Genomic DNA, 134559 nt, shown 5'->3' on the forward strand with positions numbered 1-134559 from the left:
CCCTCAAATACTTAAAAAGGGCTATCATATCAACTCTTAAACGTCTCTTCTCCAGGCTAAACATGCCAGGCTCCCCAAGTCTCTCCTCATAAGCCATGGTTTCCAGACCCTTCAATATTTTGGTCATCCTCCTCTGGACAGCTTCTAAATATGATTTTTTTAGTTGTGGTGTCCAGAACTGGACATAACGTGTGTGTGTGTGTGTGTGTGTGTGTGTGTGTGTGTGTGTGTGTGAAGTTCTTCACTGCTGGTTCACCATTTACACACTCCACAGTAGGACAATTTAAAAATCAAGGAGTCTGAGAGAAACTTATGGCTAAATTACTAATATGTTAAATTTATAAATTTATGGGGGGGGCATGTAGTGATTGAGTTAACCTCCTCCTGACTAGAAACAAAGATCTTTTCAGCTTCCCAAGCTCTTCAGTTATCTCACAAATGACAATCATAGAAACAGAAACAGAGGCACTCTGCACATGTCCAATGGCACTCTCATTCTTTATGTCATCATGCCAACTGGCAGAAACAACTCACTCCATCTTTGTCCCAGAAATGATTCTTTTACTGTTTTGCAAAATGATCACTGGTATTTGCAGCAGAATTCTGGAACAATTTTGGAAGTCTGAATAGGCGGAAATATCCTCTTGGGGTCACAGTACATCATTAATGGTGGAGATCATGTAGCCTTCCAGATCTTATTAGACTCCAGTTTCCAACATCTCTCAGACAGCACTGCCAATGGTAAGGATGCCAGGAATTGTAACTCAAACTGCTACACATGCATTTCTAGGGCTGAACCAAAGAAATCATAAATCCTGTTAACTACTGTGCTACCATGGTGCAAAAACGTGAATCTCAGAGACAGATCCTCATGGATCTACATGATTTAGTACATGAGATCCAGGTTTTACTTAATGTTTGTTTGATTGTTTTTAAAATAGCAGCAAAGAAGATTTAGCTTTTTTTTTACTTTATTGTAAGCTGTACCAGAACAAAGGTAGGATAATAATTAATAAATTAATTAAATCACATTGAAGGCTCTCGTCTTCATTAAAGGATCAACTTCACATCTAGCATCCCTGCAGGGCATAACTTATAAAACATATACAAATTCTATGAAATTCTGTGAAAGTTACTGGTGTTACCTAGTGGCTTGACATAACACACTGTGCAAATAGTGTTAGGGACTTAATTTGAGCAAATGTTTTAAATGAGTGTTTCTATCAAGGTTTTTTAAAATCAAGCATATAACATTAGATGTGTATAAGTATTTCCCAATGTCTGGAGAGTGAGTTTCTCACATGGTTGCTTAAGAACCAGGTTTATATTGAATATAATACATGAGACACAAAAAGTGTGATGTTTGTGTCTCTTTGTCTACATGTGTTCACAAGCATGTGCGCGCACACACACACATTTTAAAATAATATAACTTTATTGTTGAGGCTGTACAGCTTGCTAACAATGCTTTTATTACAAGAACATGGACTTGATATTTCATCAGAGTCTGTGGCCTTCCAGATGTTTTGGACTTTAACTCCCATCAGCCCCAAGTGTTAAGGAACTATGAAAGTTGAGGTCAAACTGGAACACCATGGTTTCCCTGCCCATATAGGTCAGCTGATAGTTAGAGGATCTCTCTGTATTTCTGAATTAATTACCTACAATATGGAGAATATGCATTTATACACCTGAGATAAAAAAAAAGATTACACGACAGTGGAGCTGCAGCCTTAGGGAGCTGCCTGATTTCCTCCATAGGAGATATTTTCTCTGAAAGAACAGAAATACACTGATGACTCTATTTATGACCTGTTTGCATATAAAGGAAATATTACAAAGATAGCATGTGTCTTCAGTGTTATCACAACAACAACAACAACAAAACAACAATTGGATATCATAGTACAGCCTTTGGACTCTCACACTGCCAGACAGTGTAGAGAACATGAAGCTGTATAATACTTGTGTGATATAGTTTGGTGTCTGGATGTCCCTGCTTTTCATGCTTTCCATTAGCTGGCACATTAGGAGACCCATGGTTCCTCAGACCCCGTTGCTTGCTTAAGAACACTGCTGATTGTTGACTTCTTCTGCTTCTTTGCTACTCTGCGAGAAAGTGCCCTTTTCCCCACATGTAGCTCTGGAATTAACATTGCAAGACAAGTGTATTTGTGCTTGCCTCAAATAGCATCTAATAGTCTGCATGTGTGGGCCTCACATTATTAGAAGCTTCACTGTAACAGAGTCCATCAATGAAAAATTGTTCTGTTCATGACATAGAAATCAGCATCTATATTGAAAGAAATATTTTTCTCCTTATTTTTTCCCATTAGCTTTTTCATCATAGAATCATTGAATGAAGGTACACCTATTTTGCTTTAACGGTCTAGAAATGCTAAGCACCATCTCTTCTGATTACTAAGGAAATAGAAAGTGAAAAAGTTTATCTGCACACAAATGATCCACTCCCATCTCTGTCTGGCTACATGTTTTATATATTATGATGGTTATCTTGGATTTGGATAGGACATTCAGAATTCCTCTTTCAAGGTAATAATTCCCCTGGAGAAGTAGGTCATGGTTAAAATACATCTTATTTGCTTCTAGGTGACTGCTGAATTGAGGATTTAGATGTGCAACATTAACTTTTTATTAGTTCAATCTGAAATACATACCTCAACCATGGTTTTCAAACCATGAGCTAGATATTTCAATCGTCCAGTTCCTACAACTAATTTTTGTATGCTATTTTTTTAAAGAATATATATTTTTACATTCTCCTTGCACAATATTTATGCAGGTGGAGCAGCAGGTTTTCTTAACTGTTTCTAATGTCCATGTCCTTATATGTAATTTACTTGCTAACTCTTATGTTCTGACATGTAGTTGTAACCAAGTATCAGGTAATCAGGCTTTCACCTTGGAAACCGTTTAAATGGTTTTGTTAATTCTGAATTAAGAGTAGATAATATATAATCACAGCTATTTCATAGCTAATCTGATTTTATTGCAATAAACATCAACATAGCTTTACAATGACTGTAAAATAGATATTCCACAAGATGGTGCTGTGTCACTTTGTAGCTATAACTGGAGCTTAGATTTAGAGTTCAGCTCTTCCCACGCTTTATACATGGTTCATACAGGGCTGGATTAATGGTGCAATTGGAACAATTGGTATTTGATAGCCTTGTGCTGTTGCTAGGGCCAACTGTGTGTGTATATGTGTATGCATGCATATGAGCATGTGTACACACAGAGAGGTACACACATATCATATTTTTCTTCTATTATGAACTAGGAGCTACATAAGCGACATAACTAGGAGCTACATAAATTATTGTAACGCACCTTGAATCCCATTGTGAGAGAAAGGTGGGATAGAAATCCTTGAAATAAATAGAATAATTAAAAATAAGGATCATGAATATGTAACAGCTGCAAGCGAGTAACTCCAGGTTACGTATTTGTAACTGCCAAAGGGATTTCAGGCATTCTAAATGTAGGCCAGAATTCTGCATCAGCTACTTAGTTAAGTATACATAGGAGCTATAACAGACAAGTATGAGTGATTCTGACCTGATTCGACTACTAGCATGACCATCAATTAGGATTATGATAGGTATGTAGTTAACTAAGAGGCTGTGCGGACCACCCCTAAGGGCAGCCTGCAGCTGCCTCCTACTGTGCCAGATCGGGCCTGCAACAACCACACACTGTGGCCCCAATCTGGCCTTTCTAGAGTGTGACAACTACAGCACCGTAGATTTAAGGTGCTCTTTTGGCATTGTGTCATGTGAACGCAGCACCAGATGAGCGCCGTGATGCTGTGCGCTGTGTGGAGCGGAACGCAGTGTCACACTGTCATGAGGCAAAGTTGGGGCATGCGTCATAAATAATAAAATAATAATAATAAATTTTTTATTTTTATACCGCCCTTCCATAGATCAGGCGGTTGACAGCAAAACATCAAACAACATATACATCAGGGTTAAAAACAATTACACACAAACAGAATAAAACCCCCGTTAGCCAGTCCTCTTTGCCACAGAAGAGGAAGGGAGGCCCACTGGACTTTGATCGGGGAATGCAAGCTGAAATAGAAAGGTTTTTAGGTCCTTTCTAAATTGGGCCAGGGAGGTGGCCGAGCGGAGCTCTGTGGGCAGCGTGTTCCAAAGGGCCGGGGCGGCGATGGAAAATGTCTTCCTTGCGGTGGAGGTCAACCTAGCCCCTGGCACCTTAAGTAGTTGCTGCCCAGATATTCTGAGGGTGCGGGACGGAATGTACGGGGAGAGGCGGTCCTTCAGGTATCCTGGGCGCCACGCCCTGACTCCATCCCTAGGCCAGCCTTAATGGCCGGTATACACAGCCCCTAAGAAACTTCTTTTGGACTGGCCTCCTCACATCCATGACAGAAACATCAATCAACCATACTCTGATCACTGTCAGAATGGAGCACATTCTCTCCATGCAACTGATGCCCAGTAAAGTAGATGGGTGGTGGTGGTGAATTATAATTGTGGCAATAGTGTTAAAGTTGTGATGATCATGAAAATGAAACAGTTTCAGAAGAGTAAATCTAGGTAGTAACTGTTCTGTATTTACCACTTCACTACTTAGTCTTCATTACACCACTATTAATCTTTACTACATCACTACAGTCAGCCCTCCTTAACCATGGATTTTTTATCCATGGATTTAAGCATCCACAGCTTAAAAATATTTAATATATATATGAATTTCAATAGGCAAACCTGGATTTTGCCATTTTATATAAATATACAATTTTAATCTGTCATTGTATATAATGGAACTTGAGTATCCATGGATTTTGGTATCCACAGGGGGGTCCATGAACCAAATTCCAGCAGATACCAAAGGCCCACTGTACTTAGTCACGCTTTTGACACTTAAGTTTACTTAACTGAGTACAGTAGCTGACACAAAATTCTGCCCATAATTTATAATATATGATGTAAAACCATTAATCTAAAGAGTTAAAACTGTTCAAAAATCATACAAGGCATGAGTATAAAAAACAAAACAAAAAGAACACATCATTAAACAAAGTTCCCATTACTGAGTCCATCCTCTGCTATTTCCTAGTGCAACACTGAGTTCTTTTTTAAAGTCCACTTGCTGTGATAAAAATGATGACACTTCTAAAGCTTCTCACCTGAGGGCTATTTGCAGTTTGCTAGTATAGACTAGAATAGACATGTTGAGTCAATTCTGAATAGAAAGCCAACACATATAAATCCCATTTATTCAACCAGTCTAGATGGAGCAAGCAGTTGAATTTAGCCCTAAGACCTAAAGCAAGGGGCAAATAAACTAAATTGTATGTGTGTGTTTGAACACATACTTCAGAGTTTGTCTTGCTTGTCACCTTTGCCAGAAACTATTTACAAAACCACATTGATTCCTTATTTTCAGAACCACCACAACATCTGTAAGGCAGGAGAGAGGATACTCTGGTTTTATGTATCTAATGGTGATCAGCTTTAAGTTCCCCACTTCTTCCTCAAAGCTATCATGTACAAGAGTCAAGACAAATGGTTCATTTTAAGTGCTGTCATGTGGACGAATGTGTGAAGCTCTCACATTACTCTTCTGGCAGCTGCCTCTAGCTTCCCACTGAATCCTCCAGAGTAGCAACAATGTGCCTCCTGCCCAGCCTCCATCACTGTTCACAATTAAGAAGGATTTATTTTAAGGACTCCAGGGAATTTCATCTCAGGCCACACAGAATCTTGCCCATAAGATATTACATTACGTCCTGATTCATTAGCCAATGATGGGGATCCCCCCGCCCCAATTCTACCAAATACAATCAGTCAGCTATAGAACTTGTCAATCAGCTATAGAACTTGGCAAAAACAAGGGCTACTGAGCATGCACTATGCATACACCCCCCCCCCCCAATAGTTTTGTTCCCAGGGTCAGGTTTTGCAAGGATATGAACCCCTCATAGCTATGTGCATGTGCTTATAATGAGCATGAATCTCTCTATGCAGGTATGTACACTATATCATTTTCATACCATCTGAACTGCCAAGCTACTTCCTACAGCAGTGGTTCCCAACCTTCCTAATGTCACGACCCTTTAATACAGTTCCTCATATTGTGGTGACCTCCCAACCATACAATTATTTTTCATCGCTGCATGCGATGAAGCATTCTTCATTTGCCCAATCCTACCTCCCATCCTCACCATCTTATTTGCTCATTCATTTATTTATTTTTCTCTACCATTCATTTCCTTTTCTAACACTCCTTTTACCCTAACACACTTCCCCCAACCTTCTTCAATCCTCCCACTTTCTTCATGCAAACTTAATGTTTTCATATAACAAGTGACCTGTTTCTGCCTCTATATTCATAAAGATTTTATTTCCACTCATCCAGTAAACTGCATCAGAATATGATACCACAGTATTATCAGAAGAGAGAAGAAATGTGAGTAAACATCCCTATACTTATGGCAGAGGGCAGCATGCATATTAAAACAAATAATGGTGCTTACAGACCAAAGATGAACATGTAAATTTTTCCTAAATGATTATCCAAACCACAAGACTCTTGTTTAGTATGGACTTAAGTGCAACAAATCCAGGTTGCCAAAAATACATACTTGACCCCTAAGAAGCCCCCATAGTGCTCTCAAAAGTGTATTTTAAAGTGTTACACTTGGCAATCTGTTAAGGAAAAGCAACATGGGATATACAGTGAAAGAAATAAAACTTGTATGTGAGAGTCAGGATGACTCAGCAGAAGCAATTAGAAGCCACACAGGTGTAAATGGTAATATAATTAACAAGTCCTAAATGCCAAGGACAGAAGTGCAAAGTGAATAATTGAACACACCTGAGAATTATTAAGTGGACAAGGCTGAGATGATGAAATCATTAATTGTGAGTTGAACCAAGAGAACCAATGAAATGGTTGTACACGCCCACTGGGTGGAAACTGACAAGAGTGGGTGGTATTTTGCAATGACTATAATAATGGCTATGAATCCCAATGTATTTTGTGGGTAGTAGTAGTGGATAGTTTTGGAGCTGTATATAGTAGAATAAAGTAAATCTTTTATATAAGACTACTGAGTTGTCTGGTGTCTTGGGTGAAGATACAAGAGCCAGCTGGATCCTGAAGAAGTGTGAAGACTTCTGTGGAGCAAGAGTGAGAAGGCTTGGAGAGTTTGTCAGGGTCTTCAGCCTATTCTCTGTAACTCTGCTGCTTTAGAGCAAAGCTTTATCCACTGGCCAAAACTGGTCAGCGCCGGTGCGTAACAAGGTGGTGAGTTCGAGCCAGAGGTGAAGAGCTACAACTCCCATCATCCCTATATATGTCAACTCAGAGGGAAGCTCCAATGAGTTTAACATGATTTACTCCTGGTCAATTGTATTATAGGATCACAGCCTTCATCTCTTCTCTCCCAAGTCATGCCTAATTTAAAACATACCCAAGCCTTCTTTTCCCCACATACTGGTTTCTATGTCTTTTTGGATCTTACTTATACACCATTAAATTGCCACTCTTCCTTTTTACCATGTTATTTCTGCAGCCACATTGTCTGCCTGCCTTAATAGAGAGAGAGAGAAAAATATGTGTGATGAGGCCTTCTAACTGAGTCAGCAAAGCAACCACAGGGAGTATTTGTGTGTGATTTTTTCCCCTTGACAAACAGGATGATTAAACTGCTCCTGAAGATGTTAAAGCAAATGTCTGGCCAGAATTCCATAAAAAATTAAATATATAAACATGGAGCAGGGATTTACATTGCAGATTGATATATCACAGTAGAGACCAGCAACTTGTAAAACTAGTTCATAATAAATAAATATTGACCAAAACTAGAATGACTCTTAATTGTATTTCAGTGAAGAAGGTCTACCAGAATCATTACTGCAGATATTTCAAGTGCCAACTTTCTAGCTTAGTTGGTTGAAGAGAAAAGCTTGAACTGGGCAGAATTATTGCTTGAGCTTCAACTTTCAGGCCAGTCTGAATAGCTACTGCATTTTGAAGGTTGGTGGGTCTGGCTGGGCAGGATTTGTTTAAAACTGAGTGGAGTGGAATTGAGGCTAAGGTCTGAAGATTTATCAAAGCTTCCCAACTTTTCACAATGCATTCTGTCTAAACTGTTGTACTAACAATATACGCTAATCCCAGAGCAATCCCAGAAACGCAAGCTGGGTTTAGGAAAGAAGAGGCCACTAGAAACCACATTGGCAACATACAATGGCTGATGGACCACAGCAAGGAATTTCAAAAGAAAATCAGTGTGTCTTATGTAACATCTTCCCCAATAGGAAGAAAAATCTGGAGACCTCAGAACCTTGCATATATTTTTGTACCCCTTGGGTTGGTTTCATTGGGGGATGGAGAGACTGCCAGATGGGTTTTGGGAAGCTTTCCTCTGTTTCTGAAGACTTCATGCAAGGGCTTGGCAGTCCAAGTGGCCCTGTCAGTGTTCCCCCCCCCCCCCGCTTCTTTCCAGACTTCATGTATAGTTTTGATCTGACAGCCTTACATGATTCCCTCGACCAAAGGGGTCTTGGAACCTGGGATTGATTTCCTAAGCAATTTCTCCTGTCTGGGTGAATGTTAAGGTTAAAAACAATGTGGTTCCCCCCCAGCCTTCAGCGCAATGTTTTCGTTCCTGGCTGGCGTCTGTCAAGGCAATCAAGTTCCAAGCCATAAAAACAACACACTGTATGCATCTAAAACACTTGGCACAGACACGCAGCTGTATTTCCCCTTCTTCTTCTCCTCCTTCCTCTTCTTTTTTCATTCTCCTTCTTCTTCTTCTCTCCTCTTCTCCCTCTTCTTCTTCTTCTTCCTCCTCTTCTTTTTTCTTTCTTCTTTCTCCCCTCCTTTATCCTCTTCTCCTTTTTTCTCTCCTCTGTCTTCCCCCTTTCCTTTTTCTTCTCTTATTTTTCTTCCTCCTCTCCTTTCTTTTTTGTCTCCTCTCTTCCTCTTCTCCTTCTCCCTCCGCTCCTTCTCCTCTTCTTTTTTCTTTCTTCCTCCTCCCCTCCGCCTTCTTCCTCTTCCCTTTCTTTCTCTCCTTCTCTTCTTTTTTCTTTCTTCCTCCTCCTTCAGGAAGGGGACCCTTGGCTTTCCTGGGGCCTTCCTCTCCTCCCGCCGCCCCGGCTTGGCCCTCCCTCCAGGGCCGGGGGGGGGGGAGAGGGTTAACCAGGCGGGGCGGGGCCTGGGCTCGCCGCTCCGAGAGAGGAGGCAGAAAAGTTGCTGACTGAGTCTTGGGAGGGCGCGAGGAGGGACAGAGAGAAAGAAAGAAAGAAAGAGTGAAAAGGCAGGCGGTGTGCGTAAAGTAGGCACCAGAAGAGCCCTGGAGCGATGTCTGGGGAGTGAGGGAAGCAGGGCCTTGGAGGAGGAGGAGGAGGAGGGGGGCCCATAGACTGGAGAGCTGCTCCCCAGCACAACCCTGAGGCGCCCCAGCTGAGTAAAGGAGGAGGCGAGCGAGCCCCACCATCTCTCCTCCACTTCCTCCTCCTGCATCCCCTTCCTCTCTCCCTCTCTCTCTGAGGCGCCCCCAAAACTAAGGCCCAGGGGTGAGTGTGGCGGGGTCCCCATTGCCCTGCCCCCCCTCGGCCGCCATGCCCCGGAGGAGGAGGAGGGGGCTCCTGCTGGTGCTGCTGCCGCCCTCCTCGGCCGCTGCCTACCTCTGCCTCTTCTCCTCCTTTCTGCACAGCGTCCCAGGTGAGTAGTAGTGTTTCCCTTGCCCGCCAATGGAAAGCCAGGCAGAGACCATTGGCATCCACACTACAGGAAGAACCCGGTTTGGCACTGCTTTTAACTTGTTGTCTGGCTCTTTGCTATGGAATTCTGGGAGTTGGAATTGGTTGTGGGCCCAGGAAACAAACTCCAACTCCCAGAATTCCATAGCAAAGAGCCAGACAACAAGTTAAAAGCAGTGCCAAACCGGGTTCTTCCTCCAGTGTGGATGCAGCCAACAACAACACTCACTTGCACAAACTTGGCCTTTTTTCTCTTCTTTTCATTTCCCCCCATTTGTGTGTTTATTCCTGTGATGAAATGCTGCCTTGCTTGAGAGTCTTGTACTGAGGGGAACTTCTTGTTGCTGTTGTGTACCTTCAGGTCGTTTCCAACTTTAGGGCGAACCTGTCCTTTTTTTGGGGGCAAATTTCTTCAGAGAGGTTTGTTGCTAATGCCTTCCTCTAAGGCTGAGAGAGCGTCACCCAGTGGGCTCCCATGGCAGAGCTGGGATTCAATCCCAGGTCTCCGGAGTCATAGTCCAACACTCAAACCTCTACACCACCCTCGTTACATTTTTGTTTTGAAATATCTGTGTTTATTTCTCTGCTGTCCTTCCTTTAAAACCTCCCCCTTCCCTGAGACTCTTCTAGTGAGGGACACTTGTTGTTATTGTTGTTGTTGTTGTGTGCTTTTGAGTCGTTCGCAATTTATGATGACACTAAGGCAAACTTGTCATGGGGTTTTCTTGGCAAATTTCTTCAAAGGGAGTTTGCATTATTATTATTATTTCTCATATCTCACCTTTCTCATACGGACTTGAAGCAGCTATTTTCTGAGGCCGAGAGAGTGTGACTTGCCCAAGGTCACCCAATAGGCAAGGAATCAAACCCTGGTCTCCAAAGTCCTAGTCCAACAAAACAAACCACACAAAGCTACATCCAAACCTTCTGTCCAGGAAGAACATCAAAATGTCCTCCATTTTGAACATGGCTGAGAAGCAGGAATTTATATTAATGTTTTCAGCTTTGAGTTAGTCATGTCCTCCATTTTTCTTGAAGGTCCTACAACTTGTCTTTAATTTGTCCTTTTGTATTTCATGGCTCAGTGGGATTCAAACCCTGGTCTGCAGAGTCATGGTTCAATGCTCAAATCGCTATGGCACACTAGCTCTCTTTGGAGGGACACTGTAGAAGTGCACAAAAAGTGAGGCATCTCAGCGGCTGGCAGGTGGGTAGATCAGTATAGAGCAGTGGTTCCCAACTTTTTCTGTGCCTCTCACCCCTAGGAAATGTTCAATTAATGTTCTCAAATTTGAAGATGACAAAATCTAAATTCTAATTTTTGAACCACAAATTGAACCACATACAAGAAAAAAGCTTTTAGCTCAGTGTATAAAATGGACATCTGCATTGAGCCATTAGATTCTAATATATTCAGGAGAAAAATGTAAACAGTAAGATCAATCCCAATTGTGAACAGAAAACTCTATTACTGTGTATACTCATGTATAAGTCTGGAAATTTAGGTTAAAAAATTGACCCAAAAAACCTGGTTTGACTTATCCAAGTCATACTTATCCATGTAAGTACTGTATTTTAACTCTCTCTCTCTCTCGCACACGCACACACACACACATATAGATGGGGAAAGGCAAGAGTTTAATCTGCCCTGGAAGCACTGACCCCTAGTCTCTCATCCATCCAGCCTTTAGTATGAGTGCAAATAGTTACACCTGCTGGAATTTTGTAAGTTCTTTGGCATTGTTTTCCTTTGCTTCATGCCTCTAGGTTTTCCCCTCGACCTATCCACGGGTCATATCAAAATCCATAGTTCTGGCCCCTGAACCTACCCTCAACTTATATATGAGGTCGACTTATAGTTGAGTATATACAGTACTTTTTAGATTTTGCTTCTCATTCATGATTTTGTTAAAACATAAAACTTTTTTGCTGACTGTGGATTCAGGCAATTCATAGATTTTTGTCTTGACCGATTCTAGATTTGCATAAATATCTTTGTTGCACTCCCTGAAATTCCGTCTTGCATCCCCTGGGCATGTGTGTTCCCCAGGTTGGGAAACCCTAATATATATAGGATATGATATTGGGTAGTAGAGCCCGTGTGGCACAGTGGTTTGAGCATTGGCCTAAGATTCTGGAGACCAGGGTTAAATTCCCAGCTTAGCCATGAAACCCACTCACACACTCTCAACCACAGAGGACGGCTGTGGCCAACCTCTGAACAAAATCTTGCCACAAAACCCCCCTCAGGGTGTTCCTAAGTTGGGGATGACTTGAACAACAACAACAAATTGTCCTTGAAAGTAGCTTCCAAGTTAGCTTGAGTACAGTCCCTACTGAGCCATTTTTGAGCCCAAGAACTCTTAAGAGTTAAGAAAAATTTGAAATATAAAAGGTACCATTAGTCACTGCATTGAATTAGTGTACATGTTCAGCTCATTCTGTTACTTGCTTATTTTGAAATATTCAAGATTAAGGGAAACTGTAGTGTATCCCCCCCCTTCCTTTTAAATTGCTGCCAGTGGGACATGGGTGACTGGCCAAATGGATTAAGTTTAGGCAGCTGTCTTGGACAACTACTTGTTAAAGTGAAGACTTCAGAAATGGAAGCCAAAGGTTGTTGGTCCTATAGCTTTGAGAATATAGGTGCCAAGTCTTTTTTACAGGGAAGCCGGCTGTGTCTCAGAGTGTGGTCTTCAGAGTGTGATTTTCCTAGGTTGTCTCCCTTACAACAATTTTTTGGGGGGGGCGGGTGGAGTTATAAATATTAGCCTGGCTTAATTCATATGCATGAAATTGGCTTACACTTGGTTTCTGTGAAATCTCTGCTTGGAAAGACCACTGACAAAGAATGTTTCAGTAAAACAGCCACTAAGGATGGGTTGTGTTTATCCTGCAGTATAAGAGAGGCCTCTGTGGTGGGTTTTCTCTCCATCTGAGCCAAGGGGAAAAAAATGCTGTGAGGTGTTTATAGTGCTAGAGCTGGCCGTCTTGTAAGAAGACCTTTTGTAAAAGAGAAGAGTGAGGCTCATCTACCAGATTACTGGACTGAAGCTGTGTTTTTCAAAATGTGTATAGGGGAAGTGGCTTGCAAATTGCCAAAGAAGCTCAGAATTATATGTGAGTAGTCCAAGGGTGAGTCAGGCAGCACTCCGAAGCTGGCCTACAAAATGTATGTACCATCTGTGTTGCAAACCCATGTATGTTGTTCTGTAAAACATGTACACTGATTGAACCATGAAGAGAAGCAGGTAAGAAAATAACATTATCATCAACAACAGCAATAACAACAACTGACCAGAGATGCAGCTGTCCTCATTTCTGAGCTCTTCTTCCCCTGCCTTCTGTTAACACTTGAGAAAATTAGAAAAAGTGAATTTTAGTGTTGCTGTACTTACTGAGATTTTAGTTTCTTGCTGCCCAAATAAATACACATACAGAGAGCCAGCATGATGTAGTGGTTTGAGCTTTGGACTATGACTCAGGAGGCCAGGGTTCAAATCCTGGCTTGGTCTTGGAAGCCCACTGCATGACCTTGGGCAAGACACACCCTCTCAGTCTTAGAGAATGACAATGGCAAATCTCCTGTGAAGAAACCTGCCAAGAAAACCCCATGATTGGGTCGCCATATGTTGGAAATGACTTGAAGGTATATATCAACAAACAACAATGGCAGATGCACATACCTCTGATTTTTCAAGTATCAATACTAAATGGCTGGGTGGATATTGAGCAGCAGGCACCAGGTTCAATGGTCCCATTCAGCCAGTTTTGCCATCTGAGCTAAGCCTTAGCAAGCTGAGATCCTACTTTTCTTGTCTTGAAAAATACTTTTGTGTTGTATAATTTGGTACTTTAACTGAGAGTGCAACCTCACTACAGAAATAATCCAGTTTGACACAATTTTAGCTGCCATGGCTCAAGACTATGGAATTCTGGGAACTGTAGTTTTCTAGACTTCTCTGTCAGAGAGCTCTGGTGCCTCACGAAGCTATGATTCCCAGAATTTTAGTTTTGGGCCATGGCAGTTAAAGTGGTTTCAAACTGGATTATTTCTACAGTAATGAGGATGTACCTGAGTATTTCACATGTGTTTTTTTTTTAAACAAAACTGAATGTGCACCACTGTCCCAATTGCACCTAGAACAACTGTTATGTCTCTTTCTGCTACTTTACATTTCTGGGAGGGAAACACATTGCTTACCTTCTTGACACTTTTCTATGTAGGTTTTCAAAATACAGTTAGTATAAAATGAAGCAAGCAGTGGCAATATGTTAAAATAAGTTACCTGGCAGGTAAGCATGGTAAACAAAAGTCACAGTAAGGCTACAAAGCTCTGCATGCTTAGTCTGGAAACCAGTCACATTTAACTGATGCTCATTTGACTGATATTACTTGTGTCCCATCTAATGAGCTTTTAAAAATATATATCCTAGTTTCCTCGCTTATCAAAATATCAAAGCAACATTTGTTTTATTATGTTTGGGAGGGAATTGTGTTTTGGAGAGGAATGGATGTTTATGGCAATTGATCCAACGTACACCTTGTGAGGCAGACTTCTTGTTGCAGTAGAAGTTAAATTGATTGCAGGGCAGTGTTTTAACTGGATTGTTTTCCAGTTTTCTGAAACCAGAAGCATCCCATTTTCCAGGAGAAATGTGTCTGTGTGTATGTGTGTGTGTGTGGGGGGGCAGTTCCAAGGCGAGGAAAGTCTTGTACAGTATGTGGAAAAGGTTCTTGCATTCCTCTCCTGACTGATTTTAAATTGCCCCACCTTCAGTGTCTTAGAGATAGACACAAAAGACATTTGGACGTATGGGTCATGCCATTGTAACTGATATTCTGCCTTGTCATTTTGTTGATTTCATTTGAAAAGTAGTTATATTTAGAACTGCAGGTAATCCACTGGCTTGAAGTGTGATAGCATCTGTTGACAGGGTTTTTAAAAAAAATAGGGAATAAACCCACACTGCAGAAATAATCCAGTTTGACACCACTTTAACTGCCCTGACCCAGGGCTCAGGAATCCTGGGAATTGTAGTTTATTATGGCACTGGAGCTCTCTGAGAAAAAAAGCTAAATGGCTCACAAAACTACACTCATCCCTCCACATTTGCAGTTTTGACTTTCACAGATTTGATTATTCATGGATTTTATTAATATGTTCTCTCTAGGAATATCTGGATCCTCCAGTGCAGCTCTGTGGTCAACTTTAAGGACCTAGAGATTCCTAGAGAGAACACTCCATTAGGAATTTGTAGCTCCTCCAGGGCAATTCTATGGTCAATGTCTGGGAGATGTTGACCACAGAGTTGCACTGGAGGACCTAGAGATTCGTAGAGAAGTATTCTCTCAGGTAAAAACATAGTGTTTTTGTTATTTGCAGTTTTTCCACATTCACGGGGGTCCTGTGTCCCTAACCCCAGTGAATGTACTAGGGATGAGTGTACAGTTCCCAGAATTCCCTAGCATTGAGCCAGGGCATTAAAGTGATGTCAAACTGGATTAATTCTGCAGTTTGGATTGAACCTTAGTCAGTGGAATAGGAGCTACTTGATAAAGGAAAGCTCAAAGTATATCCCATTCTCAGAAACTGTAGATGTTTGATTATTGCATGTTTGATACTTCTGGCATTAAAGGGTCCCCCTGCTTTGCTTGTATACCTCCTTGAGTAATCTGGTTGGCTTGTTTTTATAGATGGAATGAGATGAAGTGAGACATGAACTGTGGCTAAAAGTAGCCTATTGTATAAAAACTGGGTTTCCACCTCTGGAGTCAGTTAGGTACTATCACCCCTTTCTTTCTCAAAAGAGATTGAACAGCATTCTAACTGTGGAACTCTCTCCCAAGGGGGTGGGATTCAGCTGATTTCATTCCTTCTGTGGGATGGCAGCAAAGACTGAAAATAGCAAATAGCTGGCAGCAAGGATGGAGCTATTTCACTTTGCCTTTTATTATTAAAGTTGTGGGTGGCTGGTCTAGTTATTTCTGTTTTTAATTGTTTGAGGTTCTAGAACTACTTTTAAAGAAGGTTTTTAGTTTGTTTTGTTATTGTTTTCAGTCATGTATTTGATTTTTCAAATATATTTATTTTATTTATTTTATTTCAAGGATCTATATCCCACCTTTCCCCCATAATGGGATTCAAATGAATAAAAGTGTTTTTATTCATTGTACATAACCTTGGGAGCCCTGGTGGGTTGAGATGTGGGAAACAAATACCATAAATAAATAAATAAATAAATAAATGACCACTTTGGTGAACACTGGATTTTAATCATATTTAATGGTATCTTCCACTTAACATGGAAAGCAATGTATCTGAGGTTTAAGAAGAGACAACACCCAGCTTCTATATTCAAAAAGTCTGCTATTGTGACATTCAAAATAGCAGCAAAAGCCTTAACCTTCCTCAGATAAGGTCACTTTAAAATATAATTACTGTACTCTGATTTCTTTTACCACCACCTCATATCTCACACTTATCCTTGGAACTTCTGTGTGCCAAAAATGTTTTAAACATCCCATCACATATTTATGTTCTTTTAAAACCATGGTTTTCAAACAAAAAGTCTCCAGATGTTTTTGGACTTAAATTCCCAGAATCTCTCACCACTGGTCATGCTGGTTCTGGGAAGGAAAACTTTGGGAACTTCCTTCCTCCTAGTAGAGAACCACTGCAAAAGGGACCAGATCTTTGCTTGTGTCAAAATTGTTAGTCAAACAATTTCCTCTTGGAACTGCTTACTTTTTACTCTATTAACCTGCTGTTAACCTAGACTGGGGCCAGTAGTTCTAACTTTATCAATGCTTTACACACCCTCTTTTGTTCTCACAGCTTACTCTTCATTATGTACTCCATCTAATTTCAATTTCCAAAGCTTTTGAAATGGTTGTAAAGAAGCACTGATGCTATCCTTTTCATAGACAGAATTATTTTGCCATGGATAGAATTGTTGCAGCAATAACCCATGTTTACAAGGTCTCAGCGTACCTATTCACCAAATGCCAGTTGGCTGCCCTTTTGATTGCCGCCCGCAATTGAATTCCATGGATGATTTTCTACAATGCACAGCTCATGGTTTGGGTTTCTACCATTTGGGTCCTTATATGAAAGCAGGGAATCTCCAAGAGAAAGCACAATCATTCAGTATTTGCTGTGGTGCCCTTTAAATGTTCTCTCATTCTCTCAGTTATTTCTGGGAATGGTCCATGTATATCTGGGGGATGTGCCTAAATAACCTCATTGATTGGCCTGATCACCTATATCTTTCGAAGTGAATTGTGCCAGACTCCATGAGTCTGCTGGCCTACATTTTAGAAGAGCTGCTCTTGTGCTTCGTGAATTGTATGTAGACAAAGGGGGGGGGGGGGGTCACTATTGTTACAATTATATTTAATCATATGAAGAGAATTGTGACCATGACAACAAAGATAGAGTGGTATCAGAGTTGGTAATTCTTATTGCACTCATTTTGTTGTTGTTGAGTGCCTTCAGATTGTTTCCGACTTATGCTGAGTTTAAGATTAACCTATCATGGCATTTTCTTGGCCAGATATATTGAGAGGAAGTTTGCCATTGCCTTCCCTTGAGCCTGAGAGTGTGTGACTTGCCCAAGGTCACCCAGTGGATTTCCATGGCCAAGAGGAGAGTTAAATCCTGGTCTCCAGAGTTGTAGTCCAATGCTCAAACCACTACGTCACATCAGCTCTTGTAAGATATCCTACAAGGCTTCTGTTTCAAAATGGTCAAGGGGATGTATATTGAAACATACAAAATGGAAATAATTTTACAGTATTTGGAAGGAAATTGTGTAGCTAAATACTTTAAGTTTTAATGATACATAAACATGATAGCTATTGATGCCACTGTTCAGCGCTACCTGTACTCTTAAGCTTCAGAGGGCAAGTCAGTTGTAAACTGACTTAGTTTGTGTAAAGCACACAGAGTAGATTACTAAAGTGTTCCTGTAGTTTGCTTAGCTTATGTGTGGAAGCTCATTTGAAAGAATCTCTTTGGCTAGTGTTGAATGGCACATCATATGTCCAGAGGCATATACTGGAGCCTGTTAATTCCAGTTTTCACTTTCAAAAAAGAACAAACTATTCCTCAGGATTGTAGGCAAGTGTGGGCAATGTTCACTCAAGACAAGCCTAGCGATAGGCTTTAATGTAATGCTTGCAGCCTTGATCCTTTGTGTTTACTCTGAAAGAATCTCCCCAAAGTTCAGTGGAACTTGGCTTCTAAATAAACCTAAATTGAGTTGTAACCTTAGCAGTTTTCATTGCTTTTTTCCAGGAGAATTATTGTGTACTCTAAAATCTCATTGTTTTATGATAGCCATGACATTCCTAATTATAGAGCACAAGCCATTTGGGTGTTAATAGGTAGAAGACATATCTGACTTCCTTCTGGTGCTGAGGCTGAGTTATTGTGAGAGAAAAAGCATATCTACTGCAGAGAACAGCCATTGAAGCTATAGGGATGTTCTTGACTGAATTTCTACATGAAATTGATTTTAAAATAGCAGCACTTTAGAAAATGCATCTGTACAACCCTCTGTACCCTCTCCTTATTTTTTGCATTTTTATTTCAAGCTTTTTAAAAGCAAGAGTACAGTTGAGTGCTTTTAGTTCTGTATTCATTGATTTCCTTTTGTGTGCTTACAACTTAAATGGGCATGTTAACAAACTATTTAATGAGCAGCCAGTGGCAAAGGATTGCAAGACATGGTTGTAAAGAAGCACTGATGCTATCCTTTTCATAGACAGAATTATTTTGCCATGGATAGAATTGTTGCAGCAATAACCCATGTTTACAAGGTCTCAGCGTACCTATTCACCAAAGGACACCAAAGGCTGTCCTTAATGCTTGCTTCCTTTATATGGCCTGACAAAGAGGGTCCAAATCTTGCTGTAGTAGTGTGTGTTAATCTAGAACAGTATGTTTTTGCTTATTCAGTAATAAATGAAAATATATATATACAGGATAGACAATTCGCTTATCACTCCTTGTTCCAACTATTGTTTAAACCGGATCATGATTCCAAATGAATTGGTTTAAACCACCATGGTTCCCACTTAATTTGAATCTCTAGACCACTCTTCATGTTGCTCATTTTAAATCTGAGGTCATGATAAACAACTACTGGCAACTGGAATTCTAGCTGTTTAAATTATAGTTACAATGTGGGCAGAGCTGAAGCAGAATTTTCTACCTGGCTATAAAATTAGTTTCATAGCATTAATTTTCTATCTTGAATGTGGGAGTAGAGCAGAAAACACACACAGAGACGTGTACACACACACACACACACTGCTTCATAGCCCTATTTTTAAATCTGAATTATGATTTTATACCATTAAAGAGCTGAGCATGTTTAAAAAGTGGAGAACAAAACCCCAAAGTGACCAATTCTGCCCACAGTTTTGAATATTATATAGAAAGGGAATAAGGGAGTGGGTGAAGTTAACAGAAGGAATTGCAGGGGTGAGAAGGAGTGGAAAGCAATGAATGCTTCTTATTCTTAACTTGGATCATAGCTTGGCAGGCAAGTTTAAAATGGCATTTTCTTACACTAAATTTCAAAGTAAGAAGGGGAGGTCCGCTGCTGCGGAACTGCGCAATTGCGCAGCTTTTATTGGGCGAAGAGGCTTTGGATTAGCCTGGGAGCAGGGGATGCCTGTGGTGGCTAACCCCTGCTCCTTTAATAGCCATAGGAGGGTGGGGGGAGGATAGGGAAGCGGGCGATGCCTGGGCCGGGGATAACATCTCTGCGAGCGGAGCTCCAATTGAGGTTGTGTGGGGCAGGGGGAGGTATGGTGGTGGGAGAAGGGACTGGCGTTCCAGAGGAAGGCATGATCGATGCATCATATCTATCTCGCCTTCCTGTCCCCCTCCCAACCAGAAGGACCTGAGGGTCACTCCAACCGTGCCACAAACCCTGTCGCTGCTCCTGTGCAATGCCAGGTCTGTTAATAACAAGACCCACATCCTCCAGGATCTGCTGGAGGACTCTAAGTGTGACCTGGCTTGCATTACCGAGACTTGGCTGGGGCCTGAAGGGGATGCGGTGTGGGCTCAGGCCCTGCCCGCCGGGTTCTCGGTGAAGGACCAGCGCAGGTTAGGTGGGCGGGGGGGTGTGTGTGTGTGGCCTTGATACATAGGAACACCGTGTCCCTCACCAGGAACCACATCCGACAGACCTCCTACATCGAGTGTATTTACCTGACCCTAAAGGCTAGGGACAGTCTGGGGATTCTGTTAGTGTATCGGCCACCCCGTGCATTAGCGGACTCCCTTAACGAGCTGACACAGCTGGTCGCTGAGCTGATGTTGGAGACGCCCAGGCTTCTTGTCCTGGGCGACTTCAACATCTCCCTCACGGCCAGCTATGTTCCATCCGGTGCGGCTCGGGAATTCATGGATACCATGGTGGCCATGGGCCTGTCCCAGCTGATACAGGGTCCTACGCATTGTGCGGGTAATACTCTCGATTTGGTCTTCTGTTCGGAGGCGGAAAATCCGTGGGTGGAAATAGCTAATGTTTCCCCCCTGTCACGGACGGATCATTTCCTGGTAGAGGTGAAAATCAAGGCCTCTACCCAGATCCCCCCCGGGGGTGGTGGACCTGTTAGGATGGTCCACCCTCGAAGGCTGATGGAACCTGAGAGGTTCCAAGAAGCCCTAGAGGGGCTCACGGTTGGAAATGACGGCGACTCTGTTGATGCCCTTACCGGTATTTGGAATACCGGTCTTTCGAGGGCTATACACAGTATCGCTCCCAAGCGCCCTCTCAGGCCTGCTTCCAAACATAAGCCCTGGTATACGGAAGATCTCCGGGCGAGGAAGCGGGCTTTGCGACGGCTAGAGTACCGTTGGCGGAAACACCGTCGCTTAGACGACAAGACTCTCCTAGACCAACTGTTAAAGGACTACGGAGAGGCAATACGAGCAACAAAGAATTCGTTCTATGGTGCTCGTATTGCGTCCGCTGAGTCGCGTCCGGCAGAGTTGTTCAGGGTGGTCAGGGAGCTAACTCAGCTCCCTCCCGCCCTGAACCAGATCCTTGAACCTTCTAAGGCCTGCTGTGACCGGTTTAACGACTTTTTTGCGGATAAAACCTCTCGTATAAGCAATGGTCTGAACGCCGACATTATAGCAGAACCTAGGGTAGAAGTGTCCGGAGCCTCCGTGGACTATGTTAAACTGGATCAGTTTGAGTTGGTGAGTACCGAGGATGTGGACAAGATCCTCGGAAGTGTTCGGAAAACAACCTGCTCTCTTGATCCCTGTCCCTCTTGGTTAGCGGCCCAGGGGGGACCGGCGGTAACATCACTGTTACGCCGGATAATTAACACATCTCTGAGGGATGGGCTATTTCCATCTCAACTTAAATTGGCCATTGTAAGACCTATTTTAAAAAAGCCCTCCCTCGACCCCCTGGTACACAATAATTATCGGCCTGTCTCGCTGCTACCATTTTTGGGAAAGGTGATCGAGAGAGGGGTTGCGATCCAGCTTCAGGCGGTCTTGGATGAAACGGATTATCTGGACCCATTTCAAACTGGCTTCCGGGCGGGTTACGGGGTTGAGATGGCCATGGTCGCCCTGGTCGATGATCTCCGTCTGAGCATCGACAGGGGAAGCGTGTCCCTGTTGGTGCTCTTGGACATCTCAGTGGCTTTCGATACCATAGACCATGGTATCCTTTTGGGACGCCTGGCAGAGGTGGGGATCGGGGGCACTGCGCTCCAGTGGTTCTGCTCCTACCTGTCCGGGAGGTCCCAGATGGTGCAGCTGGGAGACGTGTGCTCTGATGAGAGGCCCCTTAAAACTGGGGTCCCTCAAGGAGCCATTCTGTCTCCCATGCTATTTAACATTTACATGAAACCGCTGGGAGAGATCATCCGGAGACATGGGGCGCGGGGTTATCAGTACGCTGATGACACCCAAATAATTTTCTCTATGTCTCCGACTGATGCAGTGACTGGGGATGGCGTCTCTCCTCTCGTGGCTGGAGTCAGTAATGGGCTGGATGAGGGAAAACCGACTCAAATTGAATCCAGAGAAAACGGAGGTACTTGTGATAGGTTCCCCTGGTCCAGGAATGGCGGTGGTTCCACCTGTCCTGGACGGGGTCACGCTCCCTGTGAAGGACTCTGTGCGCAGTCTGGGGGTGCTTCTTGATTCGTCGCTTCATCTGACTCCTCAGGTGAACGCGACGGTCAGGAGCACCTGTTATCAGCTTCGGCTGATTCGCCAGCTGCGCCCATACCTGGCCCAGAGGGACCTAGAAACTGTTGTACATGCTCTGGTAACATCGAGACTGGATTTCTGCAATGTACTCTACATGGGGCAACCCTTATACCAAACTCGGAAGCTGCAAATGGTGCAGAACATGGCAGCCCGGCTGGTCACTGGTGCTCCCAGGACCAGCCATATAACCCCGGTGCTGAAAGACCTCCATTGGCTGCCCATCCGCTTCCGAGCTCAATATAAGGTGTTGGTAATTACCTATAAAGCCCTAAATGGCTTGGGCCCAGGATACCTAAAGGACCGCCTCTCCCCGTACATTCCGCCTCGCACCCTCAGAACGTCTGGGCAGAAGCTACTGAAGGTGCCTGGGGCTAGGTTAGCCTCCACTACACGGAAGACATTCTCCACAGCTGCCCCAGCCCTTTGGAACACGCTGCCCACTGAGCTCTGCTCGTCTACCACCCTGGCCCAATTCAGGAAGGACCTGAAAACCTTCCTGTTCCAACAGGCATTCCCCGAATAAAATCCTGTGGGCCTCCCTCCTCTTCCGTGGCCAAGAGGTTGGGCTATGGGGCTTTTTGTTTGTCTGTTATGGCTTTTTATTGCTTGTGTATTTTTAAATTGTTGTACTGTATTTGGATTATGTTTTTAACTTGATGTAAGCCGCCCTGATCGTGGGAAGGGCGGGATATAAATAAAAAATTTTATTATTATTTATTATTATTATTATTTAATAAATTGTGACAGTAAATTGAGGGAAGACAAGTTGTGGCCCTGGGGCAACATATGGCCAGCAAGGATGTTGTTGTGACCCCTGATTTATTTACCCAGACTCCCTGTGGTACACATGCATAGCGTACACGTACACACATAAAGTGAATTGTTTCTATTGCAAGGCTTTAGGAATGACAGTTCACCTTTTAAATAGGCTATAAGTTCCCTTGCACTGCTGAATATTTAACAACAACAGCTACTACTACTTTACACAGCTGCGCCAGCATCACAAAAGAGAAAGGGGCCGAGCGGACCCTTTCTCTTTGTCCCCGCCGCTGTCGGGTGTCCTTGGATGTAGCAGTTTTCAAAGAATGTTTAAAAAAAAGCGCGGTGGGGGGGGGGAGAATCTTGTTGCAACTTTAAGAAAAAGATATTTATTTTTATATAAACATTCATGAATTCAAATGAAAGATGGTCTCACATAGTATGAGACTTCATGTGGATATGAAAAGTTTTCTACTTGTGAAGCTGGGTCAGGGTAGGCTTGCCATATCCCGCCTGTGGGTGGGAGTTTCCTGGTTTTGGGTGGGGCCACATGGTCCCGCCCCGGTTTGGCCCCCCCCCCGGGATTTCGCCCGCCCCCAGGCTGAGGGGAGGATTCACTTCCCGCTTGTGCCCCGCCCCCATCGCCACAGCAGCGAGGGTGGGGCGAAGACCAGGAGGGAAAGCCTCCCTGAGAGGAGAATTCCCTCCCCGCCTTAGCCCCGCCCCCGTCGCCACAGCAGCGAGGCTCCTATTCAAATGTAAGGCACAAAAAGTGTCCTACATTTGAAAATTTTGTCCTACATTTGTCCCGGTTTGGAGGTCCTGACCTATGGCAACCCTAGGTCAGGGTGAAAATAGTAGCATATGTACTAAGTGGATTACAACCCCACGAGGAAGCTGCTGTGAAGGAAAGCTTGAAATACTCTGCTGCAAAATTGGGAGTCTGAGGCCTGTTACAGACTGCCAAAATAAAGCTGCTTCGGGTCTCTTTGGAGGTATGCTATTTAAATGATGCATGGGTCCTAAGAGTCCAGAGGTCGCGCCAAAGCCACACTCCATTCCTAAGCACTGGAGTGCAGCTTTGGTGCAGCTTCCGGATTCTTAGGATGCATGCATCATTTAAACAGCATACCTCCAAAGAGACCCGAAGCAGCTTTATTTTGGCAGTCTGTCTACCAAACACACACCTCAGTCTTTTCTCTTTACAGCTGTGGTTGTTCACAGTGAGAAACTATGGAGGAAACTGGCCATCACTTTTGTTGACCTTTAAGGGTTCATAAGAGAGATTGTATCTGTGTAGACTGTCATTGAATTGACACTTCAGCATGGAAAAATACCACAGTGGGTTTAGAATCCAGCCTTAGGTCATTTTCTCTTTAGACCTCACAGCATTAATTGTAACGTTATCAGCTGGGCTCATTTAATGAGATATTGATTGCATTAATAGCTGTGCAGTGAAGAATAGAAATGTCAATACTATTGATTGCTCGTCTATAAATGTAGTTGTTTTATAACTGTGTGCAGTACACGTAGTTCAAAGCAATAATATTTTCTCTTCCCTCTTTTCAGATGTGCAGTTTTAGATTGTAAGCAAGATTGAGTATTTCACCTTGCTTTGTATCTTGCTTAGATGCTCTATGAACAGTATTTAAGAATTTGAGCACTGTATGACAGTTATTTAAATATTTGATCTTTAAAAAGTTGCTTTTTTGGCCTAAAGCTCCCAGATTCCCCCATCTCCTCATACCTTTCAGAGTTGTAGTCTAAACAAATCATGCTTTCAACAGCTGCTGGACAAGATAGACTTGCAGCTCAATTCACTACACACTAATCAAAATAATATGACGGCAACATGGTCTGTAGTCAAAATTAAAGTGGTTTTCAGTCACTTTAGGCTAATTTGTAGAGATATATAATCTTGAATGTTAACTATATTTGCAGAAGCTGCATCTACACTGCAGTATTAATACGGTTTGACACTGCTTTAACTGTCATGGCTTAAATGCTACAGAATTCTGGGATTTATAGTTTTATGAGATATCTAGAGTTCTCTGTTAGAGACCTCTGGTGTTTCAACAAACTACAGATCCCTGGATTCAATAGGATGGAGCCATGACAGTTAAAGCAATGCCGAATTGCATTAATTTTGCAATGTGGTAGCAGCATTAGTTAGCTGTATGCTAATTTTTCCATTTAGAAATGAGATGAATCAAATAAGATATGTAATAAACATGTACAGGGTGGTGAACAACATGAAGAAAATAATCAAAATTTCAAATAATCAAAATTTCAGAAGCACAGGTCTGTTAGAATAAACTGCAAGTTTAAAAATAAGTGGCTCTTCAAATCGTTCTGAGTTTATTTGAGCATGCTGTCATGGGATGAAAACCTATTCCCTCTGTCTCTGCAGGACAGGGTACAGTGAGGACATCAGCATAATCCTACATTTCCCCACGATTTCAAGTCTGAAATGGGAATACCACAATTGGGACAAGTGTATTGCAGCAAATCAGGCTATTCATGGCTTGCCAAGGGCTGTCACAGAGGGTTTGGTAGAGCAGTGGTATACTCAGCATAGAAACAGGATGGTATTGTCTTAGAGGAGCTGCACACAGAGGAAATGGTATCATAAAATAGTAGCATTCCCGTCTTTAAAAGTTGTTATTGTTATTGTTATCATGGAGCATCTGAAGATGCTTGCATCAGTATTACCTTAGTTTCTGTAAAAGAAATAATTTCCAACATCTCAACTGTCTATGGTGTTGATTGATTAACAAGAGTTAAGAGAATAACTTTGTATCTTATATGAAAGTAACAAAAACACACTGACCTTGTATAGCACAATTAAAATCTGCTTTGGGCATTGCCTGAGATAAACAAACTGTTCTGCTTAATATGGATATCCTGTGGAAATTATTTTTGTAATGCTTTAAAAGAATAAATAGAACAGAAGATGAAAGGAGACAAATAAGCATCAAATCATTTAGAAGATGGCATGAACAACGAGTGTTTTCTGTAGTCAACAAATCAGTTTCTGATTAGTTTGTTGTTTGTTGTTGTGTGCCTTCAAGTTGTTTCCAATTTATGATGACCCTAAGGCAAACTTATTACAGATAGGGTTTCCTTGGCAAGATTTGTTCAGAGGGAGGTTGCCTTTGCTTTCCTCTGAGACGGAGTGTGACTTGTCCAAGGTCAGCCAGTGGGTTTCCATGGTTGAGTGGAGATGTGAACCCAGGTCTCCAGAGTTGTAATCCAACACTCAAACCACTGCATCATGGTGGCTGTACACTCAGTTCAGTTTACTGCTTTTTAATTCATAGAATCATAGAATTGGAAAAGACCACAAGTGCCATCCAGTCCAACACCTTGCCATGCAGGAATACACAATCATAGTACCTCGAAAGATTGTCATCTAGCCTCTATTTAAAAACCTCAAAAGAAGGAAACTCCATCACACTCAAGCAGCAAATTCTGCTGTCGAACAGTTCTTACTATCAGAAAATTTTCCCTAATGTTTAAGTGGAATTTCTAATCTTGTTTGCTCTGCGTCCTAGTCTCTGGAGCAGCAGAAAACAAGCTTGCTTCCTCCTCAGTATGGCATCCCTTCAAATATTTAAACATTGCTTTAACGTCACCGTTTAACCTTTCTTCTCCAGGCTGAATGTACCTAGCTCCCTAAACCACTCCTCATAGGGCATGGTTTCCAGTTCAATAAAGATGTATTCAGATTCTAAACAATTAATTTTAGAATAGGTTATGTTTATTTGTTCCTTCAGTGCAATAAAATAAAGTAAATAAAAATAAGTGAATGTTATATTGATTGGCAAAATGAATGGTCTGTTTTTAGATTCTAGTATTCTAGAGTCTGTGTGGTGTAATAGTTTAAGCACTGGACTACAACTCTGGAGATCAGGGTTCGATTCCCCACTCAGCCATAGAAATCAATTGGTTGCTTTTGAGTGAAAGTCACGTACTCTCGGCCAAGGAAAACCCCATGATAGGTCTGTTTTAGGGTTGGCAGAAGTTGGAAATGACTTGAAGGTACACAGCAAGAATGAATTCTAGAAGGTAGTGTGCATATGTTTTACAACAATAGTTGAATGATTTCCAAAGTTCTTCCAGAAAAAGGCAAACTTGGACAGAAGTAGATTATTTAAATTATATTGGCTGTGCTTACACACTTTAAAGATGCTAACTTATTAATTGTTCTATCATGCCACAAGGAGAATAGGTAAAATTCCAGACATCTGGTTGCCATGTGCCTAGACATTCTGTGCTAATGTATAGGAATTTGAAATATTTAGTTCCATGTATCCTGTTTTGAGGCAGGGCATGAGATTATGCCTGATAGCTTAAAATTTACTCTTGGTTCATAATATTTTTTCTTCCTCAAATTTTGCCATTTCTTCAGTGTAAGACACTTCTGGATCAATTTCAGTCAGGCTGTTGAGAGGAATATAGCACTGAAACTGCTTGGTCACCTTGGTCACACTGGAGGCTGGAAGTGTGCACTCTGACCCTGTTCTTTTAGATGTTTTGGTAAATTTCAAGACCACCTGTCTGGGTTTGGCATTCTTTTGCAATAGTTCCAATATTTCCTTGTCATATCAGGTCCTGGGGGATTACTTTTTGACAATGGTTTAGTCATATACAATGTGCCACTCAGTTCTGCCATATCCTCATGTTTGGTATCCATAGGGAGCTACTGAAAAGGTCATGTGAAACATTGGAGTGATGTATCCTCAGTGTCCTGCTTATACCAAATTGCTCCTTGTCACTTAACAAGGGAACCAGCAGATAGCAATAGCAGTAGCAAGTATATTTCTGTACCACTTATCAGTGAACTAAGAAGTCCCTAAGTAAGCTAATTGCCACCAACAAGCTGGTTACTCATTTTACTGACCTACAAAAGGATGGAAGGCTGAATCAACCTTGGAGTCCAGGGGTTGAACTCACAATCTTGTGGCTGCAGTACTGGCATTTAACCATTGTGCCACTGGGGCCCCTTGGACACTGTATTTTTTTGCTAACAAGTTAGCTAAATGTGGACAAGCTGAAATTAAACTTGACCGGACAAAAATTCTGGATGATTAGAATTTGTCGTGACCTGGAAGGGTTTGTGCTCTGCCTGAACTATTTGTAGTCTGGGAGTGTTCCACTGCCCACAAACTCTCAGGAAACAGCAGAGTGCACCAGTCTATTTGGTTTGGCAATAATCACCCATGCTTTTGGTTATATCACATCTTGACTACTGCAGTGCACTCTACATGGCATCAACCCTGAAGAATGTAACATTTGGCACTGGCTGGTGCACATAATCTGCTGCCTGGTGCATGGTACTGAGATTATATTTCTTCAGTACTGGTTGCTTGTTTTCTGGGCTCAACTCAAGTTGTGGGATTTAACTTTTAGAGACTCAAATGACTGGGGAGCTGGCTGTCTCAGCAGTTGCCTGTTTCATTATGAACTTGTCTGGATGTTAATATCTTTAGAAGAGGTCTGCAAGAGAATACCACTGTCCTGTAGATGCTCTCTTCACAGGCAAATGGGAGAGGGTTTTCTCTTGTGCTGCTCCCAACTTGTGGAGTGCATTCCCCTCAGGGGTGTGTGTGTGATAATTTCCTATGGTTTCTTAGAGTTGCCAGAGTGAAAATTAGGTAGGGCCCCTGTATTTTTAACGGTTGTTTAGAAAAGGGAGTTTCAGAAGATACTGCTTGTCACTGGGTTGCATGACAAGCAACACTTGTTGAAATTCTTTTAGCACAACCATTTTGCTGACCAACTTGAAATAATGAGACCAGACACATAACATGGGTTGTAAAATGGGACACTTTATTTAAATTAAGCTATTTAACTGTTTTCTTGAAATCTGCAGAAATGAAGGGAGCAACCTGGTGTGGGAGCAGCTGTGGCAGGTGGTCTAGTCTAGTCCTCAGACTGCCTCCTTAGCTTCCCCTAGGTGAAACACCTGGGCCCTGTGTAAACACCTCTAATTGGGTTGCTCCAGAGCCAGCTCACATCTGGCACATCAACCTGAGATTTGCTCACTCAACTCACAGGACCTGAGTGAGGGTTATATACCAGGTCAACCCCAAGGAAGGTCTCTTTTCCTATCTCTTTAGTCACACAATCTAAAAAGAAAGTTTCAGAGGCCTAACCTTTACCCCAAGAGGGTGCCATAGGTGTTCACCTGACAGATAATCCCCCCCCCAACAACAAGTGACTCTATTTACAGTATGTCCACACCCAAGCTAATTGTCTATGTCCCCAAACAACAGTGTGGGATAGGCGAAAAACCCTTTGAAAGGGCCCTAGAAGCAACCAACATAGGCATACTTCAGTAGAGGTGGGTGAGTGGGACAACAAAATGGCAAGAGGAGAAGTGAAGGTGGTACCAGCTTAAAGAGCCTTGGCTCTGCCCCCAACCTTTTTCTGATGTGGCACAAGAGGTCAGCAGAAGCACATCCCCAGCCAGGACACAGCCCAGGGGATGTGAAAAAGGTACAGGAACCCATTTCATTTTTCATTCTGGCAATCCTGTTCTCATTTTTTAGGAATGATATGAAGATACATCTATTGAAAGGATTTCAGTTAATGTTTTGATGTCTACTGACTCTTGTGATTGTTTTAGTGGTTTTATTGTCTATAATTTGTATTCTGTTTGTTTTTAATGGTGTTTTTAAACCATCTTGAGTGCTTTTTTTTAAAAGTGGGAAGCTGTATAACAACATAAACAATGAAATAACTGGCCTATTTCTCCTGCCAGGCTTTCTGAATTCCCTAACATCAGCATAACTGGCAGTAATCCAACAGGTGACCTGTTTTCTCAGTTATGAGAAACCTGCTTTTTTATCACTTCTGTATAGGTAGAAGTATAACTGTTCAAGTTTTCACCTGTCATATTTGAAGGTACCTTGACAGAGAAATGGTAAAAGGTTAGAAGAGTTTTTACAGAAGGAAAACAGAGTCATGAATCCATGAAACATTTTTCATGGCCAAGGACAAGGAAAGTGGGTAGGACTGTGGTGGCCTGATAGGCATATTATTCTGACATCTTTGTGCTTTAGAGATATTTAGTAGCCTAACTCAGATGATTTCAACATGGTAGAATATTCCTGGAGTATGACTGCTTTAAGATGTTCACTGTGTGAGAAAATTTTTCAACTTGATTGCTTTTAGAGTAGAGTAAACATAGCTAGCTGAAATCCTTTCAATAGATGTATCTTCATATTCCTAAAAAATGAGAACAGGATTGCCAGAGTGAAAAATAAAATGGGTTCATGTACCTTTTTCACGTCCCCTGGGCTGTGTCCTGGCTGGGGATGTGGCCTGTGTTACCTGAGCGCCTTTGCAAACCCCAATTCCTAGAGCTAAAAAGCACCTCCAAAAAGAATTTCTATTTTGTTGTTGTGTGCCTTCAAGTAACCCCCATCTTCTCTTTGTTGCTTTTTATAGGTCTCAATATTTGTACAAGTGGCAGTGCTACCTCCTGTGAAGAATGCTTGTTGGTTCATCCCAAGTGTGCTTGGTGCTTTAAAGAGGTAAGTGTTTGCTTTCTTTTTATCTATATTTTATAATATACTGTACATTTATAGTCCTGGGTCTGTCTACTGTCAGTTTTTGTTCTTTGTTTTTTTGTTCAAGATGCACTTCTCACCAAATTATTTGGTGAGATAGTCTGTTTCTGCATTAGTCAGAAAGAAACTGTTGGTGAGTGTAGCCCCGTACCTCTTCCAGAAATTTCTCTGTTCCCTTTGAACATTTTGTTTTGACTCTAATGTGGAAAAAAGCTTTGTCTTAAGTCAGAAGCTCATTCTGCTTTGCAAATTATTTTTTAAAATATCAGTAGCAGTTACAGTAATGGGTTATTTCAAGTAATCATGCTGAAATGTTGATTTTGCATGTTTATGGATTTATTTATTTAGTTAGTTTATATCCCATGTTTGCTACGTGATCCAGTTTTAGATTTGCAAGAAAAGTTTCAAGGGAAAATAATGACATCAAAAGTATATATAGTACAGGAAAAGAGCAATGACATCAGAAATACATATTCTTTCTCTGGTTATGTGAGAAACAGTGCATCAGGTGCCTATGGCTTTATTTATATTTCCTACACATTGTAAGTAGTGGTTTATTGCTAGCATTTTTATAATTTGGAATGTTTACTATTAAAAAGAATTAAAGGGTAGAACCTTTCTGTGTGTGATATGAATGTAGTACAAAGGTTGAATTTGTATTCATGGTAATAAAGATTAGGCTGGCCAAGGGTGAACTCTACTGTGATAATCCATTAAAAAGTCCTCTGTTGTACAGCAGTGTGTTTGTATCTCTAGAACTTTTCAACTCAGTTGGACTGAAATGTACACACTTGGGTGTGGGCCCCAACCCTGTGTAATCTGTGTTGGAATTCTCTTTACTGTTTCTTAAAGTCATCTTTCCGTTATCGAATCGTCTGTTTCTATACAAATACATGGGCTTTTGGTTATAAAACACTGTACAAGTAATCTGACTTGGATATTGTCATACTGTTTTTGTTAACATTGTCTAATATGTTAATTTTCAAAGATGGTTTGGCAACACCATCCTTGACATTTTGGGATATTAGCACAGTACTCCACTCTCTCTATTCTTTTCTGGATGGCATTTGAAAATCTGTCACTATAGTCACATAGTCTGCATTGGCAAATGGAGAGGGACAAAATAAGGTGCGCACCCACAGGTTCCCCGGATGCACACTGCCATTCAATGGTGCTTGAATAGTGGTGATTTTTTGTGTTCGCGTGGGGGATCCAGAAGGGATCCTCTGTGAAAACAGAGGGGTGACTGTATTTTTTTCATCTATGGTATTATACAATGCAATCCTATATATGTGTGTGCGTGTGTACACACACACACACACACACACACACACACACACACTGTAGTTAAAATAAACTCCTTTGGTTCACTTTTGTTGCATATACGATTACAGTCTGTGCTAGGTTTCAGTACTTCAGAAAGCAGAGTAGTTACAGTTTACTCAGTTTCCTCCCATACTTGGTGCTTCTCCTTATTTTGCTGCACCTCCTAAAATTCTCAGTTTCAATGGTACTCCAACTGCAGTATGATGGAAATTCTAGTTTCTGTAAGTACAGGAAAGCCATCCTTTGAAATTCACTGCTTAGCTCTTGGTATATCTCCAAAGGCATGATTCCATGAGTGTGGGACAGCCACTAAAGGCATAATTCTTTGTGCTCTTCTTGTCCAAACGCCGCACACAGATGACTGTTAAGAAGGGAGTTCTGGCAGAACTGGGCATTGTCATGTGGCATAATGGTGGGCCAACTCAATACTCTAGAGGTACCAGATCCCATCTTATCATGGAATTTAAGCAGGGTCAGTCCATGTTAGTACTTGAATGGGAGACCACCAATGAATACCAAGTGCTGTAGGCTATACAGTGTGCTTTTCCCATCCGTGTGGATTCAGTTCCAGGGCCCCCCATGGATGAGGGAAAAAATTAATAATAATACTGAAATTTATTTCTATCCCGCCTCATCAACAAGATTGAGGTGGCTTACATCAGTAAAAACCATACAATACAGTAAAATAAATCTCACTATACACTCCCTCCTTACAGCAAATTAACATAATAATTACAACATAACAATGGCTGTAATAAAATACAGTTAAATCATTTATGCTCAAGTCCCATTCTAGTCAATGGCAGTAATGTGGATCCATCTATGTTGGTGCAGCTGTGTGCATATGCCACTATTGACAATAATGGGGTGGAGTGATCGACCGCAGATGGCTAGCCTGTTGATATGGCGAGCCCACTGTATTCCAAAGGAAAGAACTGGCAAAACCACCTCTGACTATTCCTTGCCTAAGACATCCGCTTTGAAATTCATGGTGTTGTCATAAGATGACAGGCAACTTGAAGGCATGTACATGCAAACACATAGTGGTGAATCATGTGGATTGGAGTAGGGGGCTATCAGAAGAGAGCGATGAGGCATCTTCCTGCTTGGGCCATTGGCTGTCTGTGGGACTACTTAAAAAGTTTTCTTTTGGAAACATTAGGTCAGGTTTCTGCGTAACCGCCCTGACTGACCTCAAAGGGGTGGGATATAAAATATATATATATATATATATATATATATATATATATAAATATATCTATAAGAAAATACTATAATTATAATATTATAATTTATATATTATTATTACCACATTAACAGTACTTAGTTGGTTATTTCAGATAATAGTGTTGGAGTGCTAATGTCCATAGAGACAAAAAGCAATTACTGTGTTATACTGATCCACGCAGCAAGGAACAAAATGATTTTATTATTTCACGTGTGGACAGCCCTTTATACAAAGAGAGTCCATATGCACAGAGGAAGGTTCCCCCCACCCCCCACCCCCATAAACCCCTTTGCCTCTGAGACATCTTGTGTGCAGCTGGAAGAGGTGTGTTTCTGCCAAGTGTATCAGTGGTGGTGACATCAGAAAAAAGAAAGACTGCTTGTGAATCTGTGGGTATCCATTAGGGTTGGGTTGGGTTGGTTATATTCTCTTGGCAGAGATGAACTTTTTTTTAATAGTTCTTCCAACAGAAATGTTTATTTGAAGTTTATTGTGACCACTGTTCACAGGTTAGGCTTCAGCAGTAGCTGTTAGTACTGTGTTATCAAATCCATTCTTTGGTTTTGAAATTTGTCAGAATTGACTGGAGGCTAAAGAGGTGAAAAAAGATGTTTGTAGGACATAATTTTTGAACCCTGTAGTAGCTCTTAATTGAAATACCATCTTTGAATGATATCATTTCCAGTAAAAACGTGTCTTTGAAGTTGTGGTGAGAACGTTTGCATCTGTATTCTAACCAGATGTAATTGCAGCATAACATTTAAACATCCTTGGTTGTTCACCACTGTTGAACAAAAGTTTTGGCCCTGTGGGGAGAAAAATGACAGATATAGCAAGTAGGGAGAAGAAATGCTTAAAATTCATTTTTAAAAAGTATGTAGCTTTGGGAAGAGTGTGGGTTTCTGTAGAAACAAAACAAAGTTTTGATGTTAACTTGAGAACAGACGCATTTTGGGTCCATATTCATAAGACACTGTTTTGTCCTTTGGATTAATAAATAAGGACATTAACTTGTAACCCACAGGCAAAGTTCCATGTTTAGCTTCATTTCCCCTGTCCTGAATAACTGGAAAATCTGTTTGCCTAATGGAATTCCAGTGAATTTGCTTTGTGGTATTATTCCTTCTGTATTCTAAATGGCATGTTTTGAAGTGATGGAACATCAAGACACAAATTTGTTTCCCTCCATCCTTTCCTCCCCTCCTTCCTCCCCGCTGCTCAGTTCTTATGGCAGATCCAACTACTGTATACCTCTATGAGCAGAACTGGCTAAGTTTTTGTTTCTTCTGGAAGAAAAAAACCAAATAGACTTGCCCTCTGAAAGTGGATGAAAGAGTACCATAATCTGTGCGGGCACACAGATCGTAAACACCTAGCCGTTAGAAATTCTTAGCAAATAAGCTGCGTATCTGTGATCTGTCAGTTGATCTGATTTTTAGGAGTAAAATGTTTTTGTTTTTGTGGAAGAAACTTTGGTAATTTCTGTTCAAGAATACTTAGCAGGCGAACCTTTTCTTTGATCCTAGAATGCAGCATGTCTTTGATATTATTGGATCAGTGAACCTCAAATCTCCTTGCTTATTTCCCACAGTACCACAGTTGGTGGATGCTCCAATTTCATTTTTCCCTCAAATCAAACATATATACTGGTAGGTATAATAATAGGCAGAAGCTACTCTTAACAGAAAAACGAAAATGGGCTTTTTAAAATCAGTTCAAAGGTCAAGTAATGGCCTCCAGAAGCACACAACAGGTTATACAAGTCTGGTGATTTCATGCAGTTGAAGAATTAGATGGTAGTTGATGGAAATGTGTTTCATTTAAGATCCTTAGGATATATCTGGAGACATTTTTCTTTTGAGATGAAAGCTTGCAGCTTTTCCCTCTTTTGTCTCTCTCCTGCCGGTAGTTGTGGTATATGGAGATAATATTTGCTAGCTTGCTAATATGCCTTTGGTATGTATATGCCTTAAGGCTGAAATGTTTAAGAGGCAAGAGAAATGCAGGAGAGGTGTGGGAGTGAGAGTGCATCATTTTTATAAGATGGTGGGTAAAATCGAAAGAAAGAATGAAGAGAGGTTGAGACTGGTATAGTGATTAGAAAATGCCAGATCATGGATTACAGAAATGTTGGTTATCTTGATATCTCAGATAGAAAGGGATACGCATGCTATGCGTTATCCTGCAGTCTGTTTTAAATAAAAGAATAAAATTCTATCTGTTAGATATTTGTTGGACACTGCATCAGTACTACAGAAATAACCCAGTTTGACACCACTTGAACTGCCATGGCTCAGTGCTGTGGAATTCTGGGAGCTGTAGTTTTGTGAGACATTTAGCCTCCTTTGTCAGAGAGATCTGGTGCTACTACCAACACAAGAATTCCATAGTATTGAGCCATGACAGTTAAAGTGGTGTCAAACTGGATTGTTTTTGCAGTGTGGATGTAGCCATAGCGTACTTTAACCCATACGTTCCCTTGGTTTTCGGTGGCAACTGAATTATTTTTCTTTTTGTTGTTATTGGTTAACGTTAGCTTTACTTTATGGTGACCTATTAATGAGAGATACCTGAGAGTCATCAATAGCCTCGCTGAGGTCTGCAAACCCAGGACATGGTTTCTATAGTCAATCCACCTGTAATGTGGCCTTCTTCTCTTCCTACTGCCCCATATACAAATGATGTCCCCTCCAGTGATTCAGATGGCAGCAGTAACATGATATGTATGTTTTGCACTGTGCCAATCAGACATATTGGTTCACTCTGCCATGGAGTCTGCTGGATCTGCCAATCAACGGTGAAAGTGCTTCAGCTTACTCCCTTGACAGGCCAGAATTAACTGTGGGTCATTTATTGAATATCAGAAAATTAGATTATTGCTGGCTAACCTTTTGCACAAATATGTTTTAGCATCCATGGCTTTTGGTATCAGGGTTGTGTTTGGAACTAAAACATCAGCAGATACCAAGGGCCCACTCTATATCATTGCTGCATTGCATATGTGTGTCCCACTAGAATCTCTGGCTATACTTTACAATATATGTCTGTGCAGTAGTGTTGCATATGTGTCAGTGTTGTTTTTTGTTGTGCTTCAAAAATCTATATATCTGTTTGACCAGAAACAGCAGTAGGACAAAACAGTGAGGGTAAATGTGAGCCTGCCATGCCACCTTCAGTGCTGTTAAAAATACTCTGAAATAAAGTAGTCACTCTGCCCCTTGGCTGTGTCAGTTTAGATCTTAGATGAGAACATTCATAGGACTGATGGGTCTCCTGTAGAGATGTATTGCAGATCATGTGGCAGAAAGAACGTTTCTAGCCTAGCTATTAACACCCAGTCTTCTCTCTGACATGGCAGTGGTTCTCTCTGTAAATGTATTCCCCCATTCCATGGGGACCATTCAAGAACTATTTGAACCAGCACCTGCAGCCAAGACCTTAATGAAGACTAGGTTCGTCATTTCTTTCTCCCCCGCCTCCCATTTCTATTTCTAGTGATGACTAGTTTCTAATCATGACTTGTTGCTTGACATTGTCTTGGCCTTCCCCCATTTTCTTCTTTTAAAAATGTCTGCCAAGAACTAAGCAATTGCATGTGTTTGAGCTGTGATTGTGCTTGTTTGCAAATATATTTGCTGTTTTTGTGATGGAGGCTTATGTAATGATTTAAGCACAGAAAATACAACAACTGAAGAAATGGCTTAAAATACAAGATACTTTTTTTTAATTGAAGGAAGTAGATGGTGGGGGTGAGGAGATAACTAAGAGACAGCTGGGACAGGCATCTGCCTGTTTTGCACTATTCTAATTCATATGTTTTATGTTTAACTTGTTTACTCTTTCCTCCTCCTAAAAATGGTGTGTCTTTCAACAGTTTGTGTGCCTTCCTATCTGTACACAAAAATGTTGTTCACATTCTTTAGTTTTTTTAAAATATAGCACTAGAGTATACTATTTGGATTGGACAAAATTTATATTTCACATCCCGTATATTACTTCTAGCCAGAGTTCTCTTATTTCATTCTGACAGGAACTTGGACTCCTATGAAAGCTCCTAAATAGCTTTCTATTTAACTAAAATGTGATATATTTAAAGATGTACTGTTCGGAATATCAGAATAATTTTCAGAGCAATCCTTTTCTGGTATTAAAAAAGATCAAATCGCATATGGCTGATGTAGTGAGATTATTAAATACAAAACATACAAGCTGGAATCCCAGATGACTGGTTGGCCGTAGGTAAATCTCCAGGTCAGGGGTGGGCAGAGTGTGGCCTATGGGCTGCACGTGGTACTTGGGCCCCTAAGTATGGCCCACAGGACGCCAGAAGTTCATCCTCAAAGCCCACAGATCCCCTCAATTTTTTTTAAATTGGGGATGATTTTGAGGTGATAATTTGCCCCTGTTACCCAAATGCCAGGGCCCTGGGAGGGCATCCACAATTAATATTTAGTGGGGAAAATTTAGTAGCTCAGTTAAAAGCTGTCCTTAGCTTTGTGCTCTTGTGCTTTCCCATGCTGAGCCTCTCAGATCCCCAAATATAGACCTGGATCTCCTTATATGATATGACTGTTTTCCCACACAGAGGGTGCCCTCGCGACCATGTATCTTAGACAATCCCTTTAAATCAACTTAATATCAGAAAAAAGGGCATGACAGGAAAATGGATCCTGGGTAACACCCCCAATATATCCCAAATCTACAACCTCCCTAAAAAGGCAACCATTTGTTCCCCTAACGCCCCAGAGTAAATTGGCCAGAATGGTTCCCAGAGATGATACCACATCACTTTGAGTTAACTGAAATATGCTGCTGTGGCCTGTCAGGTTGCAACATGATAAAAAAACAGCCTCTGCCCTCTTAGCACTTGCCCACCCCTGCTCTAGATCTAAACCTCCTAGGTTATACAGAGATAATAATGCCAGGCTACCTTACAAGATTGGTGCATGAATTACCAAGATACCATGTACGTACAATGAGTTGTGAGTACTCAAAAAAAGCAGTATACAAATACTTAATTATCATTATCATTATTTTATCTGTTATTAAACAGGGAAAAGTAAGGGAGCTGGTAGAAATTTCATGGCCAGATGGTTAATGAATTCACTTGCATTTGTAACAAAGATATGAAGTTGCGGTATATAGTAATGTATCAGACCACTGTTTCATCAGTTGGAACATTACTTGTTTTGCCTGGCAGTAGGCCTCTAAAGGACTTTCTCAGTCTAACTCTCTGAGATCTGATGAAATGAGATTTCTTTTCTTCACTCTCTCTGATTTGTTGCCTCTTATAATTACAGCGCTCTAGAAATAAAGTTTAATAATAATAATAATTATTATTTCTTGGAGAAGACAATAAATAAATAAATAAAAATACAATTAAATTAAATTTAAAAATCCATGTAATGGGCTAGATATGAAGCTGCAGTGTAATCATTAGCTTGCTGTTTACTGACTCTTTTGCTGTGATTGAAGTACTGTCCTCAAAACTGAAGGGTTCTGAGATGTATGCAACATCCCAGCCATCTGATAGTCTGTATAAACAGGAATAGTTTACTTATTTTCCCTTCCACCTCAGCTTTCATTGTTTCCAAAGCTTTATTTCATCTTACTGCTATCTTTTCACGCTCTTCCCATCCTCGCATCTAGTCACTGTGTCTCAACCAGACCTACTTCAGATGTTTGCTGTTATGAGGTACATTGTAGAATAAGCAAGGTGAAATATAATTTAAAAATGTCTTCTTGGCTAACTCAAGTTTGAATCATGACAGTCAAAATGGTTTTCTACATTCTTTGACACTTTTTTCCTCACAGGAGTTTGGGAACAAAAAATCCATCACTTCAAGATGTGACTTCATTGAGAATCTAATTGTCAATGGTTGTGCGGGGCATATTGAGAGTACAAAAAGCAGCATTAATACAGTAAAGAACCTTCCTTTGAGCAGTAAGGGCTCCAGTGGAGCTAATTCAGATGTTACCCAGATAATGCCTCAAAAGATCTTTTTGAATCTGCGGCCTGGTGAGTTAACAATAAATGTCTGGTTTTTTGGCATGGATAAGTTACAAGTAGCATGCACTAACCACTCTGTAGATGATTTATGTGTAGTTCAAACCATGGCTTGGCACTGTAGGAGCAAGCTATATGCTTGTGCATTTTTCCTCTCCTGTTCCAATTACACAGTCTCCATAGTTTCTTCCTGGTTTGTATCAAGCCATAGGTTGCTGCTACTTCAAGGTATAACTTTACTGAAAATCTTAACATAAACTTGCAAAATTCAGGGTCATTAAATGTGTTTTTAAAAATGTATGCTGGTTTTGTATGAATTTGGCAGTATGTTGATTTTCCAACCAAGAGGGAGCAAACTGGTAGTATTTATATGAGTTCACATAAGAGGTGAAATGAAACTGTTACCCACCAAGCCAACTGTCTTATAAATCATAGGATAATATTTATGAGGGACTTTCCTGTCTGTGGTTTATTTGTTTTTTCCCATCCTGGATTTCTGGAAGGCCTAAGACACATCATTCACAATGCACCCAAGAGGTAACATTGCATTTATTGAAAAAAGACTAGTCAGGGTGGCCTGAGTAGGTGGGAGCTCACCCCCCAAATAGCCTGTTCCTTAGGTCATGAAATGTTGGTGAGGACTAATATAAAGTTTAATGCACAAGTGGTTCTGTTTCCCCTTGAGCATTTGAGAATCAAAATCACTGACAGTTTACCTTCCACTCATTTCTAGAAATGTTGGAGTTTTCCCAGTTGTGTTCTGTTTTGTGGACAACAGGCTCACCATCTCTAGTCTAAACAAAAAATTCCCTCAATTGTAAAGGGGGAGGGAAGTTGGAACTTGTGATTCAGAAGCCCCATAGTACAAATTTTTCAGTGAGATTAATAATAACACTAAAAAAGACAGAGAGTTTATTGTGGAAATACTTAGCAGAAAAAAAGTGTTATTATAGAGGTGCTATTATTTGATCACTTGTTCAAACATATTTGGCCTTTAATATTTAGTTATTTTAAAAAGATCCTTTATAAATGACCTGAAATGTCCACTATAATAGATTGATTCATATAAAATTCTCTGCCCCCAGGAAGTTGTCCACCCCAGTTGAAATGTTTGTGCAGGGCCCTGGGATGTTTGCATTGTGTTCCAATCAAGGCAAACCAGTGACAATGTTTTTCCTTCTTTCCTCTCTCTCTTTCTTTGGGTCTTACAAAGGAAAAGTTCAGATTTATTTATTATACAGACATACTGCAGTTAACAAAGTCTCTGTCAAAAAAAGGTCTTTTTTACAAAGTACTTTTGTGACTGCCTGATCACCTTTCTTCCTCATATTGTCTCTAACTGGATGTTTTTTAGCAGCATCAGCATGGGGAAGGTGATGAAAGAGGTCTTTGGAGGGCTGTGGAGAAACACAGACTTCCATTGCCAGATTGCAGCAATATATATGCAGTAAACAATGCAATAAAACTTGAACTGGGAAAGAATGGCATTCTGCTCTTCTAGATAATCCTACTGGATCTGTGTGCCTGCCTAGAACAGGCATGGTAAACAGCAGCTGCTTCCAGAGTCCCTTACGAAGCATGCATGAATAGCACAACAGAGAAAAAGGAGAAAGCAGATAAGTGTGCCTGAGCAGTGTGTTAAAAACACAGATCAATATGTTTGTCCATCAAAATTGAAATTACAAGAAAAAGTGGAGACTGATGAAAGGAACAGTCATCCCTTTATGCATTTTAGAAGAAGTTTTCAAGTGGTATCTAGAAGCTTCACCATGTTTTTGTTTACTTACGTAAGGTTTACCTATACCTATTTTTTCCATTTTATTTTTGTCTCTGGTATCAAATTTCCTGTTAAAGAAATAATGTCCAGGAACACATCTGCTATATTAACTGAAGTAAATATCTAGTGAGATTCTTGAATTTCTATAGCAAGAGCTTTAAGTCCTTAAGGCATTAAATACAGATTTTTCCAAATTTCAAGTATTTCCCCAGTCTTACATGCATCCCTGCACAAACACACAAGATTTTCTATTGCTTTCTTCAGAAATAAAAATTATTGGGAGTTTCACATAAGAACAGTTATCTGTTGAGATTTGGCTCCTAAACATTCCATGTTGCAGTAGCCACCCTGAAATGGGTGTTATCACTCTCTTTGCAGTCATTTATACTCCTTGTATAATGGTGATGCTCTAATTTCCTCAGCTCATTTTGAATTTAAATAGAAAACAAGCAACTTTGGCTATAGTTATTATCTCAAAAATTCACACAGATAGGCAAAAAAATCAGCATTTATCCTAAACTGCAATATTGTATATTGGGTGTGTGTGGCCCACCAGATGTTGTTGGATTGCAGCCCCCATCATCTTACCATGTTGGCTATGCTGGTAAGGGCTGCTGGGATCTGCAGTGCACAACTCCTGAAAGGCCATATCTCCCACACCTCTGGGCTAAATTGACAAACATTGTCTATTTTGATTGCTAGTATCCCTCTAAGAGATCTCTGTAGCACCTGATCTGAAAAACTTAAAAACTGGAGATCACTTTCTCAGGTCTTGCAGATGCCAAGGCTTTCTTGTACCACTGAGTGTTGTGCATATGCATTTTAAGGGTATTGGTTTCCTACCAGCTGTTTTTTTCAGTGGAAATGATCGGTCTAATTTCACTACTTAAATGAGACATGACAACAGAGCAAGACGTGTAAAAATGATATGAACATCTTGCTTCTGCTTTGGACATCAAGTATCCCAGTTTGAATTGGTTTATATAAACGTAGGTGCCCTCAGTGGTCTGAAATATTCAAGATTAATACTGTGATGTAAATCTTGATTTTAAAACTGTATGTCAAGAAAAGGTCACATTGGACACAAGGCTAATCCACCCAGTCAAAATCATCCTCCACCTGATTCATCCCAATTGTCCTGGAGAGTCCATTTGCAAAGTGAAAAGTAATTGCTGAATAGGAACAAACCTCCCTTGTTTTCTAGCAGTTGCCTAGTGAAAAAACCTTTTTCTTCAGCTGAGCCATCTGTCACATCAATCACATCTACACAGTGAATCCTTAGGCTGTAGGTGAAATTCTTAGCAGAGGAAATCTCATTCAGTCCATATCACATGGTGGAATCACAATGGCTTTAAAGGCAGAATAACAAAATGTGAAAGCCCAACAAATGATGCAAATTACTGAAACACTTTTATCCTACATCTCTACAGACTTTAACTTTGATGACTTGTAATGGCCTTTTACTGCATAGGAAACCAAGGCCATGCATGTGGACACATTACCCTAGGGCTAATCCAATCCCATCTCTCTTTATCCTCCTTCTCCTCTTCTTCTTTTAGACATTTTGCTTACTTACAGACCTTGGAATTATCTCTTTGTTCCACTGCAAATACAATTGCACCTACATTTCCAAGGTTTTCTTAGGTCTCCTTTTCAGTCTCCCTTTGATTTTCCTCTCCCCCTTCCCAATCTGTGCCCTTTCCTCAGCTCTTTGCCTTTCCATACTTCCTTTCCTCCCCCCCCCCCTTTTTTTTTTTTGTCTCCTTTCCTACACCTTTGATTTGGACCCTGTCTGGCTGTATGGATAAGAGTCTGCTGTCAGAACTGAATAAGAAGGTCCAAAACACAATGTAGAAATCGGTCCAAAATGCATACAGAAATAATCCAGTTTGAGACCACTTTAACTGCCCTGGTTCAGTGCTAGAGAATCCTGGTAATTGTCATTTATTGTGGCACCAGAGCTCTCTGGCAGAGAAGGCTACATGTCTCTCAAAACTACAATTCCCAGAATTCCCTAGCATTGAGCTTGGGCAGTTAACGCGGTCTTAAACTGGATTATTTCTGTATGCGTTTTGGACCGAACAAACAGAATGGTTCCCAGCTAGCAAAGGGGGTCAGGCAAGGCTGCATACTATCACCCTATTTATTCAACCTGTATACAGAAAACATTATATGCAGAACAGGCTTAGACTCAGAGGCAGGAGAAGTGAAGACTGGATGATGGAACATTAACAACCTAAGATATGTAGATGACACCTTACTACCAGCAGAAATCAACAAAGATCTGGAGCAATTACTGAAGAAGTTTAAGGAGGAAAGTGCCAAGGTAGGCTTAATGTTGAGCATTAAGAAAACAAACATAATGGCCATGAAAGAACAAGAATTTATTCTAGATAATGAGAAAGATGAAATAGTCAAAGAGTATCAAGGTATCATTGATCAGAATGAAGACTGTAGTCAAGAAATTAGAAGGCTAGAATTGGGAAAGGCAACTATGAAAGATCCTAGAGTGTAAAGGTGTGAACTTGAACGCTAAAGGGCCCACACAGACAGGTCAAAATAAAGCTGTTTCGGATCACTTCGGAGGTATGCTGTTTAAATGATGCATGCCTCCTAAGCGCCTGGAAGCCATGCCAAAGCCACGCTCCAGTCCTAAAGACTGGCGCACATCTTTGGCACAGCTTCTGGCCTCTTAAAATGTGTGTGGTGACACACGCAGGCTTACCTTGGATGGGTATAACACCCAGCCAAGCATCAGAGGGCTTGGCTGCAAACTATGGATTTTGTAGTGTGTTCAGGATGGAAACTGGAGGCATATAAGTACATGTAGCTGTCAGTGGTTTTCTGATATAGTGCAGGGCTTAGATGTCTGTTGTGTAGCTGTATGGTGTTGTCTAGGTGACAGTGAACTTTCTCTTTTGGTAGTTCCATTTTGAGATTGATGGTAGGATAAAATTTATTGAAATTATAGTGCGATCTCTTGAATTGAGTCCTCTCTATGACTCCAAGTTATGAAGATATCATCAGTGTACCTCAGGTAGAGATGAGGTTTCTGAGTGTAAGAACTTAAGAAAGTGTTGTTCCAGATCAGCTATGAAGACACTGGCATATTGTGGTGCCAAGCATCTGCCCATTTAACCTTTAACTTGAAGGTATATGTTATTACCAAAAGTGAAGTAACTGTGTGAGAGAACAATGTGGCAGATTTTGGTGGGTAGGTCAACTATGGTCCTATCTGGAATGATGTTCCTGATAGCTTAGTCTGTCCTGGGATATATAGGGATTCCATATCCATAGTAGCTAAGATGATGTTCTCTGTGAGGTTTCTGCAGGAAGTCAGTAGTGTCCTTCCCATAGGTAGGAGTATTGGTGGCATATAGTCTAATAATATTGTCCATATTTTCAGAGACACCTACTGTTAGTGTTCCAGTGCTTTAGATGATGGATCATCCAGGGTTACCCTGTTTATGTATTTTGGGTAATAGATTGAATGTTCCTGGTCGAAGCTTCTGTGGTGTGTCAAAGCAAATATGATATAATAGGCATCACTGAAACCTGGTGGGATGAGTCTCATGATTGGAATGTAGAAATAGAGGGATATAACCTTTTCAAGAGAAGGAATACCACTATATGTCAGGGACATTTACACCAGTGAAGAGATCCAGGACATCAATACTGGCAGCCAGGTGGAGAGCATCTGGATAAAAATTAAAAGGGAGGGAAACAACAACAATGTTATGGTTGGGGTCTACTACAGACCCCCAAATCAGATGTAGGAATTGAATGACGCCTTTTTAGAACAGATGACTACACACTCAGAAAGGAGAGATGTAGTAGTGATGGGCGACTTCAACCATACTGATATTTGCTGGAATTCAAACTCAGCCAAATCCTCAAGGTTCCTAACTTGCCTCGAAGACAATTTCATTGTCCAAAAGGTGGAAGAGGCAACAAGGGGGTCATCTATTTTAGATCTAATCCTAACCAACAAGGATGACTTGGTTAATGGGGTGCAAGTGGTGGGACCATTAGGTGGAAGTGACCATGTTCTCCTGGAGTTTGTTATACAGTGGAAAGGAGAAGCCAGGCATAGTCAGACAAGCATTCTAGACTTTAGGAGAGCGGATTTCAGTAAACTTAGAGAAATATTGAGGGTGATCCCGTGGTCAGAAATACTAAAAGAGAAGGGAGTTCAGGACGGATGGGAGTTTCTCAAAAGGGAGATACTGAAGGCACAATTTCAAACAGTTCCAGTGAGAAAAAAAAATGGGAGGTGTCTGAAGAAACCAGGATGGATGAATAAGGAACTTTCAACTGAGCTAAGTTTTAAACGGAACATGTATAAGAAATGGAAAAAGGGGGAAATCACAAAAAAGGAATTCAAAGAAATAGCAGGCATGTGTAGGGGTAAAGTCAGAAAAGCTAAAGCGCGAATGAACTCAGGCTTGCTAGAGAGGTTAAGAACAATAAAAAGGGCTTTTTTGGATATGTCCGCAGCAAAAGGAAGAAGAAGGAAACGGTAGGGCCACTGTGTGGAGAAGATGGCAAAATGCTAACAGAAGACAGAGAAAAGGCAGAATTACTCAACACCTTCTTTGCCTCAGTCTTCTCAGAAAAGGCAGTAGGTGCTCAACCTGAGGAAAATGGAGGAGAGCACAGATTAGGGGAATTTCAGCACAGAATAAGAAAAGAGATAGTACAGGAATATCTAGTTAAACTAAATGAATTTAAGTCACCAGGACCAGATGAACTACATCCAAGGGTATTAAAAGAACTGGCAAATGTAATATCGGAGCCATTGGCAATAATCTTTGAAAACTCCTGGAGAACAGGAGAGATCCCAGCAGACTGGCGGAGGGCAAACGTTGTCCCCATCTTCAAAAAGGGGAAAAAAGAGGATCCCAACAATTATCGTCCAGTTAGTCTGACCTCAATACCAGGAAAGATTCTAGAGCAGATCATTAAACAGAGAGTCTGTGAACATCTAGAAAGCAATTCCATAATCACAAAAAGTCAACATGGGTTTCAGAGAAACCAGTCATGCTAGACAAATCTGATCTCTTTCTTTGATAAAATGACCAGCTTGGTAGATGAAGGGAATGCTGTGGATATTGTATATCTTGATCTCAGTATGGCCTTTGACAGGGTTCCCCATGACATTCTTGCAAACAAGCTTGTAGAATGTGGGCTAAACAAGGTAACTTACATGGATTTGTAATTGGTTGACCAGCCGAACCCAAAGGGTGCTCAACAATGGCTACTTTTCATTCTGGAGAGAAGTGACCAGTGGGGTCCCACAGGGCTCTGCCCTGGGGCCTGTGCTATTCAACATCTTCATCAATGACTTGGATGACAGAATTGGGGGCATATTCATCAAATTTGCAGATGACACCAAATTAGGAGGAATAGCTAATACTCCAGAGGACAGGATCAAAATTCAAAATGACTTGAATAAACTAGAAAGCTGGGCCAAAGCTAACAAAATGAAATTCAACACGGAGAAATGTAAGGTATTGCACTTAGGGCGGAAAAATAAAATGTACAGATAAAGGACGGGGGACACCTGGCTGAACAAGACTACGTGTGAAAGGGATCTAGGAGTCCAAGTAGACCACAAGTTGAACATGAGTCAATAGTGTGATGAGGCAGCTAAGAAGGCCAATGCAATTTTAGGCTGCATCAATAAAAGTATAGTGTCTAGATCAAGAGAAGTAATAGTGCCACTATATTCTGCTCTGGTCAGGCCCCACCTGGAATACTGTGTCTATTTCTGGGCACCACAGTTCAAAAAGGACATTGAAAAACTGGAGCGTGTCCAAAGGAGGGCAACTAAAATGGTGAAGGGTCTGAAAACCATGTCCTATGAGGAATGACTTAGGGAGCTGGGGATGTTTAGACTGGAAAAAAGAAGGTTATGATAGCCCTGTTTAAATATTTGAAGGGATGTGATATTGAGGAGGGAGCAAGCTTGTTTTCTGCTGCTTCAGAGACTAGGACACGGCACAATGGATGCAATCTACAGGAAGAGAGATTCCACCTCAACATTAGGAGGAACTTCCTGACAGTAAGGGCTGTTCGACAGTGGAACACACTCCCTCTGAGTGTGGTGGAGTCTCCTTCTTTGGAAGTCTTTAAGCAGAGGCTGGATGGCCATCTGTCGGATATGCTTTGACTGAGATTTCCTGCATGGCAGGGGGTTGGACTGGATGGCCCTTGTGGTCTCTTCCAACTCTATGATTCTATGAATTCAGATTTGATTTTGTATCTCTATTGGAAATTTCTTCATTAGTTTGTGTAATTCTTTCTGATATTCATGTGGGATCATTAGAAAGGATGCTGTAAAATGTACAGTTGTACAGTTGTCTCTCAACCTCCTATATGTAGTCCATGACTACAGCTCCTTCTTTGTCTGACTCTTTGATAACAACATTAAGATTGTTCCTGAAACTGTATATAGCATTTTGTTACTTGTAGCTGAGATTGTGTGGTAAATTGCATTCTCTCTGTGTTGTGTTATATATTGATGTAGTGTCTATTGTTGTGTTGTGTTGTGGAGATGTTGGTGATCTTTATGAGTAGCCCCTTGACTAGCCCTCCTTTATCCCTTTGCCATCAAATAGCTGGTGCATGAAACAAAGTTTGTGTACTTTGAACCATCAGAAAGCAAAGGTATCTCAGACATCCATGTTGTCAATTTTGGATTTTCGAGTATTTCAGATTTTTGAATTCCAGATGAGAGAGACTCAAGCTGTACATACATTTGTTTATTTCTCTACCATCTCTGTCCCTCCTCCCCCCCCCTTTTGTGTTATATCTATTGAATTGTAAGGCATTATTGTCAGGGTGAATTTCCCTTGGATATGCTGAGAGTAAGGCTGGCAAATAAATGTAGCGAGTTAAGTGAAACAGTGCCCAGTTGGGAGCTGCAAGCACACATCTTTCTGTTTCACTAATAGGTGGGTGACATTCCAGCTAAGCGTTTGTAGAGTTTTTGTAATCTGTCACAGCAACATTAGCTTCTGCTGAGGGGCACCATGCCTTATCCTGGCTCCTGGGGAGTGTCAGGCCTTGGCTTCTGGTGTGGGCAGGAAATAAAGAGCAGCCACATCAGTGTAACACCACAGGATTGTAGATGTTGCCAACTGATGTTCTGGAAGAACTGCTTCAGTTGCTCTTCTCGCCAGCATTTTCATTTGCCCTGATTGCCAAACTGCAGCAATGGTATCCTTAACTGAAGGAATAATTTCCAAAAAAGGAAAGTATGCTGTCTGCTGGATTTTGGCATATTATATCAGTTACATGTTGCAACAGGAAACTTTGTGTAGAGCATTCATACTTTGCCCATGAATCTGTGGCTATTTCTGGCAATGGCTGGGAAGCTGGTTTTGTAGCACAAGCTGAGTAGGCTGGGAGTGCTTTTTAACCACCCATAATCTTCTGTTTCCACAGGTGATCCAGCCTCTTTCCACGTCCAGGTTCGACAGGTGGAAGATTACCCTGTAGATTTATATTATTTGATGGACCTTTCCCTCTCCATGAAGGATGATTTGGATACCATTCGGAACCTGGGAACCACCCTGGCGGAAGAGATGGGAAAGCTCACCAGCAATTTCCGCCTTGGCTTTGGCTCTTTCGTGGACAAGAACATTTCTCCCTTTTCTTACACAGCACCCAGATACCAGAACAACCCCTGCACAGGGTAAGCAAAGGAGCTGTTGTTGTTGGTAGCAGTTGTCAGAGCATAAGAAGACTTTGGCGGTTTACAGACCCGCCCCTTTCCCCGACGTATCGCCAGCGACACAAAACCAGGAAGGAGCTCCAAAATGGAGCTCCTTCCACAGCGCCAGGATGTCACGTCTGCGCCGCTCCGTTTGGACGTGGCACGGCCATGATGTCGTACTGGCAGTGCCCATGTATAATGGGCACCACCATTTTGTATATACTCTGTACATACTAGGGTTGGGGGCGTCTGAAAGAGACGCCCCCGGGCAACCCTAGTACGTACAGAGTATGTACTAGGGTGCCCGTTTATAAAGGGCCTTAGTTTCATTTGAGCAGAAGAAGGTGGGAAGCTTGAGCAACACCCACAGCTCAAGGGGTGTACAGGCAAGACTCTTTGTAGTAGGAATAAAGAAAGAAAATAGGCCCCAGGTGCCCCTAATTCCTAAGAATCTCTAAAAAGGTATGGTGAGAATCCTCGGGCACAAATTCTTAGCATTGTGCTTTGCTATAGCTGCTTGTCTCAACACCCTTCCTTCCTCTTTGCTTCACCCATCCATCTCCTTTTGTCATGTTTGTCCTTTCTCTGCCCATCTACCTGCTTTTGTGGAATACTGTCCTTCCAGCCACCGTGGAAGGAAGAGGACAAGGTAGTGGGAGCAGTGGTACCTTGTTCCACCACTTGCTGTGGGAAGAGAAAGGGATGTGTGGCTGTCAGCTCTTTTTAAAATGCCTTGCTTGCTTCTAGGCATCCTGTGGACAAAAACACATGATAGCTGTAACCATGAAAGTCTCCTGAATTTTAGCAATGTTGTGGGAAATTAAAGTAAAAGTAATAGGGAGAACAACAATTATAGCACTTTCACTCTACTTAAACTGCCATGTTTCCATCCTTGGAATCCTGGGATTGGCAATTCAGGAGAAGAATGTTGAAGAAGAATGGGAGCCAATGTGATTAAGAAAAGGAAGACAGCCTTGAAAATGTTGCTCTTCAGTGGGGGTGGGGTTCAATAAAGATGCTTATGTAGACTTTCAGTCTAACTTCTAAAACGTTGAGGGCTGGAAACTTGTTTTAAAAAGCGAGAGCCTTCTAAATCATCTATGCTAAGCATGCCAACAGTACAGCACTTTCCTAGATCTATACCTTATCAATACATAACACTGCTCAGTCCTTCACTGTAAAGAAACTCTCACTCAGCAGTAGTTACTGCCAAGCCAGGTGCTCATAGGATTGTAGCATCAGTAGCAGCCCACTAATCAAGTTTCATGTAATGGTATTTAAAGGACTGCCTCGTCTGGGACTCGTATTATCTCTTAACAAAGAAATGCATATCCTGTGTCAAGAAGCCTTTAGTTGTTAGGGCAGCTGACTAACTGCTGAAATCAGACTGGCAGTTAATGAAAACCTGGCTCTACCCATGAGTCTTTTCACTCTGAAATCTGCCTCACGTTACTTAGTCAAAGCCTATTATGTGCAACACCATGCTCACCTGCATGAGACTACAGGGATACTGGATACTACTGTTTCTTCTTTGGCTTTGGTGTCCCTGGAGTGTATATGCTTGCTCCAGCGATGCTGTCATTGTTTATTCTTTCTAGTCCATCCCAGTTTTATATTATACATTGATTTGATTGCTTTTGTTTTAACTGTTGTGTTATTAATTGTAAGCCACCCTGAAGTTTGTTTGTTTTAGAAAAATGTATCCAAGAAATGTTAACAGTAACAACAACACTTAGCACTATCCAGGATTTACATTTTGAGTATAATTTGATACCAGAACTTGAAGTGGCTGTGTTCTGAGATTATGGTTTGAAATTATTTGTGTTTTGGCAGATGTAAAAGTAAATTGTGATTAGGGCTGACAAGAGAAAGGGAAGATGTGGTTGTTCCCAAAGCTGCTTTCTGATTTGCAAGCTACAGTTTTTAGAGAATTGGAATTAGTATTGGGCATTTTGGCTGTGGACTCTGTGAAAGTTCAAAGAGAGAAAAAAATCCTTTCTAAAGTGCTGCTTTGTCACTTGGGATGTGAAATGGGTAAGCCTGACATGTTTTATGTGCAAATGAAGAACTGGGTTTTCAATGTAACAACAGAGGTAGAAGAGAGAAAAATACAGTTTTTCCTGTGTGTTGAAGGAGTCATTTAACCAAACATGATTATCTTTTTGAGGGAGCAAAGATTTTTAAAACATAAAATCTTTGAACATAACGATATGCCTTACACTTGATAGCTTGTTACTCACCTGGGTGAATCAGCATCTTCATATGTCTTTGAAGGAACATATGAAGGAATGGTCTTCCTAGATAAAAATATTCAAGTTATGTTGCTAATTGTCCGCCAGTCTAAATTGACATAAGAGCTCTGCTAAGCTTCAAGTCACAGAGTATTAGCTAACTGAACTTGAAGCTGCTAAGCTTCTTGGGACTCCTATGCACTCATAAGAGAAAGTAGGATTAAAATGAAATTATTCCCCTGACACTATAGCATTAGAGAAGTAGGGTAACAGATTTTTGAATCATGGTCATTCTCATTTCTAAAAAGGAGACATTCACTTTGCTCATGCATGAAAGAATGAGCTGGCCAGATCATCACTTTTGGGTTATGTAAATATAATAAAGAGTAGTGGAAGTGTGTGGAAGGCAGAGAGTTCCTCTCAGTTCCATGGCTTTCTGTTAACTAGCTTTTAGCAGATATTGTTCCTTTTGGCTTGCTCAGAGCTCTTTTCCTTCATGGGCTTCTCACAGTGCTGAGGTAACTGTGACACTTTGTCAAGAAGGGTAATATTGTAAATAAATCTACATGAGCATTACATTGTATAATCTATATTTTCTGTGCATGCATAAGCTAGAATCAAAGCAGTCAGACCCTCTCCTCTTCATTTAACTATTTGCATTGAAGTGGTGCATGAACCTTCCTCACTCAATTTACTATGGCAAAATTCCAGTTCTAAATAGGCTTGCTTAATAGTTTGTCTTGCTGACTTCACTAAGATATATTTGTGAAGAAATATATTTGGCTTCACATTCTGTTAAGCTTTGAAAAGGAGTTACTTCTTAGGCTGAAAAAGTGTATGGTAGATTATTGGAAATCTGAATAAATTAAACTGAGGTACTCTTTGGTGGTAGTTTTGAATATGAAACATGAAGAAAACTCAGGTGATCCTTACCTTAATGCACAGATGACTAATACATGTTTTTTAAATTTTCTTTCTAGTTACAAGCTATTTCCAAGCTGTGTTCCATCCTTTGGATTTCGACATCTTTTGTCCCTCACAGATAAAGTAGACAGGTTCAATGAGGAAGTTCAGAAACAGAAGGTTTCTCGCAACAGGGACGCCCCAGAAGGTGGCCTTGATGCCATTTTGCAGGCTGCTGTATGTGAGGTGAGGAATTTGGACTGATGTAAACTAATAAATATATTTTCAATTCTGCATCACCTGCCAATGCTGAGAATGTAGGAGATGGGAAGTCAGGTGAGAGCCAGTGTGATGTGCTGGTCTGAGTGTTGGAGTACGACTCTGGAGACCAGGATTTGAATCCTTGTTTGGTCATGGAAACCCAGTGGGTGACCTTGAGCAAGTAAACTTCTCTCTGCCTCAGACAAAGGCAAAGCCCTTCTGAACAAATCTTGACAAGAAGACCCTATGATAGGTTTGCCTTAAGTTGGAAATGGCTTGAAGTGACATAACAACAAGTGACAAAATACAGTATGCCCGTGTCATATGTGGGTTTGCCGTATGCAGATTTGAGTTAACACATATGGCAAGCTGTGGAGGACAAAATGGTGTGGGCACCGCAGGGAATGTGACTCCACAGCATATAAAGGGATTTCACTTTACATGGCTTTCCCCATAAGCAGGGGTGGGTGGATAGGTGGGTTCCAGAATGGATCCCCCGCATATAGGAAAGGGTCACTGTAACTTTTTGTTTTTCAAAATGAACCAGTACCTTAATTCTTAGAATGAGTTTGTTATGGGAAATTAGTTTTTTGGTGCTAGTCTCGAAGGGGAAAGTTACATATGTACCTTATGGTAGGATGTGTGAGCAGTTCCTGCACATGGAACTTACACATCTCACACAGAGTAGGGTTTGTCCTTTCCCTATTGACTCCTTTTTGAATGATACTATCCCAAGTATATCTCTGAGCTGAAATGACTGTACCATTGTTACTTGTACATTGAACTGCTCTGTTGAGGGTCTTTGTTACCAGTTGTTACTAAATATGACTCTCATGTGAACAACATTTGCATTTTACACTTGAATTTTGGCAGTATGCATGATGAAATACTTTTCTTTGCCACTTTTTTCCTCGGTTTTTTCTGAATGATATGTTGCATCATTGGCTATTATTCTAATGATGATTTTTGGATAAGTAGCATTTATTTGTAGAGATTCAGTTTTGGTTACTGGCTTTCAGATGTGTGTATTTGTCTTTGTTAAAATAAAAGTTCCTGTGCTGATTAAAACTCAACCTGCTTCTTAGTAGCACAGGCACAGTTGTGTCGATTAGCTGCCTTGGCAGAGGATCAGCTGCTGGCAAAGTGACAATTTGGATTCAAATTGCTGTCAGCAAAATCAAAGGACAATATGTTTATCACTTCCCAGGAGGGGGAGTTATTTCCTGCTTTTTAGAAGGTGAAATTAAAGGCAGCATTAGTTGCACCTGCTGCTAATATGTCTCATGTGGCTTTTTTGTAACCCTTGTTGCACCTTTATTTTGCCATTTCCTAAAAGTGGAAATGTTTTCCTAAGTTGTTGGAGAAGATGTAAAGTGCTTGCCACTTTTTGAGGTGGGATCTGTAATAGTATAACTTCTACTGTGGTTGTATTACAGAGCCATTGGACATCTATAATGTGGGGGCTGCTGTTATATTTCTTGAGGGTCCAGCCAGTATTAACTTCAGATAAACATATTAGTCCTCAATCAGCACATTCCTTTTGGCTAGTAATTGCAGAGTGCACCCTGGTTAGTAGTTGCAGAGGACATCTTTGTTTTGGCTTATCCCAGCAGCATTTCCTTTCACTGATATTTCCCTTCAAATAAGCAGCCTTATCAGCAAAGTTACTGTGCTTTACACTTCTCTATGGGCCAAGAGCAACCTGTTGCTAGATTTAGCTGGGAGAAAGTTGTTGAAAAGGGCTTCTGCCAAGTGATAGAAAGAGAAGTAGAATATAGTTTCACTCAATATAGATGTAGATTACAATAGTCAGCAAAGCATGGCCCATGGGCAGTGTATGGCCCTAAGGACATTTTTGTGGCCCTGGACCCTTTCTAGACCCACACTCCTCAGATTATTTTGTGCAAAGAGATTACATTTGCTGCTCCTGGCAGCCTCCAAAGAGCAGCAGTTTTGCACTGAACCATATATAATTGGAGAAGGGTTTCAGAAATGAAAGTAAATTGTATTGATGCCAATTTCCATGGCTTTGTTTGTATATGTGCCATCAAGTCATGTGTCAACGTATGGCAACTTTGTGAATTTCATAGGATTTTCTTAGGCATCTCAGAAGTGATTTTGCAAGTCCTTCATCTGAAATATAGCCTACAGCACCTGGTATTTATTGGCAGTCTCCAATTGAAATATTAACCAGGGCTGACTCTGGTTAGCCAAGATCAGACAGGATCTAGTTCTTTTAGGGCAGTGATTCCCAAACTCTGGTCTTCCAGGTATGTTGAAATTGAGGTCTCAGAAAGCACGGCCATTTTGGCCAATAGTTTGGGATTCTGGGAGCTGAAGTTCAAAATACCTGGTAGACCAGAGTTTTAGAATTACTGCTTTAGGATATTCAGATCTGTCTTCAGTTGTAGTATAACGGGTAGCTTTCATTTATGCTTCCTATTCTTTCCATGCACAGCTGATGTTAAGCTTTTATAGTTGACCACAGTAAGTGAATTGGATTTATTCATTTTGTAACAACTGTAGTGTTATTATTATTATTAACCTTTATTTATAAAGCGCTGTAAATTTACACAGCACTGTACATACAATCTTTTAATTAGGCGGTTCCCTGCCCTCAGGCTTACAATCTAAAAAGACACAACACAAAAGGAGAAGGGAGTGGTGGAGGGGAAGGGGATGAGGGCCAGCAGTTCTTCTCTACCTCCAAGGCCTGGATCAGGGGAGATGGACTGGAGGGAGGGCTTGGCTTCTTAATGGATGGGTAAACTTAGTGTTTCCTTAATTACACTGTAGGCTTTAGAATAGCTGGTTTCTAGGCTTTGGGTATTTATTTTTCTTTATTTTTATTTTACACTAATGTTTTTGTTTGTTGTCCATATACAGCCCCTTTGAATGATGTGTTGTTGTTGTTGTTGTTGTTGCTTTTAAATACTGATTGCTTAAGAGGATGGGAGGAGTGCAAATCTGGTATTCTAGGCTTCCTTTGATAGCCATGTCTCCTACTTCATGACATGATTCCCTCTAAAGAGTTGATTTTGCTTGCATTTAAAAAAGCTGAAATGCTACTCTTATGGGAATGCATAATTACCAGCACCAAAGTTTTAAACTGTCATCAGATATTCTGGCATTTTTGATCCTGCATTTTTGGAGTTGGCTCATCTCCCCACTGAAAATTTGCCCCTGGAAACTTTCTGGAATTGAATCTTACCCTGAAAGGCCCTTGACTTAAGTTAACGTGACAATACTTCCCCCCCCCTTTTTTTTTTTACCTGTTGAACTGTCCAAAATAATAAACATGTCCTGAGGAATGGTTTGATGAGGGGAGAGTAAACAAAGACTGAGAGACTGATGGATTTCTTTCTTGGATTGTTTGTTGTTCTGTGTAGAAGGAGATTGGATGGCGGAAGGAGGCCTCTCACTTGTTGGTCTTCACAACAGATGATGTCCCACACTTTGCACTGGATGGGAGGCTGGGTGGATTGGTGCAGCCCCATGATGGGCAGTGTCACCTAAATGAAGCCAATGAATACACTGCATCTAATCAGCTGGTAAGTATATTGAACAGCGTATTTTCCATGGAGCGTAATGCTTGTTGTCTCATTCTTGTTTTAAAAATAATTTTTATTAAAGATTGGTGTTAAAATACAAACATTAGACATTAGATGTTATACACACCAAAAACAACAACAACAACAAAGGTTTTTTACACATATACATAGAAAGAAGCAACATAAATAAACAATAATTGAAACAGCAAAATTGATTATACAAATAAATGTTCACTAAATAAAATAGCGAGTTCCAAACCCAAAGCAGTGGATGTATTATTTCTAACTAAACATTCTCTTCTCTAAGTTTCTGTATATGTTATCCTGTTTTTGTCTAAAATGACAATATGAAATAAATCTAGTGCTTGATTGAAAAAAAACACAAAAGATTCTTTTTTTAAATTCCAGTATATCTTTCATCCAATTATCCAGTTCTCTAGACATTTATTACACCTACATTTTATTTGTTTATTTGTTTGATTACTTAATTAAATATATATCTTAATGACAGCAGTAATAAATCATTCTGATTTACTACTGTAAAACTAATACTCTTAAATAACGATATCTTTTTTTGGATAATGTGCACAAATGAATATCTTGAACCTAAAACATGAAATGAATCTACATGTTCTTAGCGTTATGTTGTCCTTTTTTATAAATGCAAAGTAAACTGTATTGGAGTTGTTCCAGCTTTAACGGTCCACAGAAAGACTTCTGGGGTTATCACAAAAAGTAGATTTGAATATGCCTTCAGATCTTTGGATGATATGCAGTAGGTGTGGCAGGATTTAGCAGCAGCACCAACAAAATGATTCTCTTGTCCTAAATTGTGTTGCTGAAATTGAAGAAAGCTTGGGATGACCTAGAATGCATATAAGATACATTGCCTTTATTGTTAGCATTTATGAATGTTTACCAATGTTTATCTTAGCTCAGGGTGACCAGATACCATAACTCCAAAGGAGGACAAGACATTGCAAAACGTAGAACTTCCAAGAAAAATGTAGGACATTGCAAAATAAAAACTAAAAGCACAAATATAAATATAAATATAAATGATCAGAATGGGGACTGCATTCAGGAAATAAGAAGTCTAGGAATGGGGAGGGCAGCTATGGAAGAATGAGAAAAGATCCTAAAATGTAAAGATACACAACTGAGCATGAAATTTAGAATTGTATAAGCCATTGTTTTCCGTATTACCATGTACAGTTGTGAGAGCTGGACAGTGAGGAAAATGAATAGGAGAAAAATCAATTCATTTGAAATGTGGTGCTGGAGAAGAGTGCTGAGGATACCATGGACAACCAAAAAGACAAACACATTTTGATTTCCTCGCTATCTAGGTTAAATTTATGTAGATCCTCCGTGGTCATTATTTTTGTTTTCTTTATGTTCAGCAGCAAGCCTACCTTTGTGCTTTCTTCTTTAACTTTCCTTAGTGTTCCAAATCTTTGTTATTTTCTCCTAGTAGTATGGTGTCATCCAGATAGATTGTTGATGCTTCTTCCTCTGAACTTCACTCTTCTTTCTTCCAAGTCTAATATTTACTACAGTGTAAATATCATGAAGCTTTCTGCATCAGTTTTGGCTTTTTGCCTTAATTTGCAGCTCTTTGTCTCACTGTTCAAGCTCTATGTGTGCTCCTATGTATGGAGAAATATAAATATTTGTATTCAGAGGGAAAACCTTTGAGATTTGCTACTTGGCACAACAGAAAAGTCTGCACATCATTTTTCAACTTTCTGCATAAAGAGTTGCTTTGTGCTCATTTAACTATTGTGTTGTTTCTGTAGGCCCGGCAAATTGCAAACCCTAATTTATTATTGTGCCCTTTAATGAGCATGCAGTGTTCTCCTCCTACCATGCTGGAAAGCTTTTCTAACTGGCTGTTTTATGACAGTGCGCTGGAGTCCTCACACAGAACTATCCTTTGTTCTCCAAATAAACAAAGCAAATGTACATATTCATTGGCTATTCCTGTAATTGGTGTATTAAGTTGGAAGTTTGATGAAAAGATGCTCTGCAAGCATGGTGCTGGATGTCAGATTAGTTCACAGTGGGAGGTCTGGATACAAATCATTCAACCAGAGACATGGCTGAGCCATGGTCACTTTCTCCATCTGTAAACTGGGGCTACAGGTTGAGTCTTTCTTATCCAGAATTCCAAAATCCGAAATACTCCAAAAATCAAAACTTTTTATCATGGGTGGCTGAGACACTGACACATTTACTTTCTGATGGTTCAATGTACACAAGACTTTGTTTCATGCACAAAAATTATTTAAAAATATTGTGTAAAACTACCTTCAAGGGTATGTGTATAAGGTGCATATGAAACATAAATGAACTTTATGTTTAGACTTGGCTCCTATCTCCAAGATGTACATATATGCAAATACAGGTATTCCAAAATCCAAAAAGATCTGAAATCCAAAAGACTTCTGGTCCCAAGAATTTTGGATAAGGGAGACTCAACCTGCATTACTGGCCTTTACAGGCAATCCAGGAACCTGAGTTAATACAAACACAGAAGGAAAAATAGTGACTTGCATTGGGGATCAGAGTCGTGCTTTGCTAGTATTGTACCATGTTCACTTGACTTGTGTTTGCTTCTGTGCCCAGTTGAAAGTTCAGGTATCAGACTATGATGTACTTCACAGTGTATCCTCCCATGCATTTGTATTTGAACCCTGAGTGGTCAGTTAAGACTCTGCTCCAAGTGTTCTCACTATGAGGGAAAACAGGCATTTTCAGTGATGGTCCCTTAGTTATAGAAGGCCTTCCCCAGAAAGGTCTGCCTGGAGCCTTCCTTTTGTCATCCTGGCATACAGCAAAGATTTTTTTTTTTTATTCTCACAAACTTTTCAACTCTTTGCATTTTTTGCTGCTGTCTTACACTGAAACAGATTTTTAACTCTATGTGCTGAATGGCTATTTTATTTGAATCTGTTATAATTCATTGTTTTATTGTGCTAGTTTGGATTTGTTTTCCTTATGGATTTTAGGATTTTGTTGTATATCATCTTGAGAGCTTTTAAAATACATTTTAGGCTTTTAATATGATAGCTTAATTTTTTTTAAAAAAAAATCAATATTATGATTGATTTTAGATAAAAATCTGTTTAAATCTGTGTTATAAGTAGCCTTAGGTTCTGCATTGAGAAAAAAGTGGGTTATATTGAGAGTAAGAGAGGAAAGGAGATAGAAATAATATAGTCGTGTAAATTTATGTGGAGTAAAGATTTTCATGTAAGGATTATGGAGTGGATCTAGAACCTTGTAGGTGCTTTATTCCATGTAAATTTAAAAGAAAAATATTTTAAAAACATATTATTGGCATTTAACTTATATAATTAAAATTAGTGACACCACTCCATGTAAGAGTTTGCCAGAGCTAAAGACACTGTGTAGTGGTGCCAGTAAACTCAGCCATATATAATACATTTAGCAAAATACCACGTAAACCCTAACTCACAAAAGTTAAAAATATGCTGTGTGGCTACAGTTCTGTTTAGATCTTAAGCCACTCCTAACTCTTCAGTAATGTTTTTTTTTCTTTTCTTTTTTCTTGTTTCCTTATGGACTATGGTTCTTAGACCACTCTCTTCATGATAATGTCCAACACACCTGCTAATGTCATTGGCAGTTAGAAACACTGGAGCTCAAAAAGACTTTTTAAAAATACAACTCCCAAAATCCCATAGCTCTCATTGCCATTGTTGGCTGAGGGATTCTGGGAACTGTAGTCTAAAATGTAACATTTCAATTTTTCTTTCATACTAACATGCCCATATACCTCTTTGCCACACTGTGCGTACAATAAGCCTTTAGTCAGAGTGTCCCCTTTGGCCCTAGACCATTGTCAACCAGACTCCTATCATCTGTGAAGCTTTAAACTTAGGCCTTCATAAAACTGATTTAAAGTCTATGATCGATGTTGGATATATGGTAACCCAGTGGCATATTTTATGCAGTGTGTGTGTGTGTGTGTATGATAAAATTTGTGCAGTAAATCATCATATAAATAACAGAAGTGGATATACTTTGGGTAACACACTCCTTCAAACTAAAGGAAAATAGATTCCACTTAAAAGTTTGGAAGAACTTCCAGACAGTAAGAGCGTGTGGCAGAGTCTTCTTCTTTGCAGGCCTGTAAACGATGTTTACTAGCTTTGACTCTTAGGTGATTGTGGATGTGCTGCTCTGCCTCAGATTGCAAAATATCTTGGGCTAGTCCTGCATCTCAATGATTTAATAAGATGTATTAATTACTCCCAATGAGCATTTTCATTTTGTTGACTTGGACTGATTAAACTGATTGGAAGTGAGGTCTACTGCTGTACAGTGGTGGTTTGAACATTGGACTACGACTCTTCCCTGCTTAACCACTGGGTGACCTTGAGCAAGTCACACTTTCTCAGCCTCAGAGAAAGGCAAAAGCAAATGCCTTCTGAACAGGTCTTGCCAAGAAACACCTTGATAGGTTCTCCTTAGAGTTGCCATGAGTCAGAAATGGCACACAGCAACAGCTACTGCTTTTCAACTTTCAGTGGAAATCACTTCAGTGGAAAACACAGAGCAAATGGCACTACTATAATTTGAATGGTTTCTGTAGGCAGTGGCAAGAACACAAGGAAGACCATCTCCCTCCATTGGTAAGGCCCAGGGGAGGGGAATAGAATGGGCCAGGAATGGCTTTAGTTCCCAAACAGGGAACTAAAAGGCAAGAAGAAGTCAGGAAAACTTAGAATTTTGGAAAGAAGTTCATAGACTGCAATGTATCTTATGAATCTCTGATGCTTAAAGCAATACAAACAACATAGACATAGACCTGGCTAATAGATATGTCTCATGGCAAATGAATTATATTAGACTGCAGTTTGTATCCCATAAATTGCATAACATCTGGAATAAATATTAAGTTTTTTTTAAAAAAATGTATTATTGTTAGCATAAAAGTGCAAAAAGAAGATGCCACTGGGTGGCAAACTGTATACATTTCTTCCTCTGCAAAAGAACTGTGATTACAACAGCCCCATGTGAAATGACCCAATTTCACAAAATCACAAAACAATTTATTTACTCATGGGAAAGAAGACTGTGTTCACTTGGACCTGAGTTCAGCTTCTTGGCACATGGATGCCATAATGAAATGGGGCTTCGAGATTTGGCTATTTTTCTTATTTGCAGATTTTTTTCCTGACTGTAAGTGTGCATATGTGGAATTTCATAAAGCCAATCTAATGTTGATTCACAAGTAAATCCTGATGAATGTAGTAGAATTTACTCCTCCCAGGTAAAATGGATTGTAGCCTTAAATTTACAAAATAGTTGCACTTTACTTTCCTCGCTTGAGTGTGCGCTGCTTTCCCTTCCTAGGATTATCCTTCCCTTGCACTTCTTGGAGAGAAACTAGCAGAGAACAATATCCACCTAATTTTTGCAGTGACAAAAAATCACTATCTTCTTTACAAGGTAAGTCCTAGTAGCAAAGAAGAGAAAGATTCCTGGTTTGTAGCCTGCTGGATAATGAAGATCCTTTCCTTGTCTCCCCCCCCCATGCTCCCCTGTAATTGTTTTTTAAGCAAAAAATGAGAATTCTGGTATTTGGAAGAAAAGAGGTGAAGCTTTAAATTAGAAAGTATTTGAGAAAGTACTTCAGATATGGCTTTGAAACCTCTGCCTGTGTGCAGCTTAGCTGGCTCTGGAGCTCTTCTCCTCCTCCCCATCCCATTCTTCAGTTAATTTCAGAATGGAGCTTCAGTGAAAAGCAGCTACGGTAAGCTCCTTAAAGTAAACAGATAAATGCCAGAGATCACGAAGGCCCCCGAAATAGCTATGAATTTAGTCTTTATTTCAGGAATAGTGCCAGAACTGTATTCAGTTCTGAATACAGAATGGTATTCAGTCCAAACTGCTATTATTCAGTGTTATTACTTAAAAGTGAACCATATCTCTGCAAAGCCTCAGAGTACCTTTCCATTATTTCAACACATTCTCCCTTGTCCATTCTTCTCCATTTCCACAGTGTTAATGGAAAGAAGGTGCAAAGGTCAAGGTTTTTCGCCCTTCCAGGTCTAGCCACCTAGACTGATGAATCATAGAGTACAGTTGTATTCGTAGTCCATATGTCAATAACTTTCCCCCCTTTTCTGTTGCTTTGTTTAAAAAAGAATCTTACAGCTCTTATCCCTGGAACAACAATAGAGATTTTGTATCCAGACTCCAGAAATATTATCCAGCTCATAGTCAAAGCCTACAATGTAAGTTTCTTCATTCTTCATTCCTATTTTGATGTTGTCTTCTCTCTCTCTTTCTCTCTCTCTCTGTATATACACACAATTTAGTCTAATTTTCATTGTTAGTCTCAACTAGAGTAGGCCAATCATGTTTTGACTTTGTTTTCTTAGGACCTTTTCAGACAGGGAAAATTGAAAGGTCTTCATCTGTCTAAAACCCAAATTCGCTTTCTACCCACTTTCTTGCATAAGTAATGTGCTTTTAACCTGTTGTTGTGCTCTGTGTGAGATAATCATTAGTGAATTTGCTTGCTTTTCTGGGATGCCAACACTTGAACCATTTTCGAGATGGAAGCACATAGGTCCCTGTGGATAAGGTCCTTACAGTGTGGATGGATGGATAGAGAGATCAGGATCCTATTGTTAGTTGGAGTAGTTCAATTGAATCAGTGGGATTTACTCAGGCTTACAATCTAAGAAGACAAGGGAGTGGTGGTTGGGAATGGGATCAGGTCCAGCAGTTCTCCACCTCCGAGGCCTGGACCAAGGCAGATGGACTGGAGGAAGGGCTTGGCTTCTTAATTAATGGTTAAAAGGAGGCTTCCTGTGTCAGAGAGGGGCTAGCCTCTGGGAATGCTTCTCTAAACAATATAGTCTTTAACTCAGTTTTGAAACTGGGTAGAGAAGTGATGAGGTGTGCATGTGGGGGAAGAAGGTTCCAGGAGTAAGGGGCAGCAAGCGAGAAGGGACGAATTCTGGAGGGGGCAGTGGTAGTCCTACGGGCTTCTTACCTTTGTGGCACAAGGAGGTACTCTACAATGGCTCTGATGCCACAGAAAGAATATTAGAAACTTCAGACCCCATGATGTTATCCTATTGTTCAGCTCCTGGCCTCTTATCACCCTCTGTTCTTGATAACTCATATAGGTAGGAGCTAGTGTGTGAACTGTTCCTCGATGCAACAGCTAACAAGGCCAATGTGATTTTAGGCTGCATCAATAAAAGTATAGTGCCTAGATCAGGGGTAGGCAACCTTTTTGAGCCGGGGGGCCGGGTTGCTGTCCCTCAGACAACTGGGGGGCCGAAGCCAAAAAATAAATAATTAAATAATTAAAAAAATTAAATAAATAAATATACTGGGATAAATGTAGGACAACATTTTCAAATGGTGGACACTTTTTTTAAAAAAGTGGAGGACACGCAAAAAAATTGCTGATTTTTTAAAAAAATGTTAAGATAAATGCATGTTTCTGAGGTGTCTATAGACAATTGCCCCCCTTGCCCCTGCGCGCGAGAGGCCAAAGGCCCCGGCGGCAATTGGTGGCAGGACCGGTCCCAAGGCCTTGCCGGGCCGCATCCGGCCTGTGGGCCGCAGGTTGCCTACCCCTGGTCTAGATCAAGAGAAGTAATAGTGCCACTCTATTCTGCTCTGGTCAGGCCCCACCTGGAATACTGTGCCCAGTTCTGGGCCCCACAATTTTTAAGAAGGACATTGAGAAACTGGAGTGTGTACAAAGGAGAGCTACTAAAATAGTGAAGGGTCTGGAAACCATACCCTATGAGGAATGCCTTAGGGAGCTGGGGATGTTTAGCCTGGAGAAGAGTAGCTTAAGAGGTGATATGATAGCCCTGTTTAAATACTTGAAGGGATGTCATATTGAGGAGGGAGCAAGCTTGTTTTCTGCTGCTCCAGAGACTAGGACCCAGAACAGTGGATGCAAGCTACAGGGAAAGAGATTCCACCTCAACATTAGGAGGGCTGTTCGACAGTGGAACAAACTCCCTTGGAGTGTAGTGGAGTCTCCTTCCTTAGTGGTCTTTAAACAGAGAATGGATGGCCATCTGTCAGGAATGCTTTGATTTAGATTTCTTGCATGGCAGGGGGTTGGACTGGATGGCCCTTGCGGTCTCTTCCAACTCTATGATTCACCGTGGCCCTGTAGCTTTTGACATGAGTTTCACTTTGTGTCAAGGAGACATTGCGTAGAGGTTCCTATGTGAAAAATTATTACATGATTTATGCAAATCTTATAAATTTCTAATGGCAGCACCCATTGAAATACAGTCCTGGCTAATGGAAAAAACTGCTTAATGAGATTTCTCATTGGAGTGACCATCTTCTCCAGGAATTTAAAGGCGATGAAAAGCGAGAAGAAACCGTTACAATCTGTGATTCCAACTGCCCATGTGATCAAAACCTTCATACATGATGGATGTAGTATGGAACCAGGCAATTGGTTGGTGCTTTGGAAACTACAGGCTATATCCCCAAAGTAATAATTGAACCACCACCTGTTTAGTGAAGAGTAAAGGAAGTGAGAGAACTGAGAGTGTAGTTTGCATGGACAGCTACAGGAACTCTCTCCAAAGGAGTTTAGGGTTGTTCTGTTCAGTTATATTGGCAGGCTGTTAGAACTGTACAGCTTCTCACTGATTTTAAATGTAGTAGATTTGCCTTCTCTTTCTAAGTTTTTATTCTTTTTAATCCTTCTGCGTGTGAAGTTTTGAGGTTCTAGAATTATTTTAAAGTTTTAAAATTGAAATTCACCTTGAAGCCAAAAGGTGATATAATAAATAATTTTAAATAAACAAATGGCAAGTCTTGGTGTATAATTACCCAACATTATTAGAGAGTTTCTGTCTGACTGTGGTAAAATCCATTTGTGCCCCAGTATGCAAAATAGCAACAGGAAGGTTTCTTTCTGGATTGTCTTATATTGGGGTAGGGTGAGGTTAGGTGTAGTGGTGTGAGCATTGGACTATGATTCTGGAGAGCAGGGTTTGAATCCCCATTGGCCATGAAAGCTCACTGGGTGACCTTGGGGAAGTTACACTCTCTCAGTCTTGTAGCATGGCAGTGCCATCCCCCCCCAAAGAAACTTGTAAAAAACCTCCATTATAGGTTTGCCTTAGGGTTGCCATAAATTGGAAACAACGTGAAGGCACATGATAAAAGGGGCAAGGTGACTGATTTCCTTTGCTATAGGTAGAATACATAATTCAGCATGATAGCTGTAGTACTCCTGAGTTTGGCTATCAATCACAACCTCCAGGTCTCAGACATGTAGCGATCAATGTTGGTTGCTCAATGAATAAGTGCTTATTACAACAATAGGATCTCAGGATGTAGCAGCTAAAGCACTCACAAGATTATGATGAAAGGAGCCTAGAATATGTGTGCAGAACAAACCACCCAGATGGTGAGAAAACTGGGAGCGTATTGCATCCTGCACAAATCATTATTTACCTTACTACAGCTGATTTATTCTACTGTTAATCCTTACTGCAGCTGGTTCTCTTTGCCCAGCCGTTACTTCCCTTCAACAGTGCAGTTGCTTCTTCATGCTTCACACATTCCCCATCAACTTGCAGCTGCTTATGGCTGCCCCCCCTCCGAATTCCTGTAGTGAAAAGAACAGAATGTGCCACTCTGCACACCAGACAAAGGAGTGTTTTTGATTTAAATTTTTAACTGCAAGAACTGCAGGCTGACACAAATATTCCATTTCAAACTGTTTCCCTAATTTTGTAGAACCTTTTAGATTCAGCTCTTCACTGATTTTGTGTGTTCCTGCTGAATTAGAACATAAATACTTTTAGTTAATCTAACAATTTAATCTTTTGACATTACTTCCTGTTAACTGCTTTTTCATTGTTCATCCTGCTTTCTCAGTTTTTTTCTCTATACAGTATTGTCTCAAGGTAGATAAGTACTGTCCCAGAGTTTTTATTAGTTCCTTTTTATTACTTCCCTTCTTCTCCTTAAGGCCAAAACAGCACTTTTAGTTTCTTCCTATTGCAGATGATAGTTTATAAGTTCATCCCTTATAACACCTCTGCTGCACCATAGGCAGATGATGATTGCCTGGTCCTTGTTACTACAGGTTGAATATCCTTTATTCAGAATTCTTGGAACTAGAAGTTTTTTTTTTTTTTTTTTGGCTTTTGGAATATTTGCATGTATATAATGAGATCTTGGAAATTGGACCCTAGTCTAAATACAAAATTAATTTAATAATAATAATAATAATAATAATAATAATAATAATAAAGTTTATTTATATTTCCCACTTCTCCCAAGGATCTCCCTATGTATGTTCCATAGATACTTTATATACATAGCTTAAAGGTAATTTTATTCACAATATTTATAATAATTTTCTACATGAAACAAAGTTTGTGTATACTGAACCATTATAAAGCAAAAGTGACACTATCTCATCCACCTAGGTGGACATTTTTGGATTTTAGAGTATTTTGGATTTCCAGAAAATGCATACTCAACCTGTATGAAATTAAAATGCAATGGATTTACAGCCACTGTAGCCACACCTCCAGATTCTGCATCCCAACCTCCTAATGGTGGCAAAGTGATGGATTTTATTCTACATACTAATGAGACTCTTTCATTCCCATTTCTAGAGCATTCGATCTAAAGTAGAATTGACTGTCTGGGATAATCCTGAGGACATCAACCTAGGTTTCACAGCCACGTGTCAAGATGGCTTGTCCTACCCTGGAGTCAGGAAGTGTGGAGATCTTCAGATAGGAGATACAGTGAGTTTGATGTGTATTTGTTGGGTTGAATATGAATCAGTGGATCGTAACCACAGAAGCCTTGTGTATGAGCAAGCCATCAGCTTACCAGAAAGAGATCCTTCACACAGCAGAATTGTAAAGAATCTTGGAGGATAGTTTCCAGAGTTAGTGTTTACAAGATCTTGGTGAGTTCTCTTTGGCAGCTGGAAACCAGTAAGGTCACACAGTGTTAGATATAAAACAAGCGGCACATCACCCTGCATTTTGTGCTATCCATTTGGAAAATGGTAAAGGTTTTAGGGAAGACTTTTTAGTCAGCCAGACCATACTTAATTTTGTTGTTTACAGGTAAGGTTGCCATAATTCTCTTACACAAAACTGGGACAAAATGTAGGAGAAATTGTAGGATGTTCAAGAAAAATGGAGGACCTGAATAACTAAAACCCAAAAACATATATTATATTAATATAATTCATGCTTCTCAGTCATGCTCAAAATGGAGGACATTTTGACATTCTTCCTGGACAGAAGGTTAGAATGTAGCTTTGTGTGGTTTGTGTGTTGGACTAGGACTCTGGAGACCAGGGTTTGATTGCCTGCCTATTGAGTGACTTTAGGCAAGTCACACTCTCTCAGGCTCAGTGGAAGGCCGTGGCAAACCTCCTCTGAGCAAATCTTGGCAAGAAAACCCCAGGATAGTTTTATCTTACAGTCTCCATAAGTCGGAAAACAACTTGAAGGTACACAACAAGCCAGGGTCAAAGGAAATGGGGGGGGGTGGTTGTGTCCGGGGGTCTGGGGCCTGCTGACTCATCGCCCCCCATCATCTGCCTCCCCCCCTTTCCCAGCGGCATATCAAAGTGGGGAGAAGTAGCTGTGGAAGGAGGCCATGGCTCTCCTTTGGAGGACGAGGGAACAGACACTCCCGAGGCCGAGCCCTGGTTGAGGCGGTGGTGGCGGCGGCGGTGGAGGCTGCCCCAGCCATCCCTTGCCCCATAACTGTCACCTCCTGCTGTTGCTGTTGCTGTTGCTTCTGCTGCTTCCGTTATCCGCTCAGCAATGACTTGGCCCCAACACTAACACTGCTACCACTGGGCCTCATAATAATAATAATAATAATAATAATAATAATAATAATAATAATAATAATAATAATATTTATTTGTATCCCGCCCCTCTGAGAACAATCGGGACGGCTAACAAAGTTAAAAATACAGCACATATAAAATTCCTGGTGCCCTCCCCTCCTTAAAAAAGTATTAAATCCAATGCAGAATTAAAAGCAAGCAAAAAACAATGAAAAACATACAAATTAAAAACTGACTAAAAGGTCAACAACATCACATCAGGAAACCATCAATGGGAGCGGCAGTATCTTATTCCCAGACGTTTTTTCTGAGGCCGGGTTCTCTATTCTGGGAAGGCCTGCCAGAAAAAATTTGTCTTAACAGCCTTTTTAAAGCTGTCTAAGGATGTAAGCAGATGGATCTCATCGGCAGGCCGTTCTACAGTCTGGGGGCGACACTGGGGAAGCACTGCTCTGGCTTCAAGAGCCGCTGTTCTTCAGCCTCCACCTGCAGCCCAGACTAGTGAGTGGACCGGTCGAGTGGAGGACAAACATCCTGTGGCTCCAGCCCAGCAGCAGCACCCCTGCCACTGCTACGGGGCTGGACAAAAGCAAGAATCTGGGATTGAAGAATCAAAAATGCCCAGCCAGGCAGGACATTTTTTTGCACCCTCCAATCTGGGATTGTCCCAGGAAAAAAAGGGAAATAGCAACCGTATTTACAGGGGGACACATTGAGTTCACTTGCCCTTAATCCAAGGGAAGTGTGAGTAGGATTTGAAACTGATACATTAAGTGAATGCTGATCACTACCAGTGGCATCACTAGGGGCATGTGTGGTGGTGCAACCTGCACCAGGTGACACCTCAGAAGGGGGGTGACACCAGTTGAACCCTCCCCTGCGTTCCCCCCATGTGCGCTCTGTCCCCTTGCTCCCCCATCAGCACAGAGGGAGGGAGACCATGCCACTCCCGGAAGTCCTGCCCCCAGAAGCCCCACCCCCTCCACCAGGTGACACCCAGCTCAGGGACACCACTGGTCAGTACTTTACTAATCATGGCTTTACCATGTATGTAGTCCCCCTGAGTTTATATTTGGAATGTGCTGGGATTATATTGTTTGAAGGACAGAAACCAGAAGATCAATACACATAAACAGTCAACTTTCAGTTCTGCTTCTGTTGTCACACTAGTTACTAGGATCTACTTCACACATGGCCCAGAATCCAGGTTTTATATGGAATGAGGAGATGGACATCTGCCACTATATGTAGAACCATCACTATATGTAGAACCTACAGAAGATCTTGGAGATTTTTTTCCCCAACAATGACTATCAGAATTCTATAGCCAGCATACCCACTGGGGGATTCTGAGAGTTAAAGTCCTCAAAAGTAACTTTTCCAAGCTCTAGTAAACACCTATGTGAGTAGGCCTTGAACTTTCTGTACTTTCTTGTACTTGATAAGAGTGGAAAGTTGGCATGAAGGTCTCCTTACATAGGTGTTTTTAATATTTGCCGTCCTCATGTAGCAGAAATTGATAGACTGAAATTGATAATAACCAACATTGTACACCCCTAAGATATTGCTGTTTCCCCTGTAGAAGATAAATATAGTGGATCCTTGTTATCTGCTGGGGTTTGGTTCCAGGAACCCCCGTGAATAAGAAAATCCATGTATGCTCAAGTCTCATTAAATACAATGGCATAGCAAAATGGTGTCCCTTATATAAAATGGGAAAATCAAGGTTTGATACTTGAAATTTATACCTTTTTTTGAATATTTTCAAGCCGTGGATGCTCGAATCTGTGTATAAAAAAATCCATTGATAAGTTGGTCCAACTGTATACACACTTTGATCCTGCTCCCCTCTGATTCAGCTTTTGGGAAAGCTACTGGCAATCCTTGCAGTCTTGGAGCTTCTTTCTACAATCCTTTTAGCTCTGATTTTCTGATCTGTTTGTCTTCATTATGGAGGACAACTGCTCCTGTCTTTCCCTACAACACTTGTAAATCAGAATTCCCTGTCCTTATCCTAATTCTGAGATGGCATTGCTGGTGTTAACTAATGGGAAAGCTTGCTATTGAGTGCCATCTGTGTGATGCCATCTGGCATACAGGAGTAGAGCAGGCTGTATTCCAATAAAGCAGAGAATTCACAGCAATGCTTCTAAAGAGCCAAGAGTTCTTTAGAACTCTTGTCTGTACTCCCTGCATTTTCCAAACCAAACCTGTTTCAAAGCACATAAGGAATAAACTTATAGGTAAACCTGAAGGAATGCTAGCACACACTATTTATGTATGTACTTCTTTTCAATGTCAGTTTCTTTGTTTTGCTCCCCTCCTCCAATAATGACCTTGGTTTTATTAACAACAATAATGCCTTCTCCAAGCAGTCTCCAAATGCATGCTCTTTTTTTAAGCAGCACTTCTTTGTAGTCCAAGCCATTAGTCTTTAGTTCTCAAGATTTATTTAGTGCTGTCTTTAATTTGCATCATTGCAGAATCATTCGGAGTAACTATTTTTAAAAATGTCATGTGTTGCAGGATAAAGTTTTCATAGTTCTGTCAGTCCACATGCAGGATGCAAAAGTTGCCCAGCATTGGCTCCCTTCTGGAGAGCATATGAAATATGCTGTCTGAAAACAGGCTTGTTTCTAGGCCTGCATGTGTGGTTTGAGTGTTGGACTATGACTCTGGAAGGACAGTTTCTGCTTGGCCATGAAACCTATTGGGTGACTTTACTCTCATGCTCTCATTCTCAGGAGAAGGCCATGGCAAACCTCTTCTGAACAAATATTAATAATAATAATAATAAAATTTTATTTGTATACCGCCCTTCTGAAAATCAGGGCGGTGAACAACAGCAAATAACAATACAAATAAACAGAACCATATAAAATACATTAAGAACAATTCAATAAAAGTAATAAAATTATCATGTCGGCAAAACAGTGCTGACATGGGGGGGGGAGAATTACTGGTCAGGGTAGGCTTGTTCGAATAAATGGGTTTTTAACCCCTTCCTGAATTGAGGTAGGGAGGTGGCTGAGCGGAGCTCGAAGGGCAGCGCGTTCCAGAGGTTGGGGGCTGAGATGGAGAAAGCCCTCCTAGAGGTGGAGTTATATTTCACCTCTGGAACTCTTAACAATAGCTGCCCTGAAGATCGAAGTGCGCGGGGCGGATTGTACGGAGAAAGGCGGTCCTCCAGGTACCCTGGGCCCAAGCCATTTAGGGCTTTATAGGTAATTACCAACACCTTGTATTGCGCCTGGAAGCGAATAGGCAGCCAATGTAAGTCTTTAAGGACTGGTGTTATATGACTGGCCCTGGCAGTGCCAGTGACCAGACGGGCTGCCATATTCTGCACAAGTTGCAGCTTCCGGGTATGGTACAAGGGTTGCCCCATGTAGAGCGCATTGCAGAAATCCAAACAAGAGGTTACCAGGGCGTGTACAACAGTTTCAAGGTCTCCCCAGTCAAGGTAGGGACACAGCTGGCGTATCAGCCGAAGCTGATAACAGGTGCTCCTGAACGTCGCATCCACCTGAGATGTAAGGTGGAGCGACGAGTCCAGGAGCACCCCCAAGCTGCGTACAGAGTCCTTCACGGAAAGCGTGATTCCGTTCAGGACGGGTGGAACCACCACCAACCCCGGACCGGGGGAACCTATCACAAGTACTTCCGTCTTCTCTGGATTCAGGCTGAGTCTGTTGTCCCTCATCCAGCCCATTACCGACTCCAGACAGGCCACGAGAGGAGAGACGCCAATCCCGGTCACTGCATCAGTCGGAGACATAGAGAAGACTATTTGGGTGTACTCAAGAGAGGTTCGCCTTAGGGTTCCCATAAGTTAGAAACAACATGAAGGTGTACAGCACAACATACACATGTAATTAATTCAGGAGTGTTCAGTAGCTTGAATCTGCAACTATTAAATTTTAAAAGCATGTATCTTTCTGAAATTTCCTTAATTTAATCATACAAAATAATAATTTACGGTTCAGTGCTATGGATATTTGAATATTAAGTTCAGGGAGGCTTATTTCCAAGTACATATATATGTAGTGGATCACAGACTCTGTTTTTGTTTAATTTTTGTTCAATTAAAGAAAGTAACCAAAATATTTTACACCTGAAAACAAGACATTTCTCTGGCAAGAGTCCCTATTCCTATAATAGTAATGGGATAACTATTATTTTTTGTTTAAGAATTTATAGAATGTACTGGGAAACAATGTTTTTCTTTTTAAAAACCCAGAATACTTAAAAGGAACTGCTTTAAAACATACATACATAGTATAAAGCAAAAATACATAAGTATAATAGGGAGAAAAGCAGCAGGTAGGACAGAAGGCTGGAATGCACTCACCTCTTTAAAAAAGAAGAAGAAGAAAGAAAGAATTAATGAATGTGTGCATAAAAAAGTATGCTCTAATGCTTGGAAGGCTTTCAATCAGAGGAGAAAGAGTAAATATAATTTTATTGAAATGATTTGACATTGCTGCAAAGAAAGGGATACCTTTTCACTTGCTTTTCCGTTTGTACAATTCCAAGGGGTCTTCATTGTGCATTACAGAGTCTATTTTGGTTGGAACTAGCCACTGGATTTAGACCTACGAATTTTAATTTTCTGTTTTTAATCTTTTTCTATTCATGCCTTTGTATTTCCATTTTAGTTTTCATATAAAATAATGTTTTACTTTACTATATTAAACAGAGTGCTTTTTGTTCAGCATAAACCAGAGAATGCCTTTCTTTCTACCACACCCCTGACTTCTCAGTCTGATACTTTCTTGTTCTGACTTCTCATTGTTCCACGTAGGTTTCCTTTGAGATATCAGTAGAAGCCCGGAGTTGCCCTGCTGAGAATACCTCTCATACATTTACTATCAAGCCAGACTGGTTCCGGGACACTTTAGAAGTGACTGTCACATACAACTGCACCTGTGGATGTACCAAACAAACTGAGTACAACAGCAGCAAGTGTAGTGGAAATGGCACACATGTGTGTGGCTTATGTGAATGTGATCCGGGCCACGTGGGCGCCAAGTGTGAGTGCGAGGAGGGGGAGAGTGGGAGCATGTACCAGAATATGTGCCGTGAGGCTGAAGGGAAGCGTATCTGCAATGGCCGGGGGGAATGCTCTTGCAACCACTGTGTCTGCTATGAAAGTGAATTTGGGAAGATCTACGGCTTGTTCTGTGAGTGTGATGACTTCTCCTGTCCAAGATACAAGGGCATTCTCTGCTCAGGTAAGTGTGCAATTAATCAATAATCCATTTATTTGCCTTGCTCAGATAGTATAAAAATTCTCAAAAGTCTGAGCCTGTTGGGAAGGTAGTGCAAGATTTCCTTTTGCTCTGAGCAATTCTGTTCATAGTTGCCTTAAATAGAAACAGATTGTACCTTCAGTAGCAAGCTAGTAGACCATGGCCTCTTCTATGCATTTTCCTCCAGCAAAAGTACATCCAAACATCATGCTCACCATATACAACTAAGTGGCATAATCGCTTTATGTTGATCAGGTACCTAGAACTACAAATACCTTAAATATCTGGTGAAACAAGACATTTTCTCCTCCCCTTGTGAATATTTAGATCTGTAGATTGTGATCTGGAAAGAAAGCTAATTATGTGAAATATGTGTGGAAACCCACATATTTGTGTTGTTAGATCATGACTTCTGCGTTCATAATTTGGGAGAGAAAGAGGAGATATGGAGCAGTAATCAATACTTGTGTATTTGCAGTAATGTGTATATCAGATATTTAGAGCTGGCAGTCATTTAGTTGGGATATATACTTCTGGTGAAAGAATTAAAAAGTCTACTGTACATGCAGAAGCACAAGTGGTTTCATATGCACCAGGAGTAAAGGTTGCATGGTACTTTGAATGTTGTGGAGTCTTAAGGGGCTGTGCAGACCGCCCATGAAGGGGTGGCTAGCAGCTGCCTCCATCTTTGCCAGATTGGGGCCATGGCAATTGCATGCTGCAGCCCTGATCTGGTGTTTCTGTGGTGCAAAAAGGAGCCACAAAAAGCAGTTCGTTTTTGCACCCTGGAAAGGGCAGTGCGGTTTTATGGTGCTTCTTTGATGCTGTGTCATCTAGATGCAGCGCCAGAGGAGCACTGTGCTGCTGCGTGCAGCCAGCCTAGGGGCAGAGCTGGGTTGTGCGTCATGTGGATGCCATGCCCCAACTCCGCCCCCAGGCTGGCCTTTCCCACTGGTCTGCACAGCCCCTAACTCTCATTGCCCCTAGTTAGCATAGCCAATTGTGAAGGATGAAGGGAACTGTAATTCAATATGTTGAAGACAATATATTTCCATTATTGCTATGTGTCATCACATTCTCGGACATGAAGCTTTCCAGAAATAAGGGGACAATAAAAGTGATAGATAAGGGACAGGCAAAAGTGAGACGCATGACTTTGAAGGAAGAAGTAACGAGAAAACTTTGAAGTGACTGTGAGACTTTGGAGTTCATTCAGTTCCTATCCCTGAAAGCCTCAGAAAGAGATTGTGTAGTCCAGAAAAACCACCATGCAAAAATGACACATAATTTCCTTGGGCTGTGCTGCAGTGGCTACTTTTTAAGCAGTCATCTGAGCCTGAGTCATACTGTGAACACTCATGAGTCCCATGCAGATGTTAAGGGTGAAAGTTTAAACAAAATACAAAAGAATTGAGAGTTTCAGAAAAGGAAACAAAGGAGATGAGGGGAAAGATCGCTGACATTAAGCTTTAGCTAAAATAATTTCCTCTTTCTGCAGTTCACTTTCCTCTTTTTCCCCAATGCGAATGCCAAGATGGCACCTGGTAACTGAGACTTACTGTACGTCTGGCATCCTTATGTTCTCACTAGTCGAGACACTGCATGTGACAGAGCATTTTTCTAACAACGTAGCAAGTACTCCTTATTGCAGTTGGTAATGTTTTGGAACTTTAGCAGTGTAACCGAGTACTTGAGTCACATTAACTGCAAAAGATGCACTAGTTTTCATTCTCTTTGCTTTTACCTTTGGACAAAACATAAGGAATGGTATGAGAGAATGTGAAATTAAAAGCTGTCACGGCTGGCATCCATAGTTTTTGTGGGTTTTTCAGGCTATGTGCTCATGTTCTGGAAGAGTTTATTCCTGACGTTTCGCCAGCATCTTCAAAGAATGAAGGTAATGGCAGAATGCCAGAACACAGCCATGTAGCCTGAAAAAACCCACAGAAAACTAGATTTGAGAGAACTTCCTAAAATTTAAAACTACTTATCTTTAAACCAGCACCCTTTTAAATTTTCTGGTATGCTTTTAAATGCTTCATGTATGTATGTAGTCACTCTTCAGAACATTCTCCAAAACAGTGTTGGACAGCTTGTTGTCCTCCCAGATGTTGTTGGATAGTAGCTCCCAGCTCTGAATATGCTGGTTTTGGATTATGAGAATTGCAGTTCAACAGCATGTGAATGTCAATATCCCTCTTATGAGAAATCAGCATTATTATCCGCCATTGGAGGGATGTGGAGGAAAAATATGATTTGGGTGGAGGGAAAATATGATTTGGCATAGAAAGAGTGTCATACCGAAAACAGAAAACATACAGAAAATATTTGCTGAATGAGACGGAGATGTGCTTACATGATTATATAGTTCTGGGAACAGCTTAAAGAAAACATATACACCTGTAAGTGGTTGCATTAAAGGATACAGTGTATAACATAACAGCCAAAAATTCTGAATTACAGCAGGAAGTACAAATTCTAGCATGAGAACATAGCAGCAAATATTAACTCATTGGATGAACTTTAGAAGCCCTAGGTCTTGAGGGAAATAGCAAAAGTGGAAACAAATCTGAATTTTGGCTATTGCATGCCAGCCAAAAGGACAAAATGTTAACAGTAGAGTTTGGTAGCTATGGCAGGTCTACAAGCCAGTTTTCTGCCACTGGGAAATTCTGGGGGTTGTACCAGTTGCCAGGGGAGGGGGAAGGATTGGAACTGGCTGGAAATAGACTCTGGTTTTGGAAAACAGATTATTCTATACAAAAAAATATTGTGCTGGGGGGCATTGATTGTTGCTCTTGGAGAGAGATTAAATATGTGGCATTCAAATTCAGAAGAATGGGAGCATTCTGAGGAAGATCCAGATATTTTGCAAAGACAATCAATGGCAGAAAGACAGCTTAAAAACAGATCAAGAAATTTGATAATGATGCATGTCTGCAAAATTCTGGAAAAAAATTCACTGAAGCCATAATTGCAGAAGTATAATGTTTTGATTGTGAATTTGCAGGGTTCATACAAGGTTCTTCTTACTATGCAGGAATAAGTTGAAAACATGTTTTATAGGATGATGACTTGGGGTCTGGAAACTTTCCCAGGAATGATTCAGTATAAGTTTAATCACAGTTCAAATCAAAATGCGACACTGTGGTTTGTGGATGAAAGTAGTATACATGTGGGCAATGAATCCTAAACCACATAGAGTGTTGAGTCATGTCAACAATGTATTTATATTTCAAGAAAATATAATAAGATTATTCACATACTTTGTGGGAAAACATTAAGATGATTGGGGAAACAACAAAAGGCTATTATGAACATTCAAAATAACTTTTTAAATATGGAACAATTGTTGACTTGATGACAGTTAACAGCAAGGACAGAGGAAGGAGTCTGGAGACAGAAAACCCAAAATTGCAAAATCTATTTGAGGTCAGTTTGCTGATGTAGGTTGGAAATATTCTCAGTTAGATTTTCTGCAGGTTAAAACTTTGGTGGTGTTGACAAAGGTCAAGATCCAAACAGTTGTCAACATACTTTTGTCTTTTGTTGTGGTAAGGAGATGCTGGGTTGGTTGTATGATTGGAAGCTGGTAAAATAAGTGTGAAGTTTGGACAAACAATTTCTCACTGTTGAATTAGACATTGGCCTGTTACAGACTGCCAAAATAAAGCTGCTTCGGGTCTCTTTGGAGGTATGCTATTTAAATGATGCATGCACCCTAAGAATCCAGAAGCTGCACCAAAGCTTCACTCCAGTGCTTAGGACTGGAGTGTGGCTTTGGCGCGACCTCCGGACTCTTAGGACCCATGCGTCATTTAAATAGCATACCTCCAAAGTGACCCGAAGCAGCTTTATTTTGGCAGTCTGTAACAGGCCATTATTTCTTGGGCAGTATTATAGTATGGTGTGGATTATAATATAGGCCCCATACAGACAGGCCAGAATAAAGCTGCTTCAGGTCACTTTGGAGGTATGGTATGCTGTTAAAATGTTGCATGCATCCTAAGAGTCCAGAAGCCGCTCCAAAGCCACGATCCAGTCCTAAGGACTAGAGCACAGCTTTGGCACAGCTTCTGGACTCTTAGGACACATGCATCATTTAAACGGCATACCTGCAAAGTGACCTGAAGCAGCTTTATTTTAGCAGTCTGTATGGGGCCACAGTGTGTCTACAGGTAAGCATGAAAAGTAGTGAGAAATTTATATGCTAGATTGCAAGAAAGAGGCTGTGGTTGATGTCAGTTGTAAAGGTAAAGGTTTTCCCTTGACATGAATGTCTAGTTGTAACCAACTGTAGAGGGCTGTGCTCAACTCCGTTTCTAATCTGAAGACCCAGCGTTGTCCGAGGACTGCTCTGGTGGTCATGTGGCCAGCATGACTGCACCAAACACTGTTACCTTCCCACTGAGAAGTGGTGCCTACCTATCTACTTGCATTTGCATGCTTTCAAACTGCTAGGTTGGCAGAAGCTGGGACTAGTGATAGGAGCTCACTTCTTCATGCAGCACTCAGGCCTTGAACTGCCACCTTCTGATATTTCAGTCGTTAGAATTGGCATCTTAACCACTAACCCACCACATCCCCCCTATTCTACTGATCTAATAGTCCTTTCAAGAACAGTGTGGAACTTTGTACAAGATGGGATTTTTTCCATCTTCTGAATGAATATGCAGAGGCTCATATGGCAGATCTGAGATTGCTTAATAATAAGAATCACAACTCAAATGGCATTTGCACCTGCCACTTTGATATATGTTAAACCATATTAGAGAAATAATAGACACTATTTTCCCTATTTATATGCACTTATAAGTGTATATGAAAAGATAAGACATTTCTGTATTTTTTTTGACCTATCATATCATTGCTTGAAACACCAATATATATCCAACAGCATGCAATATTAAGCTAGAATCCATATATGACAGCTAAAAACCAGATTCGTAAATAACCATAGAATCATTTTTAATATATTAAGGTCATTTTGAATTTTGATCCATAATTATACTTTATTTACACTAGCACCAGTGTGTTTGCTACTGAGGAGGAGGAAGAGGAGGAGGAGGAGTCCTAAACTATTTTCTCTGTGATTATATAAGAAGGACAGTTTGGGCCATATATCCTGCTGGATTTTTCTCTCTCAGTTTCCTAAAGAAACATTTCTTTAGTTGTTAAATGAAAGATCATCAGAAAATTGACTTGGCTATTAAAAGTACACATTTCTAATATGATATGCACATTGTGTGTATTTTCACTCATCACACTTCAAGTTAGCTTTTCAGATTTATGGACTATGGATATATTTTAAAAGAGTGAGTCAGAATTGGGATCTGGTCTCCTCCTTTCAAGAGCTAGTGGAGTGTAATGGTTGGAGTGTTGGACTATGACTCTGGAGACCAAGATTCAGATCCCCACTCAGCCATGGAAACCCACTGGGTGACATGAGGTAAGTCATACTCTCTTAGCTTCAGAGGAAGGTAAACACTTATCCCCTATGAATAAATCTTGATAAGAAAAATCCATGATAGCTTCATCTTAGGCTCACCATAAGTCAGAAATGACTTCACGGCACATGACAATAACTACTACTACTTTCAGTGAGTCTTAAAAAGGATTAGGCCTGGCATGCTGCCATTCACTGTTGCCCCATGGGGTAAGGGGAGAAATGTGAGGTCAAGATTTAGGTCCCTCAGATTTAATAAGCACTGACAGGAACAGCAGGAAATGGCGCCCTGTTGTTTATCCTGAGTTACAGTGTGGTGGCCACTGTGGTGTATTTAGCATTTGCGGACACTGTTTTATTTGGCATCACCAGTATCATCAGCTTTGGTTTTTGTTTCATTATTGGGTGTCCCTGTGTTTGCCTTGATGTTGTCTACCTTGTAGCCTTCAGGGGCTTATGGAGTCAATTTGCCTCTGTCTCCACTACACAGACATATCTTTTCCTGATGTTCTTTCTATCTTCCACCACTTCTTGGTTTTCTTTTGTAGAAGGTTAAGGAGAGGTCACTTTTCCTGGGGAGAGCTGTCTGTTGCCCATCCTTGGAATAAGGCAATGGAATACTAACATGACAAACAGCTCTATTCTTCTTACCACACAGCTTGTAAAAGCAGCACATTTCTCCATAGCATGAATTCACAACAGACATAGGCAAGACTATTGTACACTGGATTTTTCCAACATGACAGAGCAAAGTGAATTTGTGTCTTCAAGTCATTTCCAACTTACAGTGACCCTAAAGCAAACTTATCACCAGGGTTTTCTTGGCAAGATTTGTTCAAAGCTAATGGTTTATGGACCAATTTACAGTGCCTTATGTACAGTAATAGACTGTGCACCTGCTTTTGACATCAAGAGCCCTTTTACACAGATGGTCAAAGAAATGCAGCGGCCTTAGGTTTGGTTCTCCCGCACCTCTTATATTATTTGCCACCCAGGGATTTAGTCTGGAGATGGATTATACAAATGTAGAACCATGAGAAACAGGATAACTGCACCTTCAAATGTGTATTCTATTGTGCATTTTCTTCATTGCATTCCTTCCGGTGTGCTACACACTAGGATTTATACTCTTCTGAAAGCAGCAATGTGCTGTTAATCTGAATCTGAACTCATATGTGCATACTATGTTACTTTTAATGGAGTCAGGGCTACAGTGTACATCCAAGTACACTACCCCTTTAATGAAGACAGTGTAAAATCTGCATTGTCTTTGATCTGCATTGTCCTTGTTGGACATGCATTTGGAAGTGAATTTCCCTCCATCTCTCCTGGATCAGATTTTTGGGGCAGGGTGTGGTGGTTGAAGAGGGTGGGGAGGGAGTTCTGAATTGGAGGAACATACTGTTTCCCTTGGTGCACATCCTACAGTTCTGATCTTCCCTCCTCCAAAAACACAGCCATTCACTTTTGGTAAGCTGTATCCTAAAGCATCAACAGCTAAGTGTCAAATTCACTTCTTGCATACTGGTTAGCTCTGTGACAGGCAAGAGAAGCTGGTTGCTTCCCAAGATAGCACTCCTTTTGCACAACAGGCACTCCCAATACACATTCCTTTCCACCCAGTGGCTCTCTTGCATCTGTAGGCAGATCCACCCAGCAAAAACATGATTGCTGAAGCATATTCCACACTATATTTTGAACTCTGAAGTGACATCCTGTACCACTAAAATTATTCCATGGGGGAAGGCAAAGCTTGGTTCGCAGTTTGACCAGTGCCAACCCCGACTTCAATCAAGAAATAAGAAGAGGACTGGGATTGAGAAGGACTGCTATGAAAGAACTGGACAAGATCATAACGTGTAAAGACTTAACTTCGAACATTAAAGTGAGGATAGTTCAAGCCATTGTATTCCCCATCACCATGCACGGATGTGAGAACTGGACAGTGAAAAAAGCTGATAAGAAGAAAATCAACGTCATTTGAGATGTGGTGCTGTAGAAGAGTGCTGAGGATTCCATGGACAGCCAAGAAGACAAATAAATGGGTTCTACAATAGATGAAGCCCGAACTCCCCCTGGAGGCCAGGATGACTAACCATGGCCCCATTCCCACTGGGCCATAAAGCGATGAATTTTGCTGAAAGTCTGGCTCGGATCGAGTTCCCAAGTTGTATTTGAATCATGTCCGTTGTTCCCATTGCAAAAGAGAGCAAACGGACTTGGTTTTTCTTGATCCATGTTATCGTTCCCATTGATATTTCTCTGTTGTATTTTGATGTGGGATTTTTTGTTCCCCGTTCCCATTGCCTGTCTGGAACCAGTTTTTTTCTTTTTTAAGCTGTCAATCAAGCTCTTAGGCGATTAGACGTCACAATAACGTCAGTTGCTTCGATCCATTTTGACGCGAGCTATTTTTGTTCCCTGTTCACTTGTTTTTCTGTTTGTTTGTTTTTAGCGGTCAATGGATTGCTGAAGCACCTGAGCACTTGGGTGGCTAGGCATCATTGTGATTGGAAGAGGGGAAGAAGAAGAGGAGGAAGAGGATGAAGAAGGGGGAAGATGAGGGGGCTGGCTTGGTGGCTAGAAAAACTGGAGGAGACAGACTGGCAGTGCAAATCCACTGAAAGTAAAGGCAACCCCCCCCCCCCCCCCCCCGAAGAAACTATGCCAAGGGAGCTCTGCAGGGTTGCCATAAGTCAGAAAGGAGTTGAAGGCACACAATAACAACAACAACAGAAGAGGAAAAAGAGGTGAAGAAGAGGAGGAGGAGGAAGAAGAAGGGGGAAGAAGAGGGGGGCTGGCTTTGGTGGCTAGAGAACTGGAGGAGACAGATTGGCCATGCAAACCCATTGGGAGACCTTGGGCAAGACACAGCCTCTTAGGAGAATGTAAAGGCAGCCCCCCTCTGAAACATGAAACTCTGCAGGGTCACTATAAGTCCGAAAGGAGTTGAAGGTGCACACAACAACAACAACAACAACAACAACAACAGAAGAGGAGGAAGGGGGAGGAGGGAGGAGGAAGAAGATAAAAAAGAAGAGAAAGAAGGGAGGAAGAAGAGGAGAAGCAGGAGGAAGAGAAATAAGAAGGGCCCAGCTGGCCAGCAATAAACCCCATCTCCCAGCACTCGGGGCAGGGGAGCGTGCACGCACCAGAAAGAAAGAGGCTGCATCCACACTCTTGGCACCGCTTTCACTCTTTTCTGGTTCTAGGCTATGGAATTCTGGGAGTTGGAGTATGTTGTCGGGCCCAGAGTGGAAGAGGAGGAGGAGGAAGAGGAGCAAAAAGAAGAGGAGTAGGAGCAAGAGGGGAGGAGGAGGAGGAGGAGGAGGAGGAAGAAGAATAAGAGGGGATCAAATTCAGATCCAAAGGTCTACTCGTGTGTGTGTGTGTGTGCGTGCGCCTAGTCCCACAACAAACTCCAACTCCAGGAGGGGCAGGCAGGGGAGCATGCACACGCGTGCATGCCAGAGAGAGAGAGAGAGAGAGACCGAGGCTGCATCTACATTGGCAAAATCACCTGGTTTGGCATTGCTTTTAAGCATCCTGGCTCAAGGCTATGGCATTCTGAGAATTGGAGTTTGTTGTGGGCCCAACTCCCAGAATTCCATAGCCTAGAGCCAGGAAACAGTGAAAGCGGTGCCAAACCAGGTGATTTCTCCAGTGTAGATACAGCCTAAGTCTTTCTGTCTCCCTCTCTTTGGGGCCCCCTTGCCCCAGCCTAGCTGTGGGCCTGCTACACATGTGATCACTTCCCGCACCACCGCAGAAAGGCTGCGCAAACGGGGAAATGGCATCGGGAATGCCAGGAAAGAGAACAAAGCGAGTGACATCAAAGTAGGATTGAACACGAATTCAAATGGGAACGATTTTCCTTAAACTAGGATCGAACGCGAGTTCAAATGGGAATGATGTTCCTATAATCCAATTCTTCATTCACTTTATAGCCCAGTGGGAATGGGGCCCAAATGAAAAAAAATGAAGATAAGGCAATGATGCTAGGAAAGGTGGAAGGTATAGAAAGAGAGGAAGACCACATGGCAGATGGTTGGAGTTATTAAGGAGGACAAGGGCCTGGGCCTGCAGGACCTGAGCCAGAGAAGTGGAGGACAGGCAGTCTTGGTGATGTCCCATCCATGAGATCAACATGAGTCTCAGTTAAAAACAATAAAGAAGGGAAGTGAGCAGTGGGTTTCAGTAGGACAGCCTCTTCCAGCAGTCAGCCTACTGTTCATATGCCAATGTTTATGGGTAGCATAAGGATCCAATGTATGCTGGCATAATCTGAGGGAGGAGTTGCTTCAGGTTTGGAAGGTTTTGTTTTTTTAAAAAACAACAACTCCAAAACCTGGGTTTAAACTTGGGTTGTTTATTTGTTTAAACCAGGGTTTGGTTGTTGTTTTTGCATTAATGCATATGACTACAACAATATAGGACTAAATTAGAAAATTAAGTAGCAAAATGCAATTCAGATGTTAAGGCCACTAGCTTCAGTAATAATTGTTCTTTAAAAAGTGCTCTTTTAAAGCAAGTTGTTTTATTTCAACTTATGTTAATTGAAGGATTTATTTCTGAATGACATTTCTTATTAGAAAATAAATGATTAAAGAGAAGCCGCTGACATTCTAACAATGAACAACTGCTACTGTTAAAGATAAAGTGTTTAAATCCAAACAATCATTGTTGTTCCAGTAAGAGGATTGGAAAATAGAAATAACAAACAAAATATCAATTAAAAGAACCAAGAGTGTTTGTTTGTTTACTTGTTTGTTTTAAAGTCATTTGGTTTAAACCAAGGTATAAACAGTGGTTTAAATCAACCTGGTAAACCAGTCAACCCTTCGTTGCTTTAAAAAACAATTTCATCGAAGGAAATTTCCTTTTCTTGTGTTTTCCTAGCTTTTGTGCATGTCTCTGCATAACATACTAGAAGTGGTATGGTATACTGATACATTTCAGAAAGGTGGACTGTAACTGGAGAGCATTCTGTCAAGTGATTTAATTCAATTTCATTAAGGGGAAGTCCAGAGTAATAATGATGATTTGAGAGACTGGAACAATATTTTTAAAAAGGCCGGACAAGATATATTTATGAAGAATTCTGTGCTATCAATTTAAAATATTGGCTTTTTGGGTTCAAGAGGGTTCAGAAAATAGTAGATACAGACTAGTGGCATCATGTCAGCAGAATTTTACAGATGAGCAAAGCTTGGAACATTAGGTTTGAAAATAAACTCAATAACATTAAATATTAGAAATTGGTAAATTAATTCGCTGTCATAAAAACTATTATTTGTTTAATTCAGTAGGCTTACTAGCTGATTGATTAAAATGTTACTGTTTGGCCAGGCCATGGGATTTACAGGGCAGTAATGGGAGTTGTCACACATTTTCTTACTGACTCCTTCTAAAGGAGCTTTTTGTCCTTTTAAATTTGTGTTCCTCAAGCCTGGAATTTTGCCCCACATGGACTACAAAGCACATAATAGGATTGTTGTCCGGGAATGATAGGAGGCCAGCATGTCTGTAAAATGTAAGGTTGGGGAAGGCTGTCCCAAAGCATGGAATCTGTTTGTTTGTTTCCCATACTTAGCTGTTCTTCTGACTCTAACTGGGTTCTGTTAAGTTCTTTCTCTCTCCCCCTCCTCCCTGCTGTCTTCTAAACCAAATAATTACACAGGATATTCTGCCTCACATTTCTTCTAATTCTAATATGTCTTCTCCTGAGGCAGTAGTCCTCTCTGTTTTAGTGAATGTGACAAGAGGGAGAGGCACTTGTCCTAATGACAACCCAATTCACTAAAGCACATTTTTAACTTCATTGTTAATTGTGGAGTCAGGGGAATGGTAGAATCATTAGGAAATATTAGTAAATTGGTAACTTAAATGAGTTAATCAATGAGTTGGTTCCAAGCTTTGTAAATGAGTTATATTTGGTTGGGAAGCAATATTTCATCAGATCTGGTTAGCCAATGACTGAAGAAATTTTCATTGCTCTCCATTTGTGACCTGTATGCTATGCTGACTCCAAACTCTTTCTTATGGAATAGACATCTACTGTGGAGATCTTGCATATTCCCAGAATCAGATGCCCACTGTATTATGTTCCTGATGCGGTACATAATATGGAGACAGAAGTATAAAATAAATGGTTCTAGTTTTGTCTTGGGCCTGCTACTTGTGATCTTGCCTCTGCCCCACTAGCTATGCAGGGACAAGTTACCATTGTGATCATTTTTTAGTTTAAATAAAATCTTTGCTGATTGAGTGCCCCAAGGTGTACTGTTATATTTCTGCTATTTGTCCCAATCTGTTGGTTAAAAAAAAATCCAGTAAAAATAACTCTGTTCTTTGCATTAAATTATGATTCCAGAAAACCTTACTTGAAATTAACAATTTAACAGAACCTTTTTTTTTTCTTTTTTGGCAATCCTCTGCATTACAGTACTCTGTAACAATAGTGGTGGAACCACTGATATAGTCCTGTTTAGTAAAAGAGACAACACACACAGCATTAGTGTGGGAATGGAGTATTAAACCATTGGCAGTGAATGGAAGCTGGGATGAATATAACAGGAAGGATTACTCTTTGGGGTATGTGTATGTTTTAATTGACTGAAAAAGCACTAAAGTGCTATCCTGACATATCCTGTTCATTCATGTCTTAAACTGTGCAAAGTAGAAGCAACTGTTCAGCATCTGAATGAACCTGGCAGCAACTATGAAGACAGGAGATGTATATATGCAAGGCCTCTTAAGAAATGAATGCCTCATTGTACTGACTTTCATACTAATGTACTAACTTTTTAAAAATCTAAAAGACCAGTTGGGAAGTGGAACTGATAATCTAAATAATCTAAATGGTTATTTCAGTGTACTGCAAAATGTTATTTGTGTATGTCTGGGATGAAAAGGTAAATATTTTCTTTTGTATTGAAAGGCTTGCAATCCATGGAGGCCCCTTTTCAGGGGAAGAGAAAAACAAATCTATTGCTCAAAATAATGCAGAAGAAGATGATTATTAAAGTATAGGGGTTAAGGAGAGAGACACCAGTGCATAAAACTTCTCCCCTTAGTATATCCATTCAACTCAATATGCCATGTTGCTTTGCTATTTCATGGACAGGGGTGCTAAAATAAATAGAAGTATAAAATAAAGTACCTCACATTCCCCTTTCTACAGTTTTCTTTTAAATGCTATTGCCTCTGCTAACCCCTGCTGGGGATCCAAAAGGTAGTTCTGGTTCTAGTTTTGTCTTGGGCCTGCTACTTGTGGTCTTGCCTCTGCCCCACTAGCTATGCAGGGACAAGTTACCATTGTAACTTTCAACATTCATTGTACTAATTGAATTCACTCTTAACTTCTAAGAGTTTGTCAAAAAGCAATGAAAATTTTGTGGGACTTCATAATTTCCTTCTCTTTATTTCACATCTTTCCCCTTACTTGTCCATGTTCACCTTATATCTTAGCTCAGCTTACATCAGTTATACATTCATCATTCTCATGCACAAATTCATGGATTTAAGGGACATTGGGTGACCATTTTAGTCAGAGACAAAACAGAATATTTTGTGGTGTAGAGGTTTTACCTCTTACTTGTCTTTTATTATCCCAAGCATGTATGGTTTTCTTCTGATGCCTGCTGAGGCATAGGCTGTTGAATCCTTTGCTTGTGAAGATTTCTGAAGCTACACATCCTGGTAAACCAGGGGAAGTGGGACAATGTGGGACTCTCCATGTGTTCTTGAACTACAACTCCAAGCAGCTCAAATGGCTAATGTTCATGGGAATTGCAGCTCTGCAGCAAGCAGTATATACAAGGCCATACATTCTCCAGCCTTCATTTATATGGGCATGGGCAACTGTAGTAAGGTTATGGGCCAAATTAGTGCCCCTAGGTTCCTCCACCACATGGACTGCCAAAAGCATACCCTCTAAGTGGCCAGGATTCTGTTTTGGGTTTTGATATGTTGTTACAGTATGACCCCCTTATCCATGGTACCAGACCTGAGGTTTTCACTTACCCATGTCTGAAAAAATATGGTTACTCTAGGCATCTAGAGGCACTACTTTATGGTCAATTGCAATGGAAATATAGGGTTTATTGTTATCAATGATTTCCAGTATTCTGCTGTAACTCTGGGAATGTATTCCCCCATGAATATGGGGATCATACTATATTTTAAGATGCAGGGAGGCCTGCTATGTATTTCAAAATGTATTCACTTTTTTGCCTTTCCCAGGAAAAAAGTTAGTCTTGGGAGAGGAGGACATCAGCCACCCAATCAGCCAGGGTGGTGGTGGCAGTTGGGGCATATGTAGCACCAGCGTTGCCCTTTGCTCAAACCTCTCGAGATGGTTGCTTAGCCAAGGATATGAGAGATCAAATGAGATTGCAAGAGTCTCAATTCTGTAGGGATTTGGTGACACTCAAGTAATTCCAACAACTTTCTCATCCTTGTTTTGTATGAACAAACAGCTGAAGGATAAATTTAAGTGCCAGAGTTTAAAACTGTTCATAATTTGCCACTTCTTTTCTCACCAGCTATGCACCATCAACCATGTTCTGATCATTAAAGGGTGTTCAAGGAACTCAACACAGAAAAATAGACTAGTTTGTTCTCCTCACAGCAAAACTCTTTATAATCATATTAGGTGAGGCAGCCTAATTTGTGTGGTCTCCAACTCTTTATCATTCTCAGCATAAAGGATTAGTGTAGCCCTGACCTTACATTGGCACACCACCATAGTATCAAACTCAAAGGCCATTGAACTCAAGGGCCAGTCATGCTAGAAATTGAATGCACACAGTGAATAACACAGATAATTTTAAAATTGGAACAAAGAAATGTATAAATAAAGTTTTCATGTTGTATTGTGAATTTAAACAGACCTTTCTCATTGCCATTGAATTTGCTTGTTTCTTGACGCCTTATTTGAGAACATCAGTAACGGCTATTTTCTTAAATCTCACTATTGTCTAACTTCCAGATCCATGAACATACTGTTTTGAAAATCTTCCCAGTCCTTAACTGAGTTTACATAGATGCTTTTGATATTTGAGAACATGCTCCTCTTTCTTTTCTTTTCCTTTTGTTCCATTGCACTGGATGTTTGGATGTGTTTTTGAACACTTGTTAGCCAAAATATTACATCAGAGTGTATGTCTGTATGTGCATGTCCACATCCTTCCTAGGAGTGTAATTCAGACCATGAAGTAATAGCTTGGCTCAGCTTGATACAGGAAAGGAAGAGAAATGAGGGTGTGCTCATGGGTGGAACACACCATCCTTTTCCTTCTCCAAGGAGCCTAGAGAACCATATCTTCATGGTTTAAAGTGTCTAATCACTCCCCTTACCACCAGTAAGAAGGAGAAGCAGCTTCTCCTGGGACTTGACAGCTGTGGGTGGGTTTTGAGATGTAGTGCAAGGGTGAGAGAATGTGCCCCATCAAATGAGGACATATGTGCACACAAGCTGTACTTAACCGTACTCATATCACTAATAGGATGCCAGCTTTTGTTTTAAGAGACATACTGAAAATGCTCAGGAGGTGGTGAGGTATGTATGTGTGAGTATGTATGAGAGTACAAATATGTAGAGAATAATGGGGTTTGTCAGTGATACTTTTCTGCTGTTTCACTTGCATGCCCAGTCATGTATCTGTATATTTTGCATCCTCAACGATTAAAACAAGAGAGGTTACAAGGAGCAGAACAAGAGCTACAATACATTTTCTTCTTTCTCTACTCTTGTTTCCTTTTTATAAGGGGTCTAAGTGGGTGGTTTAGGCAAAAGGCACAGTGGCACTTTAAATCAATTATCCTTTAATATGGCATGAGCTTAAAGGAGAACAGCAAGAGGTGAGGTTATATACACATGGACTGATACTCAAGTTTGGCTTGTTAAATCAAGTTGACATGGTAAAAATTGAAGTGCAATGTAAATCACACTACCTAATGGTGTATAAACATCACTGGAACACATAAGTGGATTGTGTTAGCAAGCAGTGTTTTCATTGTGAGATTATCTTAGTGAAAACTCAAAAGGATTAAAAAAAAATCTACATGACTTCAGTGTGTGAACAAGTTGAATAAATATCAGAATGTTGATGATTTGAAGCTCCTTGGTTGCAGGGAAAAAAAGGAATGCAATAATTTTTGCTAAGGAAGGGCTTTATCTTGAACAGATGTCAGTGTCGTAAGAGGGACATGTTTGAAGGGATGGACCTCTGCTTCTGCAGACTGCTAAATTAATTCCAGTCATTTTCCTAACACTTGCTGAGACTGTCAAAATGAGGGTCTGTGTGTGATGACAGGAAGTGAAAATATTATACCACTGGTATGTATGCCAAAACACTAATTCAAAACAAGCATCATTGGATAAATGCAGCATTCCTTGTGAAATGAAAATGCTTCTTCCCTCATGCAGTTATATAATTATAATTATTATTATTATTTATTTATAGCCCGCTTTCCCAGGGTAGATCAAAGCGGGTTACAGCAAAGCAAAAGGAAATACAAAACAGAATACAAAACATACAGTATAAACATCATAAAAACAGCTCATTACGTTAAAACACTATAAAAATACGAACAGCAGAAAAAACCAGAAAAAAACAAACTGGCAGAATGAGACCATTGTATAACGGGAGAACAGCATGAAGTCAGGACACATGGGGGAAAGCTTGTCGGAAGAGAAAGGTCTTTAGTTCCTTCCTATAGAGATCAAGAGAGGTGACGGAGCAGAGCTCATCGGGAAGGGAGTTCCAGAGCTGCGGGGCCAAGATGGAAAACGCCCTTTGTGCAGTCAAGGTGTATTTTGACTTAGGAACCCTTAACAAGTGCTTCCCGGCCGGTCTGAGAGTGCGGGGCGGATTATATGGGGAGAGGTGGTCCTCCAAGTACCCTGGACCCAAGCCATTTAGGGCTTTATTTAATTTTTAATTAAATACATTTAATATGTATTTAATATTTGAATAGGATGAGTTTGATGAAATATTTGCTTTGTCTCAGGCAAGGGTGGCTGTGGTTTTATTCTATGACAGCATACAGTTGTACTATTTGTGTGCTACAAGGATTCTGTGACTGGATTTGACTGCTTTTTATATTCAGTTGTGTTGAGCAGGTGAGAGGCAAACTGCCAAAATACTCAGGGGAGGAATAGCTTACAAAGTCTTTCCAGCAGGTGTTGTTTTTACATAAGCATCATGAACCCTCTCTTGGTGATGTGTTTATATAATCATCATTGATCCTCTCCACTAATTCTTTATTATACTGCTTATTTCCCCTAATTGTTGGCATTCATAAAGAGGGAAGGTGAGCAATCATGTGGAAAAGTTAGTCCAGTTTTATTTGTCCTGCACTTCTAAGGTTTCTGCTTTTGTGCCCACTCCCCATTTCTAAATGTTAGTCAGAATGCTCAATTACATAGATTGCTTTATTTTTATTCCCACTATGGGTACCTTATAGGTAGGGCTGCCAGGTGAAATAAGAGACAGGACTCCCATACCTTTGATGGTTATTTAGAACAGGACATTTCAATGGATATCACTTAATTGAGAAACAATATTTGCTGAAATTCCTTATGCTACACAACTGTTAAAGGTACAGGAGCCCTGTTCCTTATTTCACTTGGTAAACGCTTATTTCCTATGAACCCAGTTCATAGGAAGTGGGAGACATAGTTCTTAGTTTTATTTACAAGCTTCTAGATTTTAAAAGTCTGTGCCACATTTCAGAAAGCAACTCTGCCATTTCACAGGTGTTAAATGTTTAATGCTAGATTGTGATGAGCACATCTTTTTGCTTTATTTCTATTTCATTCCATTTCATTTCAGTTGTTTTAAAATTTTAATTCTGGGGTTTTCTGTCTGAAAAGTATTGCAGAAAATTATATTGTTCACACTTTCAGGTTGGTTTTATGTTTTAGTGACAGATCATATGATTTGGTGTATATTATTAGCAATTCTTTTGAGCGGGGGTGGTGGGTTATTCTGTAATTTGTCTGGACCTCTTTAGTCTACTAAACCTGAAGCTGAGACATCTCTCTGTGTGCGTGTGCATGCACATGTTTGTGCAGGTATAAAAGCTACATAGTTCAAATTGAACAAATTTTGACTGCTTACAGATTTTTGACTGCAAGTGTAAAAATGAAATGAGAACAAGAACCAAATTGTCATCTGGTTATACATTTTCATTTGGTGATTGAGTTGGCAAATGAAATAAAACAGACAGGGCAACCCTCTGTGACTGAATGCAGAATACAGATCTGTCACCCCTTCCAGGAGTGTGTGTATGTGCGCATGTATTTCAAAGGAGCTGCTGCTAACTCAGGAGAAATAGCTTGCAGAACAAGTACTGTCCTGCCCAAAATTCACTGCATGAGCTTGGTTAATTGTGCCATTTTGGAATGCAGATAGAAGTTAGAGATTCTGCCTTGCTGAGTAATGGAAAAAACCTAAGAGGAAGTAGCTTAATTTGCATGCCTAAGCAGTCATTCCTTCTCAGTACACACCCTCATAAACTCAAACATCCACACTTTCCAAAGTTCAAAGCCTCTTGCTACCTCTTCCATTACAGATTAGGCATTTTAACAGTTTTTATCTATTATATCTCCCTAAACATGGGCCCAAGTTGTATCCCCCTCCTAAACATGGGCTCATTGAGCCCCCAGGGCAGCTAAATCAGTGGTTTCCAAACTTTGGTCCTCCAGATGTTCGGCATTCACTTCCCAGAATTCCTGACTGTAGGCCAGCTGGCTGGGGCTTCTGGGAAATGAAGTCCCAGACACCTGGAGGACCAAAGTTTGGGTATCACTGAGCTAAATCAATGAAGTTGAAGGCTTTTGTGACCAGCATCCATAGTTTTTTGTGGGTTTTTCAGGCTATGTGGCCATGTTCTAGAAGAGTTTATTCCTGACATTTTGCCAGCATCTTCAGAGATGCCAGCCACAAATGCTGGCAAAACGTCAGGAATAAACTCTTCTAGAATAGCCCATTATATGGGGTAATTCTCACATCTTCAGTGTTTCCATGTCAGGTATGTAAAAATTGAACCATCCATTTTAATCTAATTATAAAACCCAAGGGGCAAACTATGAAGCCCCGCATGTGCCCTTGTGAACAAATTAGAGAAAACCACAGCGTGCAAGTTGGTATTTGAAGCTGAGCCAAATAACTTTAATTGGACTGTGCTCTTGAGGCTGCTGTGAAAAGCCAAAGGCAGAGGAAGGGAGAAAGGGGAGGGGGGAGGAGATGAAGGAGAGCTGGCCTCTTTGCTGTGCCTTTTCATTTAACAAGGATGCATGCAGAAAACGCGGCAGAGGAGGCCAAGACAATGTCTTGCCAAATGCTTGAGTGACAGCATATCTCTCCAGTTCTTGATTTTGTTTTGTTTCATTAGCAGCAGTGGGCTGTTTTTCATGAATGTTTGGAATTTTGCATGTCTGGCTCAATCCCATCTGCCAACCCCCTTGTTGAGATGAGGAATATACAAATGCATGTTAGGCAGTTGTGGTGGGAAGCCTTCCATAACTTTCAGCCTTTACTACATTTCCGCTGTTAAGACACTCTGGAATAATCTATGTGAAAAGAAGGGATTTGCTGTTCTGCTGTGTCTTTTCTCATCTCTTGAGGAAATCAGAAGGCAGTGAAAAGTATGGTGGTTGGTTAGACTGGCAGCTGTGATCTTGTATACCAGTAAATATGAACATTGGCTTACCTTGTGATATGTTTGTTTTCAGCGATGGAGGCGATGGAATCCTCAATTGGGTTAGTTCCCTCCTCTCGCTCCAATAGGCAGGGACTAGGAAGTTGCAGGTGACGTCAAGGAGGGAACGCCCCTGACCTTCCAGTCGTTGTAACAGCCAAAGCTAAAGATTATTTAACACTAACATATAGAAGGTTAAGAACAGCAAAACTATGTACAAAACAACTTGTATCTAGCTTATCCTCTCCAAAACCGAAGCGTGACCTCAGTTCTGGGAGGGTAGGATTCCATCGCCTCCATCGCTGAAAACAAACATATCACAAGGTAAGCCAATGTTCATTTTTCCAGCGATGGAGGGAGGGAATCCTCAATTGGGATATGCCAAAGCTATCTACTGTGGGAGGGAGAACTGACAGTGGCAACTAGACAATCGCTTGGAGGACTCGTCTACCAAACGAAGCCTCTGCAGATTGGAAAACATCCAAACGGTAGTGGCGGACAAAAGTGGAGGGGGAAGCCCAAGTGGCAGCCCTACAAATATCTACCAGGGGGGGCATTAGTGGAGAGGGCAGCCGATGTGGCAGCACTGCGTGTAGAATGGGCGGTGATAGCCCGAGGGGCAGATGAGCTATTAGAAGTATAACATTTGGATATGCAGTCTCTTAACCACCTAGATAGTGTGGAGGAGGACACTCTTTTGCCCTTAGATGAAGCAGCAAAAGAGACAAACAGGCGATCAGAAGTACGAAAACGTCGTGTACGCTTGATGTAGATTCGAAGGGCCCGCCGGACATCTAATGTGTGCCAGGTTTTTTCTAATTGTCTTTTGGGTTTAGGACAGAAAGACGGTAACACAATCTCTTGGGACCTGTGGAAGGTAGAGTTGACTTTGGGGATAAAGGTTGGGTCTAGACGTAATACCACTGAGTCCTCTCTGAAAGAACAAAGCTCTGATCTGACTGACAAGGCTGCTAGCTCGGAGACTCTTCTGGCGGAGGTAATGGCTATAAGAAATAACACCTTCCAAGTAAGGAATTTGATGTCCGTTTGATGTAGTGGTTCAAAGGGAGCTGTAGTTAGAGCTGCCAAAACTAAATGGAGGTCCCAAGTTGGATAACGGTGAACTACTGGAGGACCAAGTAGTGTAGCTGCCCTCAAGAATTTCTTGACATAAGGATGGGAAGAAATCTGACTTGATAGTTTGACAGGTAGAGCCGAAGTGATTGCTGATATTTGTCTTTTTAGAGTGTTGGGCTTGAGTCCCTTATCAAGTCCTTGTTGAAGGTAGAGGAGAAGGTCGCCTATTGAAAATGAAGCTGTAGATATATTGTTTGAGTTACACCAAGAAGTGAAGTTGCGGTAAGTATACTCATATATTCGCCTAGTCGAGGGTCTTCTAGACTGGATGATGGTATCAACTACCTGAGCATTTAGGCCATCTCTTAACAGGATGAGGCGTTCAGTCTCCATGCGTGAAGATTGAGCCATTGTGGGTCTGGATGAAATATCTGACCCTGGGATAACAGGTCTGGGCGCAGAGGAAGTCTGAACTTGTCCTGTGATAGGGATAAGATTTCTGGAAACCAGGCCCTTCTTGGCCAATGTGGAGCAACCAGTATCAGGGTAGCTCTTTCGCTTCTTAGCTTTAGCAGGCATCTGGATATCATTGGGATTGGAGGAAAGGCATAGAGCAGACCCGGAGGCCACGGGGCATGAAGGGCGTCGGTGTCCTCTGAACCCTGAGACGGGAATCGGGAGAAGAATCTCGGTAGCTGATTGTTTACTGGGGATGCGAACAGATCTAACATGGGAGTCCCCAGATACTGGGATATCATTTGAAATACCTCTGGATGGAGATGCCATTCTGCTTGGTCTATGTCTGACCTGCTTAGCCAGTCTGCTTTGGTGTTTAGAGTCCCTTTTATGTGTTCGGCCCTTAGAGACAGGAGGTTGATTTCCGACCAACTTATTAGACTTTTGGTCTCTTGCATCAACGCTCGTGATCTGGTTCCGCCCTCTCTGTTGACATGAGCTTTTGCTGTGATGTTGTCCGTCCTGACCAAAACATGGGTGTGGTTTACGAGCTGGGCAAAGGCCAGAAGGGCCAGGCGAATCGCCCTGAGTTCCAGCCAATTGATGCTGTGGGCTCTTTCGTGATCTGACCACCTGCCTTGAGCCACGTGTTTGCCGAGGGTGGCACCCCATCCGTGGAGACTTGCATCTGTGGTTATTTGTATCTGGTGGAGAAGCCATATCGGGCGTCCCAGTTGTATTCGATTGGACATCCACCATTGTAGTGACCTTTTTACGCTTTGGGGCACATGAACCTGTTTGTGTCTCTTTTGGGTAATCATCTGTTGAAAGGGTAGGAGCAACCATTGCAGTTCCCTTGAGTGAAATCGAGCCCAGGGAACACAGGTCATGGCTGATATCATGAGTCCCTGAAGCCTTGCAAGGAGAAGTAGATCTATTGATGGTGAAGGAAGAATGGAGGTTATCAAGTCTTGAATGTCCTTTATCCGTTGTGGTGGCAGTGATACAACTCCCTTGAGGGTATCTATCAATGATCCTAAGTGAAGAATCGTCTGAGAAGGTATAAGGTGGCTCTTCCCATGATTTACCAGAAAACCATGGAGAGACAACGACTGTAACACCGCAGTGACAGCGCTGGAGGCCTGTTGAAAGGTTGGGGCGGCAATCAGTAAATCGTCTAAATATGGGAAGACGTATAGGCCCTGTAGTCTCCAGTGTGCGACTAAGGCTATCATTATTTTGCTGAAAACTCTTGGAGCTGATGAGAGGCCAAATGGGAGCGCCCTGTATTGGAAGTGACGTTTGTTGTAACAAAAACGGAGGTATCTGCGGTGAGATGGATGTATCGGAATGTGTAAATAAGCCTCCCTTAAATCTAGGGCTGCCATGTAGACTCGTGGTTTTAATGACTCTAATATGGTCTTTAGAGTCTCCATTCTGAAATGACGTTTTCGGACACTCTTGTTGACCCTCTTTAAGTCCAGGATTGCCCTCCATGATTTGTTTTTCTTGGGCACTATAAACAGGATGGAGTAGCACCCCTTGTGTCTCTCTGGAGGTGGTACAATTTCGATTGCCCCTATCTTCAGTAGGTGATCGATGGCCTCCAGCATCAGAAGGTGTTTGCGTGGACGCTTCGACCTTGGTGAAACTGTGAAATGGTCGCGGGGAGGGTGAATAAAGTCTATCAAGTAGCCCTGTGAAATAGTCGACAAGACCCATCTGTCTGATGTGGTTGTTTGCCAAACATGGTGGAAATGTAGTAGCCTGCCTCCCACCAGATCCGGCGGGTAGTCAGGATCGCTGATTGGTTCCCTGTTTGCCAGGGTTGGAGGATCCAGAGTTGTTGGAGGCAGGTTTTTCGAAGGCTCTAGCCTGTGACTGATGTTTAGGTGAGAATCTTCGATCAGGCCATTGTTGTTGTTTTCCATATCTGTTGTCTCTTTGTTTGAAGGAGGAGTTGCTGTTGTTACGAAAGGAACGACCAGATGATTGACCTTGGCGAGAGGACTTTTTGTCGTCGCGTCTATATGAGGATGGAAGTGCCTTCTTTTTGTCTTTAGTCTCGATGAGTATAGGGTCCAGCACATCACCGAAGAGTTTTGATCCCCCGAAGGGAGCCATAGTGAGGTTCTGTTTGGATCGCATATCGACTTGCCAGTTTTTTAGCCAAATCTGCCTTCTGACCGGAATAGAGGCAGCCTGGGCCCTGGCACAAAATTGGATGATGTCAAGAGAAGCATCTGAAGTGAATGCCAGAACCTTCACTAGCTTATTTATACCCTGACGAAGCTTGGTGTCACCTTTGGGCACAAGCTGGATAAGGTCTTTGGCCCAGCCATAAGCAGCCCTTGAGAGGATAGAGACAGAGGATGAAGCCCTGATGGCTGTGGAAGAAGCCTCAAAACTTCTTTTTAAGGCCGACTCTGCTCTTTTGTCTTCTGGAATTTTTAGAGTGTCATCACCATCTTTGGCGTAGATGGCTGAGGAAACGAGTTGTGAGACGGGTGCATCAACCAAAGGGACTTGAAATTTTGACATCACTGGAGATGGTAAGGTGTAAAATTGCTTGACTATTGGAGGGTTTGGTCTAACAGTTGCAGGTTTGGACCACTCTTCTCTGACCACTCTCATAAAGTCAGCCGGGAATGGGACCTCTGTGCAAGGAGGACAAGGACGTGGGAAGGAGTCACCCTTTCCCTGAGGTAAATCAGTGTCCAGAACCTGAGTAGGTTTGGGTGTGTCAGTCAATTCCAGAGCCTTAATGGCTTTCTTCAGGAGGATGGAAAAATCATCAGCAGTAAATAGTCTGGCAGAGGAAGGAGGAAGGGGGGTATCCATCTCCTCTTCTTCAGAAAGATCATTTTCACCCCCCTCAGAAACTGACTGAGACTGGGAGTTATCCATAGATTCATCTGAGGAATGATTGGAAAGTAGCAGTTTGGCTTTCTTGTAGTTTAACTGTTGGCCACTAGATGTCGCCCTTCTCTTATGAGAAGCCTTAGACTGAGTGGGTTTGGCGGGCTTTTTACCGCCACTTTTAACCGCTCTGAGGCGTTTGTGCAGCCTAGGTTTGAATTTGCCCCTCTCATTGGCTGGGATGGCCTCTGATGACGATCTGGCTGGCACTGAAGAGGAGGAAGGTGAGTGAGCCCGGTGAGGGGAATCGTTGAGCCTCCTGACAGAGTCCCTGGGAGGGTTTTGGGAAGGAGGAAGGGCCGCTGGTAACTCACTAGGCGAGGGCTGGGGCTGGAGTAAAGGGGAAGGGGCGACCTGGCCTGCTAAGACCGAAGCCTGTGCTGCGATTAGGGAGGCCAGAAGGGAGGAAATCTCAGGGGGGAGGGTGAAGGGAGAGGCTGGTGGGAGAGGCAGAGAAGGGCTACTTACATGCCTGATGGGCTCCGCTGGTTGCACCACTCCTTCCCGATCCCGGGAAGGGAGTAAGTGCTGTGGCGCATCTGGGCTCGGAGACGAGGGTTCTCCCTCCTCCGGCCGCGCCAATATGGGGGTCCCTGCTTGTGCCGCTGTGCGGACTCGCCGCAGGGCACCCTCAATCTGCGAGGAATCCCCGGACATGCCGGGGCTCTCCTCTGCATCCTCCATGCTGTAGCTCCTGACTCCCTATCTAGTCCTGCACTCAGAAGGAAGGAAGGGAAGGAGAAGGAAAGGATTATTATTGTTGTTTGTAAAGTTGGAGAAGGAGAGAAAGAGGAAGAACGACCTATCTGGAGCGAGGCAGGAACAAGACTGGAAGGTCAGGGGCGTTCCCTCCTTGACGTCACCTGCAACTTCCTAGTCCCTGCCTATTGGAGCGAGAGGAGGGAACTAACCCAATTGAGGATTCCCTCCCTCCATCGCTGGAAAACAGATTGTATATCATGGCATAGATTTGGCATTAGGGTTGCATAGTATAAACCTCTCCATGCAGCACCAATTTCAGCAAGGGCACAAGGGCATGTGCACTGATTATGCTTCACAATCCTTATGTTGAATGACAACAGCCATGCACAGCCAATGACCCAAATGAGGGAGTACTACTTACCAATTTCAGCAACATATCACATGTGCATGTCCTCTTCCCTGACCCTGAACTGTGTAGAGATGTTTGCACATTCGACAAAAAGCCCAACTAACTAGGGGAAATTGTGGAACATTACAACACCAGCAGGATTCTGGTCCTTGTAGTGCTCCAGCATATGCTGTGGGAGGACCTGGCAAATCTTCTCTATCACCAGATGTGATTCCTATTCCAAAGCTTCCATTTGAGAGAAACATTTTCTCCCAGTAAGGATAACTGTGGTCGCATCAGGACAGTACTTATGCCTATCTTATACAATTGCTGCAAGGATTACTGCAATGAGAGTCCTGTAAAGCAGCTCAATCATGTTTTCTTACTACTGCAGGTGAAAGACAGAGGCTGTAAGATCATGGTTTACAAAGGCCTTATAATGATTTCTTACCCTCCTATCCTTTAAAGATGTTCATACACTATGACAGGTCTCAATTTTTCCCCTCTGAAAGACTATGGATCCATCCACACTGCAGAAACAATCCAGTCCGATGCCACCTCAACTGTCATGGCTGCATACTATGGATTTTTGGGAAATAACATTTGTGGTGGCACCAGAGCTCTCTGATAGAGGAAACTAAATGTCTCACAAAAATACGATTCCCAGAAACCCAGAGCACTGAGGACAGGTATCAATTTCATTGCAAGAATAGTTTAGAATTATTATTACAGTTATGCATCAAAATGGCAATGGCATAAAGTGCATTAACTGATGCACTGTTAATATGCTGGTTTTCACACCCTTAAAATGTCAGTCAGCCATGCAATGATTGTGTAATAATTTTTTTGTACTGAACAGTCTTGTGCACTTGCAGTGCTAAATCTCCCTGTTCATCGAGGAGGAAATTCTCACATTTGTCTTTGATCACATGTAATGTAGTCGCAAAAACTGCTTGAATGTGAAGCTGTCATATTGATGCACTCATGTTAGTAGGTCTGTGATGGCTATAAAGCAGCTCCCATCTTAATACGAGCTGTTCACATACAACTGTTCCCCAAAAGTAGTAACCATTTTTTGCAGGGGTACCACAAACATGCAGTCAGGTCAGTGACAGAGTGGTGAAAATCACACAATCTACACAGAGGCCCATTTCATTTAAAACGTTCATCCCATGATAATGGTCGACTATGGAAAGTTTTACAGAGGTTTCTGCATCTTAGCCATGAATAAATGGACTTGCTTCAAAATCCAAGTTGTGAATTATTTTTATTAGGTTGACAGAAAAAGGACAAATGTCTGCAAGATTTCAAGTCCTTTTGCCTTCTATAGGCAGTTACTACAAAAGGAAAGTGATGGAGAGATGTGACTTGATCTTGAAGTCATGTTGCCTGCATGATTGTTTAAGTTGTTTGGAAAGGAAACAATTGCAGATTCCCCAAAAGGGGTTATTTTGTAACTTGCTGTTACATAATAAGCTCTTTGTTACTGTTGTTGGGCTCAGTCCTACAGTGCACTCATCCAACAGTCTGCGTTGTATCATGCGTAGACCTGTAAAATAAACCCCAGTGAAGGTGATCAGCTGAGGAAGCAGGCAGAAGTTGATCAGTTGAGTAAGTAGGCAGAAGAGAGGTCTAACACACACACCCTGTGCTTTCCCACTGAACACCTGATTGATGATTGTTTTGCAGGGCTATATCATATGTGTGTGTAACCAGATGCTGCAGTGGCCTCTCTTAAGGATAAAGTTCTGTAACCAAGGTGGGCATACAGGGGAACCCTGATTCAAGAAATCCATGCTAGATTAGGGTTTGGTTAATTTCTTATTTTTTAGGCTGTTCTCTTGCAAGCCATTGATGGTATAAAGCACAGAGAGCTGCTGAGAATATTGCATGCAAGCCTTCCAATTAACAATCTGCCATTTTAAAAAAGAGCACTCTAATAAAGTAGGCTATTAATTTTAAACAAAGCTTTTAGCTTACAGCTTTTAGCTGGAAAGCTGGAAATATCTGGCGCTTAAGAGTTGGAATAGAAAAAAACTGCTTACTATGAAGTTGCATTTGGAACATGAAAATAATTTCTACTAAATGGCATCAATAAATCAGATGCAAAACCAAAATAAATAATGTATAAAGCTATTTTATAAAATGCAAGGAACATCTTTAAAAATCACCCGCCCTAGAAAGCAAGATGCATTTGATGCCATTTAAAAAAAAACCCAACAACAACTCATAAATATGTATATGTTTCATGTATGTACAAAACATAAATATATTTTAAAAACAAATTTGCTATTTGTATCTTTCCTAACATATGTTTGCAGTTTTGTTTCAGCTGAATAATTCTGAAACAGGTTTTGCAAAGCTTTGCATAAACATGCATTTTAAAGACACTGAAAAAAGGAGAATACTACATTCAAGTCTATTAGTTACTCACTCATGGTATGCAACTTTGATCATAAACCATAAACAAGGTTTTAGAATGCACATTTTCTTCTTTGTCTGACATAGCAATCTTCCAGATTACTAGGCAGACTTTATTTATGACTATTGTAGCATTTGTTTTCAGAGCTGGAATGCTTCAGCAGGACACCACATTACATAGAGTAAAGGTTCCTCGCCTATATGTACCTATGAAATACCATGTAGAATTTCTTAGGCTTGGGAATTTTTCCTGTATTTGACATTAAAAAAGAACTACCTACATTAACCAAAAACCATAAATTGAGGAGGACCATGGACTGAATTAGGACATACAGACCTTACATTTGGTGCCTTCTGAAGTCTGTGTGTATGTGTGTCTTTTTGTTTCACATCAAGCCATTCTTGTAATTTCACCTAAGCTTTGTTGTTGACATTTTATGCCTTCAAGTCTTTTCTGACTAAGGTGAACCTATTATGGGGTTTTCTTGGCAAGATTTGTTCAGAGGAAATTTGCCATTGCCTTCCCCTGAAGTTAAGAGCATGTGACTTGCCCAAGGTCACCCAGTGGGTTTCATGGCTAGCTAAGCTATGCATTTGTGATCTTGGAGTCCTAGTAGACCACAAGTTGAACATGAATCAACATTGTGATGTGGCAGCTAAAAAGGCCAATGTGATTTTAGGCTGCATCAATAGAGGTATGGTGTCTAGATCAAGGGAAGTAATAGTGCCACTCTATTCTGCTTTGGTCAGGCCTCACCTGGAATGTTGTGTCCAGTTCTGGGCACCACAATTCAAAAAGGATGTTGACAAATTGGAGCATGTCCAGAGAAGGACAACCAAAATGGTGAAGGGTCTGGAAACCATGCCTTATGAGGAAAGAATTAGGGAGCTGGATATGTTTAGCCTGGAGAAGAGATGTTTAAAGGCTGATATGATAGCCCTGTTTAATTATTTGAACTGGTGTCACATTGAGAATGGAGCAAGCTTGTTTTCTGTTGCTCCAGAGACTAGAACACAGAACAATGGATGCAAGCTACAGGAAAAGAGATTCCACCTCAACACTGAAGATTTTCATACGACATCGTTATCTCGTTCCTTTATCTCCCAAAGTGTAGTGGAATCGTCATAACAGATAGACAATTCCAAAAGATTTTCACATGAGGCTGTTAGTGTTCTTAAAACATTGCTAAATCATTCTTAAATCGTTGCTATGTCTAGTGTGTGAATGTAACTGTTTTGAAATCATTTTGTAATCATTTATTGCTGAATTCTGATATATCAACGATTTAAGAACACTAACAGCCTCATGTGAAAATCTTTTAGAATCGTCTATCTGTTATGACGATTCCACTACACTTTGGGATGATAAAGGAACAATATAACGATGTCGTGTGAAAATCTTCATTAAGAGGAACTTCTTGACAGTAAGAGTTGTTCAACAGTGGAACACACTCCCTCAGAGTGTGGTGGGGTCTCCTTCTTTGGATGTCTTTAAACAGAGGCTGGATGGCCATGCATCGGGGGTGCTTTGATTGAGTTCCTGCATCGCAAGGGGGTGGACTGGATGGCCCTTGTGGTCTCTTCCAACTCTATGATTCTGTGTTTCATATGATTCCTATGTATTCCCTAGTTTTGGGAATTGTTGGGCTGTATTTGAAAGTTTCCCAACCCTCACTTACTGGGCAACAGGTGGTGCTGTCAATGGGGATCTTTCTCCTATCAGTCAGGAAGTAGCTGAGTGATGTTCTCATACTCTGATGTGAGGGTGAATTGCAACAGGGACTCTGCTTCTGCCTGTCACATTGGAGACTGTTGGCAGGAGAGGGTTGAAACATAGCTAGCTGCTCCCTGATCAACAGGGGAACAGACCCCTGTCATTCACAGTGACTGCTGTGAAATTGGGCTGGGAGAAACATAGCTTAGATGGTTATGCATTCAGAACTGCCTTAGTGAATTTTGGACATAAACATCTTACTCTTGCAGGATATTTTGCTGTTAGACTGAAATCCACACACCAGTTAAAATCTTGGGATATATGTTCCATCAGCTCTAGCCACCATAGCAATGCTAGGAGTTCCTGACAGGGACCCTTATTCAAACCCATGTGTAACACCTTCATGATTTGCTATTCCTTTATTTGGTACAGAAACATGCAGATGTTAACAATATAATCAAGATGATACAATGCTTAATAGTAACACAGCACTGTAGATAAATTTTACCACAGTGTAGCAACACAACTTGCCAGTACTGTACCCTTTGACAATTCATTACTTGCACAGTTTAATTAGGGATAATGGACCTGCTGCAGTCTGGTAATTTATGAACTTACCTAGTATGTTTCTGAATAACAGAACTTACCTCTTAGAAAGAGCCAACTTTCACTGTACATTTTATCTTTTTTGCAAGATGCCCTTCTGGGATTTTTTTTTTAAAGGTCCTTTCAGAGGCTTGATATGCAAAAATACATAGATGTGTCTGACTTGCTGCACGCTTTCCCATGAAGAAGCACTTCTGTTTGGAGAAGTGGGGATTACTCTTTTTGGGACAACCAATAGCAATTAGGTTATACTCTGGCTGAATTCATACATGGCCTAGTGTGACACAAGAGTCCTGTAGGTGGAACTCTACAATGGCTCCCTATTCACCACTCCGAGCAGTGTGGAAGGGAAATGGAGAAGTGGCTGACACTATCCCAGACACAGACTGATGACATCTTCCACTGAGATCTGCTGGGGTCTCAGTGGTCTGTGTTTGGCTATGAGGCATAGCTGGATGACTTTCTGATCCCCTACACTCTCCACTGGTAATTCAATGGCTGCCGGGGGGGGGGGGTCTATTGCAGATAAATCATGAGTCCTGGATGGTGGTGAATAAGAAGCTGTAGTGGGCTGTGGTCATTGCTGAGTGGAAGAGTATCAGCTTCCACAACAACTAGAAAAGGACAGGTATATGGCGTACTTACAGTTGCATATATCACTCACAGGATGCTGGCTTTTGCATTTATGTTCTTATGCAACAAATTGCATAAGATGCTCCAGCTCCTGGTGGTAGTACCAATTAGAATGCTGTTTTGTGGCACAGACACTAACTGGCCTGCCTCTATGATATCATTAATAATTAATAAACACTCGAAGCCCCTCCCCTGCCTCCAGAGTTTCTTATCTCAACACTGGTAATCAGTGGGCAAAGAGGACCTTTTTTTTAATTAGGGAAAAAGATATGTCGTATTATATCTGACAAGATGTTTCTATTGGCTTTGCCCTTAGTCATTCTTTCCATGCCCTACGAGCCTTCAGTACAAGTTCATTATAGTTTCCTTGATCGATCAATTGGATATCTTGCTATTGAACAGGCCTGCCCTGCAAAGAGTGAAATTTACTATGGGTACTTGATGACCTGATAGTCAGCAAGGGTGCCAGTGGCTACTCGCCATCCCTTGCCCATGTACTGGATCTGTGAATGAGGGAAGATGGACATTGACATACAATTCCTTGTAGATGTATTCACATTTCCACATTTTGTTGTGTTCCAACTGGGAATTGGTTTAAACTGACATTGAATTTAATTGGTCTTTTACTGCTTCAACTTTGTGAAGCTGCAAAATATTTTTACTGTGTCACAAAAGTTTAGTAAACAAAAACAATTGGGGATTTGTTTGTTGCATAAGAATTCATTCTCACACACCAAGTCAATAGTTGGTGGAAGAACCTTTGACAGCAATTGCAACTGCGAGTTTTCTTGGATAGGTCTGTGTCATCATACTTGTGCATCTGGATCCTGCAATTCTTCATGGCAATGTTGCCTGAGCTCTGACAGGTTTTATGAATAACAAGTGTTGGTCAAGCCTTGCCATAGTTTCTAAAATGGATTAAGGCCTGGATGCCTTTGGCAGGCACATTCTAAGACACTCAGCTTCTTTTTAATCCACATCAGTGTTACTTTGGCTGTGTGTTTAGAGTCATTGTCTTGCTAGGTGACCCTCTACCACATTTCCAGAATCCTTGCAAACAGGTCTCCCTCCATAATTGTCCTATATATAGCTCTATCCATCTTGCTGTCACAATCCTGACCAGTCCCTGCTGAGGAAAAGCACCCCCATAATACAGTGCTGCTGTTGCCATGTTCAGTTATGGGGATGCTGTTCTCAGGACAGTGAGCATGGTTAGCTTTGTACCACACACAAAGTTTTGTGGCAAGGCTAAAAAGTTCAGTTTTGGAGAGCCTTTTTGCACATTTGCTGTGTCTCCCACATGCCTTTTTGTAAATCCGAAATGTGTTTGCTTCATCAATGGCTTTCTTCTTGCCACTCTTGCACACTGGCATCCTGGTGAAAGTTGTTCCATGAAATTTTTCTCATGTCAGCTGCAGCATTTTTTATTAGCTCCTTCAGAGTTTCCATTGGTCTGTTGGTTGCTTCTCTGACTAATGCCTTCCTTACACAATTATAGTTTGGTGGGTGGCCTTTCCTAAGAAGTGTCATGGTTGAGCCATGTTCTTTTCATTTTATAACAATGGATTTAATGGTGGTCTAGGGTGGTTCATAATTCAGTAATTGTTTTTTCCCCCTGCACAACTTGATCCAAGAATTGTTTTGCTAGTTCCTTGGTCTCCATTATGCTGTTTAGATAAGCTCTTCAGTACACTCTGGGACCTTCCAGGAACAGGTGTCTTTAACCTGATACCACATGGCACTAGAATTGTACACAGGTGGAGTCAACTTCTTATGTGTCTTCTGTAGGGAGGTGTTGCCCCAGAGTTTATTCAAGCATGTCACCATATTTCAGTTCTAGATTAAAGCACAACAAAATGTGAAACATTCAAAGGGGTGTGTGAATACAGCGCCATGCTGTATGAGCTCTACATGGTCTATCCAGTTTACCATTTTGTTTCCTACAGTAGCCAGCCATATGCCTCCAGGAAGCCCCTGTGTGGCCCTAGGTGAGCAGCTTGTATTCATTGCAAGCAGCCATGTTTGAAAGTGAAGTTGCAACAGTGTGTGGCTAAAACAATAAAGGTATAAACCCATCTGAAATAATTTGCACAAAATGTATTGGCACTTTTCTTTTGATTGAGATGGCACAAGACGTATACTTACTCCTTCCATTTCATGTTAGTTACACAGAACCTTTATATAGCCTTCCAGTCTTTTCTTCTTCTTCTTTTTCTCTCTCTTCTTCTGCCACTTCTTCCTTCTCAGTTTCTGGCATCCCTTTTTTTCTGTCTCCCTGACTAGAGGGGCTGAGATTATCACAAACAAGAAATTTTTGAATCAAGGCCACACAGTAAATAAAAACAGCTTGGCATCTGTGTGGAATCTGAGGGCTCCAGCTTACCTTATAGCTGGCAGTAGAAATGCACAGTAAAAGCAGGGGTGAGTCTAGAAGAGTGCACATTATCTACCTCACACAGTTTGTAAAAAGGATAAATGACATAAGAATATCCTGTAACAAAGATTGTAGGGATGCAGGGGTGGAAGCAAAAAAATAATGTGTTGCCTTTAAAACTTTTTGTTTGGGGTCAGTCAGGATCTCTTTAAGTTTAGATGGAAGCTCACTGATCAGAAGTGAACACAGATTAATTCTTCTCACTCCCACATGGGCTAAGGAAGGGATCTGACAATCTCTACTCTGCAAAAATGCACAGGAACCCAAAATAGCTTGCCTAATCTTTGAAGGAGCCCTTATTTCCAAGTCTCCTGTCTGACAAACTGTCCTCTTCTTTATGCTTCATATCATAAGTACTGAAGAAATAAGTCTTCTAGGGGCAAGTTGTTGTTGCAAACAATTGCCAATAACAATGCTGTCGGGCTTGTAATAGCTTTTTTTGTGTGTCTGATGTTGTTGGCTCAAGGCAAAATCTGTTATTTCAAAACAAGGAAGAGAACTGAAGATAAAAACATTTAATATTATTATTTGTGATTTGAAATCAGATTAAAAAGGGGAGACCAGCTCTATTTTTACTTGGAACACATTTCTTCGATTGCATCAGGAAATAATCAAGAGACAAACAAACTGTCTGAACTTTTGCTCCATTTGAAACCATTAAAAACTAGGAATAAGTGTAAGCTTGTCAGATGGGGTTCATATATGATATGCCACCCATTTTAAAGATTTGTCCTTCCAAAGCTTGGAAGTTATGTTTTGTGACTGCAGCCCCCAAATCACTTTCTTTTCAGAATTTAAGGGGTGGACTTTTGACATCTATCTAGCAACATTAGTGCAAATTATCTTTTACCAAGGAGATTTAATCAAAAACAGGATACAGTAGATCTAGGCTTAAAGCAAGGAGACCTTTCTTTGTTCAGCTATAATGTTTGCTGGGTCATCTTGGACAGTTGACCATCTCTCAGAATTATGGTGAGACTAAAGCAGGGTAACTGTCAGATACGTAAGTGAAGGGAAAGCTGGTAAACAAAATATTTTGCAAACACTTTTTGTTAGGTGAGCCAAGTTTGAAGGCCACCTTCCTACATATATGTAATGTGATAAAGCTTCTCATGGTGGCAAGAGAAGTGCCTTACTGTTCATTCTTTTAGGGTACAAGCTTGTACCCACCTCTCTTGGAATAATGCCTGTTAAACTCATCAGGGCTCATTTATTATTTTGGTATGTATTGTACAGTATTGCACTTTTGGAAACAATTGTTGCCCCATTTTCTCTGTCACTACTGATGGCATCCCTATTATGACTGTTTATTTACTTGTTTTGAAAATGTATAAATTTCTGCTTTTAGAATTGGTCAACTTATAGTGTAATTTTTTTAAAAGTGATAAATTCTCAACTGAAATCAAACAACAGTTCACCTAAATTAGTATATACCATTAAAAACTACTTGGTTAAGATAGAATCTAGTGGTCCCTTTAGATTTATTTTCTATATATTTTGTATGTCACGTTAAGTCAAAATAAAAAAAAAGCTGATTTATTTTATCATCAGCTTTACCAGTTAAAGGTGGCACTAGATTTTTCCTCCCTCTTCCACTTTCCTTTTCATACTAAAACAGACTAACTCTTCTCTCTTTGAAAATTCGCTAAGATGTGTTGCATAGGATCCTTCTGTAGGACTGTAGATTCCTTCTTTGATTATTATTTTATGAGTGTCTGATGACTGATAGTTTCCCCAAATGGATCTGTTATTTACAAGCAATCCCAGGTCTGGGCTTAGGTCAGGTTACAGGTGGGGGACTCATGTGACTAAGCGTGACTCCATGTGTGTGTGTATTGGCCTTCAAGCCACCTGTTGACTTACTTTTAATTTTAATTCATGTGACTCATGAATTTAACAGAGGTGGTTTTCCTAGTTCCTTCCTCTGAAATATAGGCTACAGCACCTCCATACCAAAACCAAATATCATTATACAGTGCAAAAGTTGTTAAGTTTTCTGTGTGAAGCAATGCTTTCATTTTTGTGATTGGACAGTAAAGTGAGCCCCGGTGTGTAGTCTGAAGCAATACTGACAAGACAGGTTTTCCACCTTGTGTGCAGCCTCTGAGAAATAAATTAATATTATTTTTTTCTCTTTAGGTACTGGGAACTGGGAAGGATTTAGCCTTTCACTCTCAGTTTTGTCTTATTCATTTTTGGCCCTGCTTTATTTATCCTCTAGTGTAATGTTGCTCTTCTAACTTACAATGTATTTACAGCCTTTGTTTTGTTCACTTTTGTGATAGTCTTGTGAAGGGGTACATCATGCACATCATGCAGTATCTAGAGTAGTTGCTTATGATGTGTCCAAAGCTACAGTAAAAAGTTTATGGCCATGTCAGAACGTCACTTGAATAAAGATCCAGATGGCATCCTTTTCATGACTTACATGGTGTAATTTCAATTTATTCCATTTTAAGTTCCTTTCTTATAATTGTGGAGGTTGGAATTCTCTACTGAGTTTGCACAATGATCAAAATCTCTCCCAAACACTGCCTTTTGGCTGGAGATGCCCTCCTCTCCAAAGCCAATGTAGCCCAATGTAAAACACATTACAAAAGTCCAGTCTTCAGGTTACCAGCTTGTGCACTACCATCTTTAGGTCTTCCAGTATTCGGAAAGGGTACAGCCTGGAACTGATAATAAACACTCCTGAGTGTTGCATCTATCTAGGCAGACATTTGGAGAGATGGACCCAGGAGCACTCCCAAGCTGCGCACATAGTCCTTCAGAAAGAGTGTAACAGAACACACCTCCAGCCCTAGATTAGAACCCTTAATAGTAAAACATTTCTGTCTTGTCTGGATTCAGTTTCATTTTTTTAAAAAAAAAATTGGAGCTGCCTTATGGACCCTTAAATTCATTGTCAGTGCAAATGAGAAGTTGTTTTTGTTTAAACTGTCTTTAGGTCATGGAGAATGCCACTGTGGCGAATGCAAGTGCCACCGTGGTTTTGTCGGGGACAACTGTAACTGCTCAACAGAAACAGACAGATGTCTTTCCAATGATGGCCAAATGTGCAGTGGCAGAGGCAATTGCATCTGTGGGAAATGTCAGTGCACAGAACCTGGTGCCTTTGGGGAGACTTGTGAGAAATGTCCCACCTGCCCCGGCGTCTGCAGCACAAAAAGGTATTGTGCCAACAAGGTAAAGCGCAGTGCTTTGAAATGGCAAGTTGATGACAGCATCTCATTTGGGGTACTTGAGGCATGCTAGTGTCTACCCATCACCATACATGAAGATGCAGGAATGGTGTGTCACAGCTTATTGTAGAGAAGAACATACCACATAGGCTTTGCATGTATTAAGTCTCAAGCTCATGGTTTTGCTGGCTAAAGACTCTCTGGCAATAGAACTGGGAAGGATCTGTGCTTAAGAGGCTTAGCAGATTCACTTGTCAGAAGTCAACACTCTTGGGCTCAAACAGTCTTTTTCCAAGGCTACACTTGTAATCCAGTATCTACACAGCTTGCATATATTTATTTATTTATTTATTTATTTTGTAATCACATTGTTTCAGGCCTTTAAGACTTTTAAGCCCTTCCCTACTCACCCCTAGTGTAACTGACAGAAAAACAGGAAATTGATGGGACTGTAATGTGTGGTGTGGTAATTATATTTTCTCTATTGTACTTTGAAAAATATTAAAGAATCATTATTTTAATGCAAAATTAGCATAAGGAACTTGCACTATCATTGTTAGTCATACCAGTTTGATTCAGTCTTGAGCAGCTGTACCTTAATTCTCTGCTCTGTTTATATTAATTTCCAAAGATTAAAGAGCAGATATTCTGCAACATGTGGGACTCCCAGCAATTATCTATAAAGTAATTTCTCTTACTCTTCACCCTTTTATAAGGATGCCTAAAGAGAGGCTCAAGCTCAGATAACTTTCACTACAACATCTAATAGTCCAAATGAGTTACTTCAAGCAGACTTAGGAAGAAAACAACCAAAGAGCCTTCTCTGAGGATAGTTTTAAATTATGTTGACCTCAAAGTTCCTGTTAAGAAGGCTGTAAGCCAATGCATTATTAATCTTTAACCCAAAGGTGCCAGATACATGGACAGCATGAATGTCACTAGCCACTGATAATTAATATGTTGCTTATGAAACTGGAAAAGGCACTGGATCCTAGAAGCAGTATACTTGCTTTTGTATGAGGTGCCATTGCTGTTTTACAGTTAATGCTAAAATTAAAGAAGGGCTGATGCTGAATATAATTTTGGCAACTGAGCTATGGCCTGTCTCCACATCCTAGTTGCTTAGCCGAAGAGGAAATTAATCGAGTTTGTGAAATAGATTCCCTAAGAGTGACACACTTTATTGAGCTAGAAGAGCTTCTCCTTACATATTGGTGGGGAAGTAATGGTTTATTTGTCAAAATGATCCACATTGCTTTGTAATTGCTACAGAAGAAAAAAGTTTAATTCTGAAGAGGAAGGAGCCTGGTCCTCATGTTTGAAATGCAAGCGAGATTGGAAGCTACACTGATTGCTCTCTTCTGGTTCCTCTTTCAAAGGGATTGCATTGAGTGTGTGCTGTTTAACTCAGGAAGACTGGCCGACAACCAAACCTGTCAAAAACACTGCAGGGATGAGATCATTACACGGGTGGATGTTCTCAGTAAGTACTTTCAAGGCAGAGCCTACAGCTCAAGCAAATATTGCTAATCATCACTACATGTTTAAGACCCAGTTATAAAAACATCTTGCTTACTATAAAGGGGAACTCAAAATGCTTCTTTAAAATGTAGACATTTTTTGGATGTATTGTATCCAGTCTTTCTGGCACAGATAGAGGATTATTGGTATTCTAACACAAGATCCTGGTCAGGTCACTATAAAATAGGACTAACAGAAAACAAAACAAGTGCAACAACACACAGCAAAAAGGATTACAGGAATGAAAGAAATAAAATAACCTTATAAGAAAGGAAGTTGAAAAGGGATAGGATGCCACAAAACCAACACAACTGGCACAGGCAGATGTGAGGCCTGCAAATTTACCTTGTTTTTTACTAGACGGTGAGATCAATTGAAGCAGATTCCAAATGATGATTTAAGGAAGGAGCCAATTAATTGCTACTTCTTCCTATCAGCCATATACTGGGATGATCTACATAAAGCTAAAGATCTGTGCAGGGCAAGCAGCTTGGTTGAAGGAAGATGGCAGGTATGGACGACCACTGGAGAGAGGGGGAGTAGTAAGGAAGGGGTCACAGGAAGAGAGGGGAAGATATAAATGCAGAAGACAGAAAGAGAGCTGAGAAGACTGAAATAAGTGTCAGAAAAAGGAGTGATTCTGTGCATGTGCGACTTGGAGTACACTTGCTAGCAGCCTGAATGATTTTTCCCGTAACAGCCCTTTATGCAGAGAAGATTCATCATTCCATGCTAGAATATTATCCAGGGGTGTAAGCAAAGGACCCACTGGCTTCAACTCAGATAAATAAGAATTTATGAGAATGTCTGATGAACTTCCCACATCCCTCAGCTCATATGCATGAATCATTTTGAGCTGTTTACTCCCTTCTCTTTCCAGTGTTCTGGTCTTTAAATATTTTTATTAAACATTTATGCATGTACAACAGCACACATCTTACAGAACAGAAACATAAATACAAACACACATATTTACATTCGGATACAGATATTCTATCATATTTTAAACCAATACATCCACTCCCATACATTCATTCATATTTACTACTTCCTTTCCAATTTCTTATAATTCCCATTCTTGAATATTCCTTTTGTTGTTCTTTTTATTCTTTTTCCTCATCCCTCCAATTCTCACTACACAACCATCTTCCATATGGAGAATAACAATCCTTCTTTGCCTTCTCCTTCCTTCTCCTCTATTCCTTCTCTCTTATTCTAACCTTCATCCTTACCAACTTAAAACATTCTTAAAAACACATTCTTCTCCACACTTCCTTCCTGTCAGTACCAGCTCAATCTTTTGTTAAATTGTGCTCATTCTCAGTGTGAAGTTTATAAGATACTTTGTTAGCTTTTAAATGCTAGTCTTTCCGGGTTATGAATATTAGGTGACAAAGCAAAGAGATTCTCTGGAGAGATTCTGTGCTGCACAGACAGTGACCTGACTTAGTATATGACATCTTGTATTCAGGCACATAATCACCAGTCCTTGGATTGTGTAGGTTTGTTTTTGTTGGATATAACTACGTGCAGCTGCAGTATGGATGGTCCTGCTTTATACAGTTGGCCTGGGTGACCTTTGTGTCCATTCTAATATTGTGCTTCTAAGTACTTTAGCCTCTAAGCTATGATATCTCCTCTAATGCAACTCAGTCGTGTTAAACATATTGCCACATTCCATGTCTTCCTCCCTCTCACCCTGCGTGTGTGTATAGAGGAAGCTATCCCAGCTGTTGATTGTTCAGCCATATTTGTGGCATCTGCTGCTTTGGCTCACATTGCCCTCCCCATCAATCTAGGAGTATCAGTCCAAATAATGCAACACAACCTCATCTCATGTCTGTGATCAACTTGTTGATATTTTTTGTATTTGACATTTCTTTTTGCTATTTACATGTGCTACTCTGCTATCAGCTCTCCTTTCTTTTCTTCAGAAAAAAAATCCAGCTTTTTTCAACAGTGGTACTGTATTAAAAATACCAATGTAGGTTTTGTGGCAGCATACTTTAACAGTGATTCAGACTGGAAACTGCCACTTGCAACATTTCTGACTTCTTAAATACAGATGTCTACCATCCACAAAAAGCTAATTTCAGATAACTACATACATACAGATAACCCTAAAATGCAGTTTTCAATTGAAACTTCTTTCCAAACTCACATGTTTAAGCTCTGCAGAGATAACTTAGTCAAATATTGTGCTGAATTGCATGCAAGGCTCTTCTTGGGCAAAAAGAACAGTTACAAATTGTGCAAGAACTATGTTTGGGAAGTGATTTGCCTGTATGCCTAGTGTTCAGTTGAAACCTTGGCTCCTTGGCAGATCTGCTATGGAGACAGATTCTATAGCTTCTGTGGGCACATTTTAGACAAAACACAGAATCTAGTTTCCTGATAGTTACAGGGAAAGGGCAAAGAATCAGCAGCCATATGAAATGATATGTGACATAGTCAAAGAAACAAACAGGAAGTTTAATTATACAGCACAAGTGAGGGATTCAATTTTGCATGATATCTATGTATGGCACCATAAAAGAATGTTTACAGAGCAATCCTGTGCATGTTTGCATGGATCCAAGTCCCACTTGATTTGGAAGTTCTCCAAAATAGGCTCATCTAGGTCTGGAGCCCCAAACCTCCATAGTGTTTCTGTTTTCTTATGAAGTATATATTAATTTTATTTGTCTGTGGCACAACATACATTACAAACAATGGTTAAGTATATGATTGTTTTTCTTCTAGATGAACCTTTGCATTCTCATGGAGGTGGCTTGTCCTTATACAGCCCACTAGAAGAATGCTTAAAACTAATGATGCATGGCAGAATATACTTTAGTAAATAAATAATAAAACCATCATCTCCTTCACATTTCCATCCCATAGTTTTCTTCTCATTTCTCCTACAACATTAACCTTGCTTTTGAAAATGACCTTTCCAACAAATTCTGGAGATAAAACCATTCAGCACATTTTTGGAATGCTAACACTGTAGATGGATTGCGGTTTTGATAACATCTCCACTTTGTCAGCATTCTGCAGCCATATTGTTGCAGTCAGAATGAGACTGTTGGCTGTGGAGTGTTCAGAGATGAAAGTTGAGGGGGGAAAATGAATACACAAAGCATGCGGTCCATTGACATTCTCACCATCATACTTTGTGTCTTTCTCATGGCAGTAATTTATGTTTTGTTTTTCCTAGATCTTCAATTGTAACTTTAAATAAGAGATGTAGTTCTTTAAAAACACATATTACAATTAAGTTTAAAATGAACCATTGCAAATTGTTTAGAGGAAATGCATTTGAGCCTCAGCCACTGAAGTGATCCAGCAGGGTGATGCAACAAGAGTAATGTGAGATCAAAGCATCTTCTTCCCTTTCATCCCACAATAAAGCTTCATTTGTGAACCCAATTGCATTTTCCTAATGCTCAGTGTTGTTACAGTCGGCCCTTCTTATACACGGATTTTTTATACACGGATTCAAGCATACACTGTTTGAAAATGTTCCAAAAAAGTATAAATTTAGCTTGATGTTCCATTTTTTATAAGGGACACCATTTTGCTATGTCATTATAGTTAATGGGACTTGAGCATACACGGATTTTGTTATACACGGGGGATCTTGGAACCAAACACCAGCATATAACAAGGGTCCACTGTACTAAGAAAAAATAATTATTTCCTCCAGTTTCCTTCAGTTGCAAATGTGAGCATTGTATGGCTTACAGCAGCATGGGGAGACTACAAAAGTCCATTTATTTCAGCATTCTTTGAAAGAAATCTTTAACAACCAGCAAAACCTACAAGGTTTGTCAGAACCTAGTGGATCTTTGCCCAATCCATCCTTAAAATAATACTCACATCTCAAGATATTGTAACAATTAGTGGCCTATGGTATTATCCAATTAAGATATTTGGCAGGGAAAATATCCCTCGATTTCTTTTTTAGTCTAATATCTGTATACCTTTTATTCCTATTAATTGCTGGTGATTTAGTTTGAAATTGTACATACACAAGGAAAAGAGTTCACTGAGGGACAAAAGTTAATTGAAGTGATAGACTTATGTCTGCCAAGAAATCAAATGTTTAACTGGTATGGACTAGAAGGAAAATCTTGGGTTCTTAGAAACACACAGAAACAGGAACAGTCAGAAAGCAACCTGCTGAAGACTACCCCAAGGACTTCTTTCCCCCAATCAGTCTTGTCTGTCCATTCAGATATGCCAACAGAAATGTGGGTGGTAGGTTAAGTCGGATAGACATTTTTTTATGCCACTGCTTACTGATATTTCAGATATTTAAATATAGCCTGGCTGTATTATGAATTTTTTTACTGATTCTTTTGGTAACCATAACCATTATTTGCAATGGAAAGTAAAAGATATACAGTCCTCTCTCCATTTTTGCGGTCTTTGGACTCGCGTCTCTCGCTTATGCATGAGGGACAAACGGAGGGAGAATAAATGCAGTGCATGCCCGTGGCACATGCCTGTGCACCCTCACACACCCACACCTATATTCAAGCCATTGGGGCTTGAATATATGTGAAACTCCATTTTTGTGAGTGGGTCCGGAACGGATCCCCAGTGAAAAAGGAGAGGTGACTGTATACATATTTTGAATACTAATAAGGTTGTGCAGTATCTTGTCAGTGCTAGAATTAGAAACCAGATTTTTTTTCTGTCAAGGGGCTAAGTAGGATTTTTTAAAGGATCCAAACCTGGATGAGAAAAACTGAAACCAATCTGAGGATATTAAACTACTTGCTCATCTCCAGTTTCTCACATTTCTCTTAACACTTTTGTAAACCATTATGCTGCTGCCTGCTGACCTCTGTCAGTGTGTCTGTCACTGCACATATTTCTATAATACATATCAGCAGTCTTTTCAATGCTGAATATTTAATCCTGTTTTTCCTACTCCTTAAAATGAATGGCAACACTAAGCTTATTTCTAGACAATTACTTCCTCAGTGCAGATCAGTAGAAGGAAATGAAACTTCCTCTTTCAAAGAAATGTTTCCAAGTTTTAGTTTTGCTTGGCCTTTTTTCACAGACATACTGTATAATTCTTCTTTCAGTAGAGACATACCAGCCTTTCATTTGCACTCCAAAAGTTGAACATGAATCAACAATGTGATGCGACAGCTAAAAAAAAAGGCCAATGCGATTCTAGGCTGCATCATTAGAAGTATAGGATCTAGATTGAGGGAGGTAATAGTACCATGTATTCTGTTTTGGTCATGCCCCACCTGGAATACTGTGTCCACTTCTGGACACCACAATTCAAGAAGGATATGGACAAGCTGGAGTTTGTCCAGAGGAGATTTGTCCAGAGATTCCACCTCAACATTAGGAGGAACTTCCTGACAGTAAGGGCTGTTCGACAGTGGAACACACTCCCTCAGAGTGTAGTGGAATCTCCCTCCTTAGAGGTCTTTAAACAGAGGCTGGATGGCCATCTGTTGGGGATACTTTGACTGAAATTTCCTGCATGGCAGGGGGTTGGACTGGATGGCCCTTGTGGTCTCTTCCAACTCTATTATTCTATGATTCTAGGAGGGGGACCAAAATGGTGGAAGGTCTGGAAACCATGCCCAGTGAGGACTCACTTAGGGAGCAGGATATGTTTAGCTTGAAGAGAAGGTTAAGAGGTGTGACATGATAGACATGTTTAAAATTCTGAAGGGATGCCATGTTAAGGATGAGAATATGACATGGAGTAGTGCATTCAAATGACAGGAAAATAGATTCCAGCTAAACATTAGGAAGAACTTCCTGACAGTAAGAGCTATTTGACAGTGGAAATGGACCCCCTCAGAGAGTGTGGAGACTCCTTCTTTGGAGGTTTTTAAACAGAGGTTGGATTGCCATTTGTTGGTGGTGCTTTGTGAGTTCCTGCATGTCAGGGGGGTTGAACTTGATGGCCTTTGGGATCTCTTCCAGTTCTATGATTCTGTGAATCTTGGAAGTTGTATTTATCTGTGAATTTCTAAAGTATTCGGCATGAAGTTAAGCAATAGGGTTGGACAACTCTTCCACCCATTCTGTGTTAACATTTTTTAAAATGTAATTTTAGATGTTTGAAATGTTCTATAATTTGCTCCATATGTTCCAACATAGGAAGCCTCCCATACTGAAAGGGAGCCAGAGTCCCGCAAGAACAAGAATCCCAACATAGTCTTCCATGTCTGAGGCCAAAATAATGAGTATTTTAAACACATATTGTAGTAGACTGAACAAATGCCCAGCAAAACAAACATGGAGCAGCAAATTATCTGGAGCCATTATAGTTTAAATAAATAAATAAATTTTTTATTTCTATCCTGCTTTTTGCCAGGCAATCAAAGTGGCGTACAAGTTAAAATGCATCTGTATACATAATGCCCCCCCTTAAAACAAGATTAAACAATATAAGATTAAAAACTAACATTCTAAAATCCGTATAATCCAATGACCATGGGCAGAGTTCAATAGATGGGAAGTCTTATTCGTGGCTGAGTATTTTATTCTGGGAAGGCCTGCTGGAAGAGATCCGTCTTAATGGCTTTATTAAAGACTTTAGATTGGTAATTTGACAGATCTCATCCAGTAAGCCATTCCATAAGTTGGGAGCGGCTGCAGAAAATGTCCTCTGGGAGGTCTTTAAGGGCTGTAGTAAATTCCTCCCAGAGGACCTGAATGTATGGGGCGGATTGTATAGAAGCAGGTGATCCCTTAGATAGGTTGGGCCCAAGCCATTTAGGGCTTTAAAGGTGATAACCAACACCTTGTACTGTGCCCGGAAACTAATAGGCAGCTAGTGGAGTGACTTCAATATTGGTGTTATATGGTCACTCCTTGCTGTTCCTGTGACCAACATGGCTACCATATTCTGTACCAACTGGAGTTTCCGGACTAGGCACAAGGGTAGCCTTATGTAGAGCGCATTGCAAAAATCAAGTCTTGCGGTTACCAGCACATGTACTACAGTTTGGAGGTCACCCCGTTCCAGGAAAGGGCGCAGCTGGTGTATCAGCTGAAGCTGATAACAGGCACTCTTGACCGTCGCATTCACCTGATTCCTCATCTGAAGCGACAGGTCAACAAGCATGCCCAGACTACGAACACAGTACTTCGAGGAGAGCACGAGCCCCTCTAGGACTGGAGATTGCAGCCCAATACCTGGGTTGGGGGGGTCCTACTGTAAGTACCTCCGTTTTATCTGGATTCAACTTGACCTTGTTTTCCCTCATCCAATCCATTACTACCTGAAGACACTGGTTGAGGGGTGAGATGCCATCTGTCACTGTCACTGATGACCGGGACATGGAAAAATATATTTGGGTGTCATCAACATACTGATAACACCCAGCCCCATATCCTTGGATGATTTCTCCCAGCGGCTTCATATAGATGTTAAATAGCATTGGGGACAGGATGGTGCCTTGAGGGACACCACAGTTAAGCTCTGTTTTTGAAGAGCAACTGTCCCCGAACATCACCCTCTGGAACCTGTGCAAGAGGAAGGAACAGAACCACTACAGCGCAGTACCTCCGATTCCTAACTCTCTCAGGCGTTCCAGAAGGATGTCGTGGTCTACTGTGTCAAATGCCACTGAGAGGTCTAGCAACACCAACAGGGTCACACTCCCTCTGTCGATGTCGAGACGAAGGTCATCAGTTAAAGCGACCATGGCAGTCTCCACCACATACCCAGTCCTGAAGCCCGTTTGAAATGGATCAAGAAAATCAGCTTCATCCAAGATCACTTGGAGCTGAAGAGCAACTGCCCTCTCAATCATCTTGCTCAAAAATGGCAGATGAGAAACAGGCCTATAATTTTTCATGTCCAAGGGGTCCAGGGAGGGTTTTTTCAAGAGTGGTCTAACGATAGTTTGAAATACTGTTCAGAGTATGTTGAAATCTACTAAAGTTTTTATGTCTTTATGCTGCAAAAAGGCCTACTGAATTTTCTTAATTTTATTCTAGAAACTGATGATCCACACTCAGTGCTGTGTGCCTACCCAGTGAAGGACTGTGTAATGAAGTTCACATATTCAGAACTTATCAATGGAAAAACCAATATCACTGTTCTCAAGGAACCAGGTGGTTGTTCTGTTTTGTTGTTGTTGCAAGTCCATATAGACGAGACAAGGAGAATCAATAAGGCAAAGTCTATTATAACATTTCTTTACCACCACAGAAAGCTTATTTGATGTTTCAGCTTTAAAAAGAGTTGTTTTGGATATGATCCCTAAATAAGTGTGTCTCACTATAATGAATGTATTCCTATAGCTTTTATTAAGTTGGCTGGGGGCGGAGAGAAATTTTATGCATTTAGATAACTCTCACTGGGATTTTAAAAAATGTTAGCTCAGAGCAACAGGGATGATCCATAGGCTTTTGAAGAGAAAGGTGAATGATTGTTGAGCAGCACAAGGGACATCTGCAAATCACCAGAAGGGGATAACATGATGACCTTTCCTCAGTTTTCACACATTGTTGCCAGAACATAAAATGTTTTATTATTATTTATAAAATGTGAAACAATTGGAATTTATAGACTCCACCAGAATCCACACCCAATCCATATGCCTGTTAGGCTTACACATAACTATGACCAGAGTGAAAAGGAATTTAGTTAATTCAAAATACAGAATTATTGTAGCTGCAAATTCATTTCTTGATGCTTACACTAAGTAGACTGTACAGTTGGCGATCAAACCAAAGATCAAAAAGATCCATTTCTACTCCTGAAAAGATTTCATGTTCTTAAAAGAAAAAATCACATTATGAGAAATAAGTATGTAAGATTGCCAAATGAACAGCATGGAAAGCTTTCCTTCTAATTCCAGCCCAAGGAACAGTCCTTCCTATGTTGCTGTAACTTCCAGCACAACGCAGTTATCACCCTGGAATTACTGTGAGATGAATAGAAAACAGATGGTACTCTAGAAACAATGCACATTATGCTTTTGATTCAATGGCTATTTAAAAGTAAAAGTCACACAAAGCAGTCCAGTTAGTAGTCACTTCTTCCCCAGTATTCCTAGTTGGGTGGGAATTCAGATGTAATGGGGTGTGATAAGCATAATTCCCAACCCAGTTCACCAGCAGCAGAAGCTGCATATATACATGGGTGTTTTTTTTAAAAAGCCAGAATCTTAATGATCCTACTTTTCTGCTAGAAAGTGGAGGAGCTAGACCCAGCCCTTCACCCCCTCCTCTTTCCTGAACACTTCCCAAAAGAGCTTCATTTATGCAAACCATGGCTGTTGGAACTGACAATATAAGACTCATTTCTATGTGTAACTCAATGCATCTAACAGTGTATGGATAAGTATACACCCTTGCTGGACTGAGACATATTAATCCACTAATAGTTAATGGTTTTATCCCAAATTATATTGTATCTGGGGAATGTTGGACTCCAGCTCCCATCAACCAGATCAGTGCTACTCAAAAGTTGTGCATCTGTGGAAAGAAAAAAATTGCAGCCAATGGAAAAAAATACAGTTCCAATCTCTGGAGCTTTGGGGGGGGGGACAAAATGATGATTCCCATCAGAAGACTTAAGAAGCACTGAGCCTAGAGAGGTGATGAAAATTGCAGTCCAACATCTTGAGTACCACTTGTTCCCCATCTCTGGGTTGGATAGTTTTCAAGCACAGTAACAATTATATTTTGAATCTGTAAAATTCTAATTTTTTCACATTATTGTAGATTTAGTTGTGCAAACTTCAGGGATTAATTTGCACTGTTGGTTCTGTTTTCCTCTTGGTTTTAAATGTTTTGTAGGTCTCTGCTGATAACTGATGCCCTGTTTCTCCTCTTTATCAGAATGTAGTATAGCCCCTGATGCCATGATAATCTTACTAGCTGTGGTAGGCAGCATCGTGCTCCTGGGCATTATCCTATTGGCGATTTGGAAACTGCTGGTCACTATTCATGACAGGCGGGAATTTGCCAGATTCCAAAATGAGCGTTCCCGAGCAAGATATGAAATGGTAAGAATGGCTTACAAGGTAATGGAAGAAAGAGCCTGAAAAGGTGTAAATATTCAGAGTTGCAATATGTAAATACATTGGCCCTTGTTATCCACTGGGGTTTGGTTCCACAACTCTCCGTGGATAGTAAAAATTATGGATGCTGAAATCCCATTAAATACAGTACAGTGGCAAAATACAGTGCACCTGCATCATATACGCTGCTTTCAGAATATGCTGGAAGAAATGGTCTGCACGCCCATGTCATCGCTGCTGTGCACCGCCACAAGCAGAAGCCTCATTACTTGTAATGGGGCTCAAGCATACGTGCTTTTTTTTACACAGGAGGGTCCAGAACTGATCCTTGCATAAAACCAGGACGCACTATAAAATGGTGTCCCTTATGTAAAATTGCAAAATCAAGGTTTACTTTTTGGAATAAATATATTTTTGAATATTTTTAAACCATGGATGCTTGAAATATATTGAGATAAGAAATACATAAATATTCTATCCTGAGAACTTGGGGGGGGGGGGCTTTTTGACTATGAAAAAAATCAAATTCAGAAGTGATCAGAAATGGTCAGTCATACTGTTTGAGTATTGTGCTACTGGCCAGTCTTACCTCCCTTCCAATGGTTGGTGGGGGGGAGGTGTGGGGGACCAAGAATGACAGGTACAATGTAAGTATGATTCTCAGAGATCCTGGGAAAAAGTTCTTCCCTGACCCCTGGGAGCTGGCCGGGCTGGTATGGCACAGGATAGTGTTGCCAGAGACCAACCAAATAACTCTTTGGAAAGATAAATGGTATGTCTTTAGAGCGTAATTTTAATGGCTTTTATTAGCAGTTTGTTATGAGTGCAGGTTTCAACATATAGAGTATCATTTTGTTTATATGATTTTCCTTTTCTAGGCTTCAAATCCTCTTTACCGCAAGCCGATTTCTACACACAGCTTAGATTTCACATTCAACAAGCTTAACAGGACCTACAATGGAACAGTTGACTGATCAGAATATGGAGTACTTGGCAATTGCTTTGCTTCCTCAGCGCTTCCTCCAATGGACGGGCAGAATGCTGTGCTGGGGGACAATATCTTAAAGGGAGACTTGGCCATCAGGCATGGGCTTCTGTTTGCACATAAAGGACAAAGAGCCAGTGCCCCATCTGCTCTTCATATCTCTAACCCAAAGCCGCCCTGATATATTCAAAATCCATTCTCACTGACCTGGTTTCCTTTTGTTGCCTTGGAAGTGCCAGAAGACTGAACAGTGTGCCATATAGCAGTGTCAACCATCTGTCAGTATGACAAGGTACGCAGGTCCAGTTGATAGAGACACTGTATTGCTGACAGTGTTTAGGGGAAAACTAGCATTGGACAAGGTGGTACAAGCAATTCTTTTTAAAACAGCCTGGTGTTACAGTTTTTAGAATAATTTTTTATTAAAAAAATAAAAAATAAAGCAACTGCATATATACATATCTTGTGGATATCGTTTATTTTTCCTTTCACAAATATAACTTTATAGAATTACTCTCCCTGGATCTGAATAGATGCATCTAAATTTAATATTTAGGAACAACTATAACCCCCCAAAACCAGTGAAGAGATGCAAACGAAATCTCCAGCACTGATAAACATTAAATAACGTGCCTAGTTATATATAATGCCACACTGTAGCCAGGATAGATCTTAAGTGAATGAAGCTGTAATATATTTTTGTAAAACAAAAAAGCAAAAACAAAAAGATAGGTCTTAACTGAATAAAGTTGCAACATTAAAAAAAAGTTCAGAATCTTGTTGGGGATTTACATAGGTATAAACATCACAGTTACCATACTAGGCAGTGAATCTCATACCAACTTCTCCAATCCCCACTTATCAGGAAGCAGCCATTGCAACTGACAGGGAATGATTGTCTGTTGCTTGGGATGCAGCTGATTGTCCTCCCCCCCCCCCCCAAAAAATAAGTGATCTGCTGTGACCGGCTGGAGTGGAGTCACAATGCCTGTCACAATGCTCCCTCATGTTGGAAACTGCTTGCGTGAAAAGGAATTACAGCCATCAGCCAGCTGCTTCCCAAGCAGGGAAATGGACTCCCTTGTCAATCGTAGTGGCTGCTTCCTGGTAAACAGGGAATAGGGGACTTTCACGGTCACTACGTAGCTCCTAAACTATGATTACTTAAGGACTGTGAATATGAAAGAGTCACAAGTGTGTAACTCTAGGCCAGTGATGGCGAACCTTTTTGAGGTCGCATGCCGGGGGCGGGGCTTCTACCCCCAGGATGGGGGGGTGCTGGGACGGGGGCTTCCGCCCTCCAGGGGCAGGGCTTCTACCCCCTTTTCAGAGGGAGGAAGCCTCTGGCTCCTCCCCCGGCGTTTGCCAGCCCCTGAGGGTCCCTCCTGGGGCCGTCAGAGGCCGGCAAAAGGGCCCTCGCCCTTCCTTCGCTCGCCGGGAGGAGGCAGCGGCGGCTGGGACAATCACCGTGATGCCAGGCAGCCCCCGCACTCTTTCCCGGCCTGGCAGCAGGCCGAGGCTTCCTCCCAAGCTGGGAGGAGAAAGAGGCCCCTTAGCGATCGCTGGAATGCCAGGCGGCCCCCGCGCTCTTTCCCGGCCTGGGAGCAGGCCGAGGCTTCCTCCCAAGCCAGGAGGAGGGGGAGGCCCCTTGGCACCGCAGCAATCGCCGCGATGCCAGGTGGCCCCTGCGCTCTTTCCTGGCCTGGGAGCAGGCAGAGGCTTCCTCCCAAGCCGGGAGGAGGAGGAGGCGGCTGGGCATGTGTCCCAGCTGCCTCCTCAGCCTTCGCTAGCTGGGAAAGGGCTTTGCGGAGCCCTTTCCCGGCAAGCCAAGGCAAGCCGGGAGGGAAGAGGGCTGGGAGGAGGAGTCTCCTCCCAGGTGCCATTTTCTGGCTTCCTGCTGTCTCAGAGAGACAGCGGGAGGCCCGAAAATGGCAGGGAGGAGGCAGAACGGGCACGTGCCCGTTCCACCTTCCCCCTCGCCCCCCGTGCCTGGCGAAACCGTGCCGCGTGCCACGGGTTCGCCATCATGGCTCTAGGCTATACATTTGTAACTACCCAACAGTATTCCAGCCATAAAAAAAAATTAAGGTGGGAATAATTTTTAGAAGGTTCTAGACTGCGTGGACATCCAGTTGGACTGCCACTCCCCTCCACGCTAGCCAGCAGAGCCAATGATGAGCAATGTTGGGAGTTCAGTGCAGCACCTGGAGGGGCACGTGATTCCTACCCTCTGTTCTGAACAGAGAATGTAAAATCCCACTCAAACTGGGAAATTGAAAGACTGAAAACTAGGAAGAGTGGCAATGCCACTCAAGAACTATTTGATTCCACACGACTAAGCTATAGCTGTAAGATCAGACTGCAAGGCACTTGAATAACTGTGACCTACTTACTAGGGAGCAGGCACAGAAACATCATCATGATAGTAGCCCGGGAGGAACTGTTTTAAACCATATGGATGAACAGAAGCCTGGAAGGCTTTTACACATCTGAATGTGAAGTCAGACATGCTTCTTTAAACTGTTGCTAAAAACGGTATGTGCACACAACATTTCCATAAACAAAAACAGTTTAAATTTGACTGGAAACAATAATTTTGTAAGAACAATTAAGTGGAAAGCCTTGGACATACTCAGCAAATATTGTTCAATGCATTTTTAGTGCAGATGTGGCCTTATAGTCATATTGGGCTCAAATTCAACTTTGTAATGTAATCCAATTTCCTATATTAGTGAATGGGACTCATGAAGACAAGCTACAGTTTAAAAGACTGCAAGCTGCTATTCCCAAGCCTTAATGCCCAAGCACTTCAGGTGTGGAAATATATTATGGTAACTTAAATAATCTTTATAAATTTACTATTTCTTGTGATCATCCAGCTAGGATTTTTTAATATTACCACTGTATGTTATGCTCTGTACAGAAGAAAACCTCAAACAAACAAAATGACTGTATGCTATTGACTGTCACTAAGGTGCAAACAATCACATAGTAGTTTGCCAGGGGTTTTTTTTAATCATTGTTTTGAATTGGATTACTTGCTCTATAGCAGTGCTAGGCTACTTCAAGCTTGCTTTACAAACATTATGAGTTTCCCATTTCCTGTTCAACTGTTTAACATTTTTGTACTCCCACTTTTCCATTTAGGCTCAGGCTTTTATACGTCTGAAGCAAAACAGATGCATATAAAAATAGATCAAATTATATCCAGGCTTTATTTACAAAGGAGGGTGGGATGGAATTTGTGAAAACTGCATCTAAACCACATCAACCCACTTACTTACAAAAAACAACAACAACAACAACAGCAACAACAAAAACAACAACAACAAAAAAACTGCCTAGCCACTATGGAATATATGACACATTGTAGGAAAGCACCATTTGGCTAGCAAAGGAACTTGATTATAAATTATTTCAGTGGAAAATGTATAAATTACAAACGTTTGTGTTTTCCCAGTTCCACAAAAGGGGGGGGGGGGGGGAGAGGATTCTAAAAAGAAGAAAAGAAAAGTAAGGCAACCATAACTGAATGCCTTTTAGTGATTGTCACTTGTATAACTAAGGGATGCACAAGGGCAAAACCCTTTCTTTGGATGTTGTGCAAGGAAGGACTGAGTAACTCCTTGTACAATATTTCCTTACCTACCTGCTGCACTGGATGGTGCTTGAGTACAGCTCTGCTGCCACAACCTGAAGAGCCACTGATTTGTTGGGAGCAGGCAGCTATAAAATGAAAACTCTACCCTAATTATTCCAATTGTTTTGGCATGCAAATTCTATTATACTCAGCCATCATGACTAATGGCCAAGGATGACAGGACCTATAGTTCAAAATATCGCTATCACGCTGGGGAAGTAAAGTAGGTAGGCTTATTGAAATAACCATCCTAGCAGCAAATATCTTTTGATCACAATAGCAAAGATTCTGCAGCTAGAGATATATATTGTCTGGCCACCTCTTTAGAATTACTGTTTCTTTTGTTTTACCAAAAAACAACACCAATATTAAAAAAAACATTTAATTTTTAAAAATAATTTAAGCACTAGTATAAGAAATTCAAGTTGTAGTTACCACAAGAGCAGTTTGTTTTCACTGCAATTCATTTGTTCTCTCCTACATTATTATGCAAATAAGTTCTTATAAATTCTGACCTAGTTCCCATGCTCCTAATAGTCTAGAATAGATGAACAGCTGGAAGCATGCATCAAGCAATGTAAACAGTCAGAGCATATTAGAGACAATGATTCTAAACTCACAATTCTTCACAGTCACCTGAATGAAAAAAATAAAATAAAATAAATAAATTGTTCTTCCCTAACAAAGTATCACTGCCTAAAACTGCTAATTAGGAATGTTCACGTACAAAATGTAATGGTTCGCATGACTTTACATTCTAATAGTGGTAAGTCCTGGAAAATAAACAAAGATGTAAAAATCCACAGGAAAACAATCTTTTATTTTGTTAAAGCAGAACATCCCAATTCTTAAATGTATTTATGTAATTGAGTAATTTTCTGTCTAAAATATCCTTATCTCATTCAACAATCACTAATACTAGGGACAGATTTAGAACCTTCTCAAATCATCCCCTACTGCCTCTTTTCAATGGAATCTGTTTTCTTTTTCTGCTCATTACTCACTCAATGCAGTACAGGAAGTGAACATTATTTTTACACATAATTCATAATGCTGAGCAGACCCCACATAAGCACCTGGCATCCTTGGGCAATTGCTAAGGCCCAGGTAAAGTACATTGCTAATGTCTATCATATATAATGGCCGGTGCTTTAAGCAGTGCCAGGCAGATGGTTCGGGCCACTGTTTCATTTTTCAGCAATGACAAGACGCACCTTTCCTGTGAGAACTTTAAAGAGGGAGGCATTACTTACTGCCTTTTCCTCTGCCCTCAGACAAGGCAACTTTCAAAAAATCAAACCAGAGGCTAGATTCACTCACTACAGCCAACAGATACAGGACAGGGGACCCAAGACACACTCAGTTCAGGACGTCCTCAAAACTAGCAGTGGTCTTTATGCAGATTTGTGGTCCCCACCCAGAATCTGTGAAACTGCTACTTCTCCACTCCCTTGGTGGGGAGACCAGTCACCAGGCAATACACTCCCCTCCCCGCTGTAATTTTTTTAGCAAATTCTCAAGTTGCCAATAGGAGCTGCAAGCATTATGCTGAGCTTATGGCAGGTGAAGTGGTGGCTTCTTTTCGCCAGGGTCCTTCACATCTGCATTTCTTCCTGTTCTTCCTTAACCTCATCATAAGCCTGTCTGACTTTTTTCTTCCCCTTGTCCAATGCATGGTCAGCTGCCTGTCTGGGCAAGGTTCATACTCATGGCCTCTCCTAGATGATGGATACAACAAACCTTGGAAAGGAATGGGAAGTGGTTTATAGGACATGAACTCATAGCAGACTCTCAGTCTCCAAACCATTTGAAGAGAGCATTACATCTGTGCTATGTCATTTGATTACCATCAACCATGCTAAATCAACAGAAGGCTAAAATCTTTCATACAGCACAACTAGGTTGTCATTCCAGACAGGCTAGTTATTTGGCACTCAGTTAAGTATCAATGAAAGCCAAAGAGGAAATAGTCTATGAAGGTCCACAGTACCCTCTGGTGGACAAAGCCTCATACAACATTGTGAAGCCTAAGGTTTTCATGACTGGCATTTACAGTACGCCCGCATTACATTCGGCTTTGAGTGTATGTGCAAAGCCGCGAGGGAGCAAGGGGCGGTGCATCCCATTCAGATGAATGGGGTGTGTGCACGTGATGTGCATGTGCTGCCGCATGCACGAGCCCCATTCACTTGAATGGGACTTGAGTATGCATGGTATTTGGCTTACGCAGAGGTGGGGGTCCGGAATGGATCCCCACATAAGCCAAGGGCGCACTGTATAGTTTTTTGTGGGTTTTGGGGGTTGTGTGTCCATGTTCTAGAAGAGTTTATTCCTAACATTTCGCCAGCACCTGTGGCTGGCATCTTCAGAGATAAGTAGGTTCAGAGGGGTTTTGTTCTTGGCACTTTTAACGAATGCTTTTCCCCCCCAAATAGCAAATATAATTTGAAAAAACACTTACACTAAGCACAATACTGTGCTTCTATGAAGATGCTAGTCACAGATGCTGGTGAAACGTCAGGAATAGACTCTTCTAGAACATGGCCACATAGCCTAAGAAACCCACAAAAAAACTCATGCAACAGCTGTGCAGTTCTATTTTAAGGCCAAAAGGAACTGTGAAATAATCTGGAATTCAAAGATATAGCTGTGTTAGTCTGTAGAATCAGCATATACAGAGATTTTGTAGCACCTCTGAGACTAACTAAAAGAAAGAAGTTGACAGCATGAATTTTCATAGACCTAAGTCTGAGGAAGCAGACTTAAATCAATGAAAGCTCATGCTGCTAACTTCTTTCTTTCAATTAGTCTCAAAGGTGCCACAAGATCTCTCTATATATTTTGAAATATGCTGTTTACCAATTGCATTTTGATATTTAAGATAAGATTTGTGTGATGCTTACCCCCACTCATTCAATTTGGAGTTCACTTCAGCAAATCAGAACCAACCCTTATTCAATTCAGATTTAAATTGGACATACTATTTTTGTTTTTTCAGACACTCAAATGGAATATGGAGATATAATAGATCTTAAAGGAGGGATTAATATATTACAGATATGTCGGTTCTGAGGCTTTTTGTCCTTGGTACCTTTAACAACTGTTTTTTTTGTTTGTTTTTTGCCAAATAGCAAATACAGTTTTAAAAAACATTTACACTAAGCACAATACTTAGTCTTGCCTATTCATTTTATCCTTGTCCCGAGGAGCAGGTACATCTTCTCAGAATCCTTACAGCACCTGAAAAATTTACAGCTGAAGAACTGCACTGAAGAAGAGTCAATTGAAGAACAAAGCACTGGAAGACAGCACAGTGGACAACAGGCAAGCTAAGAGACAAAGCAGGAGGAAGCAGTGGTTGGCATGGGTGGGTGTGGAGTAAGCAGGCTATGATATGGAGCACAGCAGCAGACAGCTCCAGCAAGTTTAACTAAAACACCCTACTAGGCTGGCACATGTTTCTCCCATTTTGGATATACCATTCTAGATCCCTAAGATCACTCTCATGTTTCACAGCAGGCGTACAACACAGAAGAGTACCGCAAGGATCATCTAGTCATCTAGTATCGGTGAGACTGCCATCTCAAAACACCCAACTCATCAGTCCATCTTTCATCTCCTCCATGTTTGCCTACCTACTGGTATGGGAAGAGTGAGGCAGAGCTGTTACCATGGGACCCAGTGCTCTATCCTACAGATCTTGGTCCTTCTGCTTGGGTGCTGTGAATTTTCTGCCTCTAACTTGAGCAAGACAGCTTAGTGCTGCCTTATCAACTGCTCAAACAGGCTGCTGCCACTGAGATTCTCTGCCAATTTGCTCATGGAGTATACTCATTGCCTACAGTGGAGGTGGACAGCAATCCTGAATCCTCTCCCACCTCTATGTGGTTCCGAACAAAGGCTGACTTTTATCGCACACTGTGATCCTCAGGCTTGAACAGCCGGAGGAAGCAGGATTTCACCCATCACCACAAACACCAGCAGCAGCCCTTACACAGCCTACTGGGGTTGAAGGCAAACTAGGCTGTCTCCCTTTGGCCTTGGGGGCCACATGGGGGCAGAGATGCATGATTAAATTAATGATTAAATGTAATAGTAATAGTAACTGAAATGGCAAATGATATGCAATTGATTGACTGATAAGACAGATCACTACACTACCTGTTCACTTTTCCAGATGGTTTCCTCAACCATTCAGAGTTGATTTAGAGGCTACAGTAGGGGAGAGAGACAGAGTGATGTAGTGGTTTGAGTGTTGGACTATGACTCTGGAGATCATGGTCCCATTCCTTGCTTGGCCATGGAAACCCACCAGGTGACCTTGGTCTAGTCATACAATCTCAGCCCCCCAAATCCCTATGACAGATTCACCTTAGGATCGGCATAAACTGGAAACAAGCTGAAAGCACACAACAGCAAGGGAGAGGAGAATTCAGAGATCACCTGTCTCCCCCCATTCCCAAGCCCACTTTCAGATCAAAGGATCTCCTGTATCCATGGCAAGTTTTCATTAGATCCACTTCAAAAATCTGTGCCTGTTGTTTTACATAATGTAGTATAGAGTGCCCTGATGTTTAAATATTTAAGAACTATTATAATCTGAAAAATACTATTAAAACATTGCAATTCTAATCATAATTACTTATTTGCAAGCTAAGGTCTCAAACTGAACACTTGCTAAGATCAAAATCCAATTCAAAGAATCAGTTTTTCAGTTTAAAATACAACACCTTGATTTTTATTCACTGTCCATCAAAGTTCTGCGCATTTCTGCCCAGTCAGGCTCAGATCCCTTTCTTCTCATTGTATATGAAATGTTAAGGAAAATGACATCAGAATGGGGAAGCAGAGTTTTAAACAATACAATGTAAAGGGCTCCCACCCCAATCCCCATTTTCACATAAAGCGAATAATTGATATTTTCTTCCAAATTTTATTTTGTAAAAACTAACAACATGTTTTACATTCAAGACAAGTATAATCAAGGGAATCAGTTTTCCAAGTAAGACATGAGATAGGGGGATACTGAACAAGATGGAATGTACTGTATACATGAAGGCATCCTTTAAACTATTGCCAAAGGCACTGTTTTACTACCTAAGGCACATAGTTCCTTCATCTGCACATTTTCAGATACATTATCTGAAGCATGTCAAATAGAGAAACTGCTCTAAGGCAGAGGGCTCAGCTCTGTTACATTTAGTTCTTACATTCTAACCCAGCTGAGAAAACATTTAAAAATGTTTCTAAAGCTACACATTCTAAGTGTACATTTGTCATCTGTTCTCACAATCTTTACTTGTTCCCTAAATCAATGAAGCAAAAAGAAGAAAATTTTCCTTTGGAGTGCTTTCATTTTTTTAAAAAAAAGATAGAAACAGCTGAACAGGAAAACTACTTGTTTTAATTCATTATCAACAAGTGTCATACTTACAGTTCGCATATTGGTGCATTTCAAGAAACGTTCATTGGGGAAAACAAGTTATTTTGCTAGGATTGCCTTGTTTAATGGAATGCAATACTTGGCTTACATTTCCACGCCAACAGCAATCCTCTGCATGTAGCTTTCCCATGCTAGCTTCCTATATGCCTCTGCTTCATCTAAAGGATTGGGTGCTGACAAGATGCCACGTCCTACAATGATGATATCTGAATGCCTTTTACTGATAACTTCTTGAGGACTCAGGTACTTCTGCCCAAGGTTGTCACCTGTAAGGTAAAATGAACACACCACACAACATTGTTAACTGTCAGCACTTTTCTTTTTGCAGACGTCTGAGGAATTGTGATAAACTGTTCTCTATGAAAATAGTGGGTACAAGTCTCTTATTGCTAAAAGTGTTAAGGACACATACATACACATTCCAAAAAGATCTCTCCATACTGAGTAAACAGCAATAGCAGCTTCATTTATATACCGCTTCATACCGAACTAAGTGTCCAGTCAGAGGTGCTGGCATCACCACCCAGGCTAGCTATAGGCTCTCTTATAGCATCTATAGGAGAGCTGCCTACTCAAAATTTTCCCTTGCATAGAAAGAAAATAAATATACAGTACTTAAAATAGTATCTCTACCGTGTTCAATACAGGCATCCCCGCTTATTTAAAGATTCGGGATCAGATCACTATATCAATGATTTCCACTTTTTGACGGTGCCCTGGTCCCAAACTTGTCAAATAAGCAGGGGACTCCTGTACACAGATCTAGTCAGAGTGTGGCAGCAGTGAAAAAGACAAAGTATACACCAGGGACTGAAAACAGGAGAGCCAAAATTGTCTGACTTCTAGGGTGGTGTCTCCAGATACGCTGGAAATGTCTTTTATACATCCCTAAAGCAATTGGTTTGTTGGTTTTTAACCCTGGGAGGGTGTCATAAAAATGGCCTCTGGGGGCACATGCAGTTTACGGGCCACACTTTGCCTACTCTGTTCTAAAAATTCTGAGCAATCCAGTTGTTCAATGTATGGAGAGGAATACCAGGAGCCCCCCCTCCCCCCACGAATACCAGTTACTGTAAGCTATGCTGCAAAGGAAGGAACTCACAAACCCACTTCTGAGTATTCCCTGACTAAGAAAAATATAACTTGAAAGCACATATGCACACAACCATTCTGCACTACCTAAGTTACAATTACTGTCAACAGAAATAAGCATCTAATGTGGAAGCTTCTACAGCCTTTTGGATGGGGCTCTCTCACTAACCATTGAGACAGTGAAAAAAGCATATCCAGAACAAAGGTTGAGCTCTCCCAGGAGATTCCTGAGCTGAAATATGCAGGAATTCATTGGGGATTTTCACTGCTATTAATATATGAAAACATAGAGCTACTTCTCAGTTTAGCTCTCAGTATCAACCATTCTGGGTATTGTGTGCTATCAAATGAAGTGTTCTATCTGAGTTGTGAATAGGTCACTTCCTTGGGATACTCACCTCCTGCCTGCATCTTAACACCTGGAGTCAAGTAAAGAAATTCTGGTTTTTCAGCTATTCGGGAGCCAGAAATAAATCCCACAACAAAATCTGTATGTTCTTCAGCCATTTTAACCTACATGAAAACAGTACACATAAGATGAAGCAGATATTCCTGAACATTGGCTCCCAAACTTCGGTCTTCCAAGTATTTTGGACTTTCAGCTCCCAGATGCCCCAGCCATCTTGGCCAAATATCAGGAATTCTGGGAGCTGAAGTCCAAACATCTGAAGGACCAAAGCTGGGGAATCACTACTTCAGAAGGACAATGCTTTACATTCCCCTAGAACAGAAATACTAAAGAGTGTGTTATACAAGCAGAGATTTTAAGCCTCCAATATTTTAGACAACAAAATAATAAAATGGGACATTTGCAGACTATCTTGACCACAGTATCAAAATATTTGTATGCCCCCAAACATGAATCAGTATCATATTCCTGTAAATGAAAGGCTGCTTTTATATGTACACCTGTTCCTTGCTTCCTTTGCCTCAGATCATTTTATTACCCCATATGCGTTACCCTGCTTTCCTCCCAATTGTGTACACTTCCCAAAGATATGATAGTCGTCTTTAAATATCTGAAGGGATATCATATAGAAAATGGACTGTTTGTTTTCTGCCTCTCCAGAGACCAGAACATGAATGGATGGGTTCAAATTACTGTACAAGAAAAGAGATTACACCTAAGGAAGAACTTCTTTACTGGAAGAACTGTTTGACAGTGGAATAGATTGTCTTGGAAAGGTGAGGCAACAGACTCCTTTGGAGGTATTTAAACAGAGGCTAGATGACCATTTTTTAGGAGTGTTTTAGTTGTGTATTCTTGTATGTCAGGAGGCTGGGCTGGATGGCCATTCTGGCCCTTTCCAACTCTGTGATTCTGTAAACAGGCCTGAAAAACTTTGGATTTTGTTTTTCTGGCCTGTTAGTTCCCTTTTCTTACTCTCAAACACATGTGTCCTCAGTCTACTGCTGCATGTTCAGTTTAGGTTGACCCTTACCACAGTTAGAAAGAACATCAATCAGTATTAGTCTTGCTAGTTATATCTCACCATAAAAGAAGTAAATGACATTTAAAAGATTCAAAAGGTAGGGAAGTGCTGTTCCTTTCCTTTCCACGTTGAGAAATTTGAGGTGCTTTTAATATTTTTCAGTTTCATTCAAATAACTGCTCCAACTTACTACAGCTTCAGTATAGTCACCAGTGGCCAGTGTCCCATCTGAGCTCATCTCTCCAATCAAGAGACAGCCTCGTTGTAAAGGATTCCCTATTTCTTTCAGGCCCCTAACAACTCCAGGGCCAGGAACAGCATGAGCATTGACTATATCTGACCAAGATGCTATTCTGAAAACGCCACCTGAAAGAGAGAATAGGCAAATTAGGCAAGTTACCAACTGAACAGTTTCTTTTCAATGTTGGTCTTGAAACTCTTTTCACAGCTTGATTCACATGATAAAAGTACTGCCCTGAATCAAGAATGTCCCACACCTAAAAAGGACAAAACTACAAGCGTACAACAGTTTTACAATCGTTAATGCATGTCAGTTTCCGTTTCCCTGTTGTTATTTCTTTCTGTCTTAAAATTTATTTCATCCCACATTCTTATCAGTTCTCTTAAATCTGGACAAAAAGTATACATTTTTATTCAAACATTTAACGTATAACACATGTTTGATGCAAGTACATTTTCCCAAAGTTACACATTTTATAAACTATAATATATATATATATATATATATATATATATATATATTTATATATATATATATAATTATATATAATTTGTTAGCGCAAATTATAGCAGATCCCCAAATAACTGAGAACTTGGTAAATCAACATTTACATAAGTCTCATTGATTCATTATACCTACACTAATCTAACAGCTGGATTTGGGCCTTGAGTGAACTTTAACATTTGAAATTAAGAGTATCCAAGACTTTATACAGTGCAGATTTGAATGGAAAATGGATCGATCAATCATAGTTTGGGGGCTGGTAGATGGGATATCAAATTCACCTTCATACTGATGCTTCACAGTATTTCCAATGTCTGCAAACTTGCGGTCTTCAAATATCAGGAACTCATGCTGGTCTGCAAGTTTTCTCAACTCTTTTACTACTTCTTGGGAAAAATCATCCAGAATGTCGATATGTGTTTTCAAGATACAGATGGAAGGGCCCAGAGTATTAGCCAGATGGATTAATTCTTTGGCTGTGGTCACATCAGCAGAAAGGCATAAGTTAGACTGCTTTTTCTCCATGAGTCTGAGAAGTTGGGCAGCGAGGGGATGAATGCCTGGTAGCTCTGCCCGAGCAGCAAAACTCATTTCTTTGCATATCCTTTTGGTAGGAGCCGTGGCATTCTGCTCAGAAGGCTTAATAATATTATCCTGGATGAATTTTTCAACCCTTGCCAACATCTCAGGGGAAACTTTCTTCTGCTGCTCAAGGATCTTGAGGATTTGAGACAAGGTACATACTGAGTGCAGTCGAATCCCATGCTTTTCCAGTATGGCTTTCCCTCCTTGCTCTCTATCCAGGAGCACTATGGCATCGGTAACCTTCAACCCTTCTTTCCGAAGGACCTCTGCTGTCTCCAAGACACTTGAGCCACTAGTAACTACATCTTCAATGACCAGGCAAGTTTCCCCGGGATTTATTGTGCCTTCCACAATGCGCTTTGTACCTTTAATAGTAACAAAATTGGCATTTTTTCATTAGATTATCCATACTAGAAATTGTTATTACTATTAAAAATAAATATTGCATGCAGGATTTGTTAATGAGTAATCCCAGGCTGAAAGACTTATATGTGTGTGTGTGTTCTTCTATTAGGCATGTATTGCTTTTATCAAAAGACTGGTTTTCCAGACCCACTAAAAGCAATAAACTAATATATTACATTATGTCTAATATACTATGCATTATCCTGGGAAACCCAGACTTATCGCTTTGCACATATTTTCTATCCTGAACATGCATCGTCTATACACCAACATTTGTAACCCAGCACTCTTTTTATTCTTTTTACCATGGTCTTTGGCCTCCTTTCGCCGTATGAGCATCGGGATCTGCCTGGCTGAGCAAACGATTGTAGCCAAGGGCAGAGCAGTATAAGGAACGCCACACACAGATCCGTACTTGAGCTTGGCATCCTCTGCAGCCTGAAAAAGGAGATCTGCCACCTGGAATAAACCAGTAACATTTGACCTGCGTTTAGAAAAGGGATCCATGTTTGATACAGGCAAAACAACTG

At 41.0% G+C, this 134559-nt stretch overlaps 2 protein-coding genes and 1 long non-coding RNA gene across 6 annotated transcripts in view; 2 read left to right on the forward strand and 1 right to left on the reverse strand.

The window, feature by feature from the left end:
* The first annotated feature begins 9215 nt into the window (after nt 1–9215).
* ITGB5 (integrin subunit beta 5) lies at nt 9216–121143 on the forward strand. Of its 4 annotated transcripts, XM_042453321.1 has the most exons (15): nt 9218–9726; nt 30239–30324; nt 38729–38933; nt 48148–48397; nt 51630–51798; nt 55203–55364; nt 60750–60845; nt 61544–61633; nt 66032–66166; nt 72041–72470; nt 107942–108164; nt 109556–109659; nt 117669–117785; nt 119520–119686; nt 120580–121143. In XM_042453321.1, the coding sequence occupies exons 1-15, from the start codon at nt 9624–9626 to the stop codon at nt 120673–120675; spliced, it is 2433 nt and encodes an 810-aa protein (XP_042309255.1). In that variant the 5' UTR covers nt 9218–9623; the 3' UTR covers nt 120676–121143. The 4 variants fall into 4 exon arrangements, with proteins under 4 accessions (XP_042309264.1, XP_042309255.1, XP_042309272.1 ...); XM_042453330.1 differs by lacking the exon at nt 117669–117785 and having other exon boundaries at nt 9216–9726; XM_042453347.1 differs by lacking the exons at nt 9218–9726; nt 30239–30324 and adding an exon at nt 38590–38609.
* Nucleotides 121144–127431: 6288 nt separating this feature from the next.
* On the forward strand, nt 127432–133776 carry LOC121919468. The gene is made up of 3 exons (XR_006101485.1): nt 127432–127895; nt 131931–132046; nt 133654–133776. It is a non-coding gene; the product is annotated as an uncharacterized LOC121919468 (long non-coding RNA).
* The window catches only part of UMPS (uridine monophosphate synthetase), a 6079-nt gene continuing 1228 nt past the window's right edge, over nt 129709–134559 (reverse strand). The window contains exons 2-6 of the mRNA XM_042446092.1: nt 134335–134488; nt 133321–133989; nt 132485–132660; nt 131260–131374; nt 129709–130035 (exon numbers count right to left, since the gene is read on the reverse strand). Coding sequence (XP_042302026.1) covers nt 129854–130035; nt 131260–131374; nt 132485–132660; nt 133321–133989; nt 134335–134488 — 1296 coding nt within the window. The 3' untranslated portion in view covers nt 129709–129853. The remainder of the gene's footprint in view (nt 130036–131259; nt 131375–132484; nt 132661–133320; nt 133990–134334; nt 134489–134559) is intronic.

The sequence above is a fragment of the Sceloporus undulatus genome, chromosome 1 (genome assembly GCF_019175285.1).
Source record: "Sceloporus undulatus isolate JIND9_A2432 ecotype Alabama chromosome 1, SceUnd_v1.1, whole genome shotgun sequence".
NCBI lineage: Eukaryota > Metazoa > Chordata > Lepidosauria > Squamata > Phrynosomatidae > Sceloporus > Sceloporus undulatus.

Bases quoted from the DNA above. Each gene is read 5' to 3' on its own strand.
- ITGB5 (XM_042453321.1), top strand. From the start codon at position 9,624: ATGCCCCGGAGGAGGAGGAGGGGGCTCCTGCTGGTGCTGCTGCCGCCC. The intron at 55,365-60,749 runs GTAAGTATATTG...TTCCCTTCCTAG, and splicing joins ACACTGCATCTAATCAGCTG to GATTATCCTTCCCTTGCACT. The intron at 108,165-109,555 runs GTATTGTGCCAA...CCTCTTTCAAAG, and splicing joins GGCGTCTGCAGCACAAAAAG to GGATTGCATTGAGTGTGTGC.